Here is a 144,179-nt window from a genome sequence, read left to right as displayed (position 1 = left end):
TGTTTTTTTTTGCGAGCCAGATGCCGTCTTCAAAAGAGCCATAGGTTCCCGACCCCTGCGTTAGCTCATAACGAAAAGAAAATAAACCATTTTTTGTGTTTAGATACTTGTTTGTAGTTATTTTAACAAACAGTTGAGTGAATGCATGGTTGCCAATCTGTCTGAAAGATGTAAAGAACTGGAAAAAAGACTTATAATTTGGGACTGATGATCAAGCGCTCTGGAAGAAGTTTGTATAATAGCCTATCTCTTTGCTTGGGCTCCATTATGGGCTCCATTTTAGAACCCCCAAAAAAATTGGGCTACTTTTGGGCTACTTTTTGCATAAGCTTGTACTCTTTTTTATGTTTACTTCTGGCAACCCTACAAGTCAGTTTCGTTACCGGTATTTAGAATTGTCGTTTTGAAAAGTTGGTCGAATATTTAACTGTTTGCTTGGTGCTTACCAACTAGACGAAATTTCCGTCTTTATCTCAGTAATTTGTATTGTGGTGACAACTTTCCTACTGCGTAGTGCAGGGGTCACCAACTGGCGGGCCGCATGCGGGCCGCCACGCTGATTATGTGCGGCCCGCGGAAGGTATCAGCGCACGAGTATAACCAAAAATACTTTTCTTGAGGAGTTAAACAGCATGAAGGCAAAAAATACTTTCCGGGAAGCATATTTTCGCTTTGCATACGATTCCACGGACCGACCAATCAAATTGTAGTTCTAGGTAGGGGTCGTTTAAAGTTATTCCAATGCGATGTCCAGCCACATTGTTCCAGTGATTGCTTTAAATGTCTGTTTCGAACTTCGAAAATGTCTGTGAGCATAGGGTTGCTTATTTTAAGTTTGTAAACGTCCTGTAGCCTATAGTGTGCGTTTCATCGTTATTGTGGTTCACGAGCAGTGTTCTCTTTATGCAAGTTTTTGTTGGCAAAATACGTCGGTGTGCCAACTCAATTTATAATAAATTGGAATAAAATTATATATAAATTTAAAGACTTTTTCTGGTATTATGAAAATATTTAGCTTAGAACTGCAAAATGTTGTTAATCAACTATTCTTGCCATGCTTATAAACACCGCAAGTGACATTTGTCTAATAATCAAGGAAAGACGGTTTTATAGACTCTCACAAAAAGGATGAAAAACCAACTCATCGCTTTTTTAGAGGGAACACTGCTCATGAGTTACGATAGAAACGTTTTTTCGGTGATTTCGACAAGCGTTTGTTTCATGGTGCCTGGTTTCTTTCTCCCTGTTATTGGAGCCTATTTTTCGCTGATATGTTTGCAGGTCACTATTGTTGCCTGTTTTGCCATATGTCAAACATTTCTATGTTTACTGAAACTCAGTGTTGTACGTTGACGCCGTTGCATTATCGCTATATCTTATCTTAAAACTTACAAAAAAAATTGGCCTTTCAGCAACAAAAGTGCCCTTTTTTCATACTCCTGCCCATCCAGTCAAAAATCGCTTCGGCGCCCCTGAATATGCGTCCCAAACGCAGCAGATTGTCAGACAAACCTTTTAAAATGCTTGTTTTTCTGCAAGGAAATAACTAATAGGCTGAGCAGCTAATTACAATACAGTCTCAAAACATAATACCTGCTCTTTATTTATAGCTATTGTTAGCCTGAACTTGGTTGAAATATTTCCGTTTTATGAGACGCTGGCAAAAAATAGCGCTAGAAATTAGCGCTGACGCTGACGCTGTCAATTTCTTTAAGAGCTTACGCAGTCCTTTACGCCGTAAAGTTTTTAGGCAATTCGCGCTGACGCTGACGCCGTCAAATTATTTCAATGACGCGTACAACACTGCTGAAACTGTCAATGGCAAGATATCTTTTGTGAAGCGAAGTAACACAACACCACTCTTGCTTGGCGATGAATATTCTGATGAAACTGCTCGCCTGGCTATTAGTGCGCAAAACAAGTGGCCTCGTTTATTAGGCAATGTTAAAGAAGTCAAAAGTGTTGTTAAAGGAGCTTGGCCTGGCAATAGCGTTGTTCGACTAATTTTGTTGCTGCGGTATTCTAAGATAAATAATAAACAATATGTATTATATCCCTGGATACTGGGTACGAAATGCGTTCTTTTCTAGCATAAGAGTCAACCTACCTAAAATTTTATTAGTGCGGCCCGCCACAGCTCTCCTAAGTGCCAAAGTGGCCGCATGCAAAAAAGGTTGGTGACCCCTGCCGTAGTGCATGCGCGTTGCACTAATTTTCGACAACCGGTGGCTATTTTTTTGCTAAAATACAATTCTTGAAAAAGACGTTTCAGAAGAGTATTCTTTTTCGGGGTCATCGCATACAGATGAACGGATCCGGGAATTTTATGTTACAACTTTCCCACGAAGATATTATGGCTTACCGCTGTGACCAGATAGGCTATAATAACCTCAAGTAGAGGAATGGGCGATTGCGAAAAAAACATAGTTTTTAATCTTTTCTGGCAAAAAAGAATTGAAAACAATACACTGAAATTTCAAGCTCCTCTCAAACCTCCGAAAAACAGCTCGTGAGCGCACTCTAAATACACGCCTTAGGCTACTGATTTCCTGGTGATGGAAGAGTTACCAGTTGCTGCAGGAATGGAGGAGGAAAGGGATCTAAGAAGGTTGAGATGGCCTTTGCAAGAAAAATTTTTCTTTTCCAATATAGTAGGCTACTGAAGGAACTGTAGCCTACAATCAATGACTGGCATTCCCGAATCCCGAATGTATATAAACTTGCTAGCCTACCACTGTGGCATCATGCGGGTCCAGTAGTGCGTTTTGTGAGAGTGGCTTCTTGGTCTTATCTCGGATGGTTGGTTGGTTTTAAATTTTTATCGTTGGACTGACAAAGCCTTGATAGGTTATTCCTGGTAGCTTCACATACTTGTAGAGCCTGAGAAGCTTATGACGCAGGGTCGGTTACCGAGATTGACAGAGTAAAATTTCCGATTGTTGAAGTGTTGCTGCCGGGGAATTATTCTATCCATTAGGTGCCGCTGAATGGAAAGCAGTCTTTTGAATGCGTTGCTCAAGCGCACACCCCAAAATTCGAACCAGCGCCTCTTGATCATGAAGCTTCTTCGTTCACGAAGTCACGTGCTGACCAATTGAGCTATCAGGGCGGACAAGCCTAGCCTAGATAGACAAGCTTACATGCAGGTCTATGTTCCAGACGAGACAGGCGAACTTGGTTTTGTTGGAGTTTGAAAAGAAAATCACCGAGAAAATAGACCTGTACGTTTTTTGTTAATAGATTGAGTGAAGTTCATCCACGCCTTCTGTTGCACGATACCTACCTAACCTATCTATGGCGAAGATAGCCTACATTTCACTGATGGTGTGAAACAGGGATGGAGGAACCACGTGGACCTGGGCCCACCTACTTTATTTTCTGGGTGGGCCTGGCCCACCCACTTTTGAAATCCAAATATTTTTGACAAGGTATCGAAAGATTTGACCAAAATAACCTGCATTTTTTTGTGATATAAAGAAATTAATTTTAGCTGCAGTAAGGGTAGAGGATGCAGCAACTTTGTCTTTAAAAGAAGGCACTTAAATCAGGCTAGATGGGGATATTGATGTTAATTCTTTCGAAAACGAACTCAAGCTGTTAAAATAGATAAAACATTTACATAAATCTATCAAAACTGATAAAGTTTTACCTGAAAATCTCTATGTTTCATGTTACCGGTAGGCTACTGAAAAAAGGTCATTTTTGTGCTACAGACTTGTGAAAAATTACTTAAAAAGCAGATTAACCCAAGAGCACTTGAACCACAGGCTGAACAATTGAACACATTCACATAAACTTGATCGATCAGGTTGATCTCATCTCTATTTGCCAAGAATTTATTGCTTTCAATGATCGTATTATTAACTTTTTTAGGAAAAAATTTCAAGTGTAATACAGTAGCAGTCACCTATATATAGTGACAGTTGAAGGAACCTTGTTGTTGTTTGATACCAGTAGGCCTATTATATTTGTATAATATATTGGTGGTGCAGCTGTTGTGTATGCACATAATACTGCAAGCTGTTACTCCCGGATAACTTTGCTAACTGTTAAGTTATGTGTATACCCGTACCGGTAGGCCTACTCCTGGTATTAACAGTTAGCAAAGTTATCCGGGAGCAACAGCTTGCAGTAGGGGAGACCGGGGATAGATCGGACGCGGGGATACCTCGGATAAGGCATTTGACGTCACAGTAGAGTATTGTTAAATCACGTTTACCAAAGCTTTGTGGCTCCATTACAAATCAGGATAAAGTTTGCAAGTATGTCTAGTTTTCTTAGAAAGTTGAGGCCGAAAAAGTAATTTTATCAGTGATATCAAGATTTCAAAATTGTACGTGTAAGGTCATAATTCCGTTGCAGTTAACCAAAACAAACTTTTTATTGATTGAGGTTGTAGTTAGAAAGCAATACTCAGATAAGCAAGTGATGATTTTGACCAGCAGTTAATCAGGTAGCCATATTTTCTTCATTTACCTGTAGTCACGTGGTCGGGGATACTTCGGACACAATGGCCGAAGTATCCCCGTGGAAAAAATCAAACTTGAACAAAATCTTATTTTCAGGTCTTTTGAATAATTTATTGGATTTTAAAGACGTATTGGTTCGGACATATAAAAGAAAAACAAATATTCTACATTAACTGCCAAATCAAATCAAAACGTCTGCATAAAATTGCTGTCCGAGATGACCCCAGGCATGTCCGAAATTACCCCGGTACCGGGGCGACTTCGAACATTTGAGGACCGTAGAAATTATGCTTTTTATAAGCATTTCCGGTTTGCTGAAACAAACGATACTCCTACCCTTTTTTGGCAAAGCGTTAAGGTTTACAACAAAACAACATTTACGAACTTGTTGTGTAATTTAAAAAAAATATGGGCTGTTTTCAAAAAATCGTCCGAGCCATCCCCGGTCTCCCCTATTATGTGCATACACAACAGCTGCACCACCAATATACAAATATAATCGGCCTACTGGTATCAAACAACAACAAGGTTCCTTCAACTGTCACTATATAGGTGACTGCTATTGTAAGCTATTAGGCCAACACTTGAAATTTTTCCCTAAAAAAGTTAATAATACGATCATTGAAAGCAATAAATTCTTGGCAAATTGGGCCTAAAAATGGAAACTTTTCGCTTGGTGGTGCGAAATGCAATCATAAAAACTCAATGTATAAATGAAATGAAGTATTTGGAATGCAAGAATGCTAAGGGGGGTCTGGAGGCCGAAGCCTACCAGAAGTTGGATTGACTCTGACTGCTGCTCCTCTGGGCCCACCTACTTTTAAAATGGTTCCTCCATCCCTGGTGTGAAATACATTCTCACTATTCTCACTAAAGGATTGATCTTGAAGAGATGATTGTTGATGCTGCACTAGAAAAAATGAAGTGCAATGTAGGCTATACATTGTAGGCTACAATTATTTACAAAACGATAAGTGACAGGTGTAGCGGCTGCAGTCCTATTTGATCATACTGTAGTTAAACGCCTATTTTCTATGTATAATATTTTGTGTGATTTATGCAGCGTATTAGAGGAAAATATAAACAAACTAGAACAAACTCGAAGTCCATGAAAGGCAATGGATTAACTAATAAAAGAATCAACTACAAAATGATAAATTTTACAGCGGTTTCTATGCTTATTTTTAACCATTTTATCACTAGTTGATGGTCCGATGTTTCAAAAATGATTTTGCTTCTCAATTTCTATACTGTCGTGATTGTAACTGTTTAAGCTACAGCATGTAGCCTAATTGATTCTATGATGCCAGTTCACGCTGCTATTTCTATGATAATCTATGCTAATGTAAACGCTGTAATACCATTAATGTTTTTACGTACATATAGCTACCCACATTGTGTACAAATGTAATGTCGTTTTCGTATATGACACGAAGGTAAAAGTTGGGCCCCCTTTAGAATACTTATTGCACCCCTGGTGCTGAAAGCTAGTTACGGGTCTGCTTAGGCCACCTTGTCAAAATATGTTTTCAAATTAAAAATGGATTAATGGACAAATCTGAAGCAATTAGCCTAGAACTGTTTTGTTTTGTTTTTCACAACTGTTCAATGACAGCGGACGTTGATGCCAATTGAAAAAAATCACAGACAACAACGCTTCAATAAGCGAAAAAATTCACTCAGTCAATGGTTCAAAGCCTCTGCAAGTATGCAAAACTGTCAAGATTTAGCTCTCAAGCAAGTTTTCCCAGTCCGAGTATTAGGTGTTTATTTTTGGAAACATATGTCTTAATCAATCAAGCAGAACGAAGCAACGCAAACATTTTGGTTTTGTTTTGAATGTTTGACCTGAGTTGATTTCAACTGCACTTTATTTTCAACTACACTTTTTTGGTTTTACACAAGAATCAAGTTTTAATTGCAAATGAATTTGAAGAATCCATGAAGAGCAATACTGACTTCCAAATTTCAATGCTATATGGCAGTGAGTAAAAGATTAATTTATTATCAGCTCTTTTGTTTTCTACGGTACATAAAATGTGGACAAAAATTACCCTGGAAGAGTGAAAGTGTGGTTACATTGACAGTGCAAAAATCTTTTTGCTTTTTTCATTAAATGATTGGCATTCTTCTGACTTTTGATCAAACATCTCTGATCTGTGTTTTTATATTTTTGTTAATTCACCAGCACAAAAAAATAAACGGAACTGAAGGAAAATGATTGAAGTTATTTATTTTTTTGCTTGTAAATGGCAAAGTAACGGGAAACTGAACAAATAACTCAAACATAATTTGCCGATGCTTGACATTTGTCACATTAAGAACAGGGAAGCAGCTGCCTCGACGACTGGGATAGTCTTTCTTTGCTTCCTGTCTGTTGTGGTATCTAGATTGCTGCGCGATACTATTTTATTTATATTGTGTATTATAACTGTATCATGCTATTCTTGCAACAGACGAAATAAAAGGGAGCTGGTATACAAGTCCCCCCCCCCATGGTAAATCATGACAAAGACAGGAATCGACAAAACATATAGGGTAAAACTACTTCACCTTTGCTTTACTGTTCACACACTTCAATCCACATGTTTTGGTCAATTCCTGTTGTCATGATTTACCAGGGGGGGGGGGTCTTGTATACCAGCTCCAATAAAAGTTATCTCTCTCTGCTAATCTTGAAACTTTCTTGAATTGAGTCATTCAGTGGTAGATTATTTATTGAATTTTTTTTGTAATTTCAGCCAATTGTTCTACCGACTACTCCTGCCACAAGTTCTGATACGTTGCCTGTTGCACTTTGGGTTCTTGTGGCTGCTGTTGCCTATTTGTTTCTAGTCACCATTATAATCTTTATCCGACAGTGTCTTGTGGTAAGTTGAACTTTTTTTTGGTTTTTAGTGAACCATGGCTACCTTGAGATAGGCCTTGATTTGTCATATTTTGTAGAAATTTCCAAGTTTTACCAACTTTTGCTAGCATAAGTTTCGGAATGAAACGTTCTAAAAATATATTTTGACGTCATCTTTACTGTCTTTCCCTGGTGACAAAATGGGTTTTTACATCATCAGGCATTGAAAAACAAATTCATTGATTCATAAAATTTCATTCAGACTGTTAATCACTTGTTAGCAATCTCATTGAACATTTTTTAACTTATGTTTTCTCTTTTTGTACTGCTTTTCCAAGGCAACAGAAAGCTTTTATATATATCATTACGAGTCAGCAAAAAGTAAAAGAATCTTAGAAAATTTCAGTCAGACAGTAGCCGTAATCAAAATGTGACAAATCAGGCCACATCTCCAGGTAGTCATAAATGAACTAAATCAGTCATTTACCGTAACATAGGAATGAGAATCATTTTATAAAAAGAAACTTATTTTATTTTATTAATTTTGTATTGCGTATGCAATATGCATGCCAGAAAAGTGTTTTAAGTAAGCATGTTACTAATGAATGGTAAATACACAGCAACGTGGATTCTGCGCTGAGTGCAACTGCTGTGGAAAGTCAGAAGGCAGTTGTTCCGACTGCTTTATACCCTGTGCTCAAGCGTGTAATTGCTACACTCCTGACGTTAATTCCTGTTGTGACGCCATTTGTGGTCCAAGACAGGTGTGTTCATTTTCACAAGTTTCCACAAATGGCTTAATCTCATTAAAGTTTGATCTGAGATTTTAAGTACCAGTATGCCAAGTATTTTATTGCCAAAAGTATTTTTCTAGAGTACAGATATGTGATAAAAAGTATATTTATTAAAAAAGTAAAAGTATATTTACAAATATGATACATATTTGAGCAATAACTATGGCTAAAACATTTCAAAAATCATTTCAAATTTTTTCAAAGCCACATTTTTTTTGCGTTCTAGCTCTTGCTTTTGTTTGACAGTCATTTCCACCTTTGCCACGCATCAAGCTTTAAGTGCTTTATAAATTACTTTTTTGGTGCATAGATTTTAATTGGTTCAATAAAAACATTGAAATCGATTTACAGAAGTGCGATCCTCTTGACTGCTGCTCAGGAAACTGCTGTTCTGGAGGCTGCTGTGAAGGAGGAGGTGGTTTTTGCGAGGTAAAGTTAATTTATACTTTGTGCCAGGCTCAAAACAGTCATATTGTGATCAAACAAAAGAAATAAATTCTAAGTGAACGTTCCACTCCAGAAAGCAATGCCATCATCTGGATAATAAATTGTGAATGTTTCCATAGTATTTTTTCATGAGTATAAATATGCAAGTATTGTATATATAGACAAACAGATATTGCATTAATGTGCAAACTTATATCCAAATAAATACTTAGAACAGCTCTATTACAAAGTTATATATTTTATAATTAGTTTATAAATGTACAGCGTACTCTACATGAAGCAAATGCTTGGTTGTTGATATTATCTGATTTCTGTCACAGCATGTAAGAATATTGAATAACTCTCTACAGAATAACGTGGTCGAGTGCGCATGCACTTGCCAGCCACCTGACTGTGACAGTGTCAATTGTCTCTGCTTCGAACTCAAGCTTTGAAGTGCTGCTGAAGGTCCAATAGTTTTTCATAGTTTCATGCATGTTTTTCTTTGTTAGTGCATTGTTACTTCAAGAGTAGTGTTACTTGAAGTGAAAACTTTGATTGTGTAGATGCGTACATAATATATATATATATATCAACTAACTAACTTTCCAACATAAGGATAGCCTGTTTAAATAATTTTTGGGGCGACCTAGTTTGCGATTTTATTAATTTTACTTTATATAGTCAACCCCGCTTAATCGGACCATATCGGGATCAAGCCAAATTTGTCCGATTAAGCGGGTGGTACCATTAAACGGGGAGAACGAATTTCGTTATTTTTTTCATCGTTTTTGAAAATAGTTTAAGCATTTTACAATTTTACAATCATTCATTCTTCTGTACAGTACAGTATTCGGTGCTGCATCACAATTACTGCAATTCTGATTAGATGACAATTGACCTTATGACGTGACAACAAGCGTTTGTTTATCTGTAGCCTACTTCACTTTAAAATGGCTTAGCGAGAACGTAGCACGTTTCCCATCAACAACTCTTGACGCGTCACCTCGCAGAAAAATGTACAAAAAGTAAAAAACGTTAACCATAAAGGCCTATTTTAGGGCGGAAGGTGGTTCGTTTAAGCGGTGGCCGGTCGATTGGTCGAAAGACATTTGGTCGACAGTCAATTGGTCGACAGACATTTGGTCGACAGGACGTTTGGTCGACAGACAATTGGTCGACAGACATTTGGTCGACAGGACATTTGGTCGACAAGACATTTGGTCGACAAGACATTTGGTCGACAGACATTTGGTCGACAGACATTTGGTCGACAAGACATTTGGTCGACAGACGTTTGGTCGACAAGACATTTAGTCGACAGGACATTTGGGTTAGAGTTAGGGTTAGGTTAGGGTTAAGGTTAGGGTTAGGGTTAGTTAACCCTAAAATGAATCGTTCTTTCGACCAAATGTCCTGTCGACCAAATGTCTTGTCGACCAAATGTCTTGTCGACCAAATGTCTGTCGACCAAACGTCCTGTCGACCAAATGTCTGTCGACCAAATGTCCTGTCGACCAAATGTCTGTCGACCAAATGTCCTGTCGACCAAATGTCTTGTCGACCAATTGTCTGTCGACCAAACGTCCTGTCGACCAAATGTCTGTCGACCAAATGTCTGTCGACCAAATGACTGTCGACCAAATGTCTTTCGACCAATTGACCGGGTACCGTTTAAGCGGGGTGGTGGTCCGTTTAAGCGGGGAATATTGTACAGAAAAATGGATTCGGATTCGGGACCAGTGCAAAATGGTCCGAATAAGCGGGTGGTCCTATTAAACGTGGGCCGATTAAGCGGGGTTGACTGTTTATTGAAAAGCCCACACATAAATTTGTTTTCGGGAATGAATGTTTAACAACTATGGTAATAAATATTTAACGAACTAAGAATGGTCATGTGCATAGCCTATAAGGTTTTCACTGGTCAGTGATCACTGTACTTCACACTAACTGCATTTGTCAACCAATGATATTCTTTTCTAAATCAATATTTTACCTCTTTATTCAACAAGCTTGTATCAAGTTCAATAATAGTGGATATCTTTGAAAGCTTTATGGAATAGAAAAAAAAAATTAAAAAGCTTTTTGGTTGACAGTTACTGTTATGCAGTTATTAAATAAGGCGATGTTTGAAATACCATTTGCATTAAACAATGATTTCTCATGTTGCTGTTTTATTGATTTTTAATAATCTTCTGTAGCAATATTTAGCCAATATTGTATAAAGCTTTGTGATACGTTGTAGTTACTAAACAACAATTCAAGAGCAAAATTCTATACAGGCTTTCGTATCGGTTTCTTAAAATCTTTCTGCCAAATTTATTTGCTTCATTTGGATATTATTATTATACTGAAAGTATTCAAAGCAGGCTATTAAAAAGTTGTTTAATTACAAATCCGCATTAGTAAATTGACTTACTCTAAGACTAACGTTGTATTTTGAATCTTACCAGTATTTAAATGTATCAGTTGTAGATCTTTGCTCTGTAGGTCGTGGTAGTCAATCGTTTTAAATCGTCTGTTGCCATACCGTTGAACTCTGCTGTTAACTTTATCTCTTTATTTCCAGCAAACAAAACAGCTTTTTTTGGGCTGATTTGCTTGCTGGGTCTGAGTATCATAGCCACACCATTGCCGGATGATTATTTTATTTTGTGCAGGGTGCATCTCTCATGTAGCAATAGAAATTTAAAGTAGCAGTATGTAGATAGATATGTACTAGAAAAGTATGCACAATGTCGGTTGATGACAATACTGCAACTAACACTTTACTAACGATGTTTTTACTTTCAAGTCAATTACAGTACCTGTAATACGAGGTACATATCTTGTTAACAATATGTGACAAACTTTGGAAATATGTTTTGTTTTTATTTGACTATTTTCTGTGTTTTATAGGCCCTTTGATCTTGACGTTACTCTTTCAATATGCAATAAAACACTCGTACAAAAAAACAGCAATTCTACTACACACACATACACGCGTTTCAGTTGTGCAAGATTCAGGACCCTAAAATAGTTGACATGACCGAGAGAGTGATGACATGACTGTACCAACTAAATTCTTATATTACATATACAGATTACAGATTGTTTTTTTCTACGAGTTTTTATTGTATGATTAAAGCATTCGCTTTTAAAATCTCCAAAATTGAAACTTTGGTCAATATTTTATACGAAAGGAAACTAATGGATTGTTATTGATTTACTACTTATGTAATAAACTCTACTAGCAAGATTTTTTCACTTCGATTTAACGTCTACGAACGTTGGATCATTGCAAATAGAGCGAATTGATTTTAGCTCAGAACATGTTTGTTGCTACTGTAGAATGTAGATTCCCATAGTCTGCAAAATTAGCGTAGTTTTCCATAAAATTTGCATCTAAACTTTGTTGTTGATTTCAGGTACCTACTGGTCCCGGTTGTCCTAGTTGCGATTGTCCTCAGGTGAACTGTCAGCGACCCGTTTGCGACGAAATAGTCTGCTGCTGCATACGAATCACCATCGCTTAGCAACCAAAAGTACTGTGTCAACGCCTGTGCTTGATCTTTTTGAAACGTTACGTCATATAAGCTCATTTGGATTTAAAGTAGGATCATGACTTCCCATTGTATTGATAAACCAATCTCATGCAACGTTGGCTCACCGCAGTATCTCAGTATCGGTGACTCTCACTTTCACAGTGGTTGTGCGATCATAGAGGTTTTATTTCCTAATTGCGGCGCTGTTGACATCTCGAAAATATCTCTGGTCAATAACTACACAGCTCACATCTCTCTGAAGATGAAGGTATGTTTTTAGTTGCTGTTTCGTCTGTCAAATGCTATATTGTGCGAGATGAGTTATTTGCGTCTTCAAATAACTTGTTGTCGTTTATGCTACGTAACCATTTTATGATTTCTTTGTGTTGTAGCTACGGTACATAGACAGTTGACACTAGACAGTGTAGAGTAGAAGACACGTGCATTAAATGTCGGCATACATGAATGTTCATTGCACAAATGACTTGTTGAATAACTTAAAATTAGATCACAGCACGTGCAAAACTGTACTTTAAACACCAAAACTTTGTTAATGGCTATATTGGTCATCTCTTTGTCGTCCTGGTGTACACCAAGCAACACGTCATGTATTTGCCTAAAGCTAAATATCAACTTCCTTATTGTAATGCAAGCGCACTACGTGTGATGCACAGCTTATTCTGTGTGACGTTAATCTTATTCAAGTATAGTTCGTACACTTCAGAAATATTTTGCAGAAAGTTGTTATGCAAAAGTATAAATTACAAAACAGCAACTGACTTAATTGCAGATAAACGAAAAATCACCGGATGGCCAAACCACCACCACGTGGAAAACTGCTGTGCAAAAGTTTGTTTTAATGCCCAACCCTCATTGTGAAGCTGGGAGCCAGGTAGGAGCTTACATATGCTTTTCCAAGCGGAGTTTCAGATGGCGTGAACTAAATGTTTAATATTGAAGAGAATTTCATTGTGTTTCTTTTTCACCGTCAATGTAAAAGCTCAAAGAAGACACGACATGGAACATTGGTTTATTACAATTTGTAGCCAAAACATCCTTCGAATTTTCCAAAGTAAAAGCTTCTAGATGCTAAGTGCAAAGATTTTTATAAGCTAACTGATAATCGTGGCCCTTCCAATTATTTTAATTGGAGTTTCTTTTCAAACTCACTTTTCTTTGTTCATTAAGTTCTTTGGCCTTCATCTATCCAATAACGCAGCATATACAATACATTCTGATACACAATATAGCCTGTAACATATATATTGCGCTTGTTATGTTGTACATTACTTATCATCATCACCCAAATTCGGTTTTGTCCCCACTAGTGGGGGTGGCCGATTCTTTTCTTGCAGCAATTGGCTTCATTCCTATTTTCCATCTCATTCTATTCTTTGCATTTTCTTCTATTATTCCGACTTTGTCTGCCTCGTTCTTTCCATGTTATTTTTGGACGTCTTCGTTTCTTCTTCCCATTTACCTTCAAAGCCGATGCCTTTCGAAGAAAACTTTCTTCCTCCTTATTATTTATGTTACTGCTATTTTTTAAACCAGTGTTTCAAAACAATTAAAATTTAGCTTGCTTTAGGGTTATTTCATGTTGATGCCAAAAGATTTTTGTTCACCCCCGTCTTCTGTGAGCGCCCTACGCTTCATTCTCCGTCAACCCTCACCGAACTGGAAGTCTTTCTCTTTGGAAGAACTTTACATATATCCTGCCTCTCCGGCAGCAACCGCTACTTCCATTCCAAGGTACGTTTCCGTTATACGTAACATTGATTTAGGTCCTTGACTTTAACCTTTGCGTTCCTCAGCATCTTTTATTCCGAGCACTTCAAGTTGATAAAACGAAAGATTCCGCCATAATAAAAGTTTTTTTTTAGAAGACTATCATAGTTGTAAATATAGATATTTTTATTGTTGTTTAAATTGCAATATTGTTTGCTTTCTTAACGATGATTGTTTTGCCTTGTGTACGAGAATGCATATATTCCACATTTACATTTTTTAACCTCCAAGCAATAAATCTAGTAGGGGAAGACCGGCAAAGCGGGACACTTTTCGTAAAAACGTAATTTCAGCAACAGTGATGGTTGGATTTAGTTAATTTCTTTTTTAATCGAAAGCCTTAGTAGGTCAGCATATTTGGTTCGAAGATCAAGCGGAATCTTTCTACTGTTATAGTACAAATCAAAAAAGAATTTTTTTTTTTTAAATGTCCCGCTTTTCCCCAACCGTGGGGCAAAGCGGGACACTTCATTTTTGCATGATTTGGTACTGTTTAGCCGCTTCTCTCAAAAACAACTTCTTGCTTTTCACATCTTCTATTGCATTCTTAATATTGATAGCCTATCCGTCCATTTACCTATGTCAGTTTTTCTCTTATAGCGACGAACTATTGTCAGAATTAAATTGTGTAGGCCTACCGGTACAATATAAATGAATACTGATAAATATTTTACAATCTTGAAGGCTAAAAGAGTTATAAACAAAAATTCAATCAACAGAAGAACCACAGATACAATCTAGACTTCTAGAGTCTCATATTGCCCTAATGCACTGTCCCACTTTGCCCTAATACAGCTGCCCCGCTTTGCCCCAAAGTATAGCCTTTAGAAAATAACATCTCTGCTGAAACCTGTAAAGTTTTAGGTAAAGTTGCTTTTCTTACCAACAAATACTGTCTCAATGTCTAAGATAAAAACAAAGCTACCAACAAATTCGCTTATGCTAACGAATGTGGTAGCTACTTTTCCATCTCTTTCTTATAACAAACCATGCCAAAACACATTTTACTTCCTCTCGACACGTGTTGTGCTCTGCCAGTCGCCATTTTTTCACAGCAAATACAGTTTTTAGTTGCCGAACTAGTGCTTCCGGTTAGAGGGAGCCAAAGAATACAAAACGTGAGAAATCGCGATGTCCCGCTTTGCCCCGTCTTCCCCTACTATTAATACTACGAAAAAGTGCCCAATGCCAAGCAGAGGGGGGCACATCAAATTCAGTTCCAACTCACTAAAAACTTTAACAGCCTGTTTCACCTTATTAGGATCATCAGAGGGAACTTATTCAAATACAATCTAATATAATCTTTTACCCTCCAGGTGGATCCTTGAAAGTCAATCAGAAAACTCTTCCACCAGTGAACCCAAGCCACGAGATCAGGCAAAGATGTTTGATCTTCCTGATCCTGACGACATTTCTCGACATCTCCAGCAGCTGTGGATGTTGTCAGAGAAGGTGGAGGAATCGCAACCTAGTTTGGATCTTGGAAGGTTTGATGTGGATGGATGTTACGAGATAAACCTTCTTTCATATACCTGATTACAAAGGGTTGTTTTCTTCGTTATTTGTAAGTGTTTCAGCTTTCCTTTAAGTGATTTATGTTTTATATCATGCTTTTTATTACAGTGTAGTTATTTCTATTGAAATGTCATCATAGTTGTTTGTAGGAAGAAATGAGTGATTGTGTTTTGGGTTTCATTTTATTTCATATTTTAGCTCCTCTATGGTGCTTGTTTGACAGGTGCACATTGCCCGCTTAGCACAATTTTTGTAGCTAAGCATCTACAAGTTAATTACAGTTCAAAAATCATAATTGGGTTAAGTACAAAATAGTTCAGTTTCAAAAGTTTTGATCACCGTTTTTTTTCACTTTTGTAAGAAATATTTTTGTTTTAAACACATCGAGCATTTAATGATTATCAGTTTTCAAAAAACATACTGCAATGCCATGCCTTTTGAACTTTACTCAGTTTTCTGCGTTTGGTTTTGTTTTCCTTTCATAACAACATGAAACTTCTCAATAAAAACTTGATTCGAAGTGAAACCAATACGAAGGAATTTGGCTTCGAAACAGACCTAATTTTCGAAATGCCTTTGCTTCAAACTGCTCTGATATATTATACACTTATACAGCCTATGGGGTGCTTGCAGTCTTTTGTGATGTCTTGCTGTTCTAGTAGGCTACGTCGTTTAACAACTTTAGTTTATTCCATTTAACTTTTTGTTTTTGCGTAGAAAATAGACTGTTGAAGTGATTGTCAATTCGATATTGCTTGCTGATTATATTGGAGCGTATATTGTTATCACACCCAGCAATATCACGCGTTTTTTTTCGAGATAATTGTCCTTTTCAGGCATCATTATCTTGGAATTGATCTGTCAACAATGCAGGAACCGCTGTCTTTGTTCTGGTGTGAGATAAAAAATTCGTGTGTAAAAGTATTTTTGATATATCCATTTACATTATGCAACCTAACTAATAACCGCTTTCAGTATGTTGATGATAGAAAGGAATTTTAAAACTCCTCAAAATTAAATCTAACTAGGTTGATATGACAGTAATATTTTAAGATCGCATTTTAGATTCTCTTTTTGCCGTTATATTCGAACTTTCAGTTTATTTCTTGGACTCGTAATAACTTGATTCTTTTGAATATCGATGCATCACATGAGGTTTCATTAAACTCTCAGAATTTATAGTCTACATATCACTGGGTTACGCAATCGATATATTTAATTTTTATGAAATTCTTCATTTCATATAGCCTACTACATGCTCTGTACATGTTTTTTTATGCGTTTGAATCGTGACATAGACAAATCTAGTTTTATAAAATAAATTCTTTTAATGTAACTTCTTTTTGTGGGATGGCGTAACGGATAAGGCGGTGACTTTTCAATTATGCAAATCTGGTTCGACTCCCGGCTTCAGCTGATTGTTGAAAACACCGCTCACCTCTACCTAGGGTATAATAAATTGGGTGAGCATAATTGCGACAGGAAAGGCGGCCGAGAGAAAGGAACTGGCCATCGTACTCTCCTTGGTGCCGACGGCTTAGTACAATGAGAACCTTATCTTCTCATACCCTACACTTGAATCAAGTATGGAACCACCTTTACCTTTTTCTTCTTTTTAAGAGCACGTAAAAATGTAGCAAGGTTGTTTCGTAAAAATAATCTTCTTGCATTGAATACATGACAGCAACTATCAAACCACATTGAAAGCAAAAGATGAAATGAAAGGAATTTTAATTCAGTTTCCAATCAATCTTTTCACTTTTTTTAATTAGCCTGCATTTATTTTCGATTTGTCCAAGTGAAGGAATAGAGGAGAATGTGTAGTCCAATTTTCGATTGATTAGCAACATGGCTAACAGTAGATTTTTATACTTTAGCTAGGTATTTTTGTCTAACCTTTTTACCCAATTCCAAACGCACCAACCTTTCGACTAAAAATTATTAGTTTTAGCATCAACATGACAACAAATTGATGCTTTTCCCAATTTTGATGATATTGAAAGTGTTTCCAATCCCAATAAAGCTTGAAACAATCAATTCGATGTTTTAAAATTGTCTCATGAGCTAGAAGCGTTGCAATCTCACTATTAAGCCTATGACTAGACTACACGTCACACATGTGATATAACTTGCAAAAACTTATGGCACATGATTTTAATAGCACACCATTGACGAAAGTTGTATCAGTCTTGTATAATCTTTCTGGGAAGTTTTATATAGGCTACCCGTTCGCTGTGTCACCACCTTAGCATATAGGTCTAGTAGGTTGGTCTACACCAATGTTTCTCAAACTTTTTGGTCCATCGCCTCCTTTTCGTTATTGAAGTAAAATTTCGCCCCCCTAATTCTGTCAAGTAAAATAAACATTGATAATAATAGAGTGATAGACAAATTTAGTTTTTGAAATTTAATCAACGAAATTGACAGTAACATGATAATGTTCAATGGGATGGATGAGCTTGGCGACTTTTACAAAGTTTGGAAATGTTTGGCGACATCTTCGTAAGATAGAGTCGAAGATCACCCCGTTTATGAACTAGCAAGCGATTTCTTTGCTTTGAAAGCATCAATGTCACAGCCGAAAACCCCTTTTCAACCATATATAAAGTAGGAAACGACAAAATCCACATTCAAACTTTTTTCCAGAGAAGCTCATATTTGCCAGCAACCAGGCACCAAAACAAATCGTATCTATCATTTCTGAATTTCACTCTTGACTCATCATGTTTGCCATCACTCATCATGTTTGCCTATCAATAAACTGCTCTTGAAGTTCCACTTCTACAGTATGTCTGTAGGTTCGGTAGAAAATGGTTGTACTACCCAGTTTGGAACATGGGGGTCCACGAGATCTACAAAGCGAAGTTTCATGTCTTTATGAAGCATGTCTAAATGTGAGCAGTATTTTTGCCGTTGCTCTTCTGTAATAACTTTCTTGCTCAAATTGGGAAACTGAGTTAAGACATTTTCACCTGCGCTTTTATCTTGTTGACTCATTTTATCACAATATTCAGTAATTCATGCAGTTCAGGACTGAGATTACGGGCAACCAAATGCTGACTGTGAATTACACAATGTATTGCTCTTTTCATCAGTGCAATGAACCCTCGATGATTTCCAACCATTGCCGGAGCACCGTCAGTTATACGCAATGCGCATTATAGAATATTCTTCAGTGGAATCCCTTTCTTTTCGTAGAAGTTTTTCAGTGCATTAAAGATGCTTGATACCCGAATATTTGACGGAAGACTGAACGCAAAAAAAATTTCTTCTTGTTCTCATATTATGAACAAAATGCACATATCCACCCAGCAAACATTGTACTTCGGCCCAACGTAGTGTGACAGTTGGTAAAATAATGCTCCTCCGTTGGCACTACGTTGTGGCCGAAGTTGACCCAACGTATCTTGCACCATTCGTCGCAGTTGGGACAACTTCTTTAAAATATTTGGGCCAACGTTATCCCAACTCTGCACCCAACGTAGTTAATCGTTGGTACCCTACGATGGCCCAACGTATTTTGCACCATTCGTCGCAGTTGGGACAACTTCTTTAAAATATTTGGGCCAACGTTATCCCAACTCTACACCCAACGTAGTTAATCGTTGGTACCCTACGATGGCCCAACGTATATTGCACCATTCGTCGCAGTTGGGACAACTTCTTTAAAATATTTGGGCCAACGTTATCCCAACTCTACACCCAACGTAGTTAATCGTTGGTACCCTACGATGGCCCAACGTATTTTGCACCATTCGTCGCAGTTGAGCCGACTTATTTTAAAATCTTTGGGCCTACGTAATCCCAACTCTACTGCCAACGTAGTTCATCGTTGGTACCTACGCTGGCCAAACGCACTTTGCACCTTTCGTCGCAGTTGGTCATACATATTTTGCACTAATCGTTGTAGTTGAGCAACGTTGGTTAAACTTAACCTGCAATTTAAAGTTGACACTGTCCTAATGATCCATATGCCAATACGATGATCATCTTCTTATACTGAGCAAATTTAAGTCAATGATGTAAACAAACGTAAAGTTGTTGAAAAATACATTTATTCGAATGGTAAAATGCACCACCCATGCACAATTCACAGCTACGACAAGACATGCACAAAAGTCTAAAAACACAGTGGACTGAGGTACTTCATGCCTCATCAGAAGACTGCGCCTGGATGTAACAACGTGATCTGTGGCGGCCTCAAACGCAAGTACCTATAAAACAATATGCAACATATATAAAGAAAATATACTGTACAGTGTACAGTGCAAATTAGATCGTGTTTACAGCACCGCGAAAGAACAGACTCTAATTGCTACATATCTCATGGATATGTGTATGCAACACCCGGTTATTTTACAATAACAAGCATTTTTTTAATACATCCTAACATTCCTCAGTATGTTTTAATTCTGTAATTCGTAGCCTATACGATGGGGTGGGGAATGGGTATACTGTTATGTTCTATTAACCTCTAACATTAATGCACATTCGTTAATCGTGTTAATGTAGTTTGCCTTCTCTAACCAGTGCAAATTATTATTGTTATCGTTTGATAGATCTTCGAAGTCAAGTCTTAAAATGTGTGCATATTTCTTGAAGTTCTGCTCCAGTAATAAACTAATCGCTGGTTTAGTAAATAAAAATGCTTTTATTGCCCTTATTGAGAGAATAGTAACGATTTGTCAGTGACGGAGAGAACAAATGAACATACCCGCAGTACTTTTTTAGCAAGACGTTTAAGCCGGCCCCCATCGCGGTCTTCCCACGTCAGTTTGTGGTCGAGTTCTTGTAGAGTGCATGATTTCGTATTGCTCTGGACAACATCTATAAGTAAAGCAGTTTTGTAACCAAATAATGTTACATCGATTTTTATTTTGACACAATCATCTACAGCAGTGGCCAGCGGCTCTTAACCTGTGTGTAATTACTCAATCTGGGGAGGTTTGAGGTCTTCCAGAGGGCAATGAGCAGGACAGTGCAAATTATTACCAATTTTTAATCAAACTTAAATCATTGTTGGGTTTGGCTATTCTATTCAATTGATTGCCAAAGACTAATAAAATTGGTACGAATGGAATTAATTTTATGCTGCTGTTTGGAAGTCTTCACGAGAAGATGCAGAACAGTGTGTTCTTGTCGAAGGTTGCTTATTTGTGCGACTTTTTCTCTGACATAAACGCCTTGAACTGCTTGCAGGGCAAATGGACAAGGTTATGGGATTTAATAGACAAATAATAGATTTAAGATGCCCATTGCCCACCATGCTTAAGTGGGGTAACGGGTCAGAAAAGGTTAAGAACGTTGCTCTACAGTCTGTTTCACGTGCGTGGCACGAACATCAGGAGAGCTGTAATGAAAATAAAAGCGAGGACATCACCATAAACATAGCCGCCGAACCCGGGAAGGTCGGCCTTCCGGAGCTTTTCGCAGAGAAGGCCACCCTTCCCTGCGAAATCGGCCAGATCAATTTTCTAATCTCATCTTTTTTATTGCACACGAGTAAACAGCAGGTGTTTTTCAACTGGATCTAGACTGAGGCATTAATCAGGGATAGTAAACAGCAAATTGACAAAAAGGATTACGAAAAAGGTAAACTTCAGATGCTGTAAAACTTATATCCAAGGTTGTTATTTCATTGAAAATTAATCATGAACAGTAAGTATTCTTTCTGGAGACGATATCATACCAACAAAAGGTGAATACAAAACTTAAACAAACTACTTACCTTAACCATGTTCTTTAAGTTTTGCATGGAATCAAAAGAAAACTTTTTCTCTCCACTTAATTTATTTTTCCCCTTCCCTGTCCGCGAGACGTAACTTGCGACTTCGTTTAACAGCACCTGAGGCATCAATCGATTAACCGTGTCGTATAGGCTTCTTCCTCCTATACGACACAGTGTTTGAACTGCAATAGAACAGATGGATGTTGAAATGCATAAGCCGAGATTGTTAAAACAGCCCCATCAAACAGTCGCGGTGCGTACCAGGCTACCAGCGTACAATAGCATGAATTTTTTTGTATATTGGTGTGTACCATGTGATTATGTGTGATGAATTGTGCAATAAGCCTGTTGAGGCAGACATTAAATGGTTTAGAATTTATTCATTCAAGTTTAAACTCATTTTAGGCTAAATAGAAAAACTAACTCCCCACACATACAACTCATGTATTACCAAAAATGTGGGTAACTTTAGATAGGTAATGCGCAGTAAGAACTAAGAACATATCGTGTTCACTAACCACAATCTGATAGGTCTCCTCATTCTCCAGCATGCTGTTTACGGTTTTTAATTCCGCTATGGTTGTAGCAGGAAGAGTGACGTTCATTTGACGTTGCTCTGTCAGAATTGTTTGAAGATAAGTGAACACTTTTCCTTCTGTAAGCAAACGTAAATCCTGGTACAGTGAGCATCTGTATACTTAATATCTACTAGTAGTTGGGCTTAGATTTGTGCTTGTAACCCAATATTGATAACCTTAACCACAATGTCTGGTTGGCTAAAGCTTGCTTTCCAATAAAAAGCACTGTTCTTACTTTTGCAATACAACCGCTGTGAGGACAATCATGGGTTCCACTCCGATACCAAGTTTGGTCAGTTACTCGAGAGATGACAATAGGAGGGGAGACTAGATCCGGGTGAGAATCTTTTTTAAGGTGCCACACATGACGATTAGGATATAGGCTATATTTAAAATGGACAAAAACACTTTAAAGTTTTCAGAAAAGAGGACAGAAAAACTAGCGACAATCAACAAACAAGGAAGAAATTTTTACAGAAGCAGATAATTCTTTATATCCGATTTATCCGGGTCAGCCGTTTTCTTCAGGACTGCAGACTGTGGGGGGAAAAGCACTTTGTTTTTTAGGAGGGCAATGAAACAATGCAACAACGTAATCTGTACTAAGTGTACTAATCTGATTATGGTCTAACTTGTGTCGTATCGTAAAACCCTATAGGAAGTATTACAACAGTTAATCGCTGTTTCATGTTAACAATTATGTCAAACATTAGATAGACATACCTGTGTTTTCTCTTTTCGTGCAAAACACCTTTGGATGAAGATTGTGATTCATTGTCATCTGTTGATGACAATTCAACATCACTTCGTAATGTGTATTCTTTACACCATCTTTCAGCCCTTCACAAGTCATCTAATATGTATATATATATCAAAATATATGTTAAAGCTTTCATAGATAAAACTAAGTCTCATTATAAGTACTAAGTTCAGGTGTCGTGAGTGGTCAGTAAAGCCCATCGCCGCATGCTTTGTATCCGGGCCGCACAGCTACTCGAGTAAGATTACTGCATCAGTAGCGAGTCACTGGCAGCACAATGTGTGAAACTTACCCTTACTTCATTCTAACACAACACAGCTAGCAAGAATGAAGTACCAATTTATCATCTTGGTGTGACTCAGTCCGAACTTGAACCCGATACCTACAAACAGGGGGTGCACATGCTAACCACTAGGCCAGACAATCGGTATAAAAATGCAGATAATTCAAATGAACAGCAGTGGACACTGGAGAATGTGCAAAATAATGGTAAATCAAGCATTTTAACACAATTTGCTATTTTATAGAAAGCATCAGAACATAGAGTTCGAAAATTAAACTTCAGTCATATAACATGTACCGGTAATATATTGAGATGTAGCCCACCTGTTTCATAAAGAATAGTTACACTGTATTCTGCTCAATCACTTTTAAGGGTGGCCATTGATTCCAACAAACCTTTGTAGCGCAATTTCGATGCACAAGGTGGCCATTTTGACAAATGTTTTTTATGGTTTGACCAAAGTTAACATATTACTTCCCCAGGCATGTTCCGCTCTTTACAAAATTGCACAACTTGGTACCGGTACATTGCATTAGTAATTATATAACTAACACCTACAGAAAGTTCTGATATAAACTGAAACACAATATGATGTAAAGAAGTGGTTGTCAAAAGCCGGTCCGCAGAAGATCTTACTTTCTGCAAAGCTTATTTTAATATGGAGTCATTAGCATATTGTCAAATTGTGATCGTACTGTGAAACATGCACAGCTGTAAAACTGACATGTCTCTATGTAAAATTGTTTGATAATATAGGTGAACTTTTTGATGACCTAATTCTGTGCTGTTAATGATATTTTTGTGACAAATTGTGCGTAGTTTTCAAAAAATTTTGCAACACAGAAATACATAACCAAATGGGGAATTTTGTCCTTGATTTTGAAAAATTTCAAAGTCGTTGGTGACGAAAATCTAGAATTAGATAAATTTGAAGTTCCAGGATAGTCAAAGCCTGCAATAGAAATTTGCCAGAACCGGAGTTTGAGAAAGCAAAGATCTAAGTCATATATTTTTATTTGAGGAAAAAACTTGATGTTGTCCAGTGTAATAATTGTATGCACTGGCAAGTAAACACAGTGCAAACACACGCCATGTAGCTGACAACTGTTGAACTTCAAATATCACTACTTTTTGTTAAAATATATGCTCTTAAGATCTAAATCAAATATAAGCACTTTTTGTAGTATTAATACTTTACCCTGAAGAATATATCTGAGTCAACTGAAACAACCCTTACCTGAGTTTCATTATGTGCGCTACTTGCGTTTTCCTGCACTAAGCTGCCAGCTATGAAGCTAATGCAATGTGCAAAACTGCAAATGTCAGCCAATACAAATGTCGTCACACCGTCAGCTTTGAAGCTAATTAATGCAAATGTCCTCCATTGGGGTTTTCGCGCGTTTTTTACTATCGCAGGTCACAGACAAAGTAGCTTCTGATTGGCTCGAGACACTAACAATGGCGGACATTTTTTTTAATTTTCTCAATCGAGATGGGACAAGCGCAATCTAGTTGTTATAAGATGTCTATGGTTAAAGTGCTTACCTACGAACACATGGTAAAGGGAACTGTGGTACAATTATTCAGCTCAGTGTTGTCATATTTTGTTTCAAAAATAAAATAAAAAAAACGAAAACAAAAATGAACCGAGCACGCAAAAATTGCGAGATGAAACTACAGCCTTGATTTGCGAATTAGTGTTTTTGTTCAGAATTAGTGATCCTCATAGTGATGCATGATTTAGAAAAACGTTTCAATTTTTTTTTTTTCCTTAAAACAATAATGTAAAAAAATTGAGATATTACCGTAGTACATCCGCAAATAATGACGTTGGCCCAACGTTTTGTACAACTGCACACCAACATTAGCAAGACCGACTTTCTAATTCTAAGTTTTTTTGCATTTTCATTGTCCCATTACAATTGTAAAAGGAATACAATAAAGCAAACTTAAATAATTCTTCGTAGGTATTATCAATTAAAATATTTCCAAAGTTGGCAAAGTTGGCAAAACTACACCACCCTCAGCCAACCCGAACAACCGTCAGCCAACGTTGGGCCAAAGAAAAATGTTTACTGGGCAAGCAGCAGCAGCGATACATTGTCGGTCAAGTTGGATTCATCTATTTGCAGTAAATGGTTTGCGCGTTGGACTGTTATTGGTGGTTTGATAAATTCGCCCCCTTCGAGTGTTTTCGCCCCCCAATCGACCCTTTGATGTTTTCGCCCCCCCCTGGCGCTCGAAATCGCCCACTTTGAGAAACGCTGGTCTCCACAATACACATGGTGCATTTTAGGCTACTTCATACTTCTATAAACACTGGAATAGGTTAATTCAATTGTTGACTACTGCACTTCGGAGAGCAATGTGTTCTACTTTGAATTTTGTATTACTTTTTCAGTTTTTGAGAGGCACAAAACCTCACACCTGTTATATCTAGGCTACTGCTGAAAACATGCGATTCCTACGCCGCTGGTTAGGTCAATTAAATGATTGAGCGAACTAAAAAAAAATTGTAAAACACGGAAAAAATTACAAGTTTTTGTCTCGATTTCGGGTGGGGCACATGATCTAGTGCCCTCTCCAGACCAGCTACTGTTTGTACGATCGGTTGATCAACATGACTGCTAGAAGTAAGATTGAAATAAGTCTAGCTTCACAGAAGAACATTAGGCCTACAGTAGAAATGGCATAAAATTACGCATACGTAAAAAAACTGACGAAACAACGAATCGAAAAGTGATTCATTGAACAAATTGAATAGCTGAAGCCAACTCTTTGGCGAACCAACACATAGCATCAAATAAAGGTTTTGCAAAGCCTGGGTTGATGCATATGCTGTTCAATCGGTTTTGAGTCATGGTGAAGGGCAAACAGTTTTTCACAAGTTTTAGTGCGCTAAAACCACGTTCTCCACTAATTGTTGGCAACAACTAGGTTATTTAGCCTAGCCTACAATAGGGTAAGTTAAAATATTTCACATTTATGTAGCCTACAATCTGTGCCGTATATTAGGAAAAAGTGAAAGAGCACTTTTTTCATTTAGGGGAAGACGGGGCAAAGCGGGACATCGCGATTTCTCCCGTTTTGTAGTCTTTGGCTCCCTCTAACCGGAAGCACTGGTTAGGCAATTATAAACTGTATTTGCTGTGGAAAAATGGCGACTGGCAGAGCACAACGCGTGTCGTGAGGAAGTAAAATGTGTTTTGGCATGGTTTGTTATAAGAAAGAGATGGAAAAGTAGCTTCCACATTCGTTAGCATAAGCGAATTTGTTGGTAGCTTTGTTTTTATTTTAGACATTGAGACAGTATTTGTTGGTAACAAAAGCAACTTTTACCTAAAACTTTACAGGTTTCAGCAGAGATGTTATTTTCTTAAGGCTATACTTTGGGGAAAAGTGGGACAGCTGTATTTAGGGCAAAGTGGGACAGTGCATTAGGGCAACATGAGACTTTAGAAGTCTATATTGCATCTGTGGTTCTTCTGTTGATTGAATTTTTGTTTACGACTCTTTTAGCCTTCAAGATTGTAAAATATTTATCAGCCTTCATTTAAGTTATATTGTACCGGTGGGCCTACACAATTTAGTTCTGACAATGGTTCGTCGCTATAAGAGAAAAACTGAAATGGGTAAATGGACGGATAGCCTACCCAGTAAACATTGATTGTTGGGGCAACATTGGCAAGATGTTGGCCGCAACATTGGCAAGATGCAGACGCCGACGTTGGCAAGATGTTTTATGCACCATTTGGATGCATCTGGCCAGCGTTGGCGTCTGCATCTTGCCACCGTTGGCTTCTGCATCTTGCCAACATTGGATTATGCATCTTGCCAACGATGGCTTCTGCATCTTGCCAACATTGGCTTCTGCGTCTTGCCAACGTCAGCAAAATGTTTTATGCACCATTTGGATGCATCTGGCCAGCGTTGGCGTCTGCATCTTGCCACCGTTGACGTCTGCATCTAGCCAACGTCGACTTCTGCATCTAGCCAACGTTGGCTTCTGTATCTTGCCAACGTTGGCAAAATGTTTTATGCACCATTTTGCTTAATCTTGCCAACGTTGGCATCTGTATCTGGCCAACGTTGGCAAGATGGCTTGTGCACCATTTTGCTTCATCTGGCGCCTAAATTCTGGTTGACTTTTATGCACCATGATGCTGCTTCATCTGACCTATTGACTATTGTGATGCCGGCACTTTGACCAAGGCTGGCCATGCGAAGCAAGCTGGTGCATAAAACATCTGAACAGCATTGGCATTTACATTTGCCAAACGTCTCTGTACTTAAACCTCGCTCATCACCAAAAGTTTATTGTTGAACCTAGCTAATCCTTGGGCGAAAGAACAGCAGCAACACGGATTTATAAGCAACACTACTCCCTTTGTGACAAAACAAAGTAACAGCCGAGCTTCGTATATTTTCACATTTATTAGAAACAAGCCACATCAAATCGTATTGATAGATGGAGATTCATTGCACATCAGCAGCTTTTTCTTGTGTATCTTTATCATTGTGAATTCCTGCGAATGAAAAAAAATATTTAATTCAAGAGGGCTGTTTGGCAACAGTGTAGGATTTTGATCAGTTGTCGTCCAGGATAATACGAAGTTAATTGACAATCTGCAATATCAATGTAATATCCCTCTTTCCAACGTGCGTGACAAAAAACTTATCATTCGATTCTGCGCCACGCAGAGCGATAATCAAGTTCCAATGCATTCTAATTGCGTGTACAGTAGTTATTCAACAACTAAAGCAACACATTCGCTGTTGTCTTTCAAACATATAACAAGCTCACCAAAAGTTAGTTTTTGCCGTTTTCGGCCACCTTGCCTGTCCTTCCAATTTCGAAATCACTCTGAAACTCTTCATCAATTTGCTGCACGGCAGCAGCTTTGTCGTGCGCCATCACCATGTCTATATCATGAAAGTAAAAAAAGAAGTGTTCAATCAGTGTATAAATGCCGACATAGCCTACTAACCACCATGTTCGTTGTTCACATCAATGCGAGTACACCACTAAAACATTTTCATACATTACTCAATACTCTTCACAATTACATCATACATTAATCAAAAGAACAAAATGGCATAGTTATGACATAATCATTTAGTCGTAGTAGAAACATTTATCGGTACTCACCAAGAACAACCTTTTTCAGATTCTTTTTTGAACAACCAAACGAGTGCTTAGACTTCACGACGTTTTTTTCTTTCTTTTTTCTCGACATGACTTGAACTGTGTTGTGTTCGATAATAATAGTTGGAATAAGTCCACTGATACAATCGCTTGCATTTTTGCCAACAACTTGACTTAAATTTGCCACCTGCAAAATGTAAATCAAATGTAATGACAGGGGTTTCATCCATCATATTAAAAAGCTTCAGCACTTGTTACAGAAATTTTCGACTGTTCGAAATGACAGCCAACGTTTAAAGTTTATTTTGGGATTCCAGTCGTCTGTTGTGTTGCGTATGTAGGTCGCAGTGTAGGCTACTGTAGGCTATGTTGTCGCAATGGGTGCAAAATAAAACATGTTATTATTATTATTATTCAGTTAACAGCAATGAAAGCTACATTTGCAAATACTCTACAACCATCACAGACCTATCCACACGACATAAAAATACAAACACATTCAAGTAGTCAGGCAAACACTGGCGGAGCAGCAAAATCAAAGATTGAGCAAAACAATACACATGTTGTAGGACATCACAAGCTCTGCTACTTTGCTGATATCTTCTTAGCACTCATCTAGGAGCACTGGCACTAAATTTGTCACGAGAATATTTCATATGAAAGTTTTCCATTGGTCATTGAGTTTTATAACTTTCTCTAAATTGAGTTTTATAACTTTCTTTAAATTGTGTAAACGTAGCCTAGTGACAAAAACGACTTTACACAATTATTTCAGGTTCAATGAATAAAAGACATTCACTTACCAGGTTTTCATAAACATTGTCGTAAGTCATTCCTATAGTTTCATTTTGATCATTTCTAAAACTTCTTTCGGCCGTAATATCTCGATTGAATTCGATTTTTTATATTTTCGATGCAAGAAGCGAAAATTCCTCTTAGCGCTGTTCACATAAGCATTGTGCTCTCGGCTCTCCACGTAATTGTGTAATGTGTATTGCGCACAACCGCCATGTTTGAACAGTCGAAGTGAATCGAGTGACGTCATAATCCCTTTGACAAAGGATTAAGTCATGGCCTTTGTCTTTCTTCATAAAAAAAAAACAAGTTCTTCTGCTAAATTGCATCTCCTCACGTTGATATAACACATCGCCGCATTCTAAAACTTTGTTGCCTATTTCACTTCAACGCGTCATATTGCCCAGTCAAAGTTTAAGTAGTGACGTCATAATGGAGTTTTCACAACAATTATTGTGCCTGCAGTATTGTTCTATGCACCGCGGAGGAGAAAAAACGATTCACCGGATCGTTGAAAGTAAAAGTAGCGATCGTTTTGTGAAATCTCGCTTCAAGAAATTGAGGAGAGATTTCGACGCAACATGACTGCTCCTTAAGCTGGCCTATTGTGCAAGCTTTGCTACATTTAAAGTAAAGACACCCCTTTGTTGGCGACACGAGAATCTCATCCACGTGGTCAAAATCAGACTGTGAGCGAGACTGCTCTCAGAACAAAATCAATAAGTGATAGCGCATCAATCGATTTTTTTTACATTGATTCAGCGTCTGCAGACAGGTCAGCAGCGCGGCGGCAGTGCAGCCGCAACTCAATGATCACATGATCACCACAATCATGCTGCTGTGTCGAGCGCTACCAAACATCAACAAGTGAATTCGATTAAGCTTACAAGTTGTTTTAAGTTTTCTTGAACTGCACGCAAATTTTGAGGTTAGTCCTGAAAAAATGTTTTCAAAAATATTACAACACATTTTAGTATAGTTAAACTTGAAAATTAAAAAAGCTTTTGTTGAACACAAGAAAAAAATGAAGACCTGGCAACTTGAATTAGCAACCACGTTTTTAAGTTTATCGCTTGTTAGTTACCTTACCAACGTCTGCAGACGTTGAATCAATGTAAAAAGAACGGATTATGCTAGTTGGGTATTGGAGGCCCCAAAGCCTAAACTTTCTGGAAGTGCCCTCTGAATCACAAGACATTTATTGCACTAAATTATCTAAAGCAATTGAATATGAACAAACGATTTTTATCATGGCGTTGTTGGTACAAGAATACGGCATGCTAAAGAAACTGTGTTTTTCCACTAAACCACATGAGTCATTTAGTTAAAGAGTCATTTTATTGTTGGCTATTAATATTTTCAAAGAATAAATCAAGTGAAGCTGAAATGAAGTAGCCAACGTTGCAATTGTTTATTTTGTAGAAACGTGTAGGGCGAATGGAAACTTTAAACTGGTTCGGTATCAAGCACGTTATCGCGTTCGCGTTTTGTTGCTCCTGCCTTTTTCTAGACCTCTGCTCCGTTTGGCATAAACAAACTTGGCAAACTGTTGGCTACACTTCTGACCAACCCTGGTCTTAAATATTCATAGTATACTTGTACGGTATCAGAAAATAATAACAGCATTGATAGCCTATTATAAAAATGTAAAATTGTAGCAAAATCATGGTATACATTTGCATAATTTTAAAGAAAACACCGAAATTGTTATGAATTGGCACAACACGGGCAATGCTTCTGACCGATGTTAGCCAACCACACAACTGTGTTTTGAAGTAATACCACATGAAAAGAGGTTTGTGTTAGTAATTTTAAAGATTAAAACAAATAAACCTGAAATAAAATCTTTGAGACCTTTTTGAACGCATAATAAGAAATAAGTTATTGAAATTGATGGCGTATTGTTGGCAACATGTTGGACATAATTGCCAATCTTGTGCCCTCACATCCAGCATATAGCCGACATTGCAATTGTTTATTTTGTGGAAACGCGTAGGGCAAATGGAAACTTAAACTGTTTCAGTATCAAGCACGGAATCACGTTCGCGTTTCTGTTGCTCCTACCTTTTTCTAGACCTCTGCTCAGTTTGGCATAAACAAACTGAAATGAAACTACTTTGTTGGCAAACCGTTAGCTACACTTATGACCAACGCTGGCCTTAAATATTCATAGTAGCCTATACTTGTACGGTATTATAAAAACAATAACAGCATTGATAGCCTATTATTAAAATGTAAAATTGTAGCAAAATGATGGTATACATTTGCATAATTTTAAAGAAAACACCGAAATTGTTATGAATTGGCACAATGCGGGCAATGCTTCTGACCGATGTTAGCCAACCACACAACTGTGTTTTGAAGCAATACCACATGAAATGAAGTTTGTGTTAGTAATTTTAAAGATTAAAACAAATAAACCTGAAATAAAATCTTTGAGACCTTTTTGAACGCATAATAAGAAATAAGTTATTGAAACTGATGGCGTATTGTTGGCAACATGTTGGACATAGTTGCCAATCTTGTGCCCTCACATCCAGCATATAGCCGACATTGCAATTGTTTATTTTGTGGAAACGTGTAGGGCTAATGGAAAGTTTAAACTGTTTGGGTATCAAGCACGTTATCGCGTTCGCGTTTTGTTGCTCCTGCCTTTTTCTAGACCTCTACTTCGTTTGGCATAAACAAACTAAAATGAAACTACTTTGTTGGCAAACTGTTGGCCACCCTTCTGACCAACGCTAGTCTTAAGTATTCATAGTATACTTGTACGGTATCAGAAAATAATAACAGCATTGATAGCCTATTATTAAAATGTAAAATTGTAGCAAAATGATGGTATACATTTGCATAATTTGAAAGAAAACACCAAAATTGTTATGAATTGGCACAACGCGGGCAATGCTTCTGACCGATGTTAGCCAATCACACAACTGTGTTTTGAAGCAATACCACATGAAAAGAGGTTTGTGTTAGTATTTTTCAAGTTTAAAACAAATAAACCTGAAATAAAATCTATAAGACCTTTTTGAACGCATAGTAAGAAGTATTGACATTGTTGGCGTAATGTTGGCAATGTTGGCAAAATGTTGGACAAAATTGCCAGCCTTGTGCCAACATACCCAGCATATAGCCAACGCTGGCCCAGCAATCAATGTTTACTGGGTACCAATATTAAGAATGCAACAGAAGATGTGAAAAGCAAGAAGTTATCTTTGAGAAAAGCGGCTAAACAGTAGGCTACCAAATCCTGCAAAAATGAAATGTCCCGCCTTGCCCCACGGTTGGGGCAAAGCGGGACATTTAAAAAAGAAATATTTTCTCATTTGTACTATAACAGTAGAAAGATTCCGCTAGATCTTCAAACCAAACATGCTGACCAACTAAGGCTTTCGATTAAAAAAGAAATTAACTAAATTCAACCATCACTGTTAGGCTACTGAAATTACGTTTTTAAGAAAAGTGTCCCGCTTTGCCCCGTCTTCCCTTAAGTTTTTTATTTTAGTAGTAAAAATAGCCCCCCTCAAAAGTGAAAACACCAAAAACTACTCGTTTTTCCTTTACAATGTTATGCTAGCGGGGAAAGATTCCCGACCTACCGCCAGTGTTGTACGTTGACGGCGTCAACTTTTTGTTGACGCTGAGGCTATAGCGCCGTCAGTTTATTTTTTAGTTGACGGAAGTGATAGCGCCGTCAACTATTTTGCCGAATTTAAGCGTCTTTTTAAGATCAGTGCATTATGTGATCAGTGTCACGCGCTATGCATTATTTTTTGTTTTCATTGAAAATCTCGTTTCTCAATGAGAGTTTCACAATGTAGGCTATTCTGGCCAGCGCGACTCATCCGAATTGCTGGCTTTCGCGTTGGTTGGAATGTAAGCGGATGAAGTTCGCTAAACGGTGATCCCTCATATCGTGTGCAGTAGGTATCGAAAACGAGGGATCAGAGAGAGAAAGCGAAAAATCAATGAATGTCATCGCAAAGGTGGAAGATAGGCTACTATATTTCAAGAGCTCTGTGCCCCTGAAAAGAGCGATGTTGGTGCAGTGGACCTCGTTAAAAGATTTATATAGCCTAATTATGCTTAACCATCACAGCACACTTGGAACAGTGATATCTTTTCGAATAAACGTTTTCTAGGCTTGTTTTTGAAATACAACACCAATATCATCCAGCGCTGCTGTGGCGCATGTTTTCACTCAGAAAGCACATTATGCGTCCCAAACGCAGCAGATTGTCAGAAAACGTTTTGAAATGTTTTTGTTTCTACAAAGAAATAACTAAGTAGGGCGTGTTGATTTTTTCAGTTGCCAAATCCCAACAATGACTGGTGCTAAAAAGTTGTGGCTTGGTGTAAAACTTCTAAAAATACCCTTTTAAACGAAAAATAAAGCAGTTTAGCTCGGTAAATAGCTTATCGAAATCTTGCTTCTTCAAGTTTTCCTCCTGCTGATAGGAATTAGTAAGTTTTCTTTTCCAATTGTGACGTAACACAGAATTTTGCTGCAACAACTGTATCTACATCAATGCTAACCTTACTGCGTAATAATGATGCATTATTTGCATCTGTTGGGGGCTGGTTGTAGCAAAAATAAAAGTAGTTAGCAAGCGTTATGACGTTTTGTGAAAGTTTTACTATTATAAGCGTGTGAGAAGTTTTACTATTGTTGGCAAGGTAAGTTTATCTTTGCAATTAAGACCTACAGGTTTGCGGTAGTGTTACTGTTACAATAAACTTTGAAGTGGTGAGGATGAAACACCATTTTCTTAGCTTTAATTAAACAATGCATAATCCAAAAAGTGTCATGTCCTTTATGAATTTTTTGTAGGACGTGAATTACTTCGAGTTAAGTTAAAACTACTTTCAGGAGTAGATTTATGTTGGATTGAGTGTTATATAGCCTACAGCTGAGTTTACCGAAGAGAACGAAGACATTTTGCTGCTGTGCTTCTTAAAGTTTTCGAGTTCAAAGATTTCTGTTACTGTTTGAATGGCTTCCAAGAGGACGAGGCTTAGTGCATTCACACATATGAGTAACTTCATTGGTACAAGCAGGGAGTTGTTGCCGTCAGAGCTTCCAACTCTGCGAGATGTTTTGCGATTTGGTCAGAAATTATCCGACAGCTGCTCTTGCTAAAGATATTTACCCACAAGTTATAGAAAAATGGCAACGAGCAAACAGGTTATTTGAAAGCCCTGTGCTAAATTCGCAAGCTACTGTCCTCAGAAAGATTCGAGAGAGCTGGGAGCAGGCAAAAAACATTTCTCTTGGGAGAGGAAAACTGATGATCAAAGAAGAGTTTACTGCAAAACTTGACAAACTCTTCGACATTCTTAACTGCAAATGTAAAATTGTTAGCTGTTTTGAATTTGGTTTCCCAAAAGATGGTGGATGTAAACAAGAAACTCATGTTATTTGTATTTGCCCTAACCAAATGAAGATCCCTCTGATAGAACTAACATTCATCAAAGGTCAGAGGGAAAAGACTGGTTCAATTGGACCACATCAGATTGCATTACCAGATCTGCCAGAGCATAAGAGGCAAGTTAAAAGGCAGAAAAGGGAAGAAGATGAGAAAAGAAGGATAGATAAATACAGGCAAAACTGTCAGTCAGATGTTTCGTTTACTTTCTCAGATGATGAAAGTGACAGTGCTCAAACTCAAGATGAGGAAGTCACAGTTCAAATGCCAAGTACATCGGCATCTTCCGCTTATAGCAACAAGCAGTTCTACAACACGTTAGAGATACGTAATGTTGCCATGCAAAGTATCAGATATGGTGTTGGCCTACGTGCCGCAGCTGCCATCTCCACCGCTGCCTTAATAGATGTTGGTTTGATCAGTGAAGAAGACAAGAGTCTTGTAATTGATCATAGTAAAGTCAAGAGGGCCCAAGAAAAAGTTATGAAGTTTCTAGATCAAGAGTTTGATGATCGTTGTAGCAGGGGTGAAATTGACTGTATTTTCTTTGATGGTCGTCAAGATATGACTAAAGTTATGCTGAAAGCAGATAATTCCGATCGTCAGTTCCCCAGCGTCATTAAAGAAGAGCATTATTGTGTATGTAGTGAGCCAGGTGGAAGATATTTGTACCATTTCACTCCTGAGAAAAGCTTACAGAAAAAACCAGCAGAAGTTATTGCAGACAATCTCGTTGATTTCATTAAGAAGAAGGGTATTGATAACAATCTGCAAGCCATTGGAGGTGATTCAACGAACGCTAATACTGGTTGGGGGGGTGGTTGCATGCACTGGGTAGAGGTGAAACTTGGTCGTAAGCTGGTCTGGTTGGTTTGTTCTCTACACACTAATGAGCTACCCTTACGTCACTTGATCACAAAACTGGATGGGAAGACATTGTCTCATAACAAGTGGACAGGCAAGATTGGAAAAATGCTAGACACTGCTACTGAACATGAAGTGGATCCTTCATTTACCAAAATCTCCATTGGTGAGCCTCTTATTTCACTGCATGACGATGTCATAAGGGATCTCTCTACTGATCAAATGTATGGATATAGGATCGCAAAGGCCATAAGGACAGGGCAACTTCCCACAAATCTTGCACTTCTTGAAATAGGTCCCGTGAACCATTCCAGGTGGCTGACAACAGCAAACAGACTGTGTCGCATATGGGTTTCAAAACATGATTTAAAAGGTGAAACCCTCAACAACTTAAGACTAATAGTGTAATACGTTGTTGGAGTTTACTTTCCGTGCTGGTTCAACATCAAGATAAAGCACACTTGGACAGAAGGTCCTCGTCATGTCATGTTTCAGCTGCAACTGCTAAGGCTGCAGAAGGAAGTTGTGGTGGACGCTGTCATGCCATCAATCAAGCGTTCAGCATGGTACGCGTTTAGTGAAATGGTAATTCAAACACTCTTGTGCTCAAAAGATATTGAAGAGAGGAAAGTTGGAGTACAAAAGATTGCTGACATTAGGGGTAGAGATGGCTGTACATTGGGTGATCTTTCCGTTCGTCCCAGAAAGACACCTTCAATCAACCCCGATGCTTCTTCTCTGTTGGAGTTAATAGACTGGTCTGTGGGGGTGTATGAACCACCTTTGACCTGCAAATTAACAACAGCTGAAGTAAGGCAGTTTATTGATGAGCCCATGCAAGTTCCAAATTGGCCCTGCCATACCCAGTCAATAGAAAGGTGTGTGAAGCAAGTCACAGAGGCAGCAGCCAAAGTGTATACTCACGAGAAACGTGAAGGCTATATCAGAGGGCAAGAGGCAAGTCGGCGGCTGATGTCAAAGAACGAGTCAAAGCAAGACTTGATGAAACTTGTTGTGTAAATGTTTTAATTGCTACAAACAAATTTAATGTTCTCTTCAGTTTCTTAGCATCTTTCATGCTTGTAGTAATTTCCGATGTGTTATCCACAGGTATAGGCTATACAATAAATAATGTTTCCGAAGTGCCAACATATTTATCTGTCATTGCAAATTCTAGAACAAATTAAATTGAAGTTAGACAAATGTTAATCCTTGACCAGCTTAACAGAATAACTACCGTATAATCTCTGTAATGCTGCACAAATTACATATAGAATTCAGAATGCCTACAACTTATGGTGGCCTCACATTATACAATAAGAACAACAATGGACAAAATCTTGTAGGTCCTAAGCAAGAACAATGTTGATAAAACTCTGGAAATTGCCTGAATAAGATTGTTTCATGTTAAGAAATGAAAGTGTTGTTTTAATGCCTATTATCGTGAAAGACCAATGCTTTTTCCCATAGCAATTGTTGCCATTTTTTAAAACGCAGATTTACCAAGCTAAACGTTTTGCAAATGCGAAAATATTAGCAGATTCGTGTTTTTCAAATCCAAACACATATTTTTAGACCCCGTCATTGGAGAAATTTGCAAAAAAAAAAAATTTCCCAAATCAACACTAGGGTGGGCCGTTTTTGACTTTTTTTCGAAATTCAAAAACGGCTAGTCATAAAAAGTGGCACATGCATGAAAAAAGTACGTGTGCAAAATTTCATCAGTTTGGGGGTGCATCTTCTGCCCCCGCAGGGGGGTCAAACTTTCAATTTTTTGAAAAAAAAGGGGAAATTTCACTTTCCGTTTTAACATAATTTTTTTTACAATTTTTCTACTGGCTAGTTATAAATTGTAAGTGGGATGTACCCAGAACTTTCCTATGTAAAGGTATGTTCGAAGCTTAAGGTTTACTGCCCCCGCATCGACGACCAAAATGCTGAATTTTCACCAATTTGAGATGCTATTTTGTCATTGCTCAATAAACAAACTTGTCGCAAAAGGGCGAGATGGTGTTAACGCTGCACGCTCATTTATGTTCTGTTCACTAACTTTGCAAGATGATACGAACTGACAAACTAATGTAGCAATGTAATGCAATGTAAATGTAATGTAAGCAAGACGTAGTCTTGCTTAAACTAAAAGCAATAGTAGCCTACGTTTGATCAGTTGCAGCTATAAAACGCAACCTATAATTTACTTCAGAATAGCCTAAAAGCAATATGATCTGCAGGTTCCGTAAATGGAATGTACTGTACAGTTCCACGTGAATTGTGATCATGATTTTGTTTACACAAATTTGTCATTTACAAACATTTACAAATGTTTTCAGGATGGGCATAAAACGCATTCCTCTATATTACTTTGTTGAGGATATTGGGGGTTTATTCGATAGCTTCTGAGCAGAGTGTAGAATTTTAAAGAAATGTTTTTGGCCATTAGTGAAATTGCTTTCCTTTATAATGGCAAACCATACTGAAATATAAACATTCATAATAGGCTATAGTCCACACGTTCCATCAATACAGCTGACGCGTTAAATGCAACATATAAACGTAGAATTCTACTGGCTGTGTTCAACCATCTTGAGTGGTTTATCATACCTGGACTCCAAGATGCGAAATGAATTGATATATCTCCAGTTTTTACTGCTCTGTACATGTTTAGAAGATATTTTTGGTCAGTGCTGAGGTCATTTTCATCAATTTCAATCTCTGGTGCAGGAACTGCTTTATATTTTACAACATCTAGTTGTGTGACGGTGGCTAGCTGCTTTATAATGGGCCCAGTGAAGCTATCAGGTCTGCTAGTAGGCTATTGCCACATTTTTTATAAGATGCCTAAGAGGCAATTCATTACTATGGAGTAGGCATATTAACCATTGAAGTGACTTTTGGAAATGATCTTCCAGGAGCTTTATCACGACGCCTTTTTGACCTGTGTTTATTGCGGTTCCATCGCATCCAATTGCCATTACATTATCGTAGCTAATTTTATTGGATCCAAGATATTCAAGAATCCCGGTAGCTATTGACACATTAGATCAGTTGGCTGCAGTAAAATGATCAATGAAATAATAACTTGGCTCCTCAAGTAAAGCAATGTGTTCTTCAACTGCGAAATGTTTTCGAAGTCGCTCAGCAATTTCATTTTGTTTGATGGTTTAATCTTTTCGGCCATCAAAATATATGCTTTGCAAATTTATGCACATGATAGGCCTACTTTCCATTTGAGTTGTAAGCCTCATTTCTTTTCTCGCTCTTCTCACTTTGCTTTTATCTATGACTGATTGAAATTCGCTATCCGTTACAACTCCTGCATCTTGTAAAAATGATGAAGCAATAAGTGCTGCAGACCTATCTGAAATACCAGTACGATCGCATGATTCAGCAAATACTACTAAATTGGAAGTAACCTTGCTTTTTCTAGGGTTTTCCGAGGCAAAACTGGGTTGATAATCAAAATCTTCGCAGCGTTCTTTATTGGATGACAAAGTTTCTGAGCTTGAATAAGTTAAAGGTGTTTTAACCAAAGCGCTACTTGTGCCTGCTCCTGGGTCTTCACGCAAAGAACGGAATTGTTCTGATCTTGCGACTCTCCTCGGAAAACATTTAAAATTAGATTTTGTGGCCGATTTATCATGTTTATCAATCACTATTATGCGAGTTGTTCTTTGATCAAGAAGAAACTGTTGTTCTGTAACAGGGACACGATTTTCCTGCGGCCAAGTACATTTCAGAAAATTGGAACACTTAGGCTACAACAACCGATTTCAAATATTTTTGCTTTGCAGATTCTTTCATTTGGTCCAAATTTTACTGAAATTTAGGCCCACCTCTAGAATTTGACTTCAAAAGGTTATTTTTTTTTTTTTTTTGTAACTCTTTATCATTAATATGTACTGATGTTCGTACTTCATTCGTATCATCCTGCAAAGTTAATGGACAAAACATAAATGAGCGTACAGCGTTAACACCATCTCGCCCTTTTGCGACAAGTTTGTTTATTGAGCAATGACAAAATAGCATCTCAAATTGATGAAAATTCAGCATTTTGGTCGTCGATGCGGGGGCAGTAAACCTTAAGCTTCGAACATACCTTTACATAGGAAAGTTCTGGGTACATCCCACTTACAATTTATAACTAGCCAGTAGAAAAATTGCAAAAAAAATTATGTTAAAACGGAAAGTGAAATTTCCCCTTTTTTTTCAAAAAATTGAAAGTTTGACCCCCCTGCGGGGGCAGAAGATGCACCCCCAAACTGATGAAATTTTGCACACGTAATTTTTTCATGCATGTGCCACTTTTTATGACTAGCCGTTTTTGAATTTCGAAAAAAAGTCAAAAACGGCCCACCCTAATCAACACGCCCTAATAACTAATAGGCTAAGCAGCTAATTACAATACAGTCTAAAAACATAATAGGTAGGCTACCTGCTCTTTATTTATAGCTATTGTTAGCCTAAACTTGGTTTAAATACAGTAGTTTCGTTTTGTGAGACCCTGGCTAAATTAGCGCTGACGCCGTCAATTTCTAGAGCTGACGCAGTCCTTTACGCCGTGAAGTTTTTAGACAATTCGCGCTGACGCCGTCAATATTTATTTCATTGACGCATACAACACTGCCTACCGCCCCCCTCTCGGAGACTCTGGCCAACCTAACTCTATTTGGTTAGTTAAAAGAAAGGAAATTTAGACATAGGTCTATGTCCCATTATAAATCAGACAGTCTCGATTTTTGTCTTAGTCACCAAAAAAGTCCAGGCTGGGTATCCAGTCAGTGAGCATATAGCCCTTGGAGGACAAAAAGTTGAAACTTCTTGATTCTAGAAAACTGAATTAGGCAGCAAGAACTGAGCCTTACAACAAGGGAAAGACTCCTTTATCAGAGGCATCTTAATGAGGCTCTTTGTTTTTATGCTTCCCAATTTTCAATCACAAAAATATGGTAGGCTACACCTACATCTATAGCAGGGATGTCTTCTTAGCATAAATTATTTTGGGAGCCGTATCAACACGTTGCATTGTCACAGACAAAGTATGCACAAGTACCGGTGTTCGGTAGTCAGTGTCGTCGTGTAGCGGACAATCTTTACCTTTGTTGATTCAATTTATTTTTTCTTCGTTGGAAAATAACGGCAATGATGAAGTTACAAATACTTTAGTGTAGCCTAGGCTTACAGGAACAAAACCAACAAAAGTAAAAGGTGGCAAAACCTCACAAGTTTAAAATGTGCATGCGATTCAGATTTAAAGGTTACCGTACGTAGATGAAAGCACACGCACACGGCCACCAAACCTAGCAGTTTAAAATAAATGAATTAGTTGAAAGAACCAGTGTTGTAGGCTACGTTGACGCTGAGGCTAGCGCCGTCAGTTTATTTTTTAGTTGACGGAAGTGATAGCGCCGTCAACTATTTTGCCGATTTTAAGCGTCACGCGCTATGCGTCATTTTTTGTTTTCATGGAAAATCTCGTTTCACAAGCAGAGTTTCACGATGTATTCTGGCCAGCGCGACTCATCCGAATTACCCACGCGCTATGCGTCATTTTTTGTTTTCATGGAAAATCTCGTTTCACAAGCAGAGTTTCACGATGTATTCTGGCCAGCGCGACTCATCCGAATTACCCGCTTTCGCGTTGGTTGGATGGCTACCTGCAATACGAGCGGATGAAGTTCGCCAAATGGTGATCACTCATATCGTGAGCAGTATCGAGAACGAGAGATCAGAGAGAAAAAGAGGAAAACCAATGAATGTCATCGCAGAGGTTGAAGATACTTTACTTCAAGAGCTCTATGCCCTTGAAAACAGCGATGTTGGTGAAGTGAACCTCGTTAAAAAATTTATATATGCTAACTAAGCCATCACAGCACGCTTGGAACAGTGATCCCTTTCCGAGTAGGCCTAAACGTTTTCAAGACTTGTTTTTGAAATGCAACACACCAATACCATTCAGCGCTGCTGTGGAACGCATGTTTTCACTTGGAAAGAACATTATGCGTCTCAAACACAGCAGATTGTCTGACAAACGTTTTGAAATGCCAATTGTGTTCTACAAGTAAATAACTAATAAGCTAAGCAGCTAATTACAATACAGTCTTAAAACATCCTACCTGCTCTTTATTTATAGCCATTGTTCCCCTAAACTTGGATGCAATACTTCCGTTTTGTGAGAACTTGGCTAAAATAGCGCTAGAAATTAGCGCTGACGCCGTCAATTCCTTTAAGAGCTGACGCAGTACTTTACGCCGTAAAGTTTTTAGGTAATTTGCGCGTCAATTTATTTCATTGGCGCGTGCAACACTGGAAAGAACCAATTGGCTTCACATACCTATAGCAACTGGAAGTGTGTCAGTTGATGAAGCCATGCGGGGACGACTGAACCAGCACAACCATTACAAAAAGAGAAAAATCAAAAACACGAGCATTTAAGAATAAACGTAGGCTACGATGAGTCTATAACCTAACTATTAAGCTATAAGCTCATTTATTAGGCTATAGGCTCATATTGATCATTTTTATGAATTTGTTGCAAACTTTTTGCAGTTTGTTCACAATGGTAACATGACCCTACTTTCAAGCACTAATGCAATATCTTAGGTTGCTTTCAATGTCGTCGTCGTATCCAGGCTTACACCCGGTGGTTGAAGATTTAGATTAACCCTTTATCCTGTGACGTATTTTGGCCAGTTGACTTGCGGACGGGGGGGTCGGTTCGACACTATCACTTTGAGCTCGTGTAACTCAAAAACTACGCAAGATAGATCAATCAAATTTTCACATGGTGTAGATAATTTATCTGACAACATAACATCGAAACTCTTTTGCAATTTGTTCAACAGCGCAACTTGAAAAATCAAATAATTTGATGGTTGGTCATATTTTTTTATTTGACTTGAGAAATTGCTTCGTAATTAACTTATAACTGAGTGTGACGGGTTAATTCTATTGTGTAGATTTTAATCTCTTACGCGGAGACGTCGTCCACGCTTCAATGAAATCGTAATTGGCGTCCGACTCGCGTTTGCTTGTTGTTTTGCCAGAGGCATTGTAAAAAAATTTGCTTTGTTTCAACATTTGCAGAGAATGAGAGAAAATCACCACAAAAAAACTATTTCAAGTTCTTTTTGAGTCACATGTTTATAGTCTACACTTTTTCAAACGTAGGCTACTGTCATTACTTGATATTGGAACTAAATCAAGCAAATTTTTTTTCACATTCACACTGTCGAATTTGGTTATGCATGATCAAGAAACACTTTGTATTTCACAGCACATCTCAGGAAGCTATTTATTCGTTTTTAACATTATTTCAACGTCTAAAGACATTGAATCGATGTAAAAAGTGTCTGATTTGCTGTCTGGGTAGCGGCTGAATACAGAAAAGTAAGGTAGCCTGTGGTGTCACGTGGTATTTGAACAACAACCTATCCAAAGGTAGTGACTTGCTTCGATAGGAGCTTGTTCCATTTTAGGCCATCATGCACTCCAAAAACAAAGAGCGTCTAAAACTCCTTACTGATAAACTATGTCACGATGCATTCCAAAGTGATATGTTTCAATACTTACCAACAATGATCACTTTGAATGAAACAATTTTGCAAACAGTTGTGACAAAATGTAGTGATAATAATCGTTTAGTCAAATCGTGTTGGTAGGCCATAGAAGAGGTCGTTTGCAAAATGGAACTCCCGTTCTGCCTGACAAACTCAAAGTCGTGGCATAACGATACGAAAAAGAGAAAAAATTATTTTTCAGGCCGATGCTATTGTCGTAAAAAAACAAAAAAATCACTAAAGTGTTGATTTTTTCCTTGGGCAAAATTGAAGGTTATTGATATTTTAAAAATGCACGTTTGTGTCAATATGATTGAAGTGTTTTTTTTCATGTTGTTAACTAGATTTGCAAAATAACGTTTTCTACATTTTTTTCTGATTTGTTGGACATGCATTTTGTGTCAAGTTATTTATTACACATTGGAAGATTTCTTTCTGTTCAAATTTTGAAATAGCATTTTAGATGCAGTTTGCGGTTGATGGCGTTACTGCAAAAACCATCTTTTGTAATTGACACACATCCAAAAACAAAAGACGCATAAACTACTGCTGGCTGATAGACCACGTCACAATACATCATAATGATGTTTTTCCGAACCGAAGACCTAGAAAACCAATTTTGTCGTATATTAGATTAGACGTCTGCAGACGTTGAACCAATGACAAAAAGTGATTTGCTGATTTGACACAAAGTGATTGCTGTTTCCAATGTGCAAACATTTTGATAAAAAGTAATCAAGTTTTGGCCACAGCATATTGGTTCATTTAGGCTACTATGGTCAATCAACTCACGTTGCAAATAACTTGTTTTGTGTAAAGTCTTGCTTGTGAAAAAATCGAAGTAAAAACACAAAAATGAAGTAAGCTATATTTACAAAGTATTATATTCTTGAATGAACCATAGTTTTAAAAAAATAGTTTGAACAGGTTTCATCTGATGGAAACTATAATTGATATCATCGCGAAGGATCAAATAGCTGCAAAAATCACTTCAAGCAATTCTTTGGGGTGATTTTCATTATGCAAACCAAGGTGAACCTCAATATACATATTTTTATGCCAAACGATAAAAATCGTTCTTTCTTTTTTTCAAGGACAAGGAAAACGATCCGTATAAAATATAATTCAATTCAACGTATTTCCCTTCTTTTGTCAGATATGCATTTTGTGTAACAATGCTTTAGAAAAATTGCTGAGTATGGCATAGCGTTTGAGATGCAGTCAGAGAATACAACTCTATGGTTGATGGCGTGATTACAAAAGCCAATCTTTTGTCACGGAAATGTATTCGAAAACAAAAAGGTACAAAAGCGCTGACTGATAGATTACGTTACGATACGTTACACAAACGAGGCATTGATTTCAGATTCTTTCAACCCAACAAACAACTTTGCTCCAAATGACACAACAAGTCACAAACGTCTAAATTTATGGAGAAAAAGATGTAGGCCTACACCGTTTTGTGAAAATAAGCTTTTGAAGACCAACATTTGAATGAAAAGTTTGAAATTATTGAGTTGGTCCTAATAGTGTTTCTGCTGAGATATATCAAAACTTTTCAATCCTCGTATAAAAAAATAATTTTGTAATCTCTCAAGCAACTGCAAAATTACCATTTAGGTAAAGATTCAGTGATGATACAATATGCACAATGCTTGTCAAAGCACAATAATTTAGCTGCGCGTGTTTTTCCACAAAAGCCAAGCAGTTTAGATAGTCTGTGTCAAGTTCTTTTCAATATCCATCAATGTCTCGTTTTCATAAAACATTTTCACGACATTCATGTGAATATAAGTGCACAGGTAGGCTACATGGAAAAGTTTATTGGCGGGTCAAGAACGCACTCCTTGCTTTCCGACAAGAAATCAAGAAACTTACCACATCAGTCTGTTTGTTTTATGAGATAAACAGAGTTTTGGCAAGAATTTTCCTACTGCTTCTTGTCATAAGTTAGAAACAAAATGTATTCGCCATAGAAAACAACGTAAAATTACATTTTTTCAGTATAGCTTATCGGATGCTCTCTGATAATTTCAAAGCAACTCAGATGTAATTAAAAGATTAATCAAAGCAACTCAAAACTCGAGTTTGCAAACAAAAGGCGGACTCATTACGGTTGAATGCTTTACAACAAAGCCAACTCATGAGATATCTGCGTCGCAGTTCCACGCACGGCGGCGCTCAGTAATCCTATTAATCCGTATAATTTGAAAACAAAAGGGCTAGCTAGTAGCTAGCTAAAGTATCAGAGTATGTTATGAAAATCATGCCATATCTCTAAAACTATAGACAATAGCAACGTCATTTGAAGCGGAATAAATACTTGAATAATTTTTAGGAAAAGTCAAGAAATTATAAAGCTGTGGACCGCGTAGTTCTTTAATGATATTGCTTTGAAAAAGAGCAAGTCCCCACCGACCCCCCCCCCCACAGGAAATAGGGTTAAGTGGACGGGAAGGCAAGGAAGCCAATCTTCGTGTCCACCTTCAGGCATGCCTTTTAGTGTCTTGCCACGGACACAGCCGCATGCTCTTGAGCGGTGTCGAACCGGCGGCCTTTCGATTGCCGTTCCAGTGTTCTCACCACTCGGCTATGCAGCCGACAATCATTAATATGTACTGTACTTTCAATGAAAGAATGATAGAGAGAACTTAAATCCGCAGTGTTTAAGTAAGGTTTAATCTTCCAGATTATTCCGAAACTTTGTAGCAGTTTTTGTAGTAAGTGAATCATATGAGATTTCCATGACAAATTTGCATTCAGTAAAATACCCAGAAACTAACAGTGTAAAGACGTTCAATTCAATGAGTTGATTAACAGTAGGCTACACACTACACTGAATGGAATGAGTTGGTTTTCAATAATATGTAAGTTTGTCACCAGCATATGTTTCAAGAAGTTTCAACGTGCAGTCGAATGTAGAAAAGTAGTTTCAATAGCTTGCAAGACAAGCTGTGTGTTCCAACTGTAGAAACTCTCGTTATGTACTTCAGTTTCAATATTGATTTCAATCAGTGTTGTATTCTATTTGTAGCCTAATCAAGGCTAAATTTCGTCAGATCTCACTCTTTTTTCTTCCAATTTTTTCAAGTTGGTTTGTGCAATCGCAATAAACTAGCCTACTACAAAGGACATAGACTCCGTTCTATGTTCATCCCCTCCACTACCGCATTCGGGATGTCGTTGCACTATACTACAGCTGTATATGGGTGGCCCATCTTTAAACGTATCTGTTACTGCTTCCTTTTGGCGGCAAGAGTTACTGGCCGAGACCATCAGGTCTACGTCTCTCTTATTGCTAATTACCGGTACTCCGTCGGCTTACATTAAATAACAACGGGAAAAAGTATGCCGTTGGTCAAAAGCCTTATCGATCACTTCAATCAATTTATTTCGCAAAATATATTCGTGTTTGTGCATTTTAGGTAGAAAAGGTGATAAAGACTCGGTTTTTGACCTATTTTCGCCATTTCTTGGTCAAATTTCTCAGTTTACATTTTATTTTGAAAGTCTTTTTGCATTGAACACAGAATTTCATCAATTTTGTTTTTCCATTTCTGTGCAAACAGTATTCCATGCACTTTTTGCACTACAAAGCAGTTTGTGCAAATAACAAATTACCTTCCTAATTATTCTCTGCAAGCAAAGAATGACTCACATCGCGTCAGATACCGACTCCCTGCCCAGACAGCAAAATCGACGTTGAATTAATGTGCTGCTGCCTAAATAGAGCCGGCTGCGGAGTCGGGAGAAATAAAAGCAACCTTTTCCGATTGAAGATGACTCCTGACCCTACGTGTGACTGCGGCCTAGACAATCAGACGATGAAGCACATCCTCACCAACTGCCCCTTAGCCCTTCATGTGATGACAACGACCTCAAAAATATCACAAACAATGCTCTTACCTGGCTCCGACACTGGCGTGACAAGCTATGAATGAGTGAATTAATGTAAAAATGACGGATTTTGCTGCCTGGGTACAGAATGGAATTTTAGCGCCGTCGCCAAACACAAAATGAAACCGCACGCTAATAGTAAACTGTCACTCAAGCTATTGAATATCTGCAAATTTCTTGCATTTCATAACTGGCTGTGACAAAAGGTTTATTGTGAACTTTACAATTATCCGATACCAACATAATCGGGATTAAAAGTTGGGGCAAGAAAAAAAAGTAAAAGTCAAGAAATCTCTCAGGTTTCTAGCGTCAGTGCTTCAATGTGAAATTGCTGAATTTGCAGAGGGCGAGACCATAGGCTCTACGCCAGTAACAGGTACGGTTAAATAGTGCCGCTACATATCCATTCACTTTATTCAAATATAATATAAAGCGAAGCATTGTGGTTTTTTAATATTTCTGACTATCATAACAAAAACAACACAACCTAAGCATCGCAGAAGTCCGTGGAAAGTAGCATTTGTCACCAATTTGATATTGCAATTTTAAAGTTCTTTTTGTCAGAAAGCTGTTCCTTATTCAATCAAAAACTTATTGTTCAGCTAGAAGAGCTGAAAAATGCAAACGCAACCGAGCAACTTCAGAGTCTCTCCTTTATGAACATTATTGCTAAGTTCAGGGCCGTAGCAACAAAGAACGTGGCCCCCTCCGAACATAAGTCCGGGGCTTCTTCCAACGCAGAAACTGTAATGTAGTATTTATTTTACACAACATGCAGGGTTCATATTATGTATACACGGTAGAGGGCACAGTTCCGCTAACCGCTAATTAGGGAAGCTAACGCTTTGGTTATAGCGGATTAGCATTTTTGCTAATATTTAGAATTTTTAGCGGACTCGTTAGCGAAAGTAAATTTATTGGAAATCCGCTGATTTCTTTGTTGAAAGCTAACTTTTACATTACCGTAGCTGCGCCCACATTGGACTACAGTGACAGTGTGGACATATGTTCCATAATTACGCAAAGCGGTTCTTTCGAGCCTTGTTCTGCGCAAATTGTAATGGGTCATAGTCCAGAGATCTAGCAATCTTGTTTTCGATGGTAATTGCAAGAGCAGAAAGCCTGTCATCTTTCATGGTTGAGCACAGGATATTCTTGATCAGTTTCATTCTACTGAAGGTCCTTTCAACACTGGCGACAGTAACTGCTGTGGTCGGACAGAAGAGTTTTGGTGCAAATGCAAAGATTCGGATATATCTCCTGAAAGCTGTTCTTGTATAAGTTCAAAAAATGCTTGCCGTGACAAGTCCTCTCTTTTTCTCGATGACATAAATAAAATGATTCCATTCCATTATTAGTTCGTTGGCATCAATGTCTCCCATTTTTCTTTTAATCTTTTTGCAGTGATTATCCAGTTTCATTGTCTGCCCTGTTAGCTCAGTGGTTACGTGTCCGCTCAAGACCACGCGGCGCAAGTTCGACTCTCGGGGTGTGCGCTTGAGCAACGCATTTCAAGACTGCTTTCCATTCAGCGGCACCTAAATAGTGAATGGAATAATTTCCTGGCAACAACACTTTAATAATCGGAAACTTGACTCTGCCGATCTTGGTAACTGGCCCTGCGTCAGTCCGAGGATAAAGATTCAAAACCAACCAACCCAACCATTTTCTCTGAGACACTTCTTCAGGCTGCCAGCGTTGAACAGAAATTCAAACAACTTGTAGGCATACCACTCCACGAGTTGGTCAAAGCGCGAAGAAACAGAAGACATGGCCTGATCAGTGAGAACAAGAACAAATTGCGATTTGAATTTTTCTTTAGCAGAAAGACGACTCGAATCATCAGCACATTCGTAACCAAACATTCTCTTCCTACGTCGTAGGCCTACCGTGTTTTTTTAAAACACCTGCTCAATACCAATAAGCTCTGCTATTTCGCGTGCATTGTGACCACGTGGTTATATCCTGTATTTCGATAGTCTTCCAAAAACTTCGGCGGAGGGGCCCTCATTCCTTGCGGGGCCCCCTCCGATCGGAGGGTTCGAAGGGCGGTTGCTACGCCTCTGTGTGTTAAGGATCTTCAATCTCTAAGCCCATTTCCTCCCCTATGAATGCAACTATGATCTATTTCCTAAGAAGATAGTTTACGTATTTTCCATGGCATTATTTTTTGTGCCGTTTTTATTTTAAATTACTTTCACCTTTTCTGCAGACGGAAAATGTTTTCCGCTTTTATGGAAAAAAAGTTTCGCGCATTTTTTTCTATGAAATTTAGAGTTTGGTAAAGGGTTATTGAAGTTGAACCTGTGTTACCCTTCGCTTTTTTACAAATACAAACAACCTCTTCTTGAAAAAAATGAATATTGAACTAGAATATAGCTTATCTATGTTGAATCTCCATGTTTAAAATTCTTGGTGAATCTAAAAACGTCTTTTCTTAATTTATTAGTGTGTGTGGAACATGCTGGAAAAGATTTAGATACAGGTTCAGCATAAGGGAACGTTCAAATATTACGTAACTCCTTCGAGGGGGAGGGGGGGTTTATGCAAAGCGTTACGTTAGCGTCACATCGGGGGGGTTCAAGCAAAACGTTACGTAACGCTTTCGAGTACGGAATGGTAGTTTTTTGTGCTAAATTCGTAGTGAAAAAGCATTACATGGGGGAGGGGGAGGGTTGAAAAAAACTTTATGTTGACGTTACATGGGGGAGGGGCGTCAAAATTCAGAAAAAAAGCGTTACATAATATTTGAACGTTCCCTAAGATGTAGTTAACGATCTCAAGTTAAAACACCAGCAATATGCTGAACTAGCTGAAAACTATCTGTTTTGGCTTGTATATTGCTAAATGTATCTACCCATAGCATTTCAAACTGCTTAAGCCACAGACCATGATTTGTGAATACATTCCTTTTGTATATAGCCTACCCCATTATATGATGCATCAATTTTATACTCAAGTCACATAAAAGAGGTATATATAATCAATCAATCAATTGTATATATATCAAAACACAAAAGTGACATAAAACATACAATGCTTAGGTTTTGTTATTGATAGAGAGGTAATGAAACGACCGCATACTACAGTAGTCGTTGCCACCCTGGAAAGAATAATTTGAGTTATGAAACTAATCAACAATTCAATGAAATCTGTTACAGTCAAAAAAGAAAACACAACAAAACTAATGCTTCAATTAGTAACTTGCGATTAATTGTCAGCTTTATAGAATTGTACTGCACCGCTATATTATACGAGATTTTCCAACAAACATTACTGATGAAAATCATAGATGGACGGTGGACACCATGACAATAGACATTGTTGAATATCAGAATATGCTTTATATGTATATGTAGAATGTGCATTTTAATACAAAACAAAAAATGAATAGTTATGAATCAAGTTTATTAACAAAACAGACAACAGTACAGTAGATTCATAGTGGGAATTTTTATTCTTAGTCTGTGCAACAGTTTCTCATACTTGTAGATGTAGAGGTTTCAAACTACTGATGTAGATACTATTACCGAATTGATAAAGTAAACTTTCTGATGTTCAAGCATTGTTCTATGTGAATTATTCCATAGCACTGTTTAATGGTAAGCTGACCTTGAAATGTGTTGCTTATGCGCACACAGAGAATTGAACCATCTGAAAGATAAGCTTGGTTTTTTCTATATAATTTATCAATTTTCAGAACTGTTTTTGATAAGTAATAAGATTTTAACTATTTTTGTTTTGTTGATCATATGACTACACTATGTAATAGTCATAACAACATCCCATTTTAAAACTGAATTTAGTGGAGAGCTAGTTTTAACTTTATATTGTTGCGATAACGTCATTAATCATAAGTGGAATTATCTTTCAAAGTGAAAACTATAAAATAAATAAAAAAAATGCTCTGGGGTGTTAAAAAAAGTATCGATATAGGCGAAATCTACTGTTTGTGATTTACATTCTGATGAACGAATACATAACTGTTGTTAAGCTAAATACTTCATATACCATACATTGTTTGGCTCTAAAAAGGTAAAGTAAGAGCAAATTGTGATGATTATATATGCTGAAAAAGTTGTATGTCACCAAGCCATTTTGTGGAAACACTTCTGTTTATCATATTTAGGTTGATGGCAATTTATTTATGACAATCATCTAAGACTGTCTAAGGTTTATTGCACTGTTTTGAGCCATGATTAATCGTGATTCATGTGCTGGTGACACAGTCCAACACAAAAGTGTTTCTCCTATTGCTTCAAGAACAAGAAGATCTTCGAGTCTCTCCAATGAAGAAAAAGAACTTCCAACAAAAAAACGACGTCGCTCGTCTGTGAAAAGAAAATCACTTGTCGAAACTTTAGCATCTGTGTCCCACTCTGCTGGTCTATTAGTAGAGTCCCCTCCAACTGATCACAAAAATGAAAGCGAAGATCCTGGATGTAGCACATCATCGCTTCAAGCAATAAATCCTAGTCGCGATCATTCTCATAAGTCGGTGATGCCAGCACAGAAATTGAAATCTACTTTGAAAATTTCACCCCCTGCTGGTGATTCTTCTCAACTGAGTTCCAATAACGAGGATACTGAAGAATTCAAGTTTGTTCAAGATTGGTTCTCTACATTAAAGTTGGAAGCTGGTGAATGGAGTTCTCTTTTACAACATTATAAAGAAAGCAGAGAGCATAATATCACACAACTATTAACTTCACATGTAATTGATTCAACAGAAGATTTTCCTACAGATTCAAGTTCAATTAATTATAAGAAATTTTACAATGAAATTACAGCTCTCGAACAACGGTTTTCGGTTGCTTTTACGACAGTTTCTGCATGTTTAAACAGAGTGCATGATATTCGTTTAAAGCAAGAAGCTTGGGTGAAAAGCGCCATGAAGAAAGAATCGGAAGCTTTGGCTACAGAATGCATGGTGTCAGATCCAAAAGTACTTATTGAAGATATTTTGAAATGTGATAAATTCCTTACAAATTGTTCTTTTAACAGTAGTGTCACGTGACCGTTTGGATGGCTACTTTGCACATGTTTCAAACTTTTAAGAAAGCACCATGCTGTTAGTCTACAATAATCTACATTCTACATGCTCAACAAGCATATGAATCGAAATGTTTAAAATCTAAATCCTTACGATTTTTTTTCTTATGAGATTGGACAGTTTATACTCACTCAAAATGCATTTAAACATCCATCCAGAGTTTGTCATACACATGGTAATTAAATTATTTTTGCCAATTATCTGAAGAACAGCTAATTTTTTATCATTTTTCTTGTAGTGAAACATAATATATACCTTTCTCTATCCAACTTATGGTCTTGAAGATTTCAAATGTGTTCTCCATGGCTGCCTGAAGTGGTCACATGTTATCTCCACAATTTCTACCACAATGTTTATTTTCGTAGAAATTTCGACACTGCTCTCACATTGTAATTTTACAACAATTTTTAAAATATTTTAACTTTGGAGCAATTTTAATTACTTTTGACCTTTTAAATCTGCACACGGAAACCTGTTCATTGGTATGTTTGTATGTGAATCGCATGGTCACTAGAGCTTGTTTACAAGTTGTACTCTAATGCTGTTGTCTTTATGATGAATCTTTATTTCAAATAAATTATATTTTTTGTCAGAATAACTGAAATATTTAACTAACTTACTTTGAACGTTAATTGTTGGCTCCTTTATATATGTATCGCTAAACATTGCATTTTACTACTAAGTCATTAATACTTGCGTTTATTCTTTCACAGAGTTTCTAAACACAGTTATTCATTACAGATAAAGTCGCTTTGTCAATTGTAAAGAAGAAATGTTACGTGAATGTAATTTCGTACTTCACATCACCGACAATACATATTTTGTATTTTGTTGGTGTTATTTATGGAACTTTTCCACAAGTAGAGATGTACCGATACCAATATTTTGGCCGATACCGATATCACTTTTTTAGGCCGATACTGATACCGATATTTCGGCCGATACTTTTGTGTTACAAAAAGAAGCAATTTTGGTATTTGCAAGGAATTATATCAAATGCTAAGTTTTACCTTATTTGCATAAAACTATTAAAAAAAGCTGTCAATTGGCATAATTTATTAAAGATTCAAGAATCCAATCTTAATCGCATTGTTGTGTCATAATGGTAGGTTTTAGTAATGAAAGTCAACCGTATTGGAGGACTGTGGTATAAGGGAAGAAACACTACATCATAATTGGGGTTTTTGAAAAATTAATAAAGTGTTTGCGCAAACTCTCCAAATAAGCTATCATAATTGATAAGATGTAAAATGTAAACCAAGTCATTTGTGTAGTCGTACAAAAACTATTCGACAAGTAATGTGCAACCTAAGGGCGCTTGTCGTTTGGTTGAAAAGCCCTTGCCAGCCAAGACTACCCAGGAAGCAAAAATGTATAATTTTGCATCGTTTTTACGTTGCTAAACGTTTAAAAAACCCGTGTAATTTGGTTGTTTTTAGTAAGCTGGTTTTATCAGTTTGTGATTTAATTTCCACTTTTCGTTGTAATAAACTCACCAAGCTTAAACAATGTCATGGCAGAACAAGTAGGCCCAAAATAAAAGCAATGGGAACAACTAGCCATTTCAATTCTTGTCGATGTCAATTCTTGCTACAAAAAAAAACAGCTGCCGAGAAACATATAAGTAGAACTCGGTTAATCCGGATTCGGTTAATCCGGATCTTCGCCTAATCCGGATGAAACTGGAAGTACAAATGATTTGTAATCTTTTTCTTAAGAAACAGCTTCGGATTATCCGGATTATTTAATCCGGATCTTCGCCTATTCCGGACAAAAGTTGTGCTTTCTCTATCGCTTTATCCGGATTTTCCCGACAGTTTTGCCATTTTATGCAAAAACGTAACGTGGCTTATTGCGAGAAATTTTTTATCTATTGTTCCGTTAATGTGACGCAATAAATTATTGCGGATTTCTTCTTTTCATGAACAGTAATCCCTCCTAACGCAAAATTCGTGCGCAAATGCCCAAACTCGTACTGTTAAACTTGAAAAGATGTCGGTGGAATTTTCGGCAGGATGTCGGTGATGTTTTTCCAATAGAAGACTTTGTTTGATTTTTTGTAAGTTTTCCAAAGAAACTCGTCTTCCGTAACTGTTTTCAAAAGTTTTGAGTGACTACAGATTATTCCGACACGCATGTCTGAAGATATAACTTTTGCCAGTGTGTTCTTGCGTTAGACGCAGAGTCTACAAATACAATCGTTTTACATGCATAGGCTACTGCATTTCAAAAGAATTCTATCGCTAATATGGTGATCGCGCGTCTCGGAATTGACAGATGACCACACTAATACGTTCAATTTCGGTAATTTTTACCGATACCCTTCTATCTAGGTAACGTCAGGCTTGATAAAAACCGTCATCGGTTAATCCGGATCTTCGCCTAATCCGGATGGAATCGCCGGTCAAATCGAATCCGGATTAACCGAGTTCTACTGTAGTTGATTGGATGGTCTAAAACTCTAAATGGCCAACGTGGAAGGTACACCGTTATGGTTAGCGAATCGCAACAGCTCGCTGCACTAGTGAGTGCTCAACCTTGTGCTGATAGCTGGGAAGAACGCTCCTTTCTTCACAATAAGGTTGTCATCTTAGGCGCAACAAGACCATTCATTGATTAGTTTAGTGAGGATTCGTAGTCCCATTGCTTTCATTTTGAGCCTACTTACTCTGCCATGACATTGTTTAAGCTTGGTGAGTTTATTACAACGAAAGGTGGAAATTAAATCACAAACTGATAGAACCAGCTTACTAAAAAATAAACAAGTTACACGGGTTTTTTAAACGTTTAGCAACGTAAAAACGATGCTAAATTATACATTTTTGCTACCTGGGCAGTCTTGGCCTGGTTTTATCCTCTGCTGAGAGTAAAAAAGAAACACAAATGATAATTATTGGAGAAATTGAGTCTCCTTCACAACTTAAGAATCGAACAACGCAACACTGCTGAAACAAAACGTTTTGTTTGAGTGAAAGAATCACTGTAAGCAAACAATGCCAAAAGGTGCGTGCATGAAGTCATGGGAGTGTGAGGTATCAAAAATTTGAACAGGTTGTTATTTTTCTACATCAATGTGACGTTAGTTACTACTTTAAAAAATCTATATCTTTACTTCTGCAGAAAATCCACAGCAAACGCCTTTTTTTTGCATGTTTAGTATCGGCCAAATTTTGCCGATACCGATAGCCTATATCGGTACATCTCTATCCACAAGACATCCAAAAATTCTCTTAAAGTTGTTAATAATGTTCAATCTATTTTGCAGTCCTCGAAATTAACAGCGGCATGCGACAATTGCCGTGGTAAATGCTGCCGCAAACGTCATAATGGCCATTCTGCTACGGTAATTAAAGTGCCGCCGCAAAATGAGCACTTAATAAGGACAAAAATTGTTCAAAATTTCTTTTTGTGTTACTTATTCGCAGCAGGGGTTTAATCAGCAGAAACATCGCACCAAGACCTCATCTCGGACTATTTTACTTGCTGTGAACACTCACGCACTCTTCGAAATTAGCATACTTTTACTTCACGTCAAAAACGTTCCTATGGCCAAACGGCAAAAGTTGAAATGGCCTCGGCAATTGCTGTAAACGTTTATTACGAAAAAATTGTACCAAAACATGCAAAACGAGAAGCGAATAATATACTGGAGTGGTCTATCACAACCGCACTGTTTGATTTGTTGTGATGTAGTGCTATAATACCAAAAGTAGCGATAAAGCGAGCAACGCGATACGCACGCTGATACGGTAATTCACGTTAAATAACTCACGGGGGGGAAAGTAAGTTAATTTTGGGTTGATTCAACGTTCGAGTCAGCACAAATCGATTTAATTTTTCCGGCGGGTTATAATGCGTAATAACAATGCCCAATAAGAAATTTACGTTTGTTTTACATTAATTCGACATCTAGCGACGTTGAATTATCATAAAACAACGTTAATTGCTCAACCAGGTACCGGTAACAAATTAATAGCTGTGCGAAAAGATTGCCTCGATTTAGCCTACGTATAAGCTAACATAATTTGGGATAGGCTACTGCGAGCAACACAAAGTATGTTTGATAAAGAACTAGTCGGAATCATTAGATGCTGTATCGGAGGATGAGGTTGTCGCGTCGTCACTGGAATACTTCAAGACGCAAAACTGCCCGTTCATGAACGCGCGATGCCATATGATCGGAAGCATTATTTTTCTTTACTGCCGAAAAACCGCTTATCCAATTTCGTAGTATTTTTTTTAACTTGACCCCGTAGCTTTTCTAATTCCGATTTGTTTCCGTCATAAAATTCTTTACAAAGTTTGCAAAATGCCACACTTACTTTTCCTTCTGTTCCCTCTGTTTGATAACTTATAGCAGGAAAATTCCACTTTTAGCTGTATCTTTCTTTACCATGATTTATATTCGCAACGACACCGGTTTACAAACAATAAGCATTCGATGAAAGAATAACAATTAAGCCAGTATTTACAAGGTTGCAAACTTTTTACAGTTCACAAGAGCATTGTCAGCGCATAAAATAGCTTGATGAAGAAGCGTATATCAATCCAAGGTTTGTTGATTTGGCGACGGCAATGTTTGTGCCGTCGTAGATGGAAGCTGATTTTGTACTTTAGTTTTCTGGTCAAAAGCTTGTGTGACTCAGCAAGAAGTGTTGTGGTTGTCCTCTTGCATAATCAGTTTTTTTAGTTAGTTTAATTGATCGCTGAAATGCTTTCGTGTATGGCTTGATGCATAGATGAGCGGCACGGCTTTGCCGACATATTGATAGTGAAGATGGACACGGATATTATTATAAAAGTGAGATTGTTAGCTGGGGACTGTATCCGCTTGGTGTTTCCATTATTCTCGTCTCATACAGACTTTTCTGCAGCAGCGCAACATATGCAGGGCCGGATTTAGCTGATGGGGGGCCCGGGGCACTTTTAGATCGGGGGGCCCCCGTGCAAAAAAATTTTTTGCGCCTACGGCGCGTAAAAACCATCTCTACGCCTACAGTAGCATCAGTCCAGTACTGCACAGTATTTTGCAGAAACTTTAAAGGTCAAAAGGAATAAAATAACACAAAATCACACTTTTTTCCACATAGGGGGGCCCTTCAAAAGTCGGGGGGCCCGGGGCAACTGCCCCCTCTGCCCCCCCCTAAATCCGGGCCTGAACATATGGCCAGTTTTACTTCAAACCAATTACCTTCATTAATCGTGATCCTACAAGTCAACTTTCTCCTATCCAACGTTACGCATAGGCTACATCTAGCCAAATATTTACTGTAAATAAGTATTTTAGAATGTTTCATTTTTGAAACCAAAAATGTTTGGCATCGGATGTTGTCACATACAGCCAGTGGCGTACGCAGGATTTTCTCAAGGGGGGGGGCCATTGAGCGTAGCGTAGCCAGGGATTTTGAAAGGGGGGGGTTTGACCACCGGCGGGCGAAGCCCGTCGGCGTTCTTTCTTAAGACGACCCCCAGCAGCGGGGGGTTTGGGGGGCCTCCCACAGAATATTTTGAAAACTTACTTTGAATTTGGTGCATTCTTAGAGCATTTTCAACAAAAACGTGGGTATAAATATTCCTGTAAAATGGCGCTGTCAGGTGGCATAGCAAAAGGATAAGATCATGTTTTCTTTGGCATTTTTCGGAAATAAAGCTAAGTCTCTATGTTTTCTTGTTGTTAATTCCTGGCTGAGATGTTTGGTAGCCTATTGGCAAAACTCGCTCTTTTAATGCAGTTTTGTTTAAAATTAGGCAAGTTTTTTTTTTAGACTGAAAGCATCATTCCCAAGCATAAAGAGACTGAAAGCATCATTCTCAATATCGTAACGTCACACGCGTGCCAAAGTGGAGTTGTAACCCCCCCCCCCCCCCATGTATTTCGTATTGGCTTAGTCTATAAAACAACATTGTTACAGTAATTGCTTTGACAGAGCAGAGCAAAACATATTAAATGCCTTAATCTACGTCGTTAACTACAAAAAAATTTTAAGGGGGGGGGGCCATGGCCCAATGGCCCCCCCCTGCGTACGCCACTGCATACAGCCGATCAAAAATATTTTTTGATTAGACGAATTTTAGAAGATGCGCAACCCCCTAAACATTGAAGCGTGGGAAAATTTGCAAGAAGTTGCGATATCTTTGTAAAGGGAGGAAATAGGAAGACTCGTTTGGTTTCAACTTTGGCGGAATGGCCAACTTCCTATCTACGCTTAATAGAATTTACTGCCCTATCAGCAACGGAAAAAAAGAAAAATACTTTACATCCGCTGTGTGTGACCAAACTCCGATCTGATTAGACCCCAAGCATTTTTTAATTCAAAAATCGTGAAAAAATAAAACAATGTAGGCTATTTGGATCGTTTCAGTGCTTTATCAGGCAAAAGGCCACCAGTCAGAGCTTTTACTACCGAATATTTTCGTTTCACGGCGGCATTCCTCTTGCCAAAGAGCTTGTTGATACTCTTGTCCGATATTTCGCATCTTTTCATAACCTCATATTTTTCTTTGAATAAAGATGTCTTTATGTTTTAAATATTGTCGTATGAACTGCAGGAGTGCAGGCATATATTATACATTACGAGATATAAATGAGAAAGTCGCTCTGATACTTTGAAACCGCAAGTTTGGTTGGCTCATCTGGAAATAGGCTACGGACTTTCGTTTGCAAGAGCTTTAAGATTGCTGCAATTTTTGAAAAAATATTGGTAGCCTACAGCCAAGCAGGCACATCAACACCAATGCGTTGAACTGGGAACTAACCATGACACCTGAAAATGTGCTATCGTTTTGGTGCAGTAAAAACTTTTAGACAATATAGTAAGCTACAGTCAGTGTTGTACGTTGACGCTGAGGCTAGCGCCGACAGTTTATTTTTTAGTTGACGGAAGTGATAACGCCGTCAGTTTATTTTTTAGTTAGCGCCGTCAACTACAATATTTTGCCGATATTTAGAGTCACGCGCTATACGTTATTTTTCGTTTTCTTGACAAATCTCGTTTCACAATGAGAGTTAAATTTTGTTTGACGTTTTGGCTTTCGGACTGTTAGCAATAAACAATCTTTTTCTGTGTCAGCTGTTCGTCTATCCAATTATGCAGTTTCAAGTTTCCTTATCGTATCCTGGATTAATCTGAGTCGACAAAAGACGAAATCGCCTTTCGCAGCTCGAAACCAGGGATATTAGAACACCGGGATTGCTGACTTAGCAAATTTCGATAAAGCGATGGACACTAGAAGGGTCAGCGCTGTTAACGCCCGAAAATGAAAAAGGCGAAAGCGCGTGTCAATTACGCTGTTGAGAAGTCGCCTTTTCTAGATATCTGTTGTATTTCTGTTTGATTAACTTAGTTACACCACACTTTAATAGATTACACACAGACCACTTTATTGTACTTTCTCTCAGCTAATCTATCTCATGGTTCCAGTCTCGTAACAGTCGCACGTATTACAAAACGATAGTGAAATATAACAATGGTTTCTATGACGAAACACTGCAATATCCCTGCTGGAAGCAAGTCTCGTGACTGTATGACAGAAAAAGAAATCCAGTCGTTGCTTTGCAGCTGTGTAGGCTAAAGTAGAGAATCTAACGATGTAGGATAGTGTGATAGTTTCAGCGTTTTAGTACCAGTACACTGGCAGTTAAGATTCAGTTGGCTATAGTTATATAGAACATGGTCAGTTAAGTTTAGTATTGTTACAGACTTCGAAGAATATCGGTAGTTGGCGTTACTTTAAATCAGGGGTCGGCAAACTTTCTGTACTACTGGGCCAAATCTACAAACTTCCGGTAACGTGCGGGCCGCATAAATTTCAACCTATGTAAACAATGCAGCGGATGACGTAATATATGTAGGCTATGTATCAATTAAAACCTGCTCACAACAACTCACTAGGCTACTGTACCAGCTGTACCTTACTGGCTACCGTAGCTGATGCAATAAACATTACCTTATCATATTTTGTACATTTTAAATTTTTTTTATTAAAAAAACTCAAAACCCAGAATTGGTCAAAAACACCCAGATATAGGTGGAAAAACCTAGCGCTGGCATCCCTAGCTACAACATGTGCTCATCCCAACTGAATACTGTGGAAAGTTACTGCATAATTCAGTTTCGCTTCTGTTACGTCATAATTACACATAATCAATGAGTGCTTTCGCTTGCGTCATTCCTCGACAGTGGGGTACATAGTTTTGAGCAACGTCAGACCATAATTTTGAGAGATTTTGTAGCGCACATGGGAGTAACCGAGTAATGTCGGGACACATGCTATAGGGCTTTTTGTTATGATATAAAATGTGCCCCTGCACGAAGTGTTTACGCTCCAGACCATACCATTAAGCTATTGCGTCAAATCTAGCAAGAAATGCAAAGTCTTAATTATTCATGACCTCAATTAAGTTTCCTTTTGTTGGTTTCATTCCCGTAAACTGTTGGTAACTTTATCATTGCTGTTGTTTTCCGATTAAGAAAAATAAATTGAATTGAATAGAAATAAATTCATGCGTAGATAGTGATGAAACTTTAGTTTATGAACTAAAAGTAAGATCGTTCGAGGGCCGCAAAAAGTTTGTCCGCGGGCCACATTTGGCCCGCGGGCCGCAGTTTGCCGACCCCTGCTTTAAATGTACATTTTGTACTTTACACGATTGCTGGACTACTGTCAGTATGTTGATACATTTTAGTACGGCATCGGTTTTGGTAGGTCACAGTTTGAATTGAATAAACAAGAGGCAAGCTTGGAGTCAACATTTTAAACTGTAAAAAGCGTTGTTAAAAGAGGTGTAAGATTTTAACGCTTAAATCTAAAATAGCTACAAGAGCTGCATGGGACTATTAAGGCTATATAGGTTCTCGTACGTCGTACCTACTAGTCTGTAAATATTGTCGAATTTTATAATTTAGGAATGCTAAAAGTTTCTATAATCTGTCACAGTGTAAGTTGATTTTAAGTTAATTTTTAAGTTATCTGCAAATTTATTCCGTTCATCGCTCATTTTTAAAATCTTGTCGCGATGGTGAACACGTGCTGTGTACCGGGATGTAGCAGTGGCTACAAGTCGAGCAAAGAAGAAGACAAGCCCGCTTTATTTAAATTCCCTGCAGATCCTGATATTCGAAGAAAAGGGGTTGCAGCTATTCCACGCAAAAACTGGACTTTAAGTAAAAATCATAGAGTTTGCGATAAGCATTTTCATGCTAATGACTTTCAAACAGTTTCTTTTGATAAAAAGAAAAGACGAAAAGTAAAACGAGAAACCACCGAATTAGTTCGAAAACGGCTAAAACCTACTGTAATTCCAAAAGTGTTTCCAGGACTTCCTAAATATTTATCATCAGCTCAAACTATCAAACGATCGTCTGCGTCCACTGCAGCCGGAAGAGCCGAGAAACAAAACGCAAAAATAGAAAAAGAAAATATGGAGTTTTTAGCAGTCGATGAAGTCAAAGACTTTTTTGCACTTAAGAATGAACTTCAAAAAGTAACACTGCCTTTTGGATATGTTTTCAAAACTGAAGAAAAACAAATTTCTTTTTACCTGATTGACAATGCTAAGTTGAAAGAAGCCCCAAAATTGCTTGCTTCAGTGCTTGTATTTGACAACCTGACTGTTTCGGCCTTTTCGTGTACTTGGAGAGTCGTGCCATGCCAACTTCAACCACATTTAAACGTCTTTACGCAATTGAAGAACACAAATGTTTAAAAGTTGCCCACACCTTGAAGAAAGTTTCGCTAAATACCAGCAACGTGTTACGAACATCTCCGCAACATGCTTTGTGTAAGTCGCTTTTAAAACAGTTTTAATTTGCAATAGAATACCTAACGTACAGCATTCAATTCCGTTTAACTATTTGTTTTCCGTAGAGAAGATGGTGCATGTGTTTCATGAAACAGTAAAACATATGCTAATTTTCTATTGATTAGCCTAACTCTTATTGGTTACAACTACAACTACAAGTAACATGTAAGAAGTACCTGCATGCGTTTGTATACGATGACACCTGCTGCTGATCGCAGAACTAGAATTTGTGCAACTTTTACTGACTGTAAATTTTATGTTTAATCTTGTTTTAATTTAAAAGTTATTACTTTTCAGGTGTATTCAGTGAGCCAACAATCACTGCCTTGGAGTATTATGCGAAAGACAATCCAGACTTTTTGGGGACTGCTCGATTTTTAAAATTTGTACTAGAGATTTGGAAAATAATGTCCTTGAAAACGCCGAGCAAATGTGAGTTTGAAAGTGACAGTACGGTTTTAGTTTTTGCTAGTACTGTACATATATCTTACGCTTGCAAAGTTCAATCTGCTAGCAGTAGAAATGGTTGATTACCGTAGTTAAAACGTCCACCTCATGTATGGAATGCCCAAAGTTCAATTCTCAGACTAAAAGCTCTGGCATGACAGAAAACGTATCTGTGTTATGATTTTACATTATGTTGTGTGTCTGTTTGCTTGACCTCTGCAGTTATTGTTTCATGTAATGACCTGCACAATGTTAAGCACTACCGCTTCCACTAAATTTAGCTTAATTTTGAAGAATTATTTCAAAATGATAAAGTTTAACTGTAAAGTATTAATTTATTGCCAACTCAAAGCCTCAATCATTTGTCTCTTTGTCCTCTTTTGACATGTCTGTTTAAGTGGAAAATATCAGGAGTGGTTGATTTTTGTTAATACTTATTATAAGTTGAGTTTCAAGACTTTTATATTTATATATTGTGTAAACAATATTATGTTGCTGTTTTTGTATGCAGGCTACAGAAAAAGGGATGCCGCTTGCGAGCCTCTTCAACTGACGCAAAGCGAGTCGGACAGCAGGTTCACTTTTCTGAACACGGCTGCCAATATTTTGATATCTTGGAAGCAATCAGGCAAAGCAGGACTAACTAAAGAAACTTTCTTAGCATGCATTCAAAGTATTCAAGCAATGGTGTCTCTGGCTGAGCATTTAATATTCCACCACGACTTTCTGTACATTCTCCCTGGAAAGTTTTGCTCCGATCCGATTGAGGGAAGATTTGGGTGGTACCGCCAAGTTAATAGTGGCAATTTTTTCATGTCCATAAATCAACTTTTTCAAGCTGAGAAAAAAATCCGTTGCTTAAGCTTAATCGAAAAAGAGTCCATTTTCAAGAAATCTAACCTTGCTCTTCAAAGTGAAAATACACCGTTACATGAGGACTATGTTGAAATTACGGAAGACAATTGGCTTTTAAAATTTTTTAAAACTGCAACCATAGACGAAATTTCCGAAACAGATTCTTCCATCACCTACTGCGTGAGTGGATACATTGCCAGAAGTGTATCACGGACAAGGAAATGCACCCCGTGCAAAGATATGTTAGTTCAAGAAAACACTGATCCATCCATAACCGACGAATGCTTAAAAAGTACTCCAAATGAACTACTTGCGATGGCAAATCGTGGCGGATTATCGGTACCAACAGAATACTGTTTTACTCTCTGTAGCTTTGCGAACCAGCTGTATGCCGCAGCAATAGCAGATGAGCTCATTCGGAAAAAGCTGCTTGCAACCAGCAATCAGCGAGGTTCATTTGTTGCAGCTGCTGCCAAATTTGCGAAGGACTCAGAGTCTTACAATGTTTTATTTTCGCAAACATGTACTTCAGGCCATAACAATTTCGATTTAATTTTAAGAGTCTCATTTAATTGCTTTGCGAAAAATGAACTGACACGGTTGAATCGTGTGGAAATTGAACCACCAGCAAAAATGTCTCGTACTATTCGCAAACTGAACTCCAAAAGTGCTAAATAAACTAAATGAAAATTACCCCATTTTGTGTTTCAATTCAACGCTGTTTATCTATTTGCTGTTTAAATTAATATTCTTTTATATTTATGCACTTTTGCATTAACATTCATTTCTGTGATGTTTAAATTGCTGAATTTAATGTTGTATACTGCTTTATTAAGTTTGTTTTATCTGGTGTGAGACTTGAACCAGTGCCATTCAATCATGATCTTGAAAAGCAAGCGTTAAACCAGCCAGTCGCTAAATGTATGTTGAGGAACATTTATTCTTCCTTAAATGCACTGCAACATAGTCTGATGCAGTAACCCTCCTATTGTCCACTTCAAAACAGAGTCAGCAATCCCGTTGTTCTAGATATCCCTGCTCGAAACAGTCTCAAAAACCAATCTCGTTAGAAGTCGAATACACAAGAATGGCGCACTAACGATAAAGAACCTTTGTCCATGCCAGCAGTTGATGGTCTATGCCAGAAGTCGGGAACCTATGGCCCGCGAGCATATGGCTCTTTGGGTGATGGCATCTGGCTTTCCGGCATAATCTAAGATGGCACTTCTTGATCTGACAAGTGGCTAAAATAGCGCTGACGCCGTCAATTTCTTTAAGAGCTTACGCAGTAGCCTACTTTACGCCGTGAAGTTTTTAGGCAATTCGCGCTGACGCTGTCAATTTATTTCATTGACGCGTGCAACACTGACTACAGTATATTAAATGCTTCAATGATTTAGCCTACATATTCTACTGACGCTTCTAGCATCCGTGGCCAGTGAGCCTTTTCAAAGCTGAAACACATCAAAAAGATTGTACGCTCTACAATGGCTCAGGATAGACTTGTCTAGTCAGCAAGTGTAAAAAAGAACTGACTTGCTGCTTGGATGATGGCTTACAGCAGCTACGATGAGAGCCGCTGAGAAAACATGTAGGCCCGGTTCCAAGCGTGGTTACTGACCTTCTCTGAAAAAAGTTGTCTTCTCTAAAAAGGTTTGTCTGAGGAAAAGTTAGGTCTTTGTTTTATTAAGAAGGACAGCTAGTGGAGTGTGTAGGTCTACTGTGTATAGCTCCCACGAGCTTTCTCTGACGTCACCCACTCTTGTTTCGCTAGAATTCTGGAATCTGTGCAACAGCGTGGGCGTTTTGCGCCGGCTCTGCTTGTAGCCTATGCCTGTCAAAACAAAGACAAATGCAGTTTTGGTTTATTTTAAGCAACAAACAACGAATTGTCATGTTAAAATTGTGCAAAGTTTAGTAATTTTTTTTGTTAACATCATTTGCATCTACTTAAGTTACTTCATCCTACGTGTGGGGCTGTGGGCCTTGTTTTTGTTAGTCCATTTTTGCTCAAGTTTGTTTCTGTATACCACAATACATCCAATTCAGGCAAAGTGAATATTTAATTCCGGGGTGACGTTTTTTGAAAGTAGGTTAAAACAAGAGTTATTTTCTCTGAGACAAAAATTCATCGAATTACGATATAGGAGTATACGTTTATGAAAATGTCATAACCTTAGTGTACATGCACTAGTAGGTCTATATAGGTCTCTATGGATAGCCATCATCACAATATAAACACATTTTCTAAAAATAAGCATAAAGTAGTGAAAAGGGACGTACAAAAGTGATACTAAATATGAAAACATAATTTTTAATAGCTGTGCCAAGTTAAATAGGCATCAAAACCTTCTTTTCGTAAGTAGCCTTGTTTGAATCCTGTTTATTATAGCCTTTTTGAGAGCTTTCTTAGACACGTGAAAAAGAGCTAAATAATAAAAAGCGTCAACATAAAACAAACGAACAAATTACCAATAAAATTAAGCTTTACAAATGGTAAACGATGAAAACACATTACGAAAAATTGTTGTTTTTGTAATGGAATTCCTGACGATTTTAAGGACAATGTTTCTGCAGAATATTTAGATTCCGATATAGACAAGGTTTTGAGCAGTTTCTAATCTTGATGCGTTATAGCATCATTCAAATGCAGCTAAATAGAAGTTTGATTGACTTTTTCAGGTGCCGTTGATGATGGAAGTACAGAGAATACTGTTTGAGAATTAGTGGTTTTCTCAGAACTGTGCAATATGTTTGATTGACGCAGTTGGTCAGTAAGAGTCGATCCAACAGTTTTAATTTGTCCCCAAACCGTTGATAACGCATCAGTGTAGATCAATGGATTTATCGAGCTGTTTATTGGCAAAAGAATGATTGCAGAAACAGCGTAGGCTTCTGTGGGCAGCGCTATTCCTCCAACACTCATCAGCGTCATGATGCAAATTGGAAGCCAGCAAAGCATGTCAGTTGCAATTAAGATTGTCACTTTACGTTGAAGATTCCTGGCTTGTTTTTTTTGCTGGTCAGATATGTGGCCTACTACGCCACGTTGTGAAATTGTACGTCTATAAACCACAACGTAAGCAAAAGCAATGTACACCAAAGCAACAAAATTAAACAATATTACTATAGGTGATAAAACATTCAGACTTGAGTTGTCGCTGCTTGTTTTATAAAATCTTGGAATGCACAAACCACTTGCACTAAAGTAACCGAAGTAGCCTCGTGTTCTAGGTGCCAGGCCGGTGAGATTACTTTTCAAATAGTTTTCCAAAGAATACCAATCTTTGTAAATATTCCCGTCTGGTATTTGGAAACCACTTACAGCGCTGAGACGTTGAGTGAACTGTTTCAAAGTTTGAAAGTCTACAACGTCACTAGAAAACCACCGGTTACTTTCGATCCACATGCCTCTAACCATTGTAGGAGAAAGTGATCTTAGAAGGGGTATGTTAGCCAAGATGACAGACACAAGCCAAATCAAGATTATCCAACCACATAAATTATACGTTTTCACATCTCGACTTTTGTATGGGAAAAGAATAAGATACAAACGATATGATGTCAAACAAACCAAAGTGAGCACAGAGACTTCGCTGGATAATACAGTGATCACGCCTACACCGCTGCAAGTTAAACTTGTTCTCCATGCTTTGTCTTGCACGCAGTAATCCCCTGCGTATTCCCTTATTTTGACGATGATTATTAACAAAGCAATTCCCATCAGAAAATCAGCCACAGCGAGATTGAAAATCAGCAATTTATTAACCATCAAGGAAGGAGGTGGTTTTTGTGACGGTCCTTTACGATAAGAAGAAGCTAAAAACATCCCGGATGTGACAATTACTGTGCCGTTGCCAGCTAAAGCAAAAATTGCCATCATCCAAAGAAAAAATTCCAAAGCTGTTGAAACTATCAAGAATTTGTTTGAAGATATGGCACTGTTTTTCCAATAAGATTCCGGACATTCGTCTGAACCATCATCACAGTCAGCTCTTCCGTCTAGTACTTGGTTTTTCAAAACAAATTTTGTATCTCTATTTTCACAATAGAAGTGAGTAGCCTCAGAACAGCCAATTTCATCCTCGCCACCAACGCAGTCGATGAAACCATCACAAACTTTCTCATGTGGAATATTGACAACAGGAAGAGGGTTCACTAAACAAAAAAACAAATTCATTTTGATGGAAATTTAAAACATTGACACTATTTAAATATTTTATCATTTAGTAAGTAAAGATTTACAGCAATGGAGATTAAGTCTAAAGAAAAAACTGCCTTTGTTTCTTATTTGCTTAATATACCTCTTTGAGACTTTCTTAATTAACACAAGCTGCTAAAAAAAGTGCTGTAGTTCTGATTTCAAAGGTTTCTTAAAAGTTAGAAACTGTAAAAAAAATGTTGGTTTTACATCAAACCAATATTACTTTGACTGTTAAGAAAGTAAAAAAAATATTAATTAAATCATGGCTGATTAACTTTAAAAATACGAAAACTTTGGTCAAAAATTTAGACACTTTACACAATTATTATGTTTAGTCGCCCATCCCCGCTTGCAGTAGATTGGTTTTGCTTTTGCGATCGAATTACTATGCTTTCAGTTACAACTGCCTCCATTGAGCGATGTTTCAGTTCACTAAAGTAGCCCACCTGAAAAATTATTACCACACGACCATGACCGAGCCACGTTTGGATGGTCTAGCTCAGCTCAGATGTATTTAAACAAGGATATTGTACTCGAGTATGATGCTCGATGCAGTCATTGATATATGTAAATTGTCATTGCGAATTGCCGAGAATGTTCAAAAGGTATTCGAGATTGGAAAGATTAACTTATTGTTTATGTTCTGAAGTGTTTGATATCTTTTGTTGGTTCATTGATTGGAACAGTAACTTACTTCTGCGGATTCGCTCTTGATTTTGGATCCCCTCCTCCCTAACTGACGATATTCTGACGGTTTCAGATTGGTTTTGGTTTTGCAGTAATTCGCTTGCAGTAGCTTGCAAAACGGTGTTTCCAAATATAAATATTTTTTAAAATCCACTTTTGGTTTGGGAGCAAATCTGGTGTTCCATAGGTCCCGGCGTTCCATAGGTCCCACACTTTCCTACGCTACAGTTTCTTACACTACACTATTGTATTCAGGGAATAACTTACGGTAATACTAATCTCCAAGTGAAATGGAGCATGATAATACAAATCCATGGCCTTACTTGGAAGAGAGGCCACACAAAGGACCATTAACCGTGGGCGCTTTTCCAACGAAAGATTTCCAAAATACTTTTTTTCGCTACAACACGCCAATACCTTCCAGTGCTGCGGTTGAAAGAATGTTTTCAATGGGCAAAGACATATTGAAACCAAAACGCAGCAAAATGTCAGATGAACACTTTCAGATGCTTGTGTTCCTTCGTGGAAATTCAAAATAAAACTTGTTTGTTTCGAGTGGTTTATAATGTGTGAATGTTTGGCACCTAGCAAACAAAATGAGTTTGCGCTAGTGTATGCGCTGACGCTGACGCCGCCAACTTTTTTTACAAGTTGCGTTGACGCATGCGGCGTATAGTTTTTCGAACGTTTGCGTTTGCGCTGACGGCGTCAATATTTTTTGTATGCCCGTACATCACTGCTTGTAGAGACTCTTGACGCAGGGCCAGTTACCCAGATTGGCAGAGTGAAGTTTTCCGATTGTTGAAGTGTTGTTGTGGGAGAATTTTTCCATTCACTAGGTGCCGCTGAATGGAGAACAGTCCTGAAAAGCGTTGCTCAAGCGCACACCCCGAAAGTCGAACTTGCGCCGCTTGATCTTGAGCCGGGCGCGTAACCACTGAGCTAACGGGCCGGAGCCGGTACATTCACAATTGATGAAAATGGCTGTTGTAATGTCTAGTTTATAACATATCGTATGTTGTAGTATCATTATTCATATCTGTTTTCATTTTTTTCTTTCTTTTTAATTGATTTTTAAATTATCTGCCCCCCCCCCGAAAAAAACTCCTAGATCCGCGCCTGTGCTGTTTGTCTTTGCCAGTCATAAGGTTGATAATATGTTTAGCTCTATTTATCATTTAAGACACAGTATTGTAGCAACAATAATGAAATATAAAGGCAAGTGTTATGTTGTTTTGTCATTCAATTCATGTAATTGATGCGTCAGGCAAGTTAGACAGCGTTGTTGATAATGTGTTCTGTATTTTTGGCAAGCATTGAGTTTGAATTACTGTAGGCCTACCTATGAGTTACTTTTGTTTATGTAGCTGCTTCATTATGAAGTGAGAATATCTTTGATGACTCTGATTTCATTGTAATTTGATATCAATATTTGCAATATTAAAAGCAGTTTTGTTTAAAGGTGCAAGTTTGATGCGCATAACATGATAAACTGTCAAATTCTATTTAGGCTGTTTGGTTTGAAGTAGCATGGATAAAGTAGCCTTGTCTCTAGAATTCCATAAAGCATAATTCGAGGAATTCTCGTTGGGTCCATCCCTACGACATTTCCTGATCAGTGGAAACGATGTGGCAGTGTGATGGTTTCTGGCTGGACAACCTAGCCTGATCAAGTATTGATTTGTTGGTAAGACGAGTGTCTAGTATTTGCTTCAGTTGCCTCTGCTAGAAGTTTTCAAGACGTTTGATGTCACGACAGTATAATGTTTCACAAGCAGGTTAATAGCGCCACTGCGCCAGGACTGCCGAGAAGATAAATTAAGGTTCCAAAGAGACCCTTGTACCCAAAGTCAAGATACTTCAGAGAAAAACGCGCTACATCCAAACAATACGTTTATTTTTTTTTTAGGGCCTCTTGAAAAGATTACGAGTCCCTAAAATCATGCCGGGCTCGGGTCCAAAAGTACCTCCTGTAAACGCTACTGAACAGCACCACTACTATCACAGCTGACCATACCACTTGTTTCAACACAGTATCAATGGACCACTTCTTTATTTATGGAATGGCACTGCGGCAGCTTAGGAATGGTTGCGGACTTATCTATCGGTTGTGGACACGCAGGTTAAGCATTCTACTGTAAGTTGACCACGTTTAACGAATTTAGATCTGTACAGAAACTGTTTACTTGCTGAATCCAAAGACTGTCTTGGCGCTTGTAACTAAGCCCACAACACGTAGCTTACAGTACGCCTAGCATATATTTCTTCTGCATAATCTCATTTGCCTCAAAATTGGAACATGTTTTTGCTGTAAAGTTCCCTCAGTAGCCTACATGTTCGCTCAGAATTGGGTCACACAGAATAACTTTAGAATTTAGTTAGAGCAGTGGTTCTCAAACTTATTCTGTTGCTACGTCTTTGGAAAAGTTTGCTGGACTTGAAACGCACCCATTGTGCTATGGAATTGTTAAATCACAATCGATTGATACAGTTTCATACTAATAAGTTCCAATGCACATGTCAGTTGATAATAAACAATAGAAATCTTTGTGCAACTCCCTTGGATAGTTGAAACGACGCACCATGGCGTCGCGACGCACAGTTTGAAAACCTCTTATTGTTGAATGAATTGGTTTTTGCATGAATTGGTTTTTGCAAAATGAGTTCTTAGTGCACGCAGTGAAATAAAGAGGATAGGAGACTGCAGTGTAACTACCAAATCAAATTCTGAAAGTATAATTTTATTTTACATTTGCGTTTTATTGCTATTGTATTTTTATGGACCTCTGCTATTTTGATCATGTCTTGTTTTTCGCTATAATGTTTGAAAATAAAAACAAACTTAACCGAACAGTGCTTTGCTTTAAACAAGACAAAGAATGTGCGCTAGTCCACACCGACTACTTGTACAATGTACAATACTTTACCTGTAACAACACAGCTAGGTGTTAATATGGCCTCTCAAGTAAAATGTGTAGACAAGCACCCCTGGAAAGAACGTCACACAATAAATAAGTAGAGGGAAAGAATTTTCATAAAATAATGGTTTGACTTTCGTTTTTTTTTTACTTATTTCTTTTAAACCAGGAAGTTAATTAAGTTGGTGTGCAAATCCTCGCACTTACAATGCAGCGTGGGAGCCATGTGACGTGCGAATTTTTATATCACACTGTAGTAGTAGCCATGAGTGGGCTAATCATGATTACAAAAGAAAAACAGTCTCCAATGACTTTTATAAACGGCAAGTATCCGTTGGTTTATTTATCGAAAGTCGGTTATCAAACTGCAAACATTGAAGATAATAGTTATTAGGGTATGAAAGCTACTGTAAGTTGTGCTTTTGGCCATGATCAACAAAAACACAGCCTAAAAGGTTTTTCTTAAAAGTTTGTTGGCAAAAAAAATGAAATCAATTCATTTTTTGAATAAACTTCGGAATTTTGACATACAAAATAAACACGTAAGAAATTTACTAAAAATGCAATCAGACTTAGGCCAAAGTAGGTTATTGAACAGCCTTTACACTTTTTAATAAGATTTAGTTGCTTACAACGGGCAGAATTGGACTTAGTGGGCCAGTGATTTTTGCAGTAAATTTCAAGTCTTCTACCAAGTCTACAGTACTTTCATTTCCTGGTTTTTACCAAAATAGTTTCTAGAAAGTTCAATGTTTTTTTCATTGTACTCACTTTTGTTTGTGAGCAAATTATAGCCTATTAAACTAGTAGGCTACTTGCAGTAGAAGTAGGCTTAGATGCTTGAGGTGTACCGTGTAACCCTCCTCTTTTTCCTAAACTTGTATTTATACTTGTACCTCTGGTATCCAATTTCCCGTGTTTTAAATTCATCTTGGTTGATTGTATTGTCCTAGCCTAGTAACAAATTCTTGCCTTTTCCACATTCTCTTTTATTTTTGATATATTCCGATAATTTTTTAGCACAAAATTAGTAAAAAATCCAACCTTTCTTTAGCCGAAAAAATAACATTTCGCCTTTGATAGGCTATAGCGAGGGTTTGGTGGCTCAGTCGAAGGTTATGTAATAGATTGAGTTTCGCTTTTAGCAGCATAATCGTTGCTTACTTCACAATGTACAGTAGATACCAAGGACCTGTTTTAGCCAAGAACAGGGCTAAAACAGATCCTTAGTAACTACATTGTGACGTAACCAACGATCATGCTGCTGAAAGCGAAATTTAATCTATTGCTATTTCAATCTGTGGGTAGTGTATCCTTTGCTGACGGTGGTGCCGAAGTTAGTTGAGGATGGGGGGGATAAATCAACATTTTATCGAATTTTAGACGATTTTGAACATTGGGGGGATGCATATTTTTATACACAATTTTATTGGTACTGGTATTTTAAGTTTATTAAACAATCACCGGACCTTGGTAAATTAGCTGCTAACAGCATAATATACAGATAAGAAAGCATGGAGATAAAAGTGCTACCAGTGCTCTTGTGAATGACTGCTGCAAGATTAAGAAACAAGCAAAGAAAAATTGATAGGCTACCTCTAGCGGGATTCGAACCTATGACTTTCCAATGAATAGGCTACTTAATTTTTCCAAAAAAAAACAGAAGTTATACTTTTCTTCTTGTCCTCTCATTCACTAGAAACACTACACTTAGTGCACTATAGGACAAAGTCACTAGTCAGCAGACTGAAAACAATCGAAGCTACAGAAGAACATCTGCAAATTTATGACAAAAATAATAACTTTCAAACACATCACAAGAACTTGTTACAACCGAACATATTGCGTCTTACGGTAGTGCGCATTGAAAACTCATTAGCAATGTCATTTATGCTGATGTCATTAGGAATATTTTGGTGAATGTTGCAAACAATGCTAGCATTCAACCTTTCCTGTCCCAAAGTATTTCTCAGCCAGGTTTGCAATCTACGAAGATTGGAAAACGACCTCTCGCAAGCAGCAGAGTTTTCCGGGCAAACTAAGAGGATCTTAATCAGCTGGGGTATTTGAGAATAGAGAGGTTTTTCCAACTCGTACAATGCCTCTTAAGCTCTTTTAGCATCGTATGGAGATTTGATCCTGTTGCCTTTTTTAATGAATCAATTTGATAACTCATCGATTGTCTATTCAGCTCTGGATGACTTTTGACCATTTCAGGCACTAAGCCGGTCTTGAAAATTCGTATAGCCTACTTTGCCGAATCGGAATTCAGGCTACTTTCAAACCGTTCGGTCAGTTCAGAGATAACTCTGTCCATGAACTGTTTGTAATGTATTTTATAATGCAGTTGAGTGTCTGCAGTAGCTGATCTTTCAAGGACTCTTCTTTGCCGTGGTGCTTGCAAGGGCGTGATAAAATTAGCAACAGATTTTTCTGGAAGTGAAACTGCATTTTTGTAATTGTTCTCAAATTCCAAATCACGATATTTCTCTAGAGTGATTTTCAGTGTCTGAAACAGCTCTTCACAAGAGTCAATGTCAAGCTTTTCTCCTTGCAACGTGATAGGCTACTAAATTGCTCCATAAATGCCAACCCAAGTCTCAAATATGTTTCAGATTTAACTAAGCTTTTTAAAATTCCTTGTGCCTTTATTTTTTCTTCTAGTGTAGACAGTAAACCAAGGTTCTTCATTGTCTAGCGTCAAATCCAAGACAATTTAGAACTGTGATCAAACATCAATAAAAAAACAACAACAGCAATTCGAGATGCTTGCAAACAACTAAATCGAAGTACAACTTCATAGCAAATAATTTTTTGTGGGATTTCGATGATGTGGGATTTCGATCCCACGCGGACTTTAGTTCATTGGTTCTTAAGATCAACACCTTAACTTAGTGTTCAGTACGCATGACCAAACTAAAAATTGTTATATTACGTCTGTTTTAAACAACATAAAACAGTTTATTGCAATTTTATTTAAAAAATGTTTTGACTATGATAAAACAAAGACGTTTAAAGTCATAATTCAACTGTGAAAACTCGTGATCATGAAATTATGTGCTATAGCAGGTGCCTAAGCTTTCAAACAGGAGATGCTAGCAGTTTATTAAAAGGTGTCATCCAATTAAGGGAAGCGATTAAGTTGTAAGATCCACTTCGTTAGACGAATTTGATAGGAATTAAGGAACTATGGGTTCGTTTTTATACAAATCAATCAGTGTAACAGATAAATTTTGAAGTTTGGATGTAATACAAGACAATGTATTAGGACTGGTATAAAATAATCTTTTGTTTCCGAGATCTGCTTGTGTGCTTTTACCCAGCAATGAATTGAAGTAAAAAAATTTAGTTGTGGATTGATACTCATAGAAAGTTGTTGGCTTAAATATACCTTACCTCACTAAAATTAGGTTATAAGTAGATGTGGAAAAATAATTACATAAAGTTAGAGGCATATAGAACGTATAAAACAATGGGTTACTAGAAAAACATGTTTCAATGTGATAAAATAGTTTGGTATATTTGTTAGAGGTTACATATTAGGTAAGATATAATTACAAAACAGTTTAAGCACTGAGCGTTATAAAACTGAAGAACCCTAGCGAAACAGCAACCTGTTATGAAAGTTCATAAAACAACATTGATTAGTTACTTATGCAAGTCAACAAGGAAGCTAAAGTGAATCTTAAGTTATAACTAAAGTGAATCTTGTGTTATAAACTTATAAACTACCAACCCTTGAATGGTAAATTTACGTCAATACTACAAAATTTTTACCCGTCAAAGCATTTCATCAAAATAATGCAACTCCGTGACTTCTTCTGTTTCTTAAACAATCTTGTAGAGTGGTTCTGAAGTTTGTAAAATGCAACGCATATGAAGCCTACCAAAGACGTTTTTAATAAAACAGCATTAAGACTGATTTATGCAATACAACTTACCACGATTCAAAAATAATGTGTTGTTATTTCCAAACAGTTAGTTATAGATAATTATTATCTTTACAGATGAATTGTACTTATAGAATAGGAAGAATATACATAAGTAATCTCTAAATCGCTAAGAATGAATGTGAAATTAAATTGTAGTTGTAGCAGGTAGAAAATATAAATCACTTAAAGTAATATGCTTCATAAAACTAGGCTACTAGTATAAAATTTTATCATCTACAATGTAAACCATGCGTGTGTTTAACAAAAATAACAGGGGTTGAAAATGTGAAAAAAAATACTTGTGACCATAGTATAAACAAGACACTAATCCGTTTTACAAATGTAAGCGTGGGATCGATCACGGATCCAACAGCTCAACAATAAAACCTTCAGAACCGAATGGAGGTGAAACCCTAAGTAAACAGTGTTGTCATTTAAAAGTCTCATGAGACACATCCAAAGTGTTTTATGATTTTTAGATTAAGATTATAAAAACAATTTAAGAGTATGCAAATCATAAGTGTGCTTTAAGTTGCTGGAAATACGCTTAAGGTTGCTAGGAGTAAGCTTATGGTTGCTGGAAATACTTCATCTTAAAAAGAAAAGAATAAACAAGCGGATGTATTATTCTTGAGAGAAATAAAAAAAATTATTTCAACAAACTGTACACTAAAACTTTTTAAAACATTAACACGAAAAAAAAAAACAACATTATTTTAAGAAATTAAAAATGTTAGTTCTGTAACTTACAAAACTAAAAAAAAAAAAAAATAATTTTGATAAATCATAAAGTTTTATTCTAATAAGATACACACGAAAAATTGTTTTAAATAAAAAAATAGTTAAGTTTTGTTTTACAAACTAGAAAGTAGTTTTGACAAATCGTAAACTAAAAAGTTTTATTCTAACAACATACACACGAAAAATTATTATAAATAAAAAAAAAATAGTTAAGTTTTGTTTTACAAACTAAAAAGTAGTTTTTACAAATCGTAAACTAAAAAGTTTTATTCTAACAACATACACACGAAAAATTATTTTAACAAAAAAAAATAGTTAAGTTTTGTTTTACAAACTAAAAAGTAGTTTTTACAAATCGTAAACTAAAAGTTTTATTCTAATAACATAAACATGAAAAATTATTTTAAATAAAAAAAATAGTTAAGTTTTGTTTTACAAACTAAAAAGTAGTTTTGACAAATCGTAAACTAAAAGTTTTATTCTAATAACATAAACACGAAAAATTAATCACAAACTCAACTTTTATTAAACTGAAAAATAGTTTTAACAAATCACAAACTTTTAATTGCACAAACCAACAACCAAAAATATTTTTAACAAGCTACAAACTTTCTGTTTGTATGATTGATAAATTAAAAAAAAAACATTAACTAACGAGGTGCAAACTTTATGTTCCATAATTTACAACTGAAAATTAGTTTTAACAAACGTTTAAGTTCCATAATTTACAACTTAAAAAATAGTTTTAACAAACTACAAACTTATAAGTTCCATAACTTACAAACTGAACATAAAAAAAATAGTTTTAACAAATTATAATCTGAAAGTTTAACACATGAAAACATACACATGAAAAATTATGTTAAGTGACAAACTTAAGTTTTCTTTTACAAACTTAAAAAATATTATCAACAAATTGCAATTTTATTTTTACAAGCTTAAAAAATTATAACAAAATATCACAAGTTTCGAAAAATGTGAAATTTACAACTGAAAATTAGTTTTAACAAACGTTTAAGTTCCATAATTTACAACTTAAAAAATAGTTTTAACAAACTACAAACTTATAAGTTCCATAACTTACAAACTGAACATAAAAAAAATAGTTTTAACAAATTATAATCTGAAAGTTTAACACATGAAAACATACACATGAAAAATTATGTTAAGTGACAAACTTAAGTTTTCTTTTACAAACTTAAAAAATATTTTCAACAAATTGCAATTTTATTTTTAGAAGCTTAAAAAATTATAACAAAATATCACAAGTTTCTGTTGCATAATTTGTAACGTTAAAATCTGTGTTTGAAGATTTGTTTGTATGTTTTTATCAGCAGGTGTCATTACGTGTTGCAAAATTTGTAACGTTAAAATCTGTGTTTGGAGATTTGTTTGTGTGTTTTTATCAGCAGGTGTCATTACGTGTTGCAAAATTTGTGCTCTCATTCTGCTGGAGTTTGTATTTTTTTATGCTTGTCTTAAGGTAACGATTTGTGATGTAGATTGCGCTAGGTTTGTTGATTTTTTTCCAGTCCTCAGATTGTAGAAGTATATGTTGCAACAATTTGTTCTATAGCTGTTCATTTGGGTGTTCTCGTTGTTTAAAAGAAATGTTGATTGTTTAGCTGGTATTAGCATCATCTAAAATAAAAATGTAAAATTTATTCCTGCATGATAAGCCTAAAGTTACATTGTTTTGACCAAGCCATTACTCCAGGTTAGTTACATGTATCAAACGTTACTATAAAGGTTTAGCTGAAACCACTGTTTTAGCGAGAAACGTAGACCTAAAGAAATAAAGGTTTACCGAAACTAACATAAACCGAAACGAAGATTAACCGAAAAGATGAAAAAATGCAGTATTTATTATTATTCAAGATGATTAAATGTAGTATTTATTAAGGTTTTTGGACAAGTCATAGATTATAATAATTATAACCAACCCTTTGATCATTTGCCGTACAATGAACTAAAACCGATCCACAGATCAAAAAACTCATCAAAGTACAACGAAATCTTCAATCAACCTAAACATTCGAAACAACAGTGAAACCTCATATACCATTAAAATTACCAAAAGATCCCACCAATCAATGACAAGTTATGAAACTCGAAAGATCTACTGCCCATAAGAATGAAACACAGTATTCGGAAAGACCTGGAATCGAACCAGTAGACCTACTTACCAGAATCAATAGTGAAAACTCTATTCCTGCAAGCAAACATCTTCACGAAAAAACATGGCTGCAACCAAACCGATAAAAAATTAACAAAACATACAGACACATACAGAACATATACAAAACATATACATACAGACAGTTTGCTAACTTACACGCAATCAGTTCCCACTACGTATTGTACGAGAAGAAAAACAAACATTCGTTTATGGTATTGCGTTGTAATAAATTTGTTGAAGAGTCATGATCAGTAAGGGAGCCAATACTTTTTATTTCTAGGTTCGCTTTTTCGTTAGTGAATTGGATTTAAGTTTAAATAATTAACAAATCACCTGTTGAAAAAAAAAACTTCAGCTTGTCCTGGAACTACAGCTCCAAAAAAGGTCTTTACCTACTTATCAATGGTTGACAGGCTTGTTGTTAGGCATTGTCGGAAATTTTCAAGCATTTTCAGGGGTTGTCAGGCATTGTAGAGTAGCTACTTTCAGGCATTGTCTAGGATTTCCAGGCATTGTCGATCATTATCAGTGGTTGACGGGTTTGTTAGGCATTGTCGAACATTTTCAGGCATTACCAAACATTTTCAGGGGTTGTCGAGGATTTTCAGGGGTTGTCAGGCATTGTAGAATAGCTGACATTTTTTCTCAAACTATCAACTTTAGGACCAGACTAATTACGCAAAATAGCCAGACCAAAATGCCAGACCAAAATGTGTAAAGCAATTGAGTTTGCCAAACCATTTATGGATTTGGATGATTGTATCATACAAACAATTTTCCATGCTAGGAAATCATTGCTTTTTGATGGTGGTGAAACTTGGGCTAAAAAAGATGGTTTGTTCGATGTTACAATGGGCTCATTTGATGGTGCTGAGATTTGTGAGTTGGTCGGCTTGTTTCTTTTGAACGAACTTTCTGCTATTGTTGACAGAGACATGCTTGGGTTATATCGTGATGATGGTTTGGCTATTTTGCGTAATTTATCTGGTCCTAAAGTTGATAGTTTGAGAAAAAATGTCATTCAATTATTTAAACAACATGGCTTAAATATTACTGTGGATACTGGTCTAATTGAAACTGATTTTCTTGACGTCACTTTGAATTTGCTATCTGGTAAATTCTGGCCTTATCGAAAACCCAATAATGATCCCATTTACATCCATGCCCACTTGCCCAGTCCAATCACCCACCCAACATTAAGAGACAAATCCCGATTATGATTGCAAAGCGATTGTCCGCCACATCATTTGGCCAAAATGAATTTGATAAGACCGCATCTGTTTATAATGATGCCCTATTGAAAAGTGGTTTTGCGGAGAGAGTTTGCTACAACCCTGCTAATAACTTACGAACATCTAGGAAAAGGAGTCGGAAAATTTTATGGTTTAACCCTCCTTTTAGCTTGCAGGTTGATAGCAATATTGGTAAGGAATTTTTCAAACTTGTTTCTATACACTTTCCGCCCCATCATAGATTGCATAAAATATTCAACCGTAACACTATTAAGCTGAGCTACAGTTGTACTCCGAATGTTGCAAGCATCATATCCTCCCACAATAAAGCAATATTGCAGACTGATAATGAACCATCGCAGCCTGGTTGCAATTGCAGGGTGAAGCCAGATTGTCCTTTGAATGGGCAATGCTTGCAGAAGGCCGTTGTTTACAAAGCTACCATTGATAACGGCCCTACGGTCCTTAATTACATTGGTTGTTGTGAAACTACTTTTAAAAAACGTTTTTCCAACCATAAATGTACCTTCAATGATAGGTCTAAACGAAACAGCACCGAACTATCTAAGGCAGTTTGGGACCTTAAGGACAAGGGTGTTGATCCTAAAATAACTTGGTCCATCCACAGCTGTGCTCGGCCTTACAGTGGAGGTGGTCGTAATAATTGTGGCCTATGTTTGGCTGAAAAGTTGGCCATTCTGAAGGCTGATAGTGGCCACCTTTTGAACAAGCGTTCCGAACTAGTGGGTAAATGTCGTCATAGAAACAAATTTAAACTCAAGTACTTCAAAATAAAATAAATTCCTTTTGATTTTCACAGGTTATTTTTAAAAAAAATTTCATTTGATTTTTACAGGTTATAAATCTCATTTAATTTTCACAGGTTTAGAAACAGATTTCATATCATTTGTTCAGGTTACTACAGGTTACATCATCACAATTCTTTGTGATTTTCACAGGTTATAATTTTGAAAAATTAAATTTCATTTGATTCTTACAGGTTATAAATCTCATTTAATTTTTACAGGTTTTTAAACAAACAATTTCCATTTATTTTGTTCAGATTACTACAGGTTGCATTGATCATCAAACTGCATTTTGCCTTTTTGTGATGTCATAGAGGTTGCCATCAAGTTGCTTGGTTTCCAGATGGACAAATTAATTGAAACTTTGTAGTAATGGATGAAGGTAGCCCTTAGTAATTCTGAGGTTTTTTTCTGCAGATTGGATTACGGTTATAATATTTAATATCTTTTCAGGAAGTACAGGTTTAAAGGTTTTTTTTGCAGATTAAATTACAGTTGTAATATTTAATATCTTTTCAGGAATTATCGATTCATTACTTTTTTTGCATGTTTTTGCAGACCTTCTGATGATCCGTTAGGTGAAACAATTTGTAAAGGCTTCAGATAGTAATAACTATATTTGATTTAATTTGCTCTGCTTTGCTTTTTTGCTTAGCATTGAGCACTTTTTTGTAGTATTGATAGTTTTCATTGTTTTAGATATCTTACATATAGATATGCAACTCAGTGGTGCGTAACGATGTTTGAAGGCTAACAGCGTAGCTATGGCTGTATGCATTGACTTCAAACTTGGCACAGCAAAACAACTTTATTTTTAATATATTTTTTTGGTTTTTGTTTAAATAAAACTTTCTTCGTTTTCAAGTTGACGTATGGATTGCTTGTGATGACGTCACATTCTCGTTCCGCATGGACTGCTTTATGGAGATTCTGGCGATTGAAAACAAATCACAGTCACAGAGGGTACCTCTAAATACCCATTGTCAGGCATTGTAGGCATTGTCGGCTTTTTGGGGGGTTGTGGAGCATTTTCAGGGGTTGTCGAACATTTTCAGGGGTTTCAGGTATTGTAGAGTAGGCTAACTACTTTCAGGCATTGTTGGGAATTTCTAGGCATTGTGTAGGATTTCCAGGCATTGTCGATCATTATCAGTGGTTGACCGGCTTGTGAGGCATTGTCGAACATTTTCAGGCATTATCGAACATATTCAGGGGTTGTCGAGCATTTTCAGGGGTTGTCAGGCATTGTAGAGTAGCTACTTTCAGGCATTGTTGGGAATTTCCAGGCATTGTCTAGGATTTCCAGGCATTGTTGATCATTATTAGGCCTAGTGGTTAACGGGTTTGTCAGGCATTGTCGAACATTTTCAGGGGTTGTCTAGCATCGACAATGCCTGGAAATCCTAGACAATGCCTTGAAGTTACCGACAATGCCTGACAACCCCTGAAATGCTCGACAACCCCTGAAAATGTTCGACAATCCCTGAAAATGTTCGACAATGCCTGAAAATGTTCCATAATGACTACCAAACCTATCAACCACTGATATTGATCGACAATGCATGGAAATCCTAGACAATGCCTGGAAATTTTCAACAATGCCTGAAAGTAGCTATTCTACAATGCCTGACAACCCCTGAAAATCCTCGACAACCCCTGAAAATGTTTGGTAATGCCTGAAAATGTTCGACAATGCCTAACAAACCCGTCAACCACTGATAATGATCGACAATGCCTGGAAATCCTAGACAATGCCTGAAAGTAGCTACTCTACAATGCCTGACAACCCCTGAAAATGCTTGAAAATTTCCGACAATGCCTAACAACAAGCCTGTCAACCATTGATAAGTAGGTAAAGACCTTTTTTGGAGCTGTAGTTCCAGGACAAGCTGAAGTTTTGTTTAATTAAACTACTGAGTGTTACCAAAATGAAAGTTACTGCTGGCTACCGAAAGCTGTGCTATAGCATTTGGTAGCCTAGTTATGGTGTGTACCAAACATTAAAATTGTCTTGGTTTGGCGGTTGGATCCGTGATGCTAATGAAGCTGTCTCAGCAGGGGGGAGGATGCCCCCTGCCCTCAAATTTTCTCTGGGTCGGGGGCAATGGTGCCCTTTTAAGGTCATGTAAGCTTCTGCAAATTTTGCAATATAGGCTAACAACTTCTGCTATTCGCTTTTAGCCAAATTATAGGGCCTATACCCTACAGTAGGCCCACACAAATTATCCCGTGGACACATTTTATACTTTGCAGCAGATTGTGATGCTATGAATGTGAAATTTACCTTTTGTTTCTTGTTCAAGCTATTGCAATTATTCATCTGTCTCACATTTCGACTTTCATGGCTAATAGCGGGAAAACGAACGAGTTGCCCAGCATTATCGCTATATCTCATCCTAAAACTCTCGTCCTAAAATTGTTCCGGCGCCCCTCTATCTCAGGTCTGTAAACTGCCTACAACAAGCTTTAATTAGTCACTGGAAATAAGCTTAAATGATAGTTCCAACGATCATGAAACAGAAGTTGCATAACCTACGTGAAGAAAGATTATTGTCTTGATTTTTCATAGTAGGCTATTCTGTGAAAACTTGAAATATACGCCAAACAAAATATTCCAAAGGAGCTCAAAAGCCACCACTCGCCAAGCCCAAACCGTACAATAATGGCCTACGATAGATACGCTAGCCAAGCTGGCAACCTTGATTGTTGATTGTGTCCATAAAGTCAGTCGAGCGTGACGATAATTCCACGATTGCTGAGTTGCATATCTATATGTAAGATATCTATGGTTTAAATTAGTTGAAAAAAAATACTTGAATCAATTTTAAGATATTAACACATACCCTTTAAAGCCTTTAAAGTACGTGTTAATTTGAAGAGAAGGAGACATTATTTATGGTCTCTGTTAAAGAAGGACCTTTAGTGCAAACTAGCACACGTTAAAATTATTTGGATTTGAACAGTCAATTCATAGAACTCACGACGTGATACATCTTCTTGTCCACCATACTATACTTCCAAGTTTGATCAACTAATGAATTGATAGATTTACAAGTCTTTCTAGTATTATTTACTTGTTTCTGTTTCTTGCTTTAGCCATCATAAAGTAACACACTGTTCACTTCAAACTCTGTTATTTATAATGAATACAGAGGACACAGCTTGATTAAACGAGAGCGAAGCATATAAGCAAAAAATTTTTTAAAAAAAAAAACAAATGAATCTATTACGTGGCCAACATGATTCTTCATAATTTCGTTTGTGACGATTCAATTAAAAATTTTTTTTTGCTTATTTGCTTCGCCCTCGTTTAATCAGCTGTGTCCTCTGTATTCATTATAAATAACAGAGTTTGAAGTGAACAGTGTGTTACTTTATGATGGCTAAAGCAAGAAACAGAAACAAGTAAATAATACTAGAAAGACTTGTAAATCTATCAATTCATTAGTTGATCAAACTTGGAAGTATAGTATGGTGGACAAGAAGATGTATCACGTCGTGAGTTCTATGAATTGACTGTTCAAATCCAAATAATTTTAACGTGTGCTAGTTTGCACTAAAGGTCCTTCTTTAACAGAGACCATAAATAATGTCTCCTTCTCTTCAAATTAACACGTACTTTAAAGGCTTTAAAGGGTATGTGTTAATATCTTAAAATTGATTCAAGTATTTTTTTTCACTGTATTTAGCTGCTTTAAGTATCTGCTTTACGTGGATCCCTTGTGGACTTTACGCCCATTCAAGGTTAAAAAGTGTCGCAAACCCCCCCTTTTTAATTTGATTTATAGTGTTTTGCATCCGCTTGTGTGGATCATTCTACAGGAGGCTGGCTTGACTGGTCCCAGGTTAGGGTGTATGTCAGCTTGACTGACCCTCTTTCTTGTTGTTAGAATTTAAACACGCCTTTGAATAGTTTTAATGTATTTCATAGTTTTTAAACTACTTTTCGCAATCCACAATTGTACTGATGAAGCTTTAAGAGCCGAAAACGCGTTCTGCAATCTGTTTTGCAAATCATGTTGGTCGCGCAGTGGATTATACCTAGGTTACTTTGTAAAATTCCATTACGTGGCCAACATGATTCTTCATAATTTCGTTTGTGACGATTCAATTAAAAAAAGTTTTTTGCTTATATGCTTCGCCCTCGTTTAATCAAGCTGTGTCCTCTGTATTCATTATAAATAACAGAGTTTGAAGTGCAAGCCTTAAAGCAGCCGGCGGCCATGGCCGCTAAGTAGTGGTTGAATGACCGCCGGTGCTACCTCCTCCGTCGGCCAAGTTTGGCCGCCGGTTTCTTCTAGCCAATTATTTAATTTCGCAATAGAATGATCGTGGATTAAATGACGAAAATATGTAGTATCAAAGAGTGACGCAGAATTAGGTCAGCGCATCATAGTCACTACTGTTGTATTGAATATATACAGCTGCGATCACCAGCGCTGTAAGTCTTGTTTGCAATTCCCGATGTTTATTTTAACGAACTGTTAATCCGAAGTGCTAATTTACATCGGCTGGCAATATTGTCGTTTTTATATCGATTCAGTGTTGTCGGACATTGAATCGTTGTTAAAAAGGAGAACTAGGTTAGTTGACATCCGTGGGAAAAAACACGTGTCTTCATAGTTGAGAACGCTGTGGGTTAGTGACTTCACACCCTCCATGGTGACATCATAACGGAATAAATGGTCAGGTTTTATGAAAGGCGGTATGCAGTTGAAACAATTTACTGAGCTGCGAGCAGTGAAAACAATTTAAGGTCGTTAGATGGTCCCGCAATACCGGATTACAATCCCGATAAAGCATTTATTAATGCGTGGTGCAACGATTCTATTGCAGGACGTCGCCCAGACTTCAACAACGTTAAGTGATCATTTTAAATGCAAGTTTAATGCTATTTACTTGTGCTATCGTTATTGTATTTTGGCCTCCAAGCACGCAGATTTGGCCGCCGAGAAGGAGCTCTCGGTAGGCCACGATGGCTGCCGGAAAAAAACACGAGTTTTAAGGCCTGAATGCCTTCACTTCTTTACTAACTAACTATCTACTTCTTTACTAGTATGTTAAACCGACGTAAAGGTTTCAAAGTTTTTTTTTCCTTTAAATGCAGGTAAGTCTAGTACTTGATCTCGCGTGCGACCAAACAACAAGCTTTGTCGTTGCAAAGGAAGTACAATAAGAGGGGTGCTTTTGAGATTAAACGATTGATTAAGATTTCCAGTTCTCAGCTTTACAAGTGGACCTTTTATGGAAAAATTTGCTTCTCAAGGTCATTGCATCAAACGTGAAATTACTTTGGAGAAGCAGATTTGTAGCGGGATGTTTTAACTGTACTGAATTTGATACTGATTTGTAATAAAGTGCTTCAGCAAGGGACTAATTTTTGTGATTTTCTTCAACTGTAGGATGTGAAACGTATTACACTGGTGTAAGTTTGATATCGTTTGCTTGCAGAACTCTAAGTTGTAATAACTGATTTGCTATTCTGAGATACTAAGGTTTTGAAACGTCTGGATTTATAATTGAAGCAACGATACACAAGATATATAATACGGTCGCAATGCCGGCCAACGGTCGTAACAACGTTGTAGACTTGACGAGTGATGTTGCCGATTTGCGGCAGTATCGCGGTGTCACTGTGCGTGTACCAGCGTTTTGCAAACGCTCATCAATTTCAACGCTTGCATCGAGATCAAAGAACCCTGGTCGTTGTGAGGATTGTGTATTCAATCCGCAGCAGGATTATTCATCGAACACCTCAGTGCGGCTGGCAGCAGACCTCAACTCTGTAATTTGTGATGACAAGCCACGCGGATACACCGAGTTATGTTACTTTAATTGCTGTCGTGTGGGATCAGCATTAAGCTGTTTGATCCGGCCAAGATTATCGTCACCTTCTACTGCATCAAAAGCATCATTTTCACCTTCGTCATTATCAAGACCGCGGACGCACCTTTCTACAATTGCCATCGTGTTATTGATTGTTTACTCCGTTTTGACGGCGGCCCACGGCTCTTCAATCACAAAAGCTCCCTTGACAAGAACCGATGGTAATAGTTACATCACGCTTTTCAATGAAATAAAGTACTTTCATTGCGTTATCATTAATGGATCATAGCAATAATGTTTTCTCTGCACAATGTTGAATATATGAGTTGTTTCTGAAGCATACTGTAAGTCATAAAAATAAAGTCTTTCATTAAAGCGTATTTTTTTATTCAAGTATATACATTCAAGTTACGAGCAGCTATACTTTTGTACTATTAGATTAATTGTTCTGCGTACATAGTTAGGCCATTCCTTTGCTTTTTCAGCAACTTTATCAAATAGATTTCGTACATTTACCGGATTGGGGCCGAGGATGGCAGGAAAAAAAGCGTCATACAACAAAGGACAGGCAGGTGCATCGCCCCGCTTCCGTCTCACACCTTGGGAAAAGAACACCTCGGAGAATTTTCAACTGGACTTTCAAACACTGAAAGTAATCAAACAATGGGGAAATCGAACCAAAGATGTTCTCCTGGTAGGAGGGAGGTAAGAAAATATTGCTGCCACTGTAAAGTTTGATTTTTTACTTTTGACTTTTCTTGTTTCTGAGATTACATCATCATCAGGTTCTTTCCTCTCGTCGAGGGTTGTGGTGGAGGCAATGAAGCGCCAACTTCCCATATTTTCAATTTTTTTAATTATATACAGTTTTGTAATCAATCTGAGATTTCACCCGCATAAAAAAAAACCGTCAATCTTACTACTGACGAGATTCGTAAACCTGAAACAGCTTTCTGCTGCCTTTTTTACACAGTCGGCTGACTGCCGGTATGCATAAAGTGTAATCTGTTTAACAGCTTTCTGGAATTTCTATGGTTAATAAAACGAACGAAATTGCATAAAACTTGCTTATGTTCTATTTGGTCAACTCATATAAAGGCTATGTAATTTTATGAATAGTTCATTTACGAGTGGAATGGCTGTAATTCACAAGCTAGTCGTTTTGGTTGGTAATATTCTGATGATTTTATTTGCTCTTGAAGCTCTATCGCAGTCAATATTGCTTGTATTATTTGGCTTGGATGTTGTGCAAGTGAAGTGACGTCTGTATTATGTTTGGTCAGCGTTGACCTTTGCGTTATGAACCGTACGAAGGTACTTTCAACCAGCTTGAACACTTAATCGAAACCGTTTCAAATGTTTGCTGTGCAATGTGCAAGCTCAACACAGCATTTATGTTCCGAACCCTTCCAACATACAGTATTCTGGGATTCTATTTAAATGAGAACCTTCTGACGATCCCAGTAAGATGAAAGAGCCTGTTAAAGTTTTTGGCGAATAGTAACTGCGTTTGATGTATTCTGGGTTAGTGATATGTGGGTTGCTCGTTATTTGTAAGCTCAATCCGATATGTTGTAAAAATATGTTTTTGCCGTTACTTTTCGAAACCTTACTTTTGAAATTTACAACATTATTTTATAATTTCTGATTCAAGCAATTTATCGCTGATAATAGCATTGGTTAATTACAACGTGTTCTAACAGAGTGAGTGAGACGTTTCCTCACTCACTCAACCTCCTGTAACAGGAAAATCGCGCATGGTTCACAGACTTCTCTGGTTTGTGATGATTGAACGTCTGAAAGCGTACAGTCAGCGTAAAGTCGAGACATTTTTGTCAGCTTGGTCACCAAACTGAAACAAAACCACAAGACAATATCTTTTATGAACCACACTCTTGCTGTCTGAACATTTGCTGGTACAAGATTGCCAATACTACTTGCTTTTAAATGAGTCTTTTGCTTTATTCCCTTGGCAAACGATTTCTTTGTGGCATGTCTTGATTTCCTGCAGTGCATGTGAACGTTCCTAATTGCAGTGACATTTTCTTCACACCCAGTGATGATTATCTTTGATCGATAAAGGTAAAGCCTGGTCCGGCTTATGTCCGGTTACGGTTCCCACGTCAACTTGGCCCTAGCTAGCAAATTAATCCTTTTTTACGTTTATGTAAAACCTACACACGTTGACTTAATGAAAAAGGAAGGACTACTTAGTCTTAGCAAGTGGGGGCAGCACCCAGGCGCGGATCTAGGAGTTTTTTTTGGGGGGGGCCAAAAAATTTGAAAATGAATTGAAAAGAAAAAACAGATATGAACAATCAGTGGCGTAGGCAAGAATTTTGGGGGGTTTGACGGCCGGCGGGCGAAGCCTGACGGTGTGTTCGCCAAAGGCGACACTCAGCGATGGGGGGTCTGGGGGGCCTCCCCCAGAAAATTTTGAAAAATTACTTTGAATTTGGTGCATTCTGAGAGCATTTTCAACAAAAATATGGGTATAAATATTCCTGTGAAATGGCGCTGTCCGGTGGCATAGCAAAAGGATAAGATCATGTTTTCTTCGGCATTTTTTCGGTAATAAAGCTAAGTCTCTATGTTTTCTTGTTGCTAATTACTGGCTGAGATGTTTGAATGTTTGGTATTGGCAAAACTCGCTCTTTTAATGCAGTTTCGCTTAAAATTAGGCAAACTTTGTTTTAGTGACATAGAGACTGAAAGCATCATTCTCAATATCGTGACGTCACACGTGTTCCAAGGGGGGGTTGTAACCCCCCCCCCTTGGCTACGCCACTGTGAACAATGATACTACGACAGTGGTTCTCAACCTTTTTTCTTTCGTGGCCCATTTTTGTTTGCATAAAAGTTCTGTGGCCCATTCAATTTTTATGTATGAAAAAAAATACAAAAAAGGTTTATAAACAAAAAGCAGCAGAACATTGCCTTTGGAAAGTTGCAGGAATCTCCTTGTTGAATCCAGGCGCTGACGCTTCACATTGTCTTCTTTTCGTTAAAAAAATTCACATCTTCATCCTTGTAATTTGGATGAACTTTTTCCAGGTGACGTTTCAGTTTTGATGGCCTCAATGAATGATGACTAACTGTTGTACATAGCCTACTGAATGTAATTTTCATCAAACTTAAAGCTTCAAGTATTGTCAATTCCTCCCCAAAATAATCCACAAAATAAAATGCTGCACGTACTAAAAAGCGGATCTGCAGAAGTTCAACAAGGCTACCGCTTATAAAGATGGCTTAATTGTAACGACAAACTAGTCTATTACATCATAAAGTGTGTAAAAACTGAGTTGATGTAAAACTGTAAGTTGCAATAATTAGAATGATAATTGCCACTTTGCAGCTAAAAACAGCAGCATCATTCATTGTAGTTGAACAAACACACAAGTGTAAAATTGACTATATAGTGATAAAAACGAAACAAAATGTTTCAATAAATCTTTCAATTTTTTTATAGGCTATATGTCTGTGGCCCACCTCAAAATGTTTCTATGGCCCACCAGTGAGCCATGGCCCACTGGTTGAGAACCGCTGTACTACGACATATGCGATATGCTATAAAATAGACATTAAAACAGCCATGTTCATCAATAAATTTCTGTATGCAGTGTCCATGACCAATTGGATATTTGTATGTTTGCAGACATATAGGCTAGCCTACAGTAATTGATTGAAATTATGATGAAGACTAAAAACTATAAAACAATTCAGGTTTCAGATTGTTTCAACAGACGTCATTTGGCTCAGCGTTGGTTTCAGCTGAGCCAGCTCCAACAAATGTTGCTATTAAAATGTATAATCGATGGATAATTTCAACCTTAATAATAACAAAAAATAATTCCCCCCCCCCCTCCCCCGGGATAAGTTAAGTCCGCTGTGGGACTAATATCAGCTATTTAGAAGCATATCATACCATTCAACAATTTCTCACAAAATTTTGGGGGGGGCCCGGGCCCCTTGGGCCCCCCCCATAAATCCGCGCCTGGCAGCACCCATACGTCATACCGTTTTCTTGATAAAGAAAATATGTTCAAAGATTTTGTCACGCAGCTAGTCTTTGACTTCTGTGACATTAATCCACATAATGTCTCTACTGTACATCTTTGGAGTTTACGTCTGAATGTATCATTACGGATTAGAAATGTCGCTTTTTCAGTTCAAATCTCGGATATTATAAGCTATTCTAACTACTGCGGTAGCATTATTCCCGGTAGTATGAATAAATAACATGACATTTTTCTTGAATTGTACGTTCAGTCCATCCGGTTTTGCCATTGACCGATTTACACGATGCAGTTGAGTGCCTCGCTTGGCTTAATATTTAAACCCAACAAGCGAACTTTATCAATAGCTAGCCCATGCAGCCATTAGAATATAAAAGATTACGCAGTTTGAGACTTAACCAGGGTTTGTGGCGTGGCCCAATTTTTATTGTTTGTGTGTTTAAGTTTGTTTATTCACTCAAACCGTGGATAAAACATTAATGGCAATGACGTGTGAGGTAGTTTGTGTCGTTCACTGTGACGTGCGGATAGCACAATGTTTGATTGGATGTTGAACTGGCACTAAAGAGACTAATTGCTTGAACTAGTTTTTGACTGATGTTTTGAGTATGTCTGTTAGTTTATGATCCAGCCACACAGATAAATTAAGATCTGATCTGATCAAAGATAAAAAGACTGCTTTTGCGCATTGGCGCCTTGGTTCCTTATTATTTCCTTCTGCCTACCTTAGCGTACTACCCCCTTGGTTCCTTATTATTTCCTTCTGCCTACCTTAGCGTACTACCCCCTCTTGGGACCTATTTGGATTCCCTTATTTAGCCAAGCGTCAATGTAGGTTATGGCCAGTTGACACTAATCGTCGCCTGTGATTCTTAACTGAGCAGGAACACAGTGCCGTTTATTACAACGGTGTACTGGCGACAGTGTCATATTCCCGCTGTAACATGCACACAGCACAGCTGCGTTATGATCCATCCAACAGTCACGAAAAGGACTTTAATTCGTTATCTAGTTGATATGCAAGTATCATGTGACAGTCTCTGATCGATTAGTTTCAGACGCACTGGGAAGCGCAGACGCAGTGCGTCTCGTTATTCAATCCAAATTGTCCATGCTACGTCTAATTTGAAAATCGTAAATAACTCGATAAGAATTTGCCCATTTTGTGTAAATTACGTTTTGTAAGCAACTCCTTTTTAAAAGTTATTTACTTTTAAAGATGAAATGAATTAAAGCAATGTTTTTGATTAATCGCAAGATATTTTTTAATTTTATAAATTTACTCTTCCCATATCGCGCTGTACATCTAATCGTTGTTTAATTTAACCTAAAGCTTATTTTTCTAATCGATGCAACTAAGCTAGAAAACAGTGCACTACTGCAGTTGCATTTTAACTTGGACAGTAAAGAAACCACCCATGTTGTTAAAACGCCTAATTTTATAATTTGCTCGTAATAATAAAATACAGCTAGAGGCTTTGTTGGACGATTTAGACTTGATAGTTTAAAAAACAATTCAGCCAAAAACTGCGTTTAGTTAACCAGCAGCAAACGTTTTACAACAGACATTTGGCCGGTTTATGGAAAGAGTCAGATGTCTTTTGTAATTAAATCTGTGTCGTGTTGAAAATTTAATTACTGGAAACAGACTGTGAGGCGAAGAAGAGTTTCGTGGGTAACGTCAGACCTGACCTTTAGTTTATTTGTTTATTTTCCGGGCTCTATTTTGATGTGGCGTGAATTCCGTCAATGTGTTGGTAGCTTGTGACCTAGTTTTCAAACAATACGTTAAAGAATACCAAACCTTTTGGTAATGGCACTGTGTCAACTGGTAACAAAATCGGCCTTAAATTGGCAATGGGGCATGGGAAGCTGGTTGATTGACTGACCGACCGCTTTGAAAACCACGTTTTGACCCTTCTCTATTTGAAGGTCATGATCTGTGTCACGTACGTACTTAAAACTTAAAAGAAAGACATTTTTTCACTTTATCTATCGGAAGTTAGAATGAGTATGTATACTGTTACTTCATAGGGTTGAGACCTGATGAGTTGGTGCTGCACGACAAATTTGACACATTGAGATTTTACCGAGATTTTGTTTCGAACCAGTTTATTTGCCGACAGTTCCAATGCAGAGGTTTCGACACAAGTTCTTCCATCTTAATTGTGATGCCTGATCAACTTGTGTTCCTTTTATGCCACTCGCAATTCGCATGCACGCGCTTAACCTCACATTAACCGCAACTGACCTGCAAAGAGTAAGCCAGGATCAATATTTGGACGAAGAGATGATCCCTCACAAGACTGAACTTTATTTAGCTGGTGAATTCTACGTTGATTTGACGTTGTCAGCTATTGAACGCGGGAAAAAATAAACTTATATCACCGTAGTCAAAAGATATTTCAAGTGTTTTTGCACAGCATGGCCTGTCAATGACACTCATCATCGATCTATGCTATAGAAGCAGTTGAGGTCTGATGGGAAAGTAAATTATTATCCATGACGAACGGCGCTCTGAATCTCCGCTGGCGATTGTCACACAGCTTGCAATTCAACTCCAGCACCCTTTTCAAAGACAAAAGAACACAACACTGGACTTGATTAACGTACACTAAATTAGGTGCTACAAAAGCAACTCTAATTATCAGTATCTTCTGCGACAAAAAGAAACAGCGATATTGTTTAATTGGTTGGGGTGATAATCAGCTTTACGAGCATCAATGGTATGGAATTACCACGTTGGAACGGCAAAGGCACTAATTCATTTCTTCAACAGTCCACAACGCCCCTGTGCGATGTGTCAGCAGTTTTCATTTGTGTTAATTTGACGTACATAGACGGTGTATTAACAACAAGTTCTTAATTTTAACATGTTGTTTTTGACCTAACATGCCAGTTGTACAGGAGAGTGTTATGTTGTTTTTTTTTATCTGAATGTTTACTTTGCGCTAGAAGTGTAGGCATATTTGTAATTTCGTGTTTTTTTTTTGTTAAAAGCAAAAACTCACTTGATTTTGAAAGAAAACATGATAAATTTAGAAAAAAATTAGGGTGGCATTTTTTCTGAACATTTTTGGGGCATGAAATCCAAGATGGCGTCCAAAATGGGGCATAACAATGATTAAGCAATATTTTCGCAAGTATATAGGCTACAATTACAAATAAAATATCTAAATATATGTTTTCTGAGACAGGAAATCTAATGGAATCATCGAATTTAGGTTACATATATGACATACAAGTGCCAAATTTTAAAATGTTATTCAAAATATCCCCGCGCACCCGAAACGTATGCTAACCTACGTAATTTTGTAATTTTGCACCAAAGACTATATTAACTTAAATGCATGCATTTTTCACAAAGAATACGCAACTAGAAAGCCAATGAACGGATCTAAATACAATGAAACTTGAATTAATGTTCGATCCTTTAAGTCGTAGCCTATTACACGCGAAAGATGTAAGAAGTCTTAGGCCTTCTGATTAAATGGCAGTTATCGTTAACAACCGACATCTACGGAATTTATAATATTTATTAAATGTCAAAGAAAGCAATTCATCTTCAAAATTTTCCGTCTTCATTTATCACTGGTTGGATAGTTTTGTTTTTACAGCTGAGGCCACAGCCCCAGACTTCTGTAGCCTACATGGAATATTGTTCTTGTGGCAGTTGCACCTTCCTTCGCATCCACGTTTACACCCGCACCTTATGAGTTGCAATTGGTGGATTTAAACAACGATCTGGCGTGACGTGACTTGAACATGCATCAAACGTCCAACTAAGTGCAGTTGGTGCTGGAAGGCAGGGATGGGCTTTGCTAGCTTTTCTCCACATCATGCATACATAATGAGCCCGGCGAATGCGCAAATCTATAGTGAACCAGAAGTTGGTGGGAAGTCTTCTCCTTCGGCTGCACGATTGGAGAAGAGGAACCAACGGAGGTCATTCACTTTCGTGTAGCTTTTGGATCGATACAAAATACAGACAAAGCGTTCCAACTGCGAGCATACATCAGCAGGAAGATCAGTGTCATTCCCGAGCATTGCTAGTGCATCCAAGATCTCATCATCACAAGACATAAATGCCTTGAAGCATAAGTCTTTGGTTCTGACAGAAAATCTCTCAGTCATATCGGAACCAGTCAGAGCATGAAAACCTAGAAGTGCAGAAGCACGTTTTGGTCCCAAGTTGTTGTTTATGTTTCGCACACAAATGTCCCTCTTCAATCTGTCCTTTCCCGTAAGGAAAGTTGTAGACCCGGGTAAGTGTGGATACATGTAGATGAGCAACAACAAGATGTTTATGTCTGGGGAACTGACAACCAGTTCTGTTTCATTGGAAACAGTTAGAGCGTGCAGAACAATCAAAGTGTCTGCCTCTTCTTGGCTGTGAGTCAGGAGCGAGTCTGGAATATTAACATTGACCTTGGTTTGTGTTTCCGATGTCACCAGTAGTTTTTTCAGTCTGTTGTTGAAGCTCTTGCTGTGATGTAGGCTACAATCTTTTCATCTAAATACTCGGTCAGTTCTCCTTTGGTGCGGATATCTGAGAGAAAGTCCTCCAAGGAAATATTCTGGATTAAAGTGTTGTCTTTCACGTGTTAATAGGCTATGTTGACTTTCCCTTGTTCCTCTTTGTCCGCATCTGTTGCTTGAGTGATGTTTCGATGTGCCGGTCAAACACCAACCTGATCTCGTCATACTGTGTAACTACCCATGTTACAAATTATCTGAAGAAAGGCTTCGGCAAAGTCTTGGCACGTTTTCATTTGTTCCGTTTTGGTAACTGCGTTTACCATAGCCATCCCATCAATGATGATCACTCGGTGAGTTGTCAGTTCATCTGGAGGGTCTACAGTGGTATATTCAACTGCTGTGTCAAAGGTACTTAGAATGAATGGTTATCGGACAGCTGAGTAACAGTTACCTCATTCCTGTCAACTTGTAGCCTACCCGTTGTCTGTTACTACCGCTATCCAGCTTCTCAAGATGACGAAGGATTGATGCCTTATCATATGCCAGCAGGAGGGATCCATCTGAAGCAAACAGTGATCGAGGCACCACACCAAACTCATACGTTCCGATGCATTCCTTGAGCTCTGGTCGACCTCTTGATATTACAATGAACCGCTGCAAAAGTCCTCGCTCTTCTTTAATTTTGATTACCTTGTCTCCCATGCTGATTTTTGCAATTGCATTGGCACTTTTGAATGTAGACAGTTTCTTCCTGGTCATTTTGTCCCATGCGGAAAGTTTTCCTTCTACAAGATGTTCAGTGACGAAACTTTCAAAAATCTGTTGCCTAATCTCGTCACGCCGAAGGATGTCGTTGGTAGCAGTTTCATTCATAACTGCTTTGGTGAGCAAATTGTAAATTTCATCTTCGTCAACAAAAGGATTCACATGGTTTCTATGCTCGTGAAATACTACGCTGAGTTTGATAGCATTTTGCGTCATTCTGGAGAGTTTTCCTCCTGTAAGCTCGTGGTGCTGTGTTCTCTTTGCCTTGCTACCAGAGTAGTACTTTTTCTCAAAGTCATGCTGCAAATTTGAGACTTCGGGTGCGATGAGAAAGTATTTGTCCAGTGACTTTTGATTCTGTGTAATTCGAACTATGCCTCCAATAACCTTAAGTTCACGTTTTCTTGTTCAATCCCGTGATCTGCACCTATTGATCTGAATCCAACAACACCTTTGGTTACCGATGCGCAGAAATTCCCTTTCATGAATTCTGCCCAGATCTCTGGGTGCTCCTTTTCTGCTTGCTGCATTGTAGAAATGTAAAGTGGTAAAAGGCGTGCATAATTTAAATTAAATGATCATGGGCAAAGAAATACTTTATGAGTGATTCCAAACTCTGCATGTGCAGCGATATGTCTAGTTGTCTGTGGTGACTCGAACAAATTGGAGGATAGTCTCAAACTGTTTCATCGCTGAATCTTGTTTGCAGTGCTTTGCGATTGTTTAATGTTTTGGAAAATGTCCCTGGCTTAACAGGCTGCTTCGCCCTTTACTCCAGTATCACTTCTTCGTTATTTTTATCCAGAAGCCTGAGTAAACCTGTAAAAACCGTTATACCTGTACAATAGGGTGGGTCGATTTTCACATAAAATCGTCGGATTGTCGCATAAATCGGTATTTAGGTGAGGCTTGCCATACTAAATAAAGCGTTAAAATTTCAATGTGATGGTGTGCTCTTAACCACTTACCCCAGGTGGTATAGAAAAATACAGTTTTCTACTTCACGATAAATTATATTCAATAGGTAGGCTACAGTGAAAACGAAACACAATTGAAATGTAATGAGTTAAAGCCAAACCTGGATGTTAAACTAAACAACACAGTCTTTCTTTGATTCAAATATAGGCCGCTGTTTCTTGCATCTAAGATAGAATAAATCATAGAGTTCCTTTTTTCCTTTCCGAGAGTTTTGAGGATGATCTCAGTGACTACACGAATCATTTTATCAAAGGCTTGAGTCTGTGCTGTGTATGACGACTTTACTGGGACTGACTTTATTGCATCCCAAAGTTCATTTCTTAGATGATAATAATGGTGGTTCAGTAACGTCAATCTGTGTCCAGTCGATCATATCAATATAGCCTAATCCATTGGATTAAGATTAACTTGATCAGCAGGGCGATGGAATCTTTATATTATTGTAGATGAAAGCTTTCGTGCTTTCAGAATTCGCCTAACAGCTAGCCTACTTCACGAATGACAGGTCTATTGTCATGAAACATGGCATATAGCAAATTCTCGCGGTGAGCTGCATAAGAATTTTGCTCGAACGATTTGTCGATGACAGACTGCACTTCTACTGGCTCAAGTCCACGACTGAGTTGTATCATAAGGAAAAGTACTGCTGGAGCATCGCTGATATCTGTGGCCATCTAACTGCAAACTATACAGGCCCATATACAGTTGCAATGAATCGTGTCAATGTCTTAACAGCTTCTGATGGATGGGTTTGACTAACATAATAGCGGCACATTCGATTTGTTCCTTTGAATGATTATACTGTATTTTACAGGATCTCTGTGTAAGAGTGTTTCAGAACATTCCTCAGAACTGATTGCATGGCAGATTTCCAAAAGGTACATCTGGTCTGTGCTTAGATCTTTGAATTGTCCAATTTTGGCAAATGGGGAGTTTCAATTTTATCAAACAATGCGATCTCCAAGGCTATAAGGTTTGGCCACAGAATATCGCCAATTTCACTAATGAATGTTTCTGGACCAGATGTCTTTCCAAATAATCCAGATAGATGCTGCAATGGTACGGTAACTCATTGATGGGCAGCAAAGGCCAATATATATTCCACTGAACTTCATACTGGATAATGGATATGATCTTCTTTCTAGCAATTACTCCATTACGATTCCCAGTGTTCACTGTTGTCCCGTCACAACTTGTTATTCGAATTCCATCCATGTTCATATTCTCGTCGATCATAAATTATTGACGACATGTTGGGTTGGTTTCAATTCAGTAGGCTACGCTTCTTGACTCGGCTATGTCTCACTTTCCGTGGGTCAATAATAATGTCTGTAGGGAAGTCTTTTCCTAACACATCCTGCAAAGTAGCAGTGGCAATAGCAGCAACTGTTTTGTCAGAAACCATCTTTTGATGGGCTTCCCTTGCAACACAAGAGATTGGGATGGTATTGTAGGCACTACTTGTTGAGACACTCTCCATGAAACTCGGATCATTATCGGATGAATAAGATAAAGAGTCAATTTCACAAAGTTTTTTTGTGACGTGTTAAACTGCACAACTATTAGAAGTTCGTTCACTGCGCAGGATTGCCGGACTGGGCGAAAAAATGAGATAAAATGACAAAAATTTCCGCAACTTTTTGCCCAATCTGGCAACCCTGTTACAGAAACAGGGGTCATTGGGGTAATGGGTTGCTGCGCACAAAACAATTTTAAACTTTGAGGAAATGTTCAGAAGGTAAAGCCGCACCTATGTTCAAATTTATATGATAAATGGAGAAATCGACCCACCCTACTGTACAAGCTTGGGTTCTCTCTGGTATCCTACTTGCTACTGTCATTCATCTATGACGTCACAAATTACAAAAAACAGCTGATTAAAATGATTAAATAAGTTTGCTGCATGTGCGTCACAAAGTCACTTTGTTACAAAGTCTTTACGTCATAAAGCACTTTTGCATATTTTTTTACTGTAAATGAATGGGGCCAAAATTTCATTTTGGCCATTTTGATAAAGGATTTCAGGTCATTAGAGTGCACAGAAAAAATGCCACTCTAACTTTTTTTCATCTTTATAATATCATCTGACAAAATCAAGAAAGTTTTTGCTTTTAACAAAAAAAAAACACGAAACCTTTTTTCATGACAAATGTGCCCACACCATAGTGTGCAGTGTCTGCATGCTGTTTCTTTCACCTTTGCCTCGAAGACTTTTCTTTCAGTACCGTACAGTGAGATTTGATTTAACGTTGAATGCAGTTTGCTAAACTTGATACTTGCCAACTACAGTCGTTTTGAGTTTTGCCACAAAGGGTTCCCCTCAAACTCAATATCACACACGCGCGGGGATGACGAAAAACTATGATATGGCACATACCTCGCACATGTGCCGGGGAGCATGGCCATGTTGTAATAACATATCAGCGTTTTCCGACTTAGTCAAGTGTTTCCTAAATACAACGAACGACATCCGGCGTGTTATCCGTCCATAATCTTGCGGTTTCATATTCTGCGCTTCATGATCAACTATATTCGACGATTTCGTCCAAGCCGATGCCGATTAACGTTCAGCTTTTACCTGAAATTTCGTAACTTCTCGCTCCGTGTGAAGTCGAAATTGTTGCAGCTTTTTGAATAGCGGTTGTGAAACTCGACTGGAAAAGCTGTTACGTTGACACAAATGAAATGTTGAAACTAGAGCTGTTTCGAGAGAACCGCATTCTTTTTTGCATTTGCCTTTGTCTAGGAAAAACGTGTGGGAGCCTATCAAGTTCTGTTTGGTCAATATCCCATACACCAGGGGTCGGCAACCCCTGGCACGCGTGCCACTTGTGGCACGCGAGATGATTTTTTATGGCACGCCAAATGATTTGACGCGCACGTTATAGCACCTTAAGAAAGTGCAACCATTGCATCACTAACATTATTATTACATCACTAACACTAGCGTTAACTGAATGGTTGCACACATTTCCAGTTCGATCTGCAGCAGTGGTGCCACCGTATAGGTGCCAGTCCAGTAAGGTTCTCTTGAGGTTTGTTGAATGTCTAGTCGAGATAAGGGTCTTTTTGGCAGGGTAAGCAAGGTCTACCCTGAACTGGAGGATAAAAAGTGACTTGTAAAACTAATGTTTCTTGCAGATGTCACCACCCACCTTAACGAACTTAACCTTCGTCTGCAAGGTTCACAACAAACGGTGATGGATCGTTTTGAGGCATGGAAAGGTTTTGTAGCTAAATTGGATATCTACACAAGGGACATCCAAACTGCAACTTTTCGCTACTTTAAATACCTGAAGGTTTTCTCAGTGGATCACCAAGTCAGCATAGTTGAAATTGATGTGTACATGAGGGATCTAACGTCTCGACTTTGCAATAGATTTCAAGATTTTCAACATTTTGGTTCAGTATTTTCATTTCTCATCAAGCCCGAGAGCAGCGAAGACTTTAACTTATCTGCATTTGAATGGTTAGACATCGAAGACTTCCAGATGCACCTGATCGATTTCAAAGCATCCTTATTGTGGACATCAAAATTCGTCGAATTGCGGAAATCGCTGGAAACGGTTGAAAACAAACAAACAAGCATTTTGACGTGCTGGAAATCTTTGCCGGAGAAATTTAGCTGTCTCAAGAAGATGTCAATAGCTTTGCTATCTGCATTTGGCTCCACTTATTTGTGTGAACAAATATTTTTTAAACCATAAACAGACATAGTTGTTGCTTAGTTATGTCTGTTTATGGTTTAAAAGAGTTACCTCTCTACCCAAATTGTATTACAAATATTTTTGCACATGAATTTTATTCTCAGTCCACATCGCAGCCGACTTACGAAAGATCATTCGGAAGCATGTGTTCCACTTGAAGCGTCCAAATATAATCCTAATACTACAGAGCAAAGCAAGAAAACGCAAGGACAAGGATCTCATTAAAAAGTGACTTTTATGACTGCATTCGATGTTTTCCAATAAAGTTAATAAAACAAATTTGTTTCTTGTCTGTTAACTCAGTCAACTGTACTGTTTAATTTTAACATCAGATAGTTGCCAATACAAAACCAAACATATATCTTTGGCACGCGAGTTGTTGATATTTTGAGACTGGTCAAAACCCTGACCTGACTGGTCAAAACCCTGTAATGAGTTGCTTGATCGTGTTCGCCAGAAAATCACTGAAAATGTGAGAGAGATGGTAGAAGGTGAGGGAGGAGGAAGAAGGTGAGGGAGAAGGAAAAGATGAAATTGACTGGTGAATGAAGCATTTGAATATACTGGAGAGACTTGTTAATTCCAATTGTTCAATTGAGGTGTTCTAACTTACATAAAGTAGATAGGCATAAGGCATCACAACTTGTTCCTTTTCCGTTAATCCTTTCTTGGCTTGACGTGTACTTTGCTTCAAAGAATGAATCATAAACTATCCTGTCTTTAATTTTTAAAGCATCTTAGAATATGCATTCGCATTGTTTTATTTTAACTGGATAAAATTTGATGGCAACTGTTTTTCATAAAAACAATTGTTGAAATAAATTCTTGTACTTCAGTTGGCTGTGCAAATTATTCGTCGTTCTACCAAGCATTTTTTGGTTCATCAGAAACTTATTTTTAGAATTTGAATTTTCTCAATAATTAAAATAACCAACTGATTGAAATATCAAAAACAAACAGAGAAGTTGAATATTTTTTGTTCCAAATCCAGCATTTAGGTTATGTTGATCAAAACAAAATATAGTTGAACATCATTACTAATAACATGGAGGGTAATACTTTTAATTCAATTGAAAAGCAACTTGATTCATACACTAAAGGGGTTTTGACCAGCAATAGGTGGTCAAAACTGCCCGGTTTAAACCAGGTTTTAACTGGGCGGTTTAAACCGCCCCGGTTTAAACCGATCAACCCTGCAACGTTTTTCATTGTGACCCAAACCACTTTTTCTTCAGCAGTACTGAAAGCCCACGACGACAAAACGAACAATTGTTCAACAAAGGAATTAATTGCTTGCAAAACGCTTGGTAGGCCTGATGATATCTTGGTACTTTCTTAGATTATATCACACTGCAAAAAGCGCGTTTTTAACAACAATTTCTGGTCAAAAAGAAACAAGATAACGACATCAAAACGCAAGAGATCAAAAATTCAAATTGAAATTTTCTTGTATGTCATTGCGATGGAATTGGCATTCAAAAATAGAATCCATGTCGCCTGTGGCTATCACTCGGCCCACAACTGCTTCATGAAACTGAAACAATCATATTATGTAGTTCACGGCCTACTAAACATTGCTAAAAGGCCCAAAATTGGGCCACGGCCCGCACCCCGCAGGTTTGCCGATCACTGCTGTACAATATTAGCACCGAGCTTTAACTTGTGCATTGTTGGAAAAAAATCGTCAGCCGACCGACCCTGTTTGCTTGGTGAAGCGCTGAGGGCAACACAAATCTACGGTGGATACGGCGCGATGTAGGCTAAAACACGCGTCATTATTCTTTAGATTGATGACGTGTGCTGACATTGCTGTAAACATTTTTGTTGTATTTTCATCACTGGAAAAAAGCACAGATATAAAAATAAATGAAATTCTTGGCAAATATTTTGCGCTTCCATCCAACCTCATTTTCTTGCACTCCAAACTAATTTTCCTTTTCTCTTTTGTCGTCTTCCGCAATGCTGAATGCAAATCTAATCGCATTTACACCACTTAATCACTTTCCCATGGTTGTCAACTGCAGAAGCCATTTTGTCGCCACAACGTATTGGAACCGTTTTATTTATTTTTTCATTTTAATTAGCCCTTGCTGCGTGTTACAGTTCATCAAAAGCAGTTTGAATACTGAAAAGCTTGGGTGTTCATCAGGACAATTCTCGTTTCTAGCACTAGTTGCAACATTCATCTGATTCACTTGCAACTAGGGCTACAAACGAAAAGCAGTCTGTTGTCTTTTACATTTTCAGCAGTGGCTTCTTTTCCAGCCCAAAAATCAGTCCTATTTTACCTATATTCAATAAATGCATACGTTGTATCAATATAAAAACAAACCGATCTGCCGACTGGGATTTACCGCGCCTTCTCAAGCCCATCCAATCATTCGCCGGTTGTGCTGATGAATGTACAGTTGGTTGTTTGTTGGACTGCCCCAAAACTTCTTGTGTTATCTTAGATGACATGATAGATTTATCACCTGATGGAAGTGCCAAAAAATTAGAAATGTGACATCTCAAATTTCGAAACCAGCAGCACATCGCCTTTTCGCACCAAGGACTTCAATTAATTGCGTCTGTTGTCGTACATCCTGTTGTTGTTGTCCTTTGAGTTCACTTTTTTGTACGCATAAAATTGTGCATATAGTTCGTCATAAGAAACCTGACGTGATGTCACAGCAAAATAAGAAAAATACTTGTGCATAGAAGATGACGTAATCACTTGGTGCTCGAATGCGCCTCGTATTTGAGTGGAATTGAAAGGTTTAAGGCAAATGGAAGACGGGCACGAAAATAGCCTTCCTTTATACTGTACCTATTCACGTAATTTTTAATGTTTCCATTAAAACATAGTCGGTATTTGTAATAAAACACACTGTGTGTGGTGGTTGCTCCGGCACAGGAAGAAATAATCCCAAGTTTCAAATTTGTACTGGCAGCCTCACCAAACATGTTAGACAATAAAAGCTTTTCAGTTTTGCGTTTATAACTAAATGACGTTGATTTGAAAAGAAAATTGAAAATATTGATGCCTACAACTTAGTTATATCGTGTATTTACTCAGTTTGGTGTTGATGGCTGCTATGCCGACTGTGGTGAACTGCATTGATAGTTGCGTTTCATTGTAGCTCAAAGCAACTTGGGTGTTTCGTGTCGGAATGGCCCGTTTCGGTGAGTCCGATCCCTATTCGGTGATTTTTTTAATTTTATTTTTTAATTATCGGGTACCGTAGCCTAATTATCATTGCCCTTTTAGGGTTAGGAGTTAGGGTTAGGGCTTAAGGGTTAGAAACTCACCGAATCGGACTCACCGAATTGGACTCACCGAATAGTAGCAGACCCGTTTCGTGTAGTGCAACCAACGTCAAAGGGAGATTGAAATGTACAGTAGTTTCAACAAGTCTTTGTTTAACTTTGATGAATGCGATTTGTTTACTGGGATTACATTTTACAGATAAGACATCGGGTTGTTTCAATCGCACATCTTTTATTTCCTTTTTCTCTTCTAAGCTTTCAATGTTTACAATCCAAATTACGCAATACTGGATAAAGAGTTTTTTTCTTAAGTTAGAAATAACAAAAGCGTAAATTTTTGTGGATTTGATGCCCTGTAGTTTGCTTTATTCGCGGGTAGACTTGAAATGACTCACCGAATTTTGAAAACACTACTATCTATTATCGTGTGCTTGAAAGTAAACTTGTTTTAAATTAAACAAGTAATCGAGTTTAGCGTGGGTTAACCTGGGAAGGACTTGGATTAGTGGTAGATGGATATCTGGATGATGTAATGGGTTAAGGCAAGCCCTTTGGTCGAATTTATCTTTCTTTCGTCTTGAGTTGAGTATACCTTTCGTCTTGAGTTGCTGAAGTGGTTTCTGAACAACGATTTTAACTGGTTTAAGTGGTATTTCCGCTTTGGACAATACGCTTCAAAGATCAACGAAAATTCTTGTCCTTCTACTTAGAAATTGACCGCTCTTGGTGAAAATTAAATGACATATTGTTCAATTTTATTATGTTGATTCTATAATATATTGATTAAGATGGATACACAGGTTTACAATACGTCCTCACAACACGAGTCTCTCAACATAATGCCGATTCGATGTTCTGCGCATGTCTCGTTTAGAACAGGGTTTCCACGTTAACAATTAAGATTCCAATATATCACATCCCCCGATTTACACAAAAGCATACACAAAACAAGAATGAAATTCAATGAATGAATACACAAAAATGAAACAATAAATTTAACATACGGTGTGTCTTGCAAGTAGTTGTAAGCCTATACAACAGGGCTGTACACAAAGTTAATGTTAAAGCATAACTATGTCATGATATAATCAGCAAGTCTCCTTGGAGGTCTCGACAACCTGGTTGACCTCCGAATATGTGACGGTTGGGCATCAATAGTTTCAAAAGAAGACAAATACCGGGTCGCGCTCTCATTGTCGACAACAGGCGTGTGTGTGTAGTGATGATTATTAGTGCATTCTTTTGAAAAGAATCGTTTTCTAAGATGAATTCTGTTGCGACGAATGATCATGCCCGATTCTAGTTTAATCAAATACCTCCGTGCTCTGTAATAACATTCAAGGACAATGCCATACCTGTCCCATCTTTTAGTTATGTTGTTCTGTATGCACACCGGATCCCCAACCTTTAGAGGCTTCAAGCTCTTGACACTTTTATTGTAATAATGTTCCAGTTTTTCTTTACGCTGTGCCGCTTCACGATCTATTCTTAGTTTTTCATCATGCCAGCTGCGTTTGAGGGCACTTTTGTGACATGGGATAAGATCTTGTATGGGGTGGTTGTATAGCATCATGGCTGGTGATAAGCCAGTAGATTTATGGGGAGTGTTCTTTCATTGTAGTAAGCCTTTGATCCAATCTTCATTTGGTTTCAAGGGTTGGCCTTTTCCTTTCCAACATTTCCGGAGTAAACTTTTGGCCCACTTTACAGCGGATTCGGCTATTGAGTTTCCTTGGGGGTATCTCGGTGATGAGGGTGACCACTTTACTCCCCATCGTAAGAGAAAGTCTTTCATTTCGGCTGACCCAAATGGAGGTCCACCGTCACTCCACAAGTAATCACAGACTGATGTATTAATGAACCACTCTCTTAGATAACCAATACAGGAAGGCGCATCAGGATGAGCCACTGGCCCTTTGACATCAAAATGTCCTGAGTACCAATCAACAATTACTAAAAATTTGTTCCCATTGAGGTCAAACCAGTCTGTTGAAATAAATTCGAATGGGTGACATGGAGTTGGAAGATGTTTGATCGGCTCTTTTGCTTGGCTCGGACGGTCATTTTCACACTTCTTGCAACTTCTGCAAGAGTTTTCTATGTCATTATCAATGTTAGGCCAATAGACGACTAGTCTTGCTCTTGCTTTTGAACCTTCGATGCCACGGTGGCCAGCATGAAGTTCACACAAAACATTTTTCCGTAAAGTTTTGGGAATGAGCAGTCTTGTACCTTTTAAGATGAAATTATCATCACTGATGGTTAGGTCATCACGAACATTCGAGTAAGCATGCAGCATTTCATGTAACATGTGTTTATGCTGTGGAAAACCTTGTAAGACTTGGCTCTTTAATAACTGGTACTCAATGTCATTTTCTGCTTCTGACCGTATTTGTTCCAGTCTGAAAGAACAATTGGCATCTTCACCTTTAGCTGTTCGAAGAATATTTACACTGAAGAGCTGTAATTGTTGGTCGGCTTTGTCGCTCTCATCGGGTGAGTCAACAGGATGCCTAGAAAATGCATCAGCAGCTTTGTTATGAGATCCTGGAATGTACTCTACTATGAAGTTATAGTCCATTAATTTGATCAGACATCTCAAAATTCTTGAGTTGTCCACTTCATCAAGTCTACGTTTGTTACAAATAGTAACAAGAGGGCGATGATCAGTAAAAACTTTGAATTTACAACCGGCAAGAAAATTTCTGCATTTTTTTGTGGCATACACGATTGCTTGTAATTCAATCTCAATAGGTGCATAACGAGTTTCAGCATCTAGAAGGGTCCTTGAGCCGGTTTGAATTGTTTTCCAAGTGTTGTCAGGTTGTAATTGTTTTAAAAAAAATCCCAGACCATTTTTTAAACTCGCATCAGTAAAGAGTTGCAATGGTGCACCTGGACGGTAATAGGCCAACACATTTTCACTTGTTAGAAGATTTTTTGCATCTAGGAATGCTTGAACCTGAAACTCATCCATGCTAAATGGTTCATTTGACTTTTTGAGCAAAGGACGTAGAGGTTGCAATGCTTTTGCCAAGTCTTTATTAAATGGTGCCAATTGATTTGCCATGCCTTGAAATGACTGAAGATCAGTCAGGCATTGTGGCTGTTTGAACTCCTTGATGGCATTCAGTATCTTATCTTGGATTTTATACCCATGTTGATTAAGCACTACCCCAGCAAGTGTAAGTTGATTTTCCGAAAAATTAAACTTATTGCGATGTAGACGAATGCCATTTTCCCTACACTTATGCAGGAACGATTTTACTAGTTGCAAGTGATGATCAATATCATTTGACGAGTAGATTACAACATCATCAACAACTTTTTTCACATTAGACAACCCATCAAGTGCTTCTGACATTCTACGATTATAATGCTCACTGATGGAATTTATGCCAAAGGGAGCTCTTTCATAACGAAAACGTCTAAATGGTGTAATAAAAGTTGTAAGTGATTTACTTTCTTCAGCCAGTTCAATTTGGTGATAACCCTTCCATGCATCAAAAGTAGTGAATAATTTAGCATCATCGGCATTAATGGCCTGAACAGTCTCTAGAACACAAGGAGAGCTATAATGCTCGCGTAAACAGTACTTATTCAAATGACGAAAATCAACACAAAGACGCACTTTACCTTTGAAATTGCCATTACTGTCTTTCTTAGGTTCAACCACAATTGGATTCACCCACTCTGTTGGGGTTGTCACAGGTGATATGATGCCTTCTGTCAACAGTTCATCAATTTCTTCTCGGAGTGCTTGTTCATATGCTACTGGAATTCTTCTTGCCTTTGTGACACATAGTGCAGTTGCTTCATCAACAAGGGTGATCTTAAATTGTTCGCCTTTCATTGGAGGTCTGCTCTCAAATACGTCTTGAAATTCTTCAAGTAATTGTTGTTTCATGCTATTTACTTTACTGTCAACAGTAGTGCTGGTGCATTGGGGTACTTTTGGTTCTAGAAATATCTTGCCTTCAGAAAATGGGAGGACTACATCTGAAGTGGTAGAGAGTTGGGCCACATGGTGACTTGGTGGTTTGGTTGGCGTTACTTCAATTTTTACAATACCCAATGCTTTTAAAACATCAATGGAAAGTAATGGTATTGATATACCCTCAAAAACAACTATGTTGGCTTCTGTGATGTTTGGTCCAAACTGAAATGTAGCTTTCACATATCCTTGTGGGTGCATCTTTTCACTTGTTGCTGTAACAGTGCGTTTCATTTCATCAGTGGCTTGACACAGGTTTGTTTTCTTCAATCCAAAATTTGTTAGATGTTTTGGCCCTATTACAGTCCAATCAGAACCAGTATCAATAGTGAAGTCTTGAAGATGACTGCCTCCTTGGTCAGTTGTGACTATTACTTGTACACTTTCTGTTTTGGTGCCAATATAAGATACAACTGCACCAGTTTTGTATTTGTTGTTTATCTCAAATTTGAATTGATTTTTCTTTTTGTAACATGCCCTTTCAAAATGTCCCATTCCTTGACAAAAATTGCACTTTTTCCCTTCTGCTGGACATTTGGCATGGTATGCATGATAGTAGCCACATCTTCTACATTCCTTTGACTTGGATTGATCTTTATCGGTCCTGTTTACTACATTTACAGAGTTGAGGTCCATGCCTGAGAAAGTAGCTTGAGTTTTTTGCATAACCTCAAAATTATTGATTATTTTTACAGCCATAGGCAATGTTAGTTCAGCTATTTCGAAAAGTTTGTTTTGCACTTTTGGGTCACAATTAAATACAATTTTGTGCAATAGCATCTGATCTACAACTTTTTGCTTGTCTTCAGCACAGATATTGTGGTCAAATTTGCATGATGAGACCAAATTTATTAATTCAGCATAAAAGTCATTGAACTGTTGGCCAGGTTTTTGTTTGTATTGTTCAAAGGCATGTCGCTTTAGCCAAACATTTTCGGTTGCTCCTGTCACTTCAGATAAAGCATCAAGAAGGGCATTCAAATCCTCTCTATTATCTACAGGTAGCTGGAGTCTGATTGCATTAATTTTGTGGAAAGAATTGGTGCTGACACATGCTTCAAGTGCAGCCCACTTTGCAGCCCATGCAGTGCCAGATTGCGAGAATTCTGCTTCTCTGATAAAATTTGTAAACTGCCTTTTCCAATTAATAAATTTGTCTCCAGTGTGTGTTGTCAACTCTAACTCTTCTTTCACAAAAACTTGCTTTAGGGACCAATCAAGTTTAGACGGCATAGTTAATCAACTGACGTACTATAGGTGAACAAAGTTGCCGCTGGGGAAACGTTTCGACTTTTAAACTTCAATTAGTCACTTTGCCGGCGACGCCATGTAATATATTGATTAAGATGGATACACAGGTTTACAATACGTCCTCACAACACGAGTCTCTCAACATAATGCCGATTCGATGTTCTGCGCATGTCTCGTTTAGAACAGGGTTTCCACGTTAACAATTAAGATTCCAATATATCACAGATTCGACACGCAGATTTTTAAAACGATACGTTTCTCCTTCACGATTATTCACGACTCCCCATAATTTCTCCCAACTTGGTGACGTCATGAATCAATAAATTTCTTAACGAATTTTATCGCAGTGAAAATGGAGGAATTCTCGTAAGGGCGTGTTCGATTTTTACGTTGGAAAGAAAACAGTGACTCCACATCAATGTATAAAGCCATACAACTCTGTTTTCCATCAAAAACTTAAGATTAAGCATACAACTTGAAATTCTCAATAGGTTCTTCAAACCCCATTCATCTTTTAATTATAGACAGATAAGAAACTTGAAAACGCATGCCGATTGTTATATATTTACAAACAAACGCATATTTACGTCAGTCAGTCAGTTCATTTATTTGTCACAAACACAAACATGAAAAGAATACAAAGTATACAATAATCGGTTGTGTGTCATATGACGAGGAGACTGCGAAAAGACCAAACGGTCATCTAGTCAGCAGCCACCTCAAGCTAGGTAATGTAGGCCTAAATAACATATATACAGTAAATACACAAACACACATACAAAAAAAAAAAAAAAAATCAAGCATTTGGTGATACAGATACACATGTTTTCATTATGCGAAAAAGGAAAAAAAAAAAAGCAAACAAACTAAGCAGGTTTACCATGCTACTGAATGAATTAATTGTGAGTGGAGTTTAAGAGATATCAATCGACAATTTTAATCAGTAAAAAAGATAAAAAGCAACGTTTATATACCAAAGAGATGAGCAAATAGAATAATGTAATTATATAGACAAAACAGTTATTATTCAACAGTGTCGTTTAAATCAAGAAGGTAATGTTTAAAGTTTCTTTTAAAAGAAGTTGGAGAAAGACCTTTGAGATCACCTGGGACCTCATGCCACACTTTAGGACCCCTTATTAACATCTGCCTTTTACCTAATTCAGTACGCACCCTTGAAACAAAATAGTTACTGCTGGATGATTGGCACGTATTGTGTGAGTGGCATTCAGATAGTCTGTGGAAGCTATTACATTCCGTTTCTGGTAATAAATTTAAATGGACTCTGTGCATGTATTTTGCTATCTCCAGTTTATAAATTTCTTGTATACAGCTGTAGTTTTTGGAAGAGTTGCAATGTGTGAGCTGTGTGTATAGTTGCTGAATGTCATGGTTCTAACAACTCTTTCATGCAGCTTAAATAAATGATCCAGCGCATTGTCACAAGCTCCACCCCAGCTAGATATGCAGTATTGAAGATGAGAATATACAGTATAAGACTGTAGTACACAGTCTTCAGTGTGTTAATATCCACATAATTTCTAAGTTGAAGAATGGCCCAGGAGCCTCTAGCAAGTTTTTTACAAACATTTTGAATGTGACATTTCCAGTTGAGAGAGTCATCAATTAATGCACCAAGATATTTAATACACTTTTACGTAAAAGGTGCCATGTATGCACTATCGTTGTAATAAATGATATGTGCAATCACTGTGGGTACTTGCTGGAACCATCATCATGGAATTGTTTATTTTATTCTTGCTATGGATACATTGGGCTAAATTATTATTAGAATAAAAGGTAATCATTTGTTCGGATAAGAGGAAAATTTGATGGACTGTCTTCAAAAACTGAAATGAAGACTTTCAATCAAAAATTTGACCATGCACTGCCTAATAACAAATACTCCCAGGCCTCAATTGCAAAGCAACTTACTCTAACTATTTACTAAGGTTTAGAGATAGTTTAAAGAATGAGCTTACATTGTTAACTTTTGTTTGTGCTTGGAGTTAAATGTTACTGCGGCTGTGACGTACGAAGGATTCGTACAGTAATTGGTTTTCGAATTTCTGACTAACCAAATGACTGAAGATTGGTGTGCCGTGTTGTGTGGTTGCAGCAAGCTTTTGTTTGCATTTCTGACACCAATTTGAGCGAATTTACGCCGAAAGGCACTTTGTTTATAGTTTACCACGTCACCCTTGGCTTTGTGGTAGTCAAGCGGGCAACAAGTATACAGCGTAGGCCAATGTTGTTGAACTTGTACCTGGTTTACATCCATGAAACGTCTAATAGCGCATAATCTCGGTAACATTGATGAAAGTCATTAAGACCGGCATGTCTTGGGATTTTTATAGCAATTAAACAGACATGTTTACAGTCAAACACGCCCTTAGTTGAAAAACAATGCCTATCGGACAATAGATCCATTATGGTTTGCGTGAACAAAGAAGATCGACCTATGGTTAACTTCCACGTTCATATTGCCAGATCAAACTTTTCGGAACCAATTCCTTGATAGCAGTTATGTTTTTCTTAAGTTGTAATATGTTCGTTTGAAGCAGAAGTTTCATGGGTTATGCTGTCCAACCACAGACTATCTTATCGGTTTAGAACTAAGTTTAGCACATGCTTCCGTATCCAATCTGATTCACAAAGCTTATTTATTTTAGGCTATTTGACGTTATGTTTACTTCCATTGAAATCGTCACGGGTTTCAGCGTTGATGGTTTTCTTTGAAAAAAGGTTTTGAACGTTCGTATCATAAAATCGTAATTTGCAACAATTTTCTTGACCACTTTAAACAAATGCAACATTAATTCATCTCATCATGGTTGTGGCAGAAAACTAAATGGCATTCCAGGCCACTATTCTGTCATTTATACTGTTACTTTCATTAACCATGGGCCCAATCGGCGCATTGTGTCTGCTATCATTTGTCAGTGGAGCTTTTATGTTCAAAGTAGCGTTTAAGTTCTTGGTTCAAGACAGACCGGATGGCGGTAAAGCTGTTATCAATACGTCGTTTGTGCGACAACGTTCCTGTCTAGTTTTTACAGATGGCGAAGGAAGGCTGTGTTATTGTGTTTGATTGTGCTAATGATGATAACTACAGACCCCCGTATTACCATTGTTTGCTTATTACAAAAAAAAAATACTAAGCAACCTTTTTCGACGTCAAAATTACATTGAGAGTGTTGCTTGAATTGAAAGAAAGAATTAGACAATATTGTCGTTCAGCGGAACACAAACACGCCACTATGCTATTGGATCTGGTTGAATTGTCTGACATTTTATTATGCTGTTTGTTCAACATGATCCTGGTATTTATAATATACAATAACTACGCTTTAGACATCGGTATGCATATCGGCAGTCAATTGTTATTGTAACTTATTAGAATAAACCAAGAAATAGCTTGAAAAGGAGAATACATTTTCTCTGCGTTTCATAGAACGTTTGTGAAAAGTCAAAACGTTGAGAGTAAGCAGGAAACAATTTGATAAATTTAGAAACTTCTATGCTTGATGTTGGTATTTCTAATTCTAAATTGTAGTAAAAAAATGCATAAAACTTCTCAGCGCATATGGTTTTATTGTTTTTATTTTTTTCTTACTACATTAGCACTATAAATTCTACTTCTCAGGGTTTGTTTGCTAAACGATATATTTTCTTAAACCGAAGTTATCCGTGCTAAGGTCATAAGGACAAGCGCAATCTTTTGTTGCTCCCATAAGCTTAGATTAAACCAGAGGTGTGCAACGTGCGGCCCGCAAAGACAAATTGTGCGGCCCGCGAAGATGTGCCAATTTTGAATTGTGCGCGGCCCGTGAAACGTGTTTATAATTTTGTTTAGTCTGGTAGGCCTACGTGTGAACAATTCATTGTGGAGTGGATTATTGTACTGTAGATTTAGCACCGCAAATCTATTGTATTTAATCATTTGGAACGTAAAAATGTATGGTCACATAAAAGGCTTTATGAACAAATTACGACTTTGGAAAGCTCACATACAGACAGATAATCTTTTCCACTTTCCAACTTTGAGAGACTATGGAATGCATCCTGAGAACAAAACTGAATTTGCAGACCAACTTGAAAAATTGTTGTATGAATTTTTGGCTCGTTTCAAGGACTTCAAATCTCATGAACATTTGTTTGTATATTCTCTTCTCCATTCAACACAGACATTGACAAAGCACCAGCTGATATCCAACTTGAACTGATCGATCTTCAAGAGAAAACGGTTTTGAAAGCAAAGTATGTAGAAATGAATCTTGGCGATTGTTACCGAAAACATCTCAACCAAGATGACTTTCCACATTTGAAAAAACTCATGGCTTCAAAAATGGCTCTTTTTGGTTCAACGTATTTGTGCGAACAATTTTTTTCTAAAATAGAAGTCATGAAATCTCCCTATCAATCGGTTCTGACAGACGAACACTTGGAAAATGGACTTCGAATCGCGAGCACTTCTGTTAAAGTAAATTTGAAAAAAGCCGTCGGGAAAAAAAGCCAGCTGCAAAATTCTCACTGAACTCGTTTGAAGTAGGTGTGACAATAAATTTTAAATAGCAGTTTTCTTATGAAATTTATGCGGCTTAACTTATTCCCCTAATAACGCCATCATAAGAATAACATGAATAACAAAAAAACTACTCTTTTGTGCCTGCAACTACTAGAAATCATATGTTAAATAAATGTGCGGCCCGCGGTTTCACCCAGTTATTCATATCTGGCCCTCCTGTAATAAAGGTTGCACACCCCTGGATTAAACTAAACACACGTTTTTATTTTTCTGTCCTTTAATCATTTGTTAAATTATCGTTCAAAGTTTACTTGGTCTCTTCATCGGCCATGTTCATGGGCAATTTGTCTTGAATCCTGCCAGCGAGGCTACACATAGTGTCAAATGTCATTGCTATTTTCAAAGGGTCTGATTCATGGCCTAATTTGCAAACAAACCTGGAGTTTGTCGACTGCAACCAGTCGTCGAGCAATTGTCCAGAAGATTTGTTTCGATATCTGACGATAATTCTACGTAGTTGATGTAAAAGTAAGAAAATTGCGAATTTCCACTGCTGCAAAAATAATTGCGGCGTTATAACCTATTCAACTGTAATAACGTCCTTTTCTCAAAAACAACTACATTGCGCATATTCCAATTGCAATGGCAGCTGTCCTGAACAGCCTACCGATGTAGTGTACTTGCGCTTTCAAATGACGTTGATGAATTCTCACAGATAAAATTCACCACCCTTCATTTTGTTACATGTTTTGCAGTGACTATGTCTACATGATCAATACAACTTTCACCAAAGGTCATATCAGATACGTGGAACGTATGAAATGGGCTTCCGGGATGGAATCAGCAAGAGTATGCCTAGCACTGGGAAGACAGAAGGTAAGTTTCAGTGGAATACCGAATGCGATTTAATGACATCTAACAAAATTTTGGCGATCGCTAAGATGCCAAGCCTTTTTTTAAATTGTTCTTGTAAATCTCATCTTTCATTTAGTGGAGAAAGCTCCATTCACGCTGTATCGACACGGCATTCCTTTGGTTTCAAAGCCAACTGAACATTATGTTTTTAGTACGAGTGCAACAACTTCATTCGTGTCGTCGAACTAATGGAGGACAATCGATTGTACGTTTGCGGCACTAACTCTTACCACCCCCGGTGTCGACATTACTCGGTGAGAAAACGAAACTGCAAAACTATTCTTTTCACTTGCAACAGCTTCAATGTCAATCAAATGGCGACAACATTTATTCGCACATGACAATAGTGCAAAGAAAAGTTCCATCTACTTGTGGCTCTGGACTATGTCGATATGTTTTGTCAGTGTGGATCAAATGGTCGGATGTAACCAAACGCAGTTTAAAATCTCATAATATTTCTTGTTTACCGAGCAAACTGTCTTTGAAGCTGCAACGACCTTGGCCAGTGAGCAAATATCATTTGCTTACTTATTTTACGCTGTCTTTAATAGAGAGAGAATTTTTCCTCCACTGACCCAAGTCACAATAAATTCAACTCGCAATATGATGACGAGATGGTATGCAGCAGGCTGTGCGAGTCCCCGTATAACCCGACCACTTCAAGCGCTCATCTATACATTGAGACTTGTGAGTTGTTCTTTGGAGTCAGCAATTTGATAATTTTCTGTGTTATTTAAAGATTATTTTTATTCCATATTGACATGACGATTAGGAAATCATTCTCTTTTATTGCTAGGTTTAATCGTTGCAACTTTTCGCGTTTAATTTTGGATTTATTTTGTCTGCTAAGTTAACTTCAACAAGTAACTGCTGCAGCGGGCTTTAGTTGAATTTAAATCATCTGCCATCTCGCCGTGGGAGGGACCACCCGGAAGAAAATCGATTTCCGTCTCCTGTTAAGTTTAGCGTTTGCACCTTGGCACTAAGTTTGTACCGAGCTTGCAAATCAGCTTTTTATTTCATTGATTCAACGTCTACAGACGTTAGACAATAAGCTTCGATACTTGTGGAGTGCACTGTTTGAAAGTTAAATTTGTTTTTATTGCAGCAAACGGTTTCCAGCTTTTTTCCGCCGTCATGTACGACTTCTTGGGGAATAAGCCGGTGCTCATGAGGAGAAACAATCCATACGTCTACAGTGTCGAGAACTGGTTCAATGGTATGCTTCAGTTGTTTTCTTTTTCGTTTTTGATGTCTTGATTCTTTGAAATAAAGTTTAGTTGATATTACACGTTGCGAGTATGCTTTTATGAAAACCTCAACTTTTCAAAATAAACTCTTCCGCTATTTTCTTAACCTAGTCAACTTGCGGTTGCTTTCATGTGGATTGTATTATGTTAAGTTTTTGTTTGCATGGCTTGGCTCAATAGGTCATTGACAATACAACAACACCCTCTTGTTATCATTGCAGATCCCACCTTCATCAAAATGGTTGATTCCGACGATGGAAAAATTTATTTGTTTTTCCGCGAAACCTCCAGCCCCACTGAGGCTGGCACTTCTCAACAAGTAAGAAAACATTTCCAAAACTTGCCCTTTTTACATAGTTTCTACGTCTAGGGACGTCGAAGTGATGTGGAAAGAGCAACTTTTGTTCAATCCGATCTATGCACTCTGTAATTAACTGGTGTTCACCTTTTTACAACCAGCAATTGTGTTGCGTTTTCGATCACTCTTATGAGCAGTAGAATCTCATAAGTTAAACTGTTTTTATAGGTACTGCTAAGGTGTTTTGAACAGCAAAAGTAATGTTTTTTTATCACATTATGCGATGTGCTAAATCTCGATCATTTCAAACAACGTAAAAAAGCAAACTTTGCGTTGCATGCATTACTTCTGCCATTGTTTTTATCTATGGTACCTATGTGCGAAACTGAAGGGTTTTCTTCTGTTCAGACCACATACGCCCGAGTGGCTCAGATCTGCAAAGACGATCAAGGGGGCAAGACAGTGCTGAGATTCCGCTGGACGACTTTCCTGAAAGCCCGACTGAAGTGTGCCCTCCCTGGCTCTGCTCGAGGACCCAGCTTTACCTTCGATAATCTCACTTCTGTTTCCGACGTGACCCGTGTTTCCGGGCCGGACGGCCGAGAAATCGACGTGATCTTTGCCACGTTCACCACCCCATGGTGAGTGTTCTCGTAAAAGAAGACGTCGTTTTAATGTCTAACTACGTTGTACAATGTACATTGTGTGCATGCCGGAAACCTGGCATCTTGTTTGTGGCAACGCATTTTTTACCAATCACTCGCTGACGTGTCATAACGCAACCAATAGAATTCTGCATCATGACAGCGTCGCCTCCATCAAAATAAACGTTTCATACACGTTTGTAGAAATAGCTCGGTGACTGACGCAGCATTTTAATTCACTGACTTGCACCCTCAGGGATTGGAGCGACATGTCGATGTCAGCGGTATGTGTTTACTCCATGGAATCCATAAGGAACTTATTCGAGAATGGTTCGTTTCTTGGAAAGCAGGAACTTAGTTCCGAACTTGACCACACGTAAGTGAGAACTGAAGGCGGAAAAACACGCAATCTGACATCTTTTTGTGTCACTCTTTTGTAGATTTACGTTGATCTTGCTAATCGTATCTCAGTCAGCAAATCAATTTTGCAGACGACGTTGAATCAACGTAAAAATGCTGATTTTGCTGACATTTTGTTACACAAACTTGTCACGAGGTCGGTTTCACTTCTCATTCAACCTCCAACTTGTTGCTTTCACTTCCCTGCTCAAAAAATTGGGTTCTTGCTTTTATCAACATTTCACAATATTAAAACGACGTTAAAGTACCAACTTTGCTGACCACGTTTCTCGCTATCACGTTAACAAATAGCAAATTTAAACATTAGGGTGTTTCATTTTTTCACCATTTTTGACATTCAAAATGCCTGGGATCCCATCTGGTGGTATTTGGGAAAAAAGTTTACACCCCAAATTTTTTTCAATTATGACGTCATATTGAGGTGGTCCACGAGGTTTGAAATTTTTGGGCCTCAAAATCTCGAAATTTGGCCGTATCTCCGGAACCGCTCGTCATAAGAGTGGAAAAATACAGAAAAACTTTTATCTTGATCGCCTGATCTCTGTTCATCAGGAGAAAATTGACCGAAAATCAGATTTTTTGAAATAACTTTATTTCTGAAGCAGATAGACCTTAACATTCTCTATATTCTCTACATCAGGTATAGGAAACCGACCCTTCTGCGCATTTTGATACTAATTTTGTCCATCTATGATGAGCGGTTCCGGAGATACGGCCAAATTTCGAGATTTTGAGGCCCAAAAATTTCAAACCTCGTGGACCACCTCAATATGACGTCATAATTGAAAAAAATTTGGGGTGTAAACTTTTTTTCCCAAATACCACCAGATGGGACCCCAGGCATTTTGAATTTAAAAAATGGTGAAAAAATGAAACACCCTATTAAACATCGTGTGTGAAACTATTGCTGACACTGTTCACCAGAGATAACTAAACATTGACATTGAGCCAACATTCAGTTGATGTTACATTTGCAGGCTAACTTTACTCAAAGCGGTACCGGTTTATCCTCACAGAGTCCCAGATCCACGACCTGGAAGGTACGTACAAGGACGTAGCTGTTGAACTGTTATCCTCATTTGATTTGATTTATCGCAGTGACAGTGAGAGTATCGGATCTTCTACCTAATAAGTTTGCTTAGTGCTAACAAAGACACTTTTTAGGCACTACGTGTTTTTATTGATTTGGCCCCGACCATTCACTTTCTCGGCCACCTAACGCGTGGCTTACTGGGTAATGCCAAAATGACGATTGTAATTATAGTTTTGCTATGAAATTAAAGACGCTTCACATGAAAACGAATAACCATCTTCGTGTGCTTTCAACGTTAATATATAAACGAATTGTTTTGTTGTCAATATCTAAACATGGATCCCAAAATGTCTTCTGTGAAAAAGCATGTGTGAAAACGATGATGTACTGTATGTGCAGATGCTCCGGTCCAAGCTCCACAACAAATATCCGCACACTGTCTTTCGCCAAAGACCACTTCCTCATGCATGACCCGGTCATGCCTTTTGATGGGCAGCCTGTCTACATTGGCGAGACCGGGTGAGTGAAAATGAATTTAAAGTTCAAACAAATATTGTTCCGGCGGGTCAATTGCCCTTTTGATTATAATTGTAATGAAATTTGTAACTTGGCTGGCTGAATTAAGCAACGTTGAATTTGCGTTCTTTCACTGTTCTATGTGACGTGGCCCGCCTGATGACCAATACGTTTAATCTCTGATTGTCGCCTTTGCCGCGTGCCGGGAGCGTGGTTTCTGGACACTTTTGCCATTGTGTTGGTTTTCATTTCATTATCGAAAAAAGCAAGCTAGAGAAATGAATGTGTACCACGGATTTAAGTTATCGTTGTTAAAGCCATTATAAGTTTATACAAAATCAGGTTTTTATCCCAACTCACTAACTCAATAAATAAATCAAGAAACCATTGCAATTATGATTGAGGCAGACCGAGGAGGGATTGTAGGCAGGCAGTGAGCACTTACTCTCGTAACCAAAAATAAAAACCTGATAATTGGACAACTGAAGTAAAGAACTATAAAGTATCTAAATAACGAAATAAAAGAATTAAAGGAACTAACAAAATTGGCAGAATTGAAAGAACAAGAATTAAAGGACTAGCCTAACTTAAGAATAACAAATTTAAATTTCAACCAAAGAAGACTTGCAACGAAAGACTCAGTGCAACGAAGACTCCCTGCAACGAAAGGACTTAATATAGCCTACTTTAATCGATTGTGCTGTAAACTGGAACTCTACTGAGCCTAATTGTGTATAATAATTTGTTTAAAATACTGCATTGTTTGTCAAGAGGCTTGCGTCACCGTAACTCAGCTAGCGGTAAGTCCCTAATTAATGTTGGTTACGCTGTCCATTACGTTACGTGTGTCGCTATTACTGTGTGTAGGCTATAGTATACAGTAGTGTAATTTTTTTTTTTTAAATTGATAAATGGAAGGTGACGGTGGCCATCCGGTGTCTCGTGCGTTTCCCGTTGACAGTGGGACAGGGGGCGCTGCGTCTGGGGGTGGTGCGGCGGAACACCCGGGCGTTGGGCAGGTGTATCCTCGGAGGGGTTCATGGCAGCCTTACCCATGCTGATTTCACTGCAGAAGCTGTGCTCAGGGACGTCAGACACAAAAAAAGAGAGGTGCTGCAGAGGGTTGGAGAATTAAGGAGAGGTCTCCCCATGGTACATGATGAAGCGTTGCTAGAGCGGGCCTTGGTTGATATGGCGGAGTTAGAGGGCAACTTTGGAGAACTGTTAGAACTTGCGAATAAACTAAAGGATAGCACTATGATATCTGAAGCTACAGAACAGGTCAGGTTAGAGATTGAGGAATTGAAACGTACTATAAAACAGAAGCAAATCTCCAAGGTAGATACAAAATTAGGTACAATAAAAGGAAAATCAACCACCAGTGCCTCGAGTAGTCGCTCGCGCCGTTCAAAAGAAGAAGAGATTGAAATCCGGCTCGAAATGGAGAATTTGCGGTGGGAAAAACAGATGCGGGTGAACAAAGCCAAAGCAGAAGAAGCCAGAGCCAAAGCCGAAGCAGAGGAAGCCAGAGCCGAAATTGAAATGCAGATCAAGGCAGCCGAACTGAGAGCAAGGCAAAGTAAGCTTGACTTGTTTTCACAATGTGGATCGGACCAAGGGTCGGAGCGCGGGCAACGACGGCCTACGGCCAGTAGTCTCGGAGTCACCGACTACATCCCTACAGCGATAGAAAAGGTCCAGAGGTGGGACGCTGACATTATCAATCCGCCTGGGAGATCCCATGACATTCATGGGGCCGCTAGCATAGATGCCCAACCTAAACGGAGCAAGGCTAAACAGGAGAATTTAATGGAACCGCCACATAGAGAAACTCCCCTAAGAAAGCTCTTTCCAGGAAACGCCCTCACAAACAAGTATAGAACGTGGACTAAAGATAATTTTTTGGCAAAACCGCCCGGGGGGACCCATGGGGCCGCTGAAAGAGAACCTCATTATGATTATCAACGTGATTTTTATAGAGAGAAGGTTGTGAAAACGTCACAAACATGCCCCTTAACTGTAAGGAAAGATCTTAAAGGTGAGAGATGTAATTCACCACTAGTTAAAGATGATGGCCGTGAAACTAGACATGTTATGACATCCCCGCCAGGACTTAATGCAAACAGAGGTGCTGAGGATCAACAAAACTGGTTCTATAAATATCATAATTGTCGTACTTTCTATGACAGGGCCGCATTGATCAACTATGACGGCAACAACATGCCATTTATATTTTTTAAAAACCGTATTGAATCACTAATGGAGAGTTGCCCATTTGAGGGAAATCGGCTAACTTTGCTACAGGCAGCCTGCGTACGTAGCGCCGCGCAAACCATTTCAAACTTAGCATCGGATACTTCTGGTTGGAGCGAAAAGGAAAGGATCGATATGTCGCTGGATCGCTTGTCGCAGCGCTTTGGCGTTAGAGGCGGATTTCTCGCGGAGCCGGAGATTCGGCGGATACTGCATGGCAATAAATTATCTGGGATGTCATCATCCTCAATAAAGGAATTCAAAGACGAGCTGGCACAGTGTACCCTCTTCGCTAGAGCGTATAACCAGCGTCATCAGCTAGAAGGACGTTTTGTACTAGACTTGGCAGGTCGATTACCTGGATATGCGAAGAAAGACTTTTTGTACTATCTGAAAGAGCAATATGGTAGCACCGAGGAACCAAGCTTCCAAAGCCTAATGGATTTCGTAAATTGCGAAGAGACGTGTCGCTCTACGGACTTCGCCATACGCTTAATGGAGGAAGTCGTTGCTAGAAAAGATACAAAACGGTCGGCGAGTGATAATCACATTATGCGTATTCGTCAAACCTCAGCACAGCCTGTCAGAAATGTCACCCAAGGTAGCAGTCGCGGGTCTGGCTCTATTTCTGGGAGCCGAGAAGAAACGTTTGGTAGCCGCTCTTTTGAGGGTACGAGGAAGGACATACTTTGTATCTATTGTGAGAGTAGGAATAAGCAAGAGCGTCATAGACTACCCAATTGTCCCGAGTTCCTAAACTTGACGCCGTCGCGACGCCGGGATGTTATCGCCACGACTGGTCGTTGTCTAAACTGCCTACGTCTAGGACACCAAGCAAAAAACTGCACCCAATCATGTAATTGTAGGCGTTGCGGCGAAGATTTCCGATTTAAGCACTATTATCTACTGCACGACGCCTATGTGAATCCTCAAGGAACATCGGGCAATGGCAATGGTCTTAGAACGGCACCTGCCATCACTAATCGTAGTGTAAGCATCGCTCATAAGAGGGCAGTGTTTAATCGTGTCACGGCTGTGCGAGTCATAAACCCATCTAATGGAGAGACCACTCTGGTTTACTGTCAACACGACCCAGGCTCGCAGCTCACATTTGTTTCAAGCCGATTGGTTAAAGAATTGTATCTAAAAGCCGCGGATAATGTCTCTTTCCGCATGGACACTCTAGCAGGCAAACAAGAAATACACTCTGATCTGGTTAAATTTAATATCCAATCCTTAGTTACTGACGAACTGTATGGTGATGTGGAAGCAGTGGTAAATGCACCTTGGAGTGATCATGTCGAAACATTGCCGCAGCATCAAGACTTAAATAGGTTTTCACATTTCGATAATGTTGAATTGATTTCGTTACCTAACAAAATGTCAGTCGATATTCTAATCGGGAATGACCATGCTTACTTGATGCGAGTATTAGAAGAACGCGTTGGCATGACTCGGGAAGAGCCCCATGCTATTTTAACCCCACTGGGCTGGCTGGCTAGTGGAGGTCGAGGTTCTATGATCTTGGGTGATTCTAAAGTACGTCGTGTTGCCATTAATGGTAACGTCGCTGAGGAGTCACTTAGTCTTGACAGTTTTGATGCGCAGGAGATTGAAATCAGTCGCTTAAAACATGTTATAAAGGATTTAACCCTAACAGATGAAACGATAGAACTGTCCCGCAATGATGCCATAGCACAAAAATTTGTTGAAACGCAAATGAAAGTTGAAGATGGGAGATTTGAAATGCCCGTACCGTTAAAAACCGACTTTGAATTACCGGATAACTACTCTTTGGCTCTTGACCGTGTTCTGAGCTTACGACGAAAGGCTTTAAAGCAATCTGATGTTCGAATATTCTTAGTAGACACGATGACTGAAATGCAGTCCAGTGAGTACATTGAGCCGGTAAAAGACGACGACTCATCGGCATGTGTGTGGTACCTACCATATTTTGTGACATCTCAAGCAAAAAAGCGAGTGGTATATGACGGCAAATCTGAGTTTAAGGGTAGGTGTGTTAATGATGTGATTTTGTCGGCCCAGACATATTAAACCCTTTAACACAAGTTCTGGCTCGCTTTAGATTGGGAAAGTTTGGCCTAATGGCGGACTTAACCAAGTGCTTCCAGATTCAATTACCAATGGAACAACGCGACTTGTTCCGTTTGCTATGGTTTGAGAATAATGATATTGAAAAGGGCAAAGTAATTCCGTTTAGATTTTGTGTACACTCGTGGGGAATTAAAAGCAGTCCATACGTCGCCTGCTTAGCCATTCAAAAAATGACTGAACAAAACCCCACGGGAGCCAGTGACCTAACCCTTAGAACCATTTGAAAAAATATGTATATGGACGATCTGATATTCTCTGGAAATAGCCTTGATGAGGTCAGTGAGATTGCTAAAGAAGCCATTGACTTGTTCGATAGCCGAGGCTTTAGTTTGGTGAAATGGAGTGCGTGCCAACAAAGGGGCGTTGGATGTTTTGTCCAACTTCAAAAAGGAGATGTTAGCTTCTTCCTTTTGCGATATCGACCTCAAAAAAGACGACACAGACTTACCAGTACCAAAAACTCTAGGTTGTGTGTGGCAAACCGAGTCAGATTCATTCTTCATTAAGTGCTCTCTCCGACCCTTAGAGAAGTACACACGTCGCTCAATGTTAAGCCAACTTGGCCAAAACTTCGATCCACTAGGGTTCGGCGCTCCATTCTTCCTAAAAGCTAGGTTAATTCTGCAGCGTTTAGCTATCGAAGGTCTTGATCGGGACACCGAAGTGCCACAAAGCTACATTAAAGAATGGAAGTCGTGGCTTCATTCTTTAGATTTGCTAAAACAATTTTCCATACCTAGATGGTATTTTGTAAACACCGAGCCGTGTTGCGCAGATGATGATATCGTATATCAGTTACATGGATTCAGTGATGCCTCCAATCACTCCTTTTCCTCCGTTGTGTATATACGTAGGCTGTGTAACGGAGTCCCTTGTGTATTCTTCGTTTTTGGCAAAAGTAGGGTTGTCCTCAAGCATCAAAGTGCATGGCCGATTGCCAGAAAGGAGCTTGTAGCCGCGCTTAATACTACGGAGCTGTTAAACCAGGCAGCTAATGCACTACACCTGCCTGATCTTAGAAAACATTTCTGGTGTGACTCGAATACTGTCCTTCAGTGGATCAGAAACCCTGATTTACGATTATGCAAGTTTGTTACTCGTAGGTTAAATCGTATTTTACTCTTGTCAGAGGTGAGCGAATGGCATTACTGCCCAACACATCTTAACTCGGCAGACGTGGGAACCAGACCGAACGCCATCACCAAAACAGGTTCCAGAGAGATGTGGTTGAGCGGTCCATCTTTTCTCATGCAGGAAGGCGAGGTCCCAACGGTGAATGGAGCAGATGCTGCTATTCTTAAAATGGAGCTGTCGCCGGAGATGACGGTAAGAAAAAATGCAACTGGCTCCATTAGCAAGATGATCGAAACCACACCTACTTTGTACGTGTTGAAAAAGAGAGCCGCCTATCTTGTAGCTTTCACGGAGTTCATTGTATCCAAATGCAAGAAACATGGGTATGTAAAACCAAAGTTAAATGCATCTTATCTAGAGAACGCTTTAAATAGGGTTGTTTCCTACGTGCAAAAAGTAGTGTATAGAGATTTGTTAAGTTGTGACGGTCTGCCAGAGTCGATCGATGTGATAACAAAACGTCTTGCTTCGAGCGAAGCTGGCGCTGATAAACAGTGCCTGAAGGAGTTGCGCTCTCCAAAAAAGTATCGTCCTTGTGTGGACACACGGGGGAGGCTTCGTATTGAAGGTCGTTTGAGTAAGTCTCCCGAAATAACTGTCGATGCGAAGCATCCTCTTATTTTGCCTTCGAGGCACGCATTGACACGGCTAGTTGTCCTTGACGCTCATTGTGATAGCTATCACTGTGGTGTGCAACAGACACTGTTATCTACTCGTCAACGTTTTTGGATTGTAAATGGTAATTCCTCGGTGAAACATTATTTGCATGACTGCGCTGCATGTGCCTTAGAGAAAGCAAAGCCTATCAGGCAGCTTATGTCGGATCTACCATTACCACGAACCACGGCCTATAACAAACCCTTCTTCAACAGTGGCGTAGATTATTTTGGTCCAATGACGTTTGTGGAAGGAAGAAGCCAAAAGAAAGCATGGGGATTGTTATTTACCTGCCTTGCGAGTAGAGCAATCCATGTGGAACTTGTGACGTCACTATCTTACAGTGAATTTGTTTTAGCATTTACCAGATTTGTAGACTTGCGTGGATCTATACGTAACATGTACTCAGATAACGGGACCACATTTCAAGCGGCAGCTAAAAGACTACCAGAAATCTTGGAGTCTTCTGAGATTCAAACTTCATTGCGAAAAAAGGGAATTAACTGGGAGTTCATTCCTCCGTATGCCCCGGCCCAGGGAGGGGCCTGGGAAGCAATGGTCAAGCAATTCAAAATTGCCTTTTCCCACGTTATTGGGAACTCATCACGGAAACCCAACTTTGTTGAACTTCTTACATTTACGGGTAGTGCCACAAGAATAGTCAACGAAAGACCTTTAGTCCCTGTCTGTGATGACCCTAAGGATTCTACTGTTATCACCCCAGCCGCACTCCTTAACCCCTTCTTGAGCCCATTTTCATCAATAGGAAATCCTCATGACCGAGATGAGTTACGGAGAGACTATAGGTATAACCTGGCTCTATCTCACAGTTTCTGGGAGAAATGGATCTCTTTCTATTTACCTACCCTGCAGGGTAGAAAAAAGTGGGCCAGTTTGGGGGAAAACCTACAGCCTGGCCAATTAGTGGTGGTTGGTTCTCCAGAAGATATAACTAAGAGAGGGAGGTACCGTCTGGGGAGAGTCCATGAGATCATCCCCCAAATTAGAAAAGGAAAACCGATTGTCAGGCGCGTCAGGGTGGCAGTCTCAGTGGTGGATGAGGCATCGGGTGAGGTCAAAGTGGACTTGGTCCTAAGGGATATATCGTGCGTTGCTCCTGTGGGGAATGCGTGACTGCGTTCTGGACCCGGCCCCGCCCTGGTCTGTTGTTAGCGGGTGTCGTCGAGGCATCTGTACCACCCTTGCCTTTCATTTAAGTTTGTAGTGTACTGTAGATATGTACCGCGTAAATCTGTTAACCTGCGTATTTCTATGTGTCATCCGCAGGGCTCCAATATGCGTAACTCAACAACATGTCTTAGTAACGTATGCTCTACAGGGATCTCAGTCATCGGCCTCGTTATAAGTAGCTAGTTAGTTAGGCCTACTGTGTAATGCATTTGATTTGTTTGCTATTGTGTGTTTCATGAAACTAACGTAGCTATTAATCGTCGTGTAAGTATTCGCCAGGCCATTGTGGCCAGGGTATCCAAGTGCCTTGCACTGCTATAAAAGATAGTCACCGTTTATGTGTAGCTTTGATGTACATACTTTCTGTGTATTGCATTTCGGGAATCGACCCTTCTACTTCAACTTTGTTTTTAATTATGTGCCATAATTAGGGGCCGCAATGTTCCGGCGGGTCAATTGCCCTTTTGATTATAATTGTAATGAAATTTGTAACTTGGCTGGCTGAATTAAGCAACGTTGAATTTGCGTTCTTTCACTGTTCTATGTGACGTGGCCCGCCTGATGACCAATACGTTTAATCTCTGATTGTCGCCTTTGCCGCGTGCCGGGAGCGTGGTTTCTGGACACTTTTGCCATTGTGTTGGTTTTCATTTCATTATCGAAAAAAGCAAGCTAGAGAAATGAATGTGTACCACGGATTTAAGTTATCGTTGTTAAAGCCATTATAAGTTTATACAAAAACAGGTTTTTATCCCAACTCACTAACTCAATAAATAAATCAAGAAACCATTGCAATTATGATTGAGGCAGACCGAGGAGGGATTGTAGGCAGGCAGTGAGCACTTACTCTCGTAACCAAATATGTTCTGTGCCTATCAATCTGGCGAAATATGGTGGTCAAGTAAGAATGACACAGCCACGGTTTGGAAGTGTTGCAAATCGTGTAGCCTTGTTCAGTTTTTTATCGCAGTAACTAAGAAAACCTGAGTGAAGCTTGAAAGTCTAGAAGGGTTTCCTTAAATTTTGGGCAGTAATGACTACCGCATCTTGATACTTTTTGTTCAAACAGAACAAAAATGATTCACACGAATAAATCTGCTTGTTTTGTTTGCTTGCTACTGTGAATAGGTCACCTTCTAACTGTTTGAATTAGAATCTAACATAATGTTTCATAACTTTTTTAGCCTATGGTTGTATTTAATTAAACCCTACTGCGTTTCTTAATGAAACAATTCTATCTATTCCAACTTTTATTTGAAACTTTACTACCAGCCTTCGTGCGACTCAACTAACTGTGGACAAAAACGCTGGAGATGGTTCAGTTCCATTAGTCTACGTTGGAACAGAGGATGGGAGAATTCTTCGACTTCGTCCCAGGCTGGAATTTGATTCGGTAAGTCATTGTTCTATCTTCACTTCCATGCGATAACATTTTCTAACCCAGCTAGCAAAAATTGTCATTTGTTTATCAGCTTACAAACATCTATCGACGATCTACAAAGGGAACTTTTGCAGGCTCTGGAAATGTATTTACCAGCTTATCAACTGCCACTGTTAGTATTTCAAGCTACTAATTTTGTTGTATATGCCTGAGCTTATATCAGACTTTCCAGACGATACTGCCAATTAAAAAAAAAAAACATTTCTGTAATGAATTACCTTTTTGAGTCGTTGAAAGCATCGTTTGGGTTGTACTTTATTTTGTGAAAATTGTTTGCAGGGCCCTAAAGCTTTATTGCTTGAAGAGAAGCGAGTTGCCAAGGAGAAAAAGTGCGCTTCTGTTAGCATACAATGCGGTGTCTTGGCTCTTCATGTTTCTCGACCTGCAAGTAGCAATCAATCAGATTCATCCAGTTCGAACTTGATCTCACCGTATTCCTTGTTTGTCGCCTTCACTGACAGACTCGTGCAACTTCCTCTTTCTGGTTGCGGGCAATACGTCAGCGATGCGTAAGTAGAAAGTGTTGTAACCTTTATAGCTTACATAAATGTCAAAAATTTGATTTTTTTATATGAACTTCTTTTTTAACTTGTCGTTACTAGCGGCTACTCGTTTAGGGGCGATGCTTTAGCATTATCTTTCAGGACGACGTTTTAGTTTGTCATGTTCAAATCGGGGTAAACATGAATCAGAATACACGTTTCAATTTGATTTTGGACTTTCAGACAATACAAATGTAGGTTTAAGTGCGCAAATGAAATGACTATCGTCAAAGTAACCTTAACAGCCACTTTAAACTGTAATCAGATCTTTAGAAGCTTCTGGAAGGTTTTGGAAGCTTTTTCCGAATATTAGTTTAAAACATATTGAGCTGTTCGAACGAGGATTAAACCTTGTTGTGTATTTCCAGCAAATCCTGTGTAAGCATAATAACTCGCATCCTGAGTTGAAATAAACACCAAAAAAAGATACCGCAATGAGCAGACATTCCAAGAAAAGAACCATATAATTATTGCTTTTCTTGACTGCTTTTCCGGCAAAAATTTGATGTTTTTGTCATCTAATTTTACATTTGTTTTGATGAATGTCCGGCCACTTAAAATACATGCTTAACTTTCTAGATGCTGTAATGTTGACCCGGACTGCGGATGGCTTGATGAGAAATGCGTTGCGCGGACTGCCCGAAATAGGTGGGTTTCCGATTTGTTAATTGCCACTGAATGCGGGCTATTTCGTGTGTAATTACTTGCTACGTCTAATAAATTACCCATTTGTTTCTCCACTAAATCTTTGCCATTGTTCTTTCGCAGCCGACAACTTTCCGCGATTTCAAATATGACGAAGATACCCACTAATTGCCAAGTTCCACTTGAACCTAGTAAGTCATATATAAAGATACACGACTTCTGCATTTTTAACCAGGTGCTGCTCATGCTTTCAACTGAAGTGCTTTTCTATTCAATGCGTTTTCCTATGATGACCCAATAGTGTTAAGTCTTACCAACTCAAGTGCTGGGAAGTGGCGTTACATGGTATACCGCACCTACCAACATTATATCGCTTTTGGTTTAATTGTTCTTAAGTGATGATGCATTAATTTCAAATCATTTTGGCGTACCGCTTGAAGAAACATTTACTTAAAACGTGCTGAAAATACAGACTAGCTCAGGTCTATATACTTTTCTTTTTGCATCGCAAACACCTTTTTTTGCTTTTGTGATAAAATTGCATGCATCATATTTCTATGCCCAGCATGTGGGGTTCATTTGTCACTTAGCTTTACAACATATCATGGACTACTTTGAGCAGAACAGGCAAAATGAACCCCTCTGTGGGAAAGATGTCTTTGGGAAAAGGTCGTAGTGAAACCTTGTTGTTATTTTCATCATTGCGGCTGAATTTTAAAATGCATGATTACATTGCAATAAGTGTTAGACGAACAGACGATCAGTTGATCAACAGCTTCATCGTTGTAATGTTGAACTTCAAAAAAAATGGCGTAAAAGGTTGCTTCCACATTGCATGCTGCATGTTATGGTGGACCAGGCAGCAAAAGGCCTGGCAGTATCTTGAAGAAACAGCACTGTTGAAATATGCTTATCGGCAAAAAAAGTTTTTTGCGTGCACATTTCCACGCTCTGCTGACTGTGTGGCAACAAAAAACGCCTCACCTGCTTATTTTATTTGCGCGTTTTGAGTCCTAAGTCAGTTCAACAATTTTTGTTGTCGTTTTTTGTTCTGCTTCAGTTGGCGCTGCACTTGCTTTGTCAGAATCATCGTTGAAGCCGCCCAACTGTACGTTGAATCAATGTGAAATTTTGAACTTACCAACTAGGTAATTGGTTCGACAATTCGGCATCTTATTGGATCACTGCTCGATTTGTGATGTAGTTGCCGCATCGGCACGAGGTTTTTTCAAGCAGTTGCAATGTATTCACGGAATGGACAACAAAGATTGTCGTATCGAAGTGAAAGAGCTGATAATCGTACTTTACTGTAAAACTGATTTGTTTCAGTAAATGCCAACCTCATAACCGTTGGTGATAAATCAGCACATTGTTATCCTTGCATTACTTTTTGATTCTTTCCAATCCATGTTGCTTCAATGCCTAGCAAACATCATCATCATAAAGCAGAGTGTCTTTGTCCAGCGAACGCCGAGCGCTTAGATTGATTTTGACAGTTACTTGTCTCTTTTGAGCTATGCTAGTTGGGTCTTCACTGCCTGTTCTGCTTCAACTCGGTGCCGCCTTCTTATAAACAAAGCACCAGGTATGCACTAACAATCTTGCTAACTCAGTTCTAGGCCTACTGTAGCGGGAAAATGGGCAAACGTTGTTGGCACGGCGATGCATTGGATCAATTTTCAATCACTTTTGAAGCAAAACACTTCTCAAAACATTAACACCTGACCATTTCTTTTTCACGATTTCAACAGAAACGTGAGATCTCCATAGCTTAGTATTGACCCATTTCCTGTTGGGACCGTTTTGCTCATTTTGGATCGTGATCTTGTCTGTTGCTGTTATTTTACATTGTAGAGAAGAGCTATTCCAAGCCTGCAAAATCGCACTTTACTCAAACTGTGAGGCTTACAAAAAGCCGAATATGCAATCAGTGAAGTGAAAGAGGCAAATAGTGCCACGTATTAATTAGCACAGCGTTTGTTATTAGCCGTATTATGTTTAGCAAAACTATCTCTCACATCATACTCAAATTATTCCAATGAGATGCTTAATCGGTAGCGTTTTTAATTAATTCGTCAATGCATGCTGTTTATTTTCCATCTCTTCGACAAGCCGAATTTGTTACTTCTCGACAATTGACATGTTCGGCTTCTGGGTGAGGTGATGGCATCATCTTATTTTTGGTGAACAATTTTCTGATAGTTTCTAGCATGGCGTGAAAGAGAATTTTGATTCAGCGAGTTCTTATGAAAGTGCAATCTGCAATCATACTATATGACTTAAAAATAGATGCAAACACCAGAAAAAGAAACGTCATCTTTGCAGAGCTAGAAAACTTCAACCAGGAAAGGCAAGAGAAAGTAACAGTGCAGAGAGAGTATGTATTTGCAGCAACAGGAGTTTATTTCAATTGCTGAAATTGCATGTTTGGTCTTAGCTAGACTTTCACCTTTGACAGCTTTTTCGTGCAGTTATTAATCCAAACTAATACTAAAAATGAACGTTGGCATTTCAATTTTTATCTGTTTCTGTCATATCCACTTTTTTCAATTCATGAAAAGTTTAAGATTCGTTTTTTTCGTTTCAGAATCGTGCACTTTGGATGAAACAGATCCTTTAATGCAAGTGGCCTTGTGTGGCGACTACTGCGCACAATCTTCCACCCCAACCCGTGGTTGCGTTGCTAATCAGCGTCAAGGCCAGCAGGGACAGACCGCTCTAGGACGATCAGCTGTACGACCATCAGACAAACAGATCAATGATCAGCCCGATCCCCGATCTCTTCACGTTATGTGCAAACAAAAATGCGAAAGCAAGACGGGGAACGGAGGAGTCTGAAATTACCGATCTTTTCACAGAACGCGTTCTGCCATTGGTGTCTGATGATTTCCGAGCAACATTGAAAACTCTTCAATCCGAACAGCGGCTGGCCCTCATGGAGCAGTTACAGGAAGCTTTAGCGACAACAACCAGGTTGGTCTTGCGAAATCACAAGAAAGAATATTGTCCACCGTCTCTTTCAGTCAATAGTTTGACTCACACGTATCCTATTTTGTTACGCGAGATTGAAGAATGGCACAGCATAGCCTTGAAGAAAATGACCCACAAAGGACTTCAACACGCTTGCTGGGAAGAACATAACCCCGAACCTTGCCCCACAAGGATCAGTTTTAGCACGTCTTTCCCCCCAACTTTATGGGAGCCCTTTACCAATCTGGTGCGAGAGTTTGGGGCCATTTGTGACCCTCTTCCATCATCCGCATCAACTGAGGCCTATTCAGTGGGCTGTGACTCAGTTCCAGGACTTTTTGCTTGTAATGACCGACAGCACTCGAACAATCCACTTTGCCAACCCAAACGATGTCGCTTCAACAAGTTTGCCGTTGATGTCAAAGCTTTTTTTCGTCACGTCAACGACAGTCGTCAATTTCTGGCTGCCGACAAGGACTTGGATCCGCTTTGAAAACCTGTGAACAAAACGTGGTCGGCCACTGAGTCTATCAAAGGTCATTTGGAACTTTTAGTGAACGATAACACTGAGAATCCGCAATATTTTGAAATGCAATATATTCCCGCTACCGAAAAAATCAAGGTTACATTCTTCTCCGTTCCAGTAAGAGAATGTAGTTGGAATGACAGGTCCTGTGGTGGCAGCACCCAAGAATGCAACCCTAGGTTAGAGAATGGCTTGAGAGGTTGGTTTCGGTCCATCATGACAGCCGTGAAACCCACCTCTAAGAGATGTCTCAAGCAAGTGAAAAAATCAAAACCCAGAAACCGTGTTCCTCCAACTGATCGTCAGCAAAGCAGAAAACGTCGATCCTTGTCGAACATCGCAGACAACCAGATCCATCGGATCATTCCACCTCGCTGTCGCTTTGTGAGAAAGACCACAAGGCTTCCATCAGAATTATGGGATGACTTGGTTCGACGAGCTCAGAGTAGTGGAGGAATTTACTCAGACATCCACGAGCGCATTGAGTTCTTCTCCCGAGAAGACATCAAAGTCTTCTTCGACAATCATTGCTCGAGCGAGCCAAGAAACGAGAAACTTGAAAACTTGGGTCGAACTTTTACCAAGAAGAGAAAAAGAATTCAAGTGGAAATAGTTGCTTCTCGAGAAATGCCATTCGTTATTGAAAAGCAATCATCCAACAAGGTGAAGCTCAAATACTTCACTCACATAGTCAAATAACTCTTCATTGTTGTGGTTGTCCAATGTCTTATCAAAAATAAGACATCAATATAGCGTTCACTGACTAGACATGGTTTTAACTGATGAAAACAAGAAGTTAAAAAACTGAAATTACATATTGTACCAACGTCAATATTGTCATGTTTTATTTGCGCCGTTATATTATTTATTTTCTTGTTTTTTGCTAATTTCTAATCACTTAAACGGTGTTGATGATGATACGCTGTCTAATGTTATTTTTACGTTTTTTTCTTGTTTGTGCCACTGTGAATTTTTGGTGCAGAATAATTAGACTTTGCATTGTTCTTTGGCGTAGTGTTATAACAAGTCCTGACTTTCCGGCAGACAACTTGTCGAAAGGTCTGATACAATTTTTTCAAGTAATCATGTATCTGTAAGGATCAGCATTCACCAATAAACTTTCAAGCAAATAATTATTGGTTGACTGTGTGTGCCTATGATGTTGATGTACTTTGGTTTCATGGTTTATCCAGCAAACAAATCAGTCGTTTTTTTGCGTGTGCAGGTGTTAAATCAGCGAACTGATTTGCTGGCTGGGTAGAAGCAAAGATATAGAATTTAACCGTTCCAGGTGGCTGCAAAAGTGTTACACAAAGCTGCAAGTTTCCGTTATAACTCACCACATTCATTACTAAATACTTTAGTTGCCATCGAATTGTTTTACAAGCAATCAGTTTTCCAACATCATTTTCGTATTCCAACTGCCTGACACAAAGTAGGAAACCTATCAGGTTGAAAGTATTATCAAACTTTGTTTCAGCGAAGTTTTTTTTTCTATCTCATACTGTACAACCAAACATATTGCAGTAAAAGTTATAAGTATAGAAATAGCTTTTTTTCATGAAGGAACATCGATTCAGCATTCATAACCTTCGATAAGGGTTAAGGGCTCAGTTTTAGCGTGACATTGCTTTTGTAGCACTTTTTTGTTGCAAAATCGACGTTTGAAAATACCCGTTGATTGTCTTGTTTTGTCACAAAGCAGTGATCGCGTTTTTTGTACAAACTTTTGTGATGTGTCAAATTGTGATTTGTTGCAGTTTTGTTGATTCAACGAAATATTTACTGCAAAACTGACGTTTATTCGTAACCCAAGCAAGCTGGCTTGTCACAAGTTATTGTATATTCTTATTTTTTGTTTTGACATCGTTTATTCGTTTACTCTCTTCCATGTTACATGATGTTTACAAATAAAACTTTTGCTCCCACTTCTCTTCCAACTTTTCAAAATGTCTCTTAGTCAGTAGTCAGCAAAATACACTCGATATTCATAACATCAGCTGACGTTACTTCAAACTTGAAAAGTAGTCTTCCTGCTAACCTGGCTGGTGATAAGCTACCAGTTTTTTTGCATTTTTTTCGTACATTTTTTAACTATGTTAACAAGCACAATTAAAAGTAAAAAAAGAAAACGAATGACGGAAACAGCTTTCAGAACATTCTATGTGTTTATTTTATCATGAATCTCAAAGTTACGTCGATATTTCCCGGACAACAAAATCCGTCCTTTTTGCATTTATTCAACGTCTGCAGACGAAACATTTACTACAGACGTTAAATTAATGTAAAAATGACGGTTTTTGCTGTCTGGGTTCGGATCAAATAGACATCCTAGCAAGGAGTCATTTTTTACATTGATTGAACGTCTGTAGACGTTACATGTAGTAGTAGTCTAGTTTGAATCCGGTGATGCCCCGTTACCGAGGGACGTGGCCGGATTCAAACGTGGCCGGATTAAGACGTGGCCGGATTCACCTCCAAATGCCGCACTCGCCTTCACACCCTGCCTCCACATCGATCTATTTAAGGCGTCCGCTGTTGTCAAACCTACCTTGCTGATTTCCTCAGCTTTTCTTTTCCACATTTTCTTAGATTTTCCTTGTTTCCTTCGTCCCTCCACTCGCAACTCCAGCACTCTTCTCAAAACATCATCTTCATCCCTTCTCCAAACATGCCCATATCACCTCACTCCATTCTCAATATATTTAAATCAATGTAAAAAATGATAATTGGCTGGGATATTACCTGTTTGATCTAACATAATTATGTGATTGATGTCGCTTCTTCTTCATTGTTTTTATTTTCATTGAATCGGTTTCTAGATTCGAAACTTTTATGTCCATTTGGCGTCAATTTTGTCAAGCTGACATAAAATGTTTGACTTTTTCTGCTTGTAACAACTGTAGTATTACATTCATTTTGACTTTCGCCCATTTTCAAACTGTATTTTTTTTATCACATATGAAATACTGTATTTCACGTCTTTCACAAGGTTTTTATCGATATTGTGCTCCCATAAAATGTAAATTTTCCAAAAACTCATCTTGTTTGTGATTCACCACTCAGTCCAGTGATTGAAAGTTTGCGTCGTCTGCCAGAAACCCAGCCAAGCGACAACTCAGCTAGTTCTTCAGCCAATTCGCTTCATGAGTCAAAGTTGATCTAATACTGCCATGTCTTACGTGACATAGCCTCAACAAACCTTGAACTTGGTCGTGAAAGAAAAACTAAGGAGATTTAGCTTCACATGTTGAATTTTTTACCTGCCTGCTCGCCATCATGGTTGGGTTGCAAAACTTGTTGATCTCTTTCCGTTTGATGCATGGATATGGAATGATCAAGGATATAGATAACTTAGAAAAAATAGATACTTCGACATATGAGATTTAAAGATATCGAAGAAACAGCTTGCAGATTTTTTGCTGATTTTACTAAGCTGACTTATTCCAAAGTAGGTCCACTCGTGGTCATCAAAACTGTATAAAACGCCGAACGAAACGCTTCTTTCATTAGATTAGAGATAAGAGTTTGACACTGTTTTTCGCGACATTATGCGGAAAAGTATAGATGTTGAATGTTTATGAGAAGCTTATGCGTAAATCTATCGGACCGAGAGACCTGTTGTATGCAAAACGTTCTTCCGCATAGAAACTGCCTATTATCGAATCATTGTTGCAACTGTCACGTTACGTGCACATGCCAAGTTCATCAGCCGCATTACACCATAATGGATAATACATTATTTAGTATCTTCTTGTGGTCAACTAAGATGTGATTTATCAACCTTGTCCTGCAGTCATAAAAAATGCAGTTTTTAACAGTAACTTTGCGAAATACTCATTTTAGCTGTTTTATTTTAGCCACTTCTAGCCATTCGAATCAGTTAACAATTCCTCATATATCTCTGAGTAAGTTGTCATTAAATGTACCGTACTATCGTAAGTGATCTGCTTGCAGCAAATAATGACGTCACAATATACTGTATGCGGCTTAAGCTGCATACTGATTTCAGCTTTTGAGGCACCAAGAAAGACAAATTGTTTTTATTGGATACTGGCATTTTGACCATGATTGGGTCTTGTTCTAACCAACAAATCGTCGCTTTACTATGATTCAACGTCTATTAACGTTAAAACAACCAGAATTGAATGTGGTTGAAATACTATATTATATAAGACGAATCGTTTGGAGTAATTTGAACAGTTCAGCAATCAACATGTAGACAAATCAGCTCATAAAAATTTCAGCAGGCTATAAGCAGAATATGCACCGCAAGTTCCCAGACAGCAAATTAATCGTTTTTTACATTGATTCAACATTTACAAACGTTTTTTTACCATGTGTAGACGTTGAATCTATGTATGTGACTGATGTGCCGTCTGGGTTGTTAGCTTTCGGCGCAACTCCATTTGCACCTCGATTTTTTTCATCTTTTCAGCTCCTGTTCGAAATCTCATACCAGTATAGTTCGTTCCAGTTCTGTCAAATTTTCCGTACCCGTTGTACTCCAAGCCGGTAAGGGTTGTGTGGGTTGGGGTGTGAGTACGCTGTAGGAGCTGCTTTTATTTTCTTGTAATAAACAAATAAATGCTAAACGATTTCTTCAGGTCGATTTTCGCGACTTTGCTTTGGACATAGGTAACTAATAGTTAGCAGCAATAAATTTTTTCCCATTGTTTTGTGTGTGTTGGTTTACTAATCACGTGTTTGCAATCAGCGGCTTGTTCGCCTTATCAAAACTTGTTTTCATCAAAACCCTATGACGAGTTTGTAAATTTGACACGACCTCATCTATTCTACTATTCTGCGCACACACAACCAAGAGGCTTTCTTTTGTTAAACCGTCCATGCTCAGAGCGCCGCAACAGAAACTTAAAGGGCCATACAAGTCCAAATTGTACTTTGCGATTTTTTTGTTTGTATGTGCTCTAGGTGTTTATAATAAAGGGTTGTCGTTGAAATTTTCCCAAAATTTGATTGCGTTTCCTTTGTAGGGCCGTTTTTGTTTGCTCTATATTTGTTGAAGGCGCGCGCGCACTGAACCGTGCTATAATCACGTGTGACGTCATGAGAGTACTAGCCGATCTTATGTTCGCGCAAGATGCATTGTAAGCAAGTGTTCGTAGTGTCGTTTCCAACAAATACAATGAACTACATGTATTTATGTCGATTGTAAGCGGCTTAGTAGTTGATAAAATGAACACTGAAAGCAACTACCTTTCGGCAAGTACCATATTAGTTTGTAAAGAACTAGGAAGATTCTCTCAGGACCTCTCGCATAGCTTACTGGACATGTAGGCCTACAAAATTCACTCTCTCTGTGCACACGGAAAAGCTTTTCCCAAAGCAGACTTTGTATTGTGACTTTATTTCAAATCAGGATACTTAAACCCAACTATTTATTTTTGTCACGTGGAAACTTCGATCTAATGGCCGAAACGACGCATGACATCAGAGGCACACGGATTGATCTACCAAGACAACCCCAGATCCACCGAACAAACTGTCTGTGGGAAATGTGCTTATAGCATCTGTAAAAACAACTTTTGGTTATATTTACTCTTGTATCTCCAAAATCCTAATAAAATAAAAAGCATCAGTCAGCTACCAGAATTGCATAAAGTAGCAGTCACATTCATTGTGACAATATTCTAACTGTACCTTTCGCAACATGCCAGACAGGCAGACATCAAACACATGTTCAACTTCTGGCATGTGATCACGCATATATGCAATGATTTGTGGATGGCGGTCAGTAACGAGCAGTTTCACCCGCACATCAAAGCAACATCTCTCAACGAAATCCATACATTTAACTAGCCCAGCCTTTTCCATCGCATTGCTGCCACCACATACATTTCTCTGCAACAACATTCAACATATCAATTTTGCACAATCTGCTTTTATCTACTCTTACCGGGAAACGCTATGGCCAAGTGTTGTATGTGCCGATTCGATGGGAGACGGCCATGGCCGCAACTTTTTCTTGACTTGGCAATGGGAAGCATGTACAGTACACTGTACAGCCAAATACAACTTGTATTGTTTCAGTGAATTTGTTTCAGTGAAATTGTTTTCAGTGAAATAGCTTAACATCAATAAATCATCATTACGTTGCTGCTTTCTGGGCGAAGTTGGCCTGTTTACGAGCAGTTTTGAGAAAAGTACACATATAGCAAATCAGTCGCCTGATTTGTTATCTGGGTATGTTCACACTGAAACGACCATTTATTAGGTTTAAATGAAGTAAGAAACGAAGTACATCTGCAAAACACAAGCCAATAATATAAAACGAACAAATTAAGTCAGTCTCACACGATCAGAACTTAAAGTAACAAAAGTCCCTTTTACTGAACACAGCAAGAAAAGCTCTTATGAAAATGGGCTTGCTGAGATTGAGTGAGGCGCGAGCAGAGAATACAATCAATGGAAAGCGCGCAGAGCAGAGAAACTATAACGTACAAACATACGTAAAATAAACGTAAATTTGTTATAGGCCACACTGGCTTTTCAATGAGTCATGTAAAAGAAGCTGGATTTGCTAGCTAAAGTATAAAATGTACTGGCTGAAGTCCATACCTGAAGAAGTTGCAAATCCACTATTTTATTCAATCTTGTGTCCATGATTGTGTATGTGCCGTGCTTCCCACAATGTCCAGGAGAATCTTCCCTTCCATCTCCCGCTAACATGAGGTCAATACCATCACCTTCCAATTGTTGAAGTACAGTATTCTGCTCAATGACATTAAAAATTCTTATCAATGACACTATTTTAAAGAAAACATTGAGCACTTCCGTTTACAGTATGTGTGTGTTTCCATACATCAGGAAGCATTCATAAAATATGTATAACAGATATATCATTGTTTACAAACTTCTATTTGAATAAGTTTATACTGATGAAGCCACACTTGTGTGGCGAAAGCTCTGTATTTAAATAAACCGATTCTTCTGATTTGGTGTGATATTGTTTACTTTATTTAAAATGTTTTGTCACACCGTGCATCCCAGTGGATCATCAGTTGAATTATAGGAAAATTTGATGAAAAGTTTAGGAACCAAGTTTTGTTTTGGAATTTTACAAACTTACCCCGGCTTTTCACTACGTTCATTGGTAGACACCTCCGAAAATGTATTTATTGAGAAATTTGAATAGTGCATTTCATTATCTTCAAAAGATATGTCTTGCAAAGCCATTCTTGCTTTTTTGGGAGTGGAAGTAAGGTAATCTGGTGGAATTCATTTTCTTTCTTGCAAGTTGCAGGTCACACCTACAGATTGTGTTAATACCAGGGCATTAGCCTGAGTTGCTGCAATAAACATATTCCAAATCAAGAAAAGCAACTTTTACAGTATTATTCGGCATCACTTCTCTTTCCAAAGCTATTAAAATGTACACTACTGTTATTTCATAATATGTTATATTATAGAGTCAAAGTTTCTTACCTTTCGCCGCACTCATTGGCTTCAAGGCAGCTTGGCATCCTATTGACGAACAAGCACGGAAATCTAACACGTCATATTGTGTTACAGCATCACAAGTAACCATTTCTGTTTGGCATGACTTCGGCTTTTTTTTTAATTTTCTCTCGATCTTTTCAGGGTACGAATTGAGGGTAGGAATTGTTCAGGGTACGAATTTGGGTGCATCCCTAGCCAGTAACTGAAAAAGAAAACAACAATGTATATATGAAGGAATACTTTTTGTTAATGCTCTTGGTGAATTATACATGGGACATTCTAAAAGCGCATGTAGCTGGGAATCACTATACCAGCAGGCAGCATATATATTGTAAACTTATGGAAAACAATTTTCTCAAGGATGCTACTTCGCTACTTATGTACGGTACTTTATAACAAACATGTAGTAATATAATTGTTAGCTTAAAATTACCTCAAGAACTTGCCGCTTCCTAGCAGCCGGTCGCATGGATAAAGTGGAATTTTGTTGTGGAGTTGTCTCTCCACTGGACTTTGAATCCAACGGTTGCAAAGTTGTTGAAATGTTTTTGTTTGGAAAAATTGAAGGGCATGCATTAAGGTTTAAATTGAGACGTGTGGCATGACCCATGTCAAATTGAAAAAGATTTTGAAAATCTGTTTCCTTGAGATGGAGTCGCCATATTGTGCTGGACTCTGTTGATCCTGGCCACACTCTTGTGGTGTTTACAGACTTGTTCCATTTCTTTTTTATGATACAATTTTTTGGAAAATAGAACAAAGAATTTTTATCAGTAGCCTAGAAGAACTGCCAGATGAACAGGTATATACGGTACAACACACCAATTTGGCATGATGAGTACCAAATTGTAACAGGTTTAGCTTAGTTTACTCACACAGCACTGGGGAAGAATGTATATTGAGATATAGGCCTACTTGTCTAGCCAATACACAATCACAAATTGAAATGCATGAGCATACTGAGACTGGTAGGTAGGCCTATCGTGCACACAGCACAGGAAACAGCACTGACTAATCATGAAGTAAAAAATAAATGCAAATCTCTGCAACCCTTGACTGTCTGAACCTCTTGCTGTTAAATACCATCAAAACTATGCAAACACTGCAAGGTCTAGCCCAAAATGTTTAGGTTAAACGTCCAATAAAAAGTTTAGTGTAGTCTGTAAAATGATGTAAGCTAGCACCAAGGCTACAATAAACTAAATCTGAACTTCAATTGTAACTTGGAATAATCTTATCCACTGCTGCAAACGTATGCCACACCTCAAACAAGCAAAATATTTGCCCAGCAGTACTCTGATGACGTCACCCGAAAAAAAAAATTATTTTGACAACAGTTGATGCGGTGTGTGTTCGCATTGCAAAACCAAAACTTTGTTTTAAGATTGCGTGAGAACAAATGAGTATTTTTTCATAAAAACAAGTGCAACGTGTTTTTGAATACCCCACCCCCTTTATGTATTTCAACTCTCAATTTGCATTTGAAAATGGACTTGTCTGCCCCTTTAAGGTAGCATTCAAGCTAATCTTATTAATAGTAGGAGATCAGTGAGTTGGCCTACAAACGGGGTAATCAACTTCTTGTCGCCATTCGTACATCAGATATCATTAAACAAACTTTCTTCTCTCCACAATTCGAAGTTGTAACACCACAACCATGATATCGTTGCTATGCCATTAATTAACATTACCACCATTTAATTGCTTGAACCTCAAATGTCTTTCGGTATGGATTGCAATGGGGTTGAGGAGTAGTGTGGAGTCCTGGAGGAAACATTGTGTGTTTCTCCGAGATGGCAACCCCCACACAGAAAAATCTGTCACTTTTACATTGATTTATTGTCTGCAGACGTTGAATCAATGTAAAAACGACTGATTTTGCTGTCTGGGAGTGGTCCCTGTCATGAGTTGTTATATATACGTATTCTTAAATAAAGCAGGTGAGCTTTCCAATCGCCAAAAGATTTTTTGTGTTTTGGACCTTGCAAACATGCGCATACTGCTTCACTTTTGCATGTTGATTGAAGCCAGTAATTATTCTATGTAATCAGGTCTTGTGCATTTATCACACAGTATTTGTTATGTTCTCATACGTTTGAATGTTGAACTAATTTATTTGGGATTGGTACAGGGATATCTAGAGAAGGGGATATGAAGGCTTTTATTACGTCTGACAATAGAAGGGCTTCTATTTATCTTAAATAATCTCTGTTTATGGTAAAATGACAATTGTCACATATAGTAATTTAATAAACTTTGTTATGACAACCTGCATTTCACTATTACCACCAGGTATGGATATTCAATAAAAGCTCATGATCACCTATTAATTCAACTACCCATAATACTTGCTTTATACCTAGCCAACTGCAAAGGTTTTGTCAAAAAACAGCTAACTGGTAACCTTTCAACTGTCTTTTCAAACAAGTATTCTTTAAATATGTTCTACATAACACTTGCTAACTGTCTTGTGTAGCTGAGTGTACCATCTGCACTACAAAACTTTCTGCAATTTAAAAAAGAACCGCATGTTTAACGCGGTACCAACTACCGCCCTTCTAGTGTCATGAGAATCAGCAATCGCTCTGAGCCTTCATATCCCCTTCTTTAGATATCCCTGGATTGGTATTCTCTTAATTATCGAAACATCACTTCCATACTGAATCACAATGCATAGCCGAATGGTGAGAACCCTGACACGACACTCGAAGGGGCGCCGGTTCGACACCGCTCAAAAGCACGCGGCTGTGTCTTTGGCAGGACACTTTAAGACATGCCTGAAGATGGACACGGAGATTGGCTTCCCTGCCTTCCTATCTACTCAATCTAAATCTTCAACCACCGGGCGTAAGCCTGGAACCGATACACACACACATACACCGTACCCTTTCGTGCTTTCATTCGTATTGCCTAAGTTGACCAAGTGATTGTTCATGAATCAATGATCTCTGGATTACTTTTACGTCTCTTGATGTTTAATTTAAATAATAAACATCCGGAGGGATGGACTTGCGCCCCCATCCAATTTTGCCAAAGTTCACAAAGCGAGGCTATGGTCTCTATTATATAATAACAACATGAGTCACTGAAACGTCAATTTTTGCAGGAAAAAATAGTGCTGATGGCGATGATGATGATTATGTCAATGACCAACTTCAAACTGGAAGCCTGGACGGGTACTTGGTGGCTGCAGCAGTAGCGTTCCTGTTGGGAGCACTTTTTGTCGCCTGTGTCACCCAGTGGCATAGCCAAGGGAGGGGTTTTGGGGGTTACATAGGCCTACCATATTTTCATCGCCTAAAAAGAGGACAAGTTTTTCCAGCAACTGAAACGCAAGTAGAATATCACGTTTAAACATGTTTTTGAATAATTGTAGGCCTATGCAGTGAAACAAAAAACAGACGCAAAAAAACAAGACAATTTAGCTTATTTGTCTGGTTTGGCATATGAATAGTTTACAGTTCCCCGCCCTGATTTTTTACACTCTGTAAAACTTTTCAAAATTTTCCCAATTTGGTAACGTTCTACATCAAATTGTTAAAAATAATATTTTAAAATATACTTGCTCCCTTCCTCAGGGCACACTGTACCGACTGCTGTCTTATATTCGTCACCAGCCGGTATTCTGCGGTGCAGTCCAACGTTCTCATAATTCTGTACTGTTTAGCCTACTTTCAAGTTTTAATATTTTTAGCATTGCGTCTAGTAGCACTCGCCAAGGGTGACTGATTTCGCCTATAAAACAGACTGGTGTGGTAACCTTTTCCTTTTCAATCAACACACTTCTGATGGAATGACGTGACGTTTCTGAATCCGCCTTGATCGCTTCAACACGTGGCGTAATACAAGATGTACTTCCTGATACCAACAATCTAGTGTCGTTGTCAGCCACCCTTAGTCAGAAGCCTCAACCGGCAATCTCAGTAATGTTACAACACTATGAGTTTCAACATCACAAGGATTGGAAAAACGAAAAGAATTCGACCCACAAAATTGCAGTCAGACTATTAGCCACTTGCTAACAGTCTGATTAAAAATTTTTTAACTCACTTTTTTTCAATTTTTTATTCCTTTCCTAAGGCAACAAAAAGATTTTATATTATTTATTACGAGTCAGCAAAAGGTGAATAAAACTGATTTTTAGAAAATTTCAGTCATACAGCAACGATCGCAGAAATCTATAAAATATGATAAACCAGGCAGCATTTCCAGGTAGCCATAGCATGGCTTAACTGTTTTTCAGTGAGTAAAAATCAGCTTTAACAAAACTATAAAATTGCTTGCACGAAATATGATTTAAATTTAGGCTACACACTACACAACTGCTTCTTCGTCGTATGAGCTGTTCTTCTGGACTATATGTTTGGGCATGATGTCATCAGCCACTCGACAGTCTCGTCATCCAGGGCCTTCAGTCCAAGCGCTCCATGTGGTGGTTGATGGATTGGGCAGTCATGGACGACATGATCTACTGTCTGGTCTGTGGCGCCACACTCGCATCCCGGTGAGGGAGCCAGGCCCCATTTGCACATGTCTGAACGAAAGCGACCGACGCCGATTCGTAGGCGGTTAAGCCGGACCCACGCAAGTCTTGCGAGGGACATTCCCGGAGGGTGGGGATCGACGTCGGGTAGGAAATCACGGAGTCGGGAGGTGTTGTTTTGCCACTCCATGTTCCATGTGTAGTTCGTCCAGTGTGCCGCACTTATTCCAAGATCTTCAACGTTGTTCAGAAGCTGTCGTGCGGCGGGCACAAATGGGCGTCTTGATTTCAGTCGCTGCTGTCCTCCAGGTAGGCGCTGGAATGTACTGTGGAGGAGGTGGTCGGGGTCCAGTGCGCGACGAGCAAGGGAAATCATGGCCCCTTTACGGCGAAGCTCAGCAGGTTGGATGCCTGCAAGGATGGGAAGGCAGTCCGTTGGAGTGGGACGCAGGCATCCAGTCACCGTGCGTAGTGCGTCATTGATGGCGGTGTCAATGTGGCGGGTGTGAGAGCTGCGGCACCACACTGGTGCGCAGTACTCAGCGGTAGAACGGACAAGGGCCAAGGTAGCTGTGCGAAGGGTTTTCGCATCAGCTCCCCAGCCGGAACCCGCCAGCCGCCTCAAAAGTGCAACGCGCAGATAGTTTTTTGCGCAGTGACTCCAGGTGTCGTCGGTACGTGAGTGACCTGTCCAGGGTTACGCCGAGGTAGGTGGGTTCGGCGCAGTAGGGGAGGTGTTCGTCATCGGTGGTAATGTTGATCTCACGTTTTGCTTCCTTGTTGTTTAGGTGGAAGGCCGCCGACACTGTCTTTGCCTTGCTGAGCTGTAGCTTCCATTTCTGGAGATATGTTGATATAGTTGACATGTCCTGGCTTAGGTTCCTCTCCATTGACTGCCAATCTCCGGCTGGATGCAGGAGAGCCAGATCGTCTGCATAAGCATACTTCCTGGAGATGGTGTCAGGCAGGTCATAGATGTAAGTGTTAAAGAGGAGGGGAGCCAGGACAGAGCCCTGTGGGACGCCGTTCCTGAGTCGACGTAGTCTACTTCGTCGGCCGCTACCGGTGGAAAGGGTAAAGCTGCGGTTTTGCACAAGTTCCATAATCATATGGACCATGTGCCTGTCAGGAAGGAGACGGAGTAGTTTGCAGGTAAGGCCGCTGTGCCATACAGTGTCGTAGGCAGCCGTGAGATCGACAAACACGGCGCCAGCCTTCTTTTTTGCCGAGAAGCTGTCCTCGATGTCTTGGGTCATCAGAGTGACCTGGTCTACAGTTGATCTTCCGTGGCGAAAGCCGGCTTGTTCCCGAGGGAGCTGAGGGTCTATTATCGGTTCGACACGGGCGTAGATAAGTCTTTCGAGTATCTTGAAGGGGATACAGAGCAGAGAGATGGGGCGGTAGCTCTTCGGATCCCCTGGGGGCTTCTTCGGCTTTGGGACTGCAACCACTAGGGCTCTTCTCCAGATTCTTGGGATGCGCAGGTGACGCAAGCAGCAGGAAAGGAATTCTTTTAACCAGGACCTCATAGAGGGGGCAGCTTGGAGTATTAGTTCCGGGCATAGGTGGTCAAGGCCCGGGGATTTGCCTGGCTTTAGGTGCTGGAGGGCGGAGGCAAATTCTTCTGGGGTAAACTCAC

General features: G+C 38.4%; 6 protein-coding genes across 10 annotated transcripts; 4 read left to right on the top strand and 2 right to left on the bottom strand.

Annotated features, from left to right (window-relative positions):
- Positions 1-6,316: 6,316 nt before the first annotated feature.
- LOC145775346 (uncharacterized) lies at positions 6,317-12,084 on the top strand. Of its 2 annotated transcripts, XM_082586630.1 has the most exons (6): positions 6,317-6,453; positions 7,211-7,339; positions 7,938-8,081; positions 8,463-8,540; positions 8,909-9,005; positions 11,945-12,079. In XM_082586630.1, the coding sequence occupies exons 1-5, from the start codon at positions 6,448-6,450 to the stop codon at positions 8,990-8,992; spliced, it is 441 nt and encodes a 146-aa protein (XP_082442756.1). In that variant the 5' UTR covers positions 6,317-6,447; the 3' UTR covers positions 8,993-9,005; positions 11,945-12,079. The 2 variants fall into 2 exon arrangements, with proteins under 2 accessions (XP_082442756.1, XP_082442755.1); XM_082586629.1 differs by lacking the exon at positions 8,909-9,005 and having other exon boundaries at positions 11,945-12,084.
- Positions 12,085-12,137: 53 nt separating this feature from the next.
- LOC145775345 (nicolin-1-like) lies at positions 12,138-15,678 on the top strand. The gene is made up of 4 exons (XM_082586628.1): positions 12,138-12,329; positions 12,852-12,953; positions 13,650-13,813; positions 15,166-15,678. The coding sequence occupies exons 1-4, from the start codon at positions 12,138-12,140 to the stop codon at positions 15,383-15,385; spliced, it is 678 nt and encodes a 225-aa protein (XP_082442754.1). The 3' UTR covers positions 15,386-15,678.
- An 11,450-nt stretch (positions 15,679-27,128) lies between these two features.
- Positions 27,129-28,757, bottom strand: LOC145775132 (uncharacterized). Its single transcript, XM_082586346.1, has 4 exons — positions 28,663-28,757; positions 27,863-28,046; positions 27,518-27,636; positions 27,129-27,239 (listed from the first exon to the last, which is right to left on the bottom strand). The coding sequence occupies exons 1-3, from the start codon at positions 28,690-28,692 to the stop codon at positions 27,524-27,526; spliced, it is 327 nt and encodes a 108-aa protein (XP_082442472.1). The 5' UTR covers positions 28,693-28,757; the 3' UTR covers positions 27,129-27,239; positions 27,518-27,523.
- Positions 28,758-64,503: 35,746 nt separating this feature from the next.
- Positions 64,504-82,251, bottom strand: LOC145775774 (G-protein coupled receptor GRL101-like). Of its 3 annotated transcripts, none has more exons than XM_082587140.1 (4): positions 81,952-82,016; positions 81,538-81,707; positions 74,141-74,214; positions 64,504-66,712 (listed from the first exon to the last, which is right to left on the bottom strand). In XM_082587140.1, the coding sequence occupies exon 4, from the start codon at positions 66,435-66,437 to the stop codon at positions 65,208-65,210; it is 1,230 nt and encodes a 409-aa protein (XP_082443266.1). In that variant the 5' UTR covers positions 66,438-66,712; positions 74,141-74,214; positions 81,538-81,707; positions 81,952-82,016; the 3' UTR covers positions 64,504-65,207. The 3 variants fall into 3 exon arrangements, with proteins under 3 accessions (XP_082443266.1, XP_082443267.1, XP_082443268.1); XM_082587142.1 differs by having other exon boundaries at positions 66,456-66,712; XM_082587141.1 differs by lacking the exons at positions 74,141-74,214; positions 81,538-81,707; positions 81,952-82,016 and adding an exon at positions 82,235-82,251.
- Positions 82,252-85,604: 3,353 nt separating this feature from the next.
- Positions 85,605-117,148, top strand: LOC145775054 (semaphorin-6A-like). The gene is made up of 10 exons (XM_082586252.1): positions 85,605-85,784; positions 112,802-112,922; positions 113,114-113,215; positions 113,513-113,648; positions 114,070-114,180; positions 114,433-114,530; positions 114,918-115,150; positions 115,410-115,529; positions 116,551-116,613; positions 117,006-117,148. Exons 1-10 carry the CDS (start codon positions 85,612-85,614, stop codon positions 117,127-117,129), a joined length of 1,281 nt encoding a protein of 426 aa, XP_082442378.1. The 5' UTR covers positions 85,605-85,611; the 3' UTR covers positions 117,130-117,148.
- A 5,626-nt stretch (positions 117,149-122,774) lies between these two features.
- On the top strand, positions 122,775-143,281 carry LOC145775545 (semaphorin-6C-like). Of its 2 annotated transcripts, none has more exons than XM_082586845.1 (6): positions 122,775-122,947; positions 125,745-125,865; positions 126,193-126,422; positions 127,035-127,103; positions 127,224-127,291; positions 141,164-143,281. In XM_082586845.1, exons 1-6 carry the CDS (start codon positions 122,793-122,795, stop codon positions 141,409-141,411), a joined length of 891 nt encoding a protein of 296 aa, XP_082442971.1. In that variant the 5' UTR covers positions 122,775-122,792; the 3' UTR covers positions 141,412-143,281. The 2 variants fall into 2 exon arrangements, with proteins under 2 accessions (XP_082442971.1, XP_082442970.1); XM_082586844.1 differs by lacking the exon at positions 141,164-143,281 and adding an exon at positions 129,688-129,947.
- The last annotated feature ends 898 nt before the right edge of the window (positions 143,282-144,179 follow it).

Source organism: Aplidium turbinatum, chromosome 8, assembly GCF_918807975.1.
Source record: "Aplidium turbinatum chromosome 8, kaAplTurb1.1, whole genome shotgun sequence".
In the NCBI taxonomy this organism is placed as follows: domain Eukaryota; kingdom Metazoa; phylum Chordata; class Ascidiacea; order Aplousobranchia; family Polyclinidae; genus Aplidium; species Aplidium turbinatum.
This window is presented reverse-complemented; position numbering and strand designations above follow the sequence as displayed.

Excerpts from the sequence above, each read along its gene's own strand:
- LOC145775545 (XM_082586844.1), top strand. The coding sequence starts at position 122,793 with ATGGAGCTGTCGCCGGAGATGACGGTAAGAAAAAATGCAACTGGCTCC. Across the intron at positions 122,948-125,744 it reads TCCAAATGCAAGAAACATGG|CCTTCGTGCGACTCAACTAA; the intron begins GTATGTAAAACC and ends CTTTACTACCAG. Across the intron at positions 126,423-127,034 it reads GGGCAATACGTCAGCGATGC|ATGCTGTAATGTTGACCCGG; the intron begins GTAAGTAGAAAG and ends TTAACTTTCTAG.
- LOC145775346 (XM_082586629.1), top strand. Across the intron at positions 7,340-7,937 it reads TTATCCGACAGTGTCTTGTG|CAACGTGGATTCTGCGCTGA; the intron begins GTAAGTTGAACT and ends GTAAATACACAG. Across the intron at positions 8,082-8,462 it reads CCATTTGTGGTCCAAGACAG|AAGTGCGATCCTCTTGACTG; the intron begins GTGTGTTCATTT and ends ATCGATTTACAG.
- LOC145775132 (XM_082586346.1), bottom strand. The coding sequence starts at position 28,692 with ATGACTTACGACAATGTTTATGAAAACCTG. Across the intron at positions 28,047-28,662 it reads ACAATGTTTATGAAAACCTG|GTGGCAAATTTAAGTCAAGT; the intron begins GTAAGTGAATGT and ends TACATTTTGCAG. Across the intron at positions 27,637-27,862 it reads TCTGAAAAAGGTTGTTCTTG|ACATGGTGATGGCGCACGAC; the intron begins GTGAGTACCGAT and ends TTCATGATATAG.
- LOC145775774 (XM_082587141.1), bottom strand. The coding sequence starts at position 66,437 with ATGATGGCAATTTTTGCTTTAGCTGGCAACGGCACAGTAATTGTCACA.
- LOC145775345 (XM_082586628.1), top strand. The coding sequence starts at position 12,138 with ATGACTTCCCATTGTATTGATAAACCAATCTCATGCAACGTTGGCTCA. Across the intron at positions 12,330-12,851 it reads ACATCTCTCTGAAGATGAAG|ATAAACGAAAAATCACCGGA; the intron begins GTATGTTTTTAG and ends ACTTAATTGCAG. Across the intron at positions 12,954-13,649 it reads ATTGTGAAGCTGGGAGCCAG|GGTTATTTCATGTTGATGCC; the intron begins GTAGGAGCTTAC and ends AGCTTGCTTTAG.
- LOC145775054 (XM_082586252.1), top strand. The coding sequence starts at position 85,612 with ATGGCAGGAAAAAAAGCGTCATACAACAAAGGACAGGCAGGTGCATCG. Across the intron at positions 112,923-113,113 it reads TAGCACTGGGAAGACAGAAG|TACGAGTGCAACAACTTCAT; the intron begins GTAAGTTTCAGT and ends TTATGTTTTTAG. Across the intron at positions 114,531-114,917 it reads AGGCTGGCACTTCTCAACAA|ACCACATACGCCCGAGTGGC; the intron begins GTAAGAAAACAT and ends TCTTCTGTTCAG.